General features: G+C 44.6%; 1 protein-coding gene across 12 annotated transcripts; it reads right to left on the reverse strand.

Annotated features, from left to right (window-relative positions):
• Window positions 1–12,311: 12,311 nt before the first annotated feature.
• On the reverse strand, window positions 12,312–115,073 carry nedd4l (NEDD4 like E3 ubiquitin protein ligase). Of its 12 annotated transcripts, XM_038989583.1 has the most exons (31): window positions 114,609–115,073; window positions 104,197–104,270; window positions 97,755–97,836; window positions 95,954–95,992; window positions 92,776–92,829; window positions 72,499–72,549; window positions 71,903–71,953; window positions 67,796–67,881; window positions 67,240–67,348; window positions 59,774–59,934; window positions 59,077–59,212; window positions 58,691–58,903; window positions 58,442–58,522; window positions 51,441–51,500; window positions 48,801–48,935; window positions 48,165–48,323; window positions 40,742–40,942; window positions 39,433–39,510; window positions 33,399–33,453; window positions 30,250–30,308; window positions 28,716–28,781; window positions 25,733–25,962; window positions 23,909–24,030; window positions 23,665–23,735; window positions 22,705–22,874; window positions 18,100–18,160; window positions 17,766–17,825; window positions 15,340–15,447; window positions 14,053–14,149; window positions 13,814–13,886; window positions 12,312–13,191 (listed from the first exon to the last, which is right to left on the reverse strand). In XM_038989583.1, exons 1-31 carry the CDS (start codon window positions 114,651–114,653, stop codon window positions 13,089–13,091), a joined length of 3,090 nt encoding a protein of 1,029 aa, XP_038845511.1. In that variant the 5' UTR covers window positions 114,654–115,073; the 3' UTR covers window positions 12,312–13,088. The 12 variants fall into 12 exon arrangements, with proteins under 12 accessions (XP_038845511.1, XP_038845512.1, XP_038845513.1 ...); XM_038989584.1 differs by lacking the exon at window positions 72,499–72,549; XM_038989585.1 differs by lacking the exon at window positions 72,499–72,549 and having other exon boundaries at window positions 67,820–67,881; window positions 114,609–115,072.
• Window positions 115,074–144,179: the final 29,106 nt, after the last annotated feature.

The raw sequence follows: 144,179 nt of genomic DNA on the forward strand, positions 1-144,179 counted from the left end.
AAGACACGTTAGACTACCTCCTCACCTACGAGGGTAAGACACGTTAGACTACCTCCTCACCTACGAGGGTAAGACACGTTAGACTACCTCCTCACCTACGAGGGTAAGACACGTTAGACTACCTCCTCACCTACGAGGGTAAGACACATTAGACTACCTATGAGGGTAAGACACGTTAGACTACCTCCTCACCTACGAGGGTAAGACACGTTAGACTACCTCCTCACCTACGAGGGTAAGACACGTTAGACTACCTCCTCACCTACGAGGGTAAGACACGTTAGACTACCTCCTCACCTACGAGGGTAAGACACGTTAGACTACCTCCTCACCTACGAGGGTAAGACACATTAGACTACCTATGAGGGTAAGACACGTTAGACTACCTCCTCACCTACGAGGGTAAGACACGTTAGACTACCTCCTCACCTACGAGGGTAAGACACGTAATACGTCACACTCACATCCAAGTTTCAAATTTCTGGTTTAATTTGCCATGTGCAATGAATATATTGGAAATCTTACTCAACAGGGCTCTCACAATAAAAACAGCAAAATTCAAACATAATTTGGAAGTTAACAGCCCCCACTGTTTCTGTCTGTCTCTTTCATAGTGCTGAGTGAGATTGTCATCCTGGCTCATCCCCAGAAAAACACCACAGGTGAGTAGTGATCTAATGTTGAATTTCAGTTTGATATACAGTATACATCTGAGACAAGGTGTTAGGTAATAAAAGTTCAGAGGTCATTCAAAGGTCATTCATTGTGGAAGCATCGAAATATGTTATGCTATGTTAAAGGCTCTTTCTGAATGACTGTATTCCTCTCTCTACCTCAGCTGCTCCCACTGAGCTAGTAGGCGAAGAGGAGGATGTGAAATGTTCCTGTCTGTTGTTCAAAGAGGACTTCCTGTCAGAGCAGTACTTTGATAAGAACCAGCCAGCCAGTCTGGTGACAGAGAAGGAACACTTTGGAGAGGGTATGCACCGAAGGGCCTTCCGGACCAGGCTCAAGGCCGGTATGGTGCCCGTCTTCACCCAGGGCCACCACTGTGTGCTCAAGGTACACAACGCTATCAGCTACGGGACCCAGAACAACGAGGAGTTGGTTCAGAAAAACTATAACCTGGCCGTGGAGGTGAGGGTTTATTTACCTTGATATCACCAGACACAGGGTCAGGGGTACGGTTAGGGTCAGAAAAACAGTTGCTCTCCCTATTTGACATTGTGTAATACTCTGACCCAGGGTTGAGGTCAGTTTCATTTCAATTCAGTCACTTCCTGAACCCTGTTGTACATATGTGTATTGTGTGATTCCAGGAGTGCCATGTTCAGAACACAGCCAGAGAGTACATCAAGGTCTGGACAGCCGTGGCCCAGACACAGGAAGCCTTCGGAGAAGTTCCAGAGTGAGTATGATGTCATCGCTGTCACATCATCATCTGGTGGGGTGTGGGCCTGCAAATCCCAGTGTCAATTCCTAGATGCCATCTCTTCTCCTGCCGTCCTTGTGTCCCACTCAATTTAACCCCTAAACTTCACTCCAGCTCACCTTGTGTTCCAATCTCTCTGTTACAGCAAAAACATGAAATCTTTTTTTTCCAGTGAAATATGCAAAACAGTAACCTTCCTGTTTCTTCCCCCCCCCCAGGATTATACCAATATACCTGGTCCACCGTCTGTCTAACGACATCCCGTATGCCACCCTGGAAGAGGAGCTGATGGGGGAGTTTGTCAAGTACTCTGTTCGGGACGGAAAGGAGATCAACCTAAAGAGGAATGACTCAGAGGCAGGACAGAAGTGTTGTACCTTCCAGCACTGGGTCTACCACAAGACTGAGGGTAACCTGCTCGTCACTGACATGCAAGGTAGGTTACTGCATCTGCACAGTGAGCCAAGGTCCAGTCTGGCTACTGTACTTAACAGCAGTGCAAAGAAAGTAGGAGATTAGAAATATAAATAATATATTTACTGTATAAGCACGTGTGACAACTGCTGCTATAAAAAGGGCTTTATAAATAACTTGAATAACTGATTGATTGATTGATTTCTCTCGTTTCATTGTAGGAGTTGGCATGAGATTGACAGATGTTGGAATAGCCACGTGTAAGAAAGGGTGAGTACTGAAAAATAAATACAATACAAAACCTGATGGATTAAATCAAAACGATACAAACACTGTTTTCACCTGTGTTTATTGTACATTACGCCTCACAAACCACATGCAATGTCTCGTTTTTGTTTTGTTTTGTTCTCTAGATACAAGGGGTTCAAGGGGAACTGTGCCACGTCATTCATTGATCAGTTCAAAGCCTTGCATCTGTGCAACAAGTACTGTGAGATCCTTGGACTCAAGTCTTTACAGCCAAAACCCAAAAAGACTGTGGTTCCTAAACCCAAGCCAACTCAACCTGCCACAAAGACTAAAAAGACTATCGGACCCACCCTGAAGAGCAAATCCTGATAGGAGGCGGGCCTTTACATTTTAATATTGTCTCATTCAGATAAGAAGACATTTTTACAAGAGAGGCCTGATAGTAAACCTAACAGATTTGATACTGGGGAATATCGCACAATGAATAAACCTGATCTACAATACACTAGAGCGCTACCCGGACACGGGGGGGTTGTCTATCTGGTGTATAAAGTGACTGTTGGGTCAAAGGCAGTACGGCTGTATGAATAAATGTACTGAAGATGTCCTGAAGTGTTGTAGACGTCTGCCAGTACTCTTCAGTCAATCTACCTAGAGAGGATCTGCTGCTGTCAACCATGCAGGGCTTGTCTCATTCACTTGAATAGGTTCTCCCATGTATTTCTCACGCTGTGATGAAGCTGTGATGATTAGAACGAAGAGGTAGTATAATCAGAGATAATACGTTTCTACCATCTCTGGTAGTGTTTCTGTCTTTGATGAGGTAGCATAGCTACAGGCTATGTTGTTTCTTCTGTGTTTTGTTAGTTTTCTTTTAGTGTATTAAATTTTTTTGTACTTTTTGTGGACACATTTAAACATTTGTTTTAAGAAAATGTGTAAAACATAATTATTGTGTAAGAACATAGACACTGCAAGAAAATTATATAAATCATAGGACTACAATTTTATGCATTTTCTATGATGTACATGATGAGTGAAAATCTATATTTATATATTTGTGTTACATGCGTTTCTTTTTGATTTTGTCTTTTGTTGTTGTAAGGTAACTAGAGGTTGCCAATAGATGTACTTTGAAATTATGTATAACAGATATTTAAGATGTACAGTATCAAACTGAAAAATATATGATGGTACGGTAATGGTACATGTATGGTACTGCAAATAGCAGCGATATGGTAGTAGCCTGCAGCACAGATACAGTGACAGAATAATGAAGGACCAGTCAGAGTGAGAGTACACTACTTCGCCCCCTGAGATCTCCTCCTCTTGACATCCCAAGCCAGCTGTCTGATGTGCTTGGCCCGGACAGAATGCCTCCAGCTACGCTACCCCTGCAGTCTGCCTCAGAGATGAAACGACTCAATATCGCCATCTGCTGGCTTTTTGGACTACCTCAGCGCTAGGCTACAGTAAACAATGTCCGCCATGTCTGAGTAATCGTCCAGCTGATGTATTCATTCATACTGTCTCTCCGATTCAATACAAAACAAATGATCCATATCACCATATGGATATTAGGTTATATGTAATCGGATATTGCCTTTTCCATTAGAGTGTAATACTTCTCTGGAGCCTTGCTTGATGTTTGATAAGTTAGATATTATCATGTTATGTCGGTGGTGCAGCACACTCAAGTGAATGTAACTCATGTAGGGCCCCGATACCGATTTATGAATGTATGTTTTTTTCTAAACACTTCTCAGTATTTGGTATTCAGACTTAACATATTCAGTTGCCTCTGCCGGTGTGGCTACCTTGTACCAGTTGCCTCTGCCGGTGTGGCTACCTTGCGCGCTCTGAATAAATGTCATTCATCCACTGAAAACACTCCACTTGCTGGCCAACAGATTTTCTCGTGAACTTTTATTCAATGGGGTTTTCAGTACATGTATCTTAAACCATCCCTTTAAATACAGAATATACTGTAGGAATCAATGAAAGACAGCCATCTATGCATATTTGTTTCTGTTTCAGCACCAACTGGTAGATTTAAAAATACGTTGATCTTGTAGATTATTTAGGCACATGTGGCAGTTAGGAAATAGCCTATGTATGAATAAAATAAAACAGTTTGGAGAGCCTTTATGCACAGAATATATTGATGAATAAAAGATACAGTGGTTTGATTCATCCTGAAAGTTGTCATAGTCAAATTCACAATAAGGGTTGAACAATAAAATCCAGCCTAATTCTCACTAATCATCAACGGTCCAGTCATGTTGAACCGTGCGCCAGGCTCCAGGTTTAACCTGCTATGTGCGGGCTGAGTTCTAGAATAATGCAAACAGGCTACGTTACGTGGCCCCCAATTATTGCACAACATTAGCCTAATATAATACTAGCGAGCCTCAGGAACAGTTTACAAGGACGTGACAGAGGAAAGAAAGGTAAATGTAATGGAATAATGCAAAAATACATATATGTGGATATTACTGACGGTGGCTAACGATAGTGGCTAATATTTAACATGATACAAATTGTAAAATAAAACAGAAAAACCCGGGCATATAATCCAAACATTATAAAACGCGTACATCAACTCGGCAGTTTCAGCCCTTCAGAAGCCTATAGCTTGGGTCTCCAAATTTCATCCAAGAAAATCACGAGGGCACGCAATTAAAATCGGAATGGCACAGCTATTTATGTCCTATTTCAATGTGGCCACAATAAATTTCAAGTTGATATGATTTTCAGTTTGCTTCCATATGGCTAGTTTCACAATCCACTTCTCCAAACGGATTACTAAATTATTTAGGTCTTATAAATGTATCAATTAAGGTGCATGGAGAATGCTGTTATTTCTATTTGAAGAAAAAAAAGCAGATGCTTTTTCCCACTTGGAGTGGAGGCTGCTGAGGGAAGGACGGCTCATAATAATGGCCTGAAATGGAGCTAATGGAAATGGCATCAAACACCTGGAAACCATGTGTTTGATGTATTTGATACCATTCCACAGATTCCACTCCAGCCATTACCATGAGCCCCTCCTCCCCAATTAAGGTGCCACCAACCTCCTGTGACCGATTGTCTTAAAACCAATGGCCCCATTAACACTGTAGGCTCCCTCTTTGTGTCCCAGGAAGTGTTGTTTTTCTGCCTAGTGATTCTCACTGAAACACTAAACTTTATTGTAATTTAAATTTCCGAAGTGTGAAAGGTCATGTCCTACAGCCATTAAACTGAACACCAAAGACCAACTCATATCCTACAGCCGTTTTAAACTAGACACCAAAGACCAACATTATGTAAGTAGAGACATGTTTTTAATTTGGTTTCATTGACAACAACATAGACAGCACAGAGGACGCAACACCGTTTTCCTCCAGCATCACATGAAAACACAATGGGTCATGTATCTCGGTCTCTAAAAGATGTCTGTGCATTAGTAACACGGTATAACGTGTAGGCAGAGAAGGAAATGGGTCAGCAAGCATCTGAAGCTTCATGTTTTGGCACTGTATCACACGTCTGTTTTTAACACTTACATTGCAGTCAGCATGTGACCAATCACGACTAGTCATATTAAAATCTCATCCAGCCAAATGCCAGCCAAACTTTACTCAAACTACAAACTTTATACGCTCTCTGTATTTAGTTTATTACCTTATTTCCAATGGTGGGTAGGAGGAATACATGCAACAACAATCCCCTATCAAACCAGCAACAACAAGATTCAAGGCCTGTGAAGAGAGCACCAAACCACATTGAGTTAACCAACCAGGATATATGGCCATGGCCGGTGTGACCCTTACTTCACCGCCACTATCTCTGTTTGACTGACCTCAGGGCATGGGGTCGCAGTGACGCTGTTCTCTTCTCACCGTAGCTATATAGTGTGATAATGGCGTTTGATAGCAGAGGACACAAACACCATTGTCACACTCCACAGCTTCGGCGGATAAAGATGGAGGGAGGGAATACCTGGGATGTGGGGGGAGAGAGAGAGATTAGTCATCTATTGTACGTTTGTCCCTGGTGAATTTCATAGGCTGTTGGATGTGTTTCAATGTAGAAATGACCACCTACAAATAGTATTTCAGTCTTAAAATGAATTTAGACTGATAACTAGTGAGACCGCCATGTAACACTACAGACTCCCTGACCAAGGCCCTTCTCCCCCGATTGCTCAGTTTGGCCGGGTGGCCAACTCTATGAAGAGTCTTGGTGGTTCCAAACTTCTTCCATTTAAGAATGATGGAGACCACTGTATTATTGTGGACCTTCAATGCAGCAGACATTTTTTGGTACCCTTCCCCAGATCTGTGCCTCGACACAATCCTGTCTCGGAGCTCTACGGACAATTCCTTCGACCTCATGGCTTGGTTTTTGATCTGACATGCTCTGTCATCTGTGGGACCTTATATAGAGAGGTGTGTGTTGATCGATGTGCAACTTATGTAAATAAGGTATTTCTGTTCTTTATTTGTAATACATTTGCAAAAAAATGTAAAAACCTGTGTATGCTTTGTCATTATGGGGTATTGTGTGTATATTGCTGATTACATTTTTTGAAAATCAATTTTAGAATAAGGCTGTAACATAACGAAACGTGAAAAAAGTCAAGGGGTCTGAATACTTTCCGAAGGCACAGGTGTACTACAATAGATGATAGTATATAAAGAAATATACAGGTGTACTACAGTAGGAAGTAGTATATACATATATATTCATTTGTGTTACAGCAGGAAGTAGTCTATAGATATATTCAGTTGTGCTACAGTAGGAAGTAGTATATAAAGATATATTCAGTTGTGTTACAGTAGGAAGTAGTACATAAATATATAAAGATATATACAAGTGTACTACAGTAGGATATAGTATATAAAGATGTAAAGATATATTCAGTTGTGTTACAGCAGGAAGTAGTATAAAAATATATACAGATGTATACAAGTGTACTACAGTAGGAAGTAGTATATAAAGATATATACAGGTGTACTACAGTAGGATGTACAGGTCTGCCGTGTAAAGGCTCATTTCTCCTCACATTATGAGCTTCTATGACCATTCATCCATCTGCAGTAAGGCTCTACTCAGCTATGTGAATAAACCTGCCGCTTGTCAGATGGAGCAGTCAGTCCAGTCCGGTCCAGTCTAGTCCGGTCTAGTCCAGTCCGATCCAGTCTAGTCCGGTCTAGTCCAGTCCGATCCAGTCTGGTCTAGTACAACATGCTTCTTCTGCTCTAGTACGAAATACACCAAATCCCCCTCCTTGATGGTGTAGACTTGTGTTACTTTCTGACTACCACTAGATGACGTGCTCCTTGAGATCCTACGGTAACTCACCGTGAGACTACTTGTTGTTGGACCGTCTTGGCACCTCTCCCCGTTCCACTCCCTCTCTGTAGGCCCCAGGACAGGACTGCTCTCTTTCTCTCTGAGTGCATCCAAAACAACACCATTTTCCCTGTATGCTCAAGTGGTGCCATTTCAGACAAAGCATGCGTCTCTTTCTTTGTACCATCTCATCCAGGCTCTTCAGTGAAGACCAGGTAGCCCTACATGTCCAGTCCGGTTTGCAGCAGTCCATGGTGGGTTGACGCAGGTCTGTGGAGAGGTGCAGGTGTGTGGACAGAGAGACAATCAGCATTTGGGAATGTTGCTTTCCCTTCCCCTCCCTTTATGTAGCCAGAAGGGGGTTGTATGGATTAACAGTTAATTCCCCTCAGTGATAAGCGGCAGGGAAGTATCGATCGACCCTGACTAACTAGTGGAGGAGGGGGCACCAATGCACTAACCTGGTAGGGTAGACAGGCAGGCATCTACACTACCTATTTCACATTCAGCTATTATTTATAAAGACACTATCATACACAATATCTTTGTAACTGTAATTTACAGAAGCTATAGTTATAAAGATAGGAACTGTAAGGTAGCAACTTTACTTTCCCTTCATTGCATGTTTTGCCCACTATCTTTTTGTGTGCTTAGTGTTTTTTTTTTAAGGTTCTAATACCTGTGATGAAGAGCCTGATCCTCGTGCCAATGAGAGCACATGAAACCCCATACAACGACAGATTTTTTTTATCTTAGTCAGACGGAACTGTACATATCACTGTCTACATGGCGGTGTTCTTCTGCAGTCTTACCAAAGTCCCCTTACCTCGTCACCATCCTCTAGTCTACTGTAGCCTGCAGTATGACCAATTCAAATTGTCGACAGCTTGACTTTGAAAAGTTGGACATGGCCTGGGGCCAGGGATGAGAGAAGAATCTCGAACTCTTACCTTCAGCCGTCGTTTACAAACTGTCATAATAGATCTGACAATTAATATTCAAATAAACCACAACATTTGTAGGGACATACAGTATGTTGGTACTCTTACTGATGTGAACAATAATCATACTAATTTACCTTTTCACATCTCCAACAACAGGCTTTCCCCAAAGAAAAGTCTGCACACTGTGTACATGATACACTATATATACACAAAAGTATGTGGACACCCTTTCAAATGAGTGGATTCGGCTATTTCAGCCACACCCATAGCTGGCAGGTGTACACAGCCATGTAATCTCCATAGACAAACAATGGCAGTAAAATGGCCTTACTGAATAGCTCAGTGACTTTCAACGTGGCACCGTCATAGGATGCCACCTTTCCAACAAGTCAGTTTATCAAATTTCTGCCCTGCTAGAGCTGCCCCAGTCAACTGTAAGTGCTGTTATTGTGAAGTGGAAATGTCTAGGAGCAACAACGGCTCAACCTTGAAGTGGTAGGTACTTAGTGCGTAAAAATCGCCTGTCTTCGGTTGCAACACTCACTACCGAGTTCCAAACTTCCTGTGGACGCAACATCAGTGCAATAACTGTTTGTCAGGAGCTTCATGAAATGGGTTTACATGGCCGAGCAGCCGCACACAAGCCTAAGATCACCATGTGCAATGCCAAGCGTCGGCTGGAGGGGTGTAAAGCTCGCCGCCATTGGACTCTGGAGCAGTGGAAATGCGTTCTCTGGAGTGATGAATCATGCTTCACCATCTGGCTGGACGAATCTGGGTTTGGCGGATGCCAGGAGAACACTACCTGCCCGAATGCATTGTGCCAACTGTAAAGTTTGGTGGAGGAGGAATAATTGTCTGGGGCTGTTTTTCATGGGTCAGGCCCTTTAGTTCCAGTGAAGGGAGATCTTAACGCTACAGCATACGACATTCTAGACGATTCTGTGCTTCCAACTTTGTGGCAACAGTTTGGGGAAGGCCCTTTCCTGTTTCAGCATGACAATGCCCCAGTGCACAGAGCATACAGAAATGGTTTGTCGAGATCGGTGTGGAAGAACTTGACTGGCCTGCACAGAGCCTTGACCTCAACCCCATCGAACACCTTTGGGATGAATTGGAACACCAACTGCGAGCCAGGCCTAATCGCCCAACATCATTGCCCGACCTCACTAATGCTCGTGGCTGAATGGAAGCAAGGTCCCAGAAGAGTAGAGGCTGTTACAGCAGCAAAGGGGGGAACAACTCCATATTAACGCCCATGATTTTGGAATGAGATGTTGGCCGAGCAGGTGTCCACATACTATTGCTCATGTAGTGTATGTCAAAATGTAATTGATGTTACTCTGAGCATTTTTCTGTGTTACAATATCAAGTCCGAACAGAGGTCAACTGAGGTCAAGTTAATCAAGAGACCTGTGGCTCATTGATAGCTCACTGATTGAAACGACACAACACCTTGGGCACGCACAGTATTTCTCTTACTAAATATCTTTAATTGAAAATAAAAAGTATTACTATCAGTTGGTGACAGCACAATTGTGCAGCAGTTTACACCCAAGTGTCCTCTCTAGTTTTATAAAAACAGCCCTGTTGCTGGGAAGGATTTCTGGCCCCTGGTTTGTTTGTGAGACAGAGAGGGCTAGCGAGGGGGCTTGATAACATGTGCCAGGACAAACAGGCTGATTTTATTTGCTCGTCCTTGGAACACATAAAGTCCTAGATCGCCCGTGTGAATGAACTGGGTTTCCTTCACCGAAACAAAACACGTGTACGCACACACCTGCCTTGTAGCATCATCAACAGCTTTGTGTAACGTATGCCTAGGCATTTTCCTCTTTACGGAATGAAATGACACTCAAATGACTTCTGTCCAGTACTCACAATGAAATGTCACCATATAGCTAGACTTATGTCCAGTACTCACAATGTAATGTCACCATATAGCTAGACTTCTGCCCAGTACTCACAATGAAATGTCACCATATAGCTAGACTTCTGTCCAGTACTCACAATGAAATGTCACCATATAGCTAGACTTCTGTCCAGTACTCACAATGAAATGTCCACAATAGCTGCTCTCTTCTTCCTGGAAAAGTCAAGGACATGACCACTTTATTCAGGTCAAGGGAAGTTTGGTTGAAAGTAAAACCTGTTTGCTTAAACAGTGGAATGTTGGGAAACGTTTGCTATTGCATAAATGAATGGAACAGAAAACCACTATAATTGTTAAAGGGAGAGCATTGTCTCAAAATATAATAAATAATATGGGAAAATTAGAGGTAGTTTATCAGTTAAAATCTGAGGCCTTTTTTGGGTGCATTTTCACCTAAAACGACATACCCAAAGTCAACAGAAAACTCTAAGAAGTTTAATTTGATGTTAAAACAAGAGCCATTTCACACAACACTGAGTTTCCATGTTTCAGTTTTAATTTGACTCAAGTTATATGAACCGCAAGGGCTTGTTGTGGAGTTGTGGAATTTAACAAAAGTGAACTTTTAATTTTCCCCATTAATAAAAAAGAACAACCCCCTAAAAAACAAGTACATAAGGAGAGAGGGAGGAATCTAGTGAACCACTTAGTGGACCAGGAACAGAGGGATGAACAGATAACGGAGTAGAGAGAGAGGAGGACGAGTGCGAAGATCCATTCTTCACGACTGTCACTTTATATTAGCAGCAGGCAGATTTACAGGACTATTGGGTTAATTCCCAAATGGCACTCTATTCCCTATATAGTGCACTACTTTTGACTAAGGCCCATAGAGCTCTGGTCAAAAGTAGTGCACTACATTGGGAATAGGGTGCCATTTGGGACATAATTTAGATATTGCACCGGGGTAAACAGGTGCTCTTCTCAATGAAAAATAAATCACATTCAAGTTAATGATAAAAGACATACGACAGGCAGGTAGGCATCATGACCTTAGTGTGATGGATAAAGTGCCCTTTAGGTTTAGTGGTGTTAAAAAATAAGAAAATAAACAATACCAAAACAAGCCAAAATCAGGTCTGCATCGAAAATGGCACCCTGTTACTTAGTGCACTACTTTTGACAAGGGCCCATAGGGCTCTCTGACCAGGGCCCATAGGGCTCTGGTCAAAAGTAATGCACTATTATAGGGAATAGGGTGGTATTTGGAACACAACAGACATGTTCTATTGGAAGAACTTGCTGCTCTTCTATTAGTGACCATCACAGCCACCTCTCACAGTTCAGCTTCATGTGTTATTTATTATTAATACTTATATTATTAAATGTTATACATGTATTTATAATAATGAAACAATTTCTAAATGTTTTTCAAGAAATTAATTTACAGCATTATGAACAGGGAAGGATAAGCATAACAGTATTGATATTACCATTGTGAGGAAAACCTCTGAATTCACAAAATGGTTCCTTTTTATCCCAAGAAGGATCTTAGTTTAAACCAAGGAGAATAAGCAAACACAAGATAACATTTTCATGCTGTTTTCATAGCACTACAATAATCATGTTATTATTTAAGTCACCCTAATATCATTGTTTCCAATGGCCAGATTTACACAGTCTTCTTATACACAGTCAAAATAGTAAACAACGTTTATCATCGGTACAAATAAGTCAGAAGTGTGTTTTCCATAAGAATGATAATAATAACGATATTAAAATGATCCCGTTCCTTCTTGGCTTGCAAAATAAAATAATAACGAGTCCTTGTAGTGAGAAAAAGCCCCGTCCCTTTCCCTGGTGGATAGACCTTATTCTACAGACAGGTAGGGGGGGGGGGGGGGGGAGCACGAGAGAGAGAGAGGGGGAGAGAGAGAGAGGGAGAGAAAGAGAGAGGGAGTGAGGTAGAGAGAGAAAGGGAGGGAGGTAGAGAGAGGAAGGGAGGGAGGTAGAGAGAGGAAGGGAGGAGGTAGAGAGAGGAAGGGAGGGAGGAAGATGGAGAGGGATAGGGAGAGAGGTAGAGAGAGGAATGGAGGGAGGGGGGAGGTAGAGAGAGGAAGGGAGGGAGAGAGGTGGGACCAGGCAGGCATAGTAGTCGAACAGTGAGAGAGACACGGCTAGGCTTATATCCTCATTAGTGAATCTGTGATTGGTTAGCATTCCTAAGGTTATCTGGTGGTGTAGTACTGTAGTAGTAAGGTAACCTGGAGAGGAGTTTAAGTAGTGATTGATCAATGCAGGATTCCAATCGATCAGTGATTATATATACACAATGCAGGATCCAGCATGTTAACTTGGAGAGAGGAGTAGTAATTTCATACAGAATGCAGTAACCAGCAGGTTAGGCTATGCACTCCACAGCAGAGTCACTGGGATGGTGGGTGTCAAATACAACAGGAGAGATATTCATATTGAAAAGCATCAGAGATTCCAGCACTGCAGATTTCAGACAGGGGTGCAGTGTTTTGCATTGGCTGCACTGTAGTGGCTGCACTGTAGTGGCCATGTTCCCCAGCACCTTGACATAGGAGAAGACAGACACGGCTCGTTGTCTCTGTCACATTCACTACAGTCTCAGAGTAACCTCGGTGGTTGATCATGTGCATATAACATGCTTGCAGGTAGACCCTGCTACGGCCACTGTCTGCAGCTGTAGAACGGCAGTTAGACAGTTGTTTTTTTTGGAACGTTCTGTGGCAGTTGTTTTTTAAACGTTCTGTCCTGTGGTGGTGTGTCGTCTCTGTAGTGGTATTCAACCAAGATGGCTGACGTTAGTTTAATCGACACCCTCGAAGCCTTGAGCGTTCTCCACAGCCATCAGTAGCCTCTCTCTGAGGTCATCAAACGACTCGTAGGTAGGCAGGTCCAGCCTGTTGAAGCTGGAGAAGAGAATCACAGGATTTGTTATCTCTCACATACCCTTCCCCAGAACTGTGCCTCGACACAATCCTGTCTCGGAGCTCTACGGAGAATTCCTTCGAACTCATGACTTGGTTTTTGCTCTGACATGCACTGTCAACTGTGGGACCATATATAGACAGGTGTGTGCCTTTCCAAATTATCAATTGAATTTACTACAGGTGGACTCCAAACAAGTTGTAGAAACATCTCAAGGATGATCAATGGAAACAGGATGCACCTGAACTCAATTTCGAGTCTCATAGGAAAAAGTCTGAATACTTATGTAAATAAAGTATGTTTTTATTTATTTCATTCACGTGCAAAAAATTCTAAAAACCTGTTTTCTCTTTGTCATTATCGGGTAGTGTGTAGATTGATGAGGGTAAAAAAAAACTTTCATCAAATTTAGAATAAGGCTGTAATGTAACAAAATGTGGAAAAAGTCAAGGGGTCTGAATACTTTCAGAATGTACTGTACAATGTGAGATTTTCATGTTACACAAATGTCATGTTCACTACTTCCTAAAAGTAGTTTAACCAGACCATTACAGATTCAATCAACTTGTCAGAGGGAAGGCAAACTGTAAGATCAATACGTACCAGGTGTGTGCTCTGGGAAGCTTATCAGCTGTTCCCCACTGCTCAATGGTGAACAGCTGAGGCCCATTGGAACCTGACATGGGAGAAGACAGAAGTGGGACTAAAACACACAGTACCAGTGCAGTTCTGGCTGGAACACAGAGAAGTGTACTAATGGGCTGTACACTGCTGTTACTAAACAGCCCGATTAATAAACAGCTATCCTAGCCTACTGTAACCATAGAGTTGCTATCTCTCACCATAGAGTTCAGCAAAGCCGTTCATAGGGACTCTGGATGTCCCGGTGACAAACTGAAGCAGACGAATCCTCTTCTCAGCATCCATCAGCAGGACAGCCTGCAGGGTGGGACACACAGGACTAAACGCATTAGGATGTTGGAACTGGACAGACATTCAATACAATTATTTATTCCCCTTGGGTGAGTTATAGGTTTCACTGAGGTGACTCATTCCAGGTGTAGGTCCTTCAACTTCTAATGAGACAAACATGTGTCTGAAGCTAACTAGCAAAACAATATCCCAAAAGGACTCTGGGGCACATGACACTGTACAGAATCTGTTTAAACCAGTCCTCTGAATCAGACCATCTGGCCTGGGGGGGTTCTCCTCTGTTCTGTATCACTGTGTGTGTGGTGTGTATGTGGTGTGTGTGTGTGTGTGGTGTGTGTGTGTGGTGTGTGGTGTGTGTGGTGTGTGTGGTGTGTGGTGTGTGTGGTTTGTGTGTGTGTGTGTGGATTTGTGGTGTGTGTGGTTTGTGGTGTGTGTGTGGTGTGTGTGGTTTGTGGTGTGTGTGTGTGTGTGTGTGTGTGGTTTGTGGTGTGTGTGTGGTGTGTGTGTGTGTGTGTGTGTTAAAAGTGCTGGTGGACCCAGATAGAGTGACAGGGCTGATAACCAGGCCAAGTACTACTCTGACCTAGTCTTTTATCAGAGAAAACATGACCGGTTTAAACCAAACAGACTTTGATCTTCAAACACTACACAGGTTCTGGCCCCCAAAAAATGATTGACAACCGTGTCAACTGAATGATACATGTAGTCAGTCGTATGTGGTCCTGTAACTCACAGTGAATTATTTCCCTCTCTGAGACATCTCATTCATGATGGGTAACAACAACTGATGGTCTGAGTAGTTCAGTGTTTCTCCTGCTGGATATTAACTCACCCACACAGATAACGTTTCATTAGGATTGATGGTAACCTTTCACACACATTGCAGCGCTAAACATAGGTAGGTGTGAGTGAGTGAGAGTGAGAGCTAGAGAGGGTGAGAGAGAGAGTGAGAGAGAGAGGGTGAGTGAGTGAGTGAGTGAGTGAGAGAGGGTGAGTGAGTGAGTGAGTGAGAGTGAGTGTAAGAGTGGGTGAGTGAGTGAGTGAGAGTGAGAGTAAGAGGGCGAGAGAGTAAGAGGGCGAGAGAGTAAGAGGGCGAGAGAGTAAGAGGGCGAGAGAGTAAGAGGGCGAGAGAGTAAGAGGGCGAGAGAGTAAGAGGGCGAGAGAGTAAGAGGGCGAGAGAGCGAGGCCCGTCTTACCTTCCAGAACCACTGTATAACTGGGTGGTTGGGGCAGTACCCGTTCTTGTAGACGGTGTGTTGTCTCCAGTCATTCACATCCACGTCACCCAGACCACACATCAACAGCTAGGGAAAACACACACAACACCAATATAAAAGATCACTATCACTCACATACTGGCCAACTAACATACAGAAATGACAGCACTCAGAATAATATTGTTGATCACTCTTTTCTAGAGAACATAGGTTAGGTATTAAGAATCATCATCATTCTGGGTTTCTAAACATCCAAACACAGGGGCCCTTAGACAACAGACAGAGAAACACAGGGGCCCTTAGACAACAGACAGAGAAACACAGGGGCCCTTAGACAACAGACAGAGAAACACAGGGGCCCTTAGACAACAGACAGAGAAACACAGGGGCCCTTAGACAACAGACAGAGAAACAGAAACCCATGGTTCACTTAGTCTACAGATACATAGCCTACAGACAGACAGACAGACACTTAGCCTACAGACAGACAGACAGACACTTAGCCTACAGACACATAGCCTACAGACACATAGCCTACAGACACATAGCCTACAGACACATAGCCTACAGACACATAGCCTACAGACACATAGCCTACAGACACATAGCCTACAGACACATAGCCTACAGACACATAGCCTACAGACACATAGCCTACAGACACATAGCCTACAGGGTCATTCCATGTTATTTCAGCAAGCCATGACACCCACAATCTCAGATTGTTCTGAAATGGTTTCTGCAGTTAGAAACAGATAAGATAAGCCTTCCTGCAACATTATTTTGTTGAAAGACGATTTCAACTCTGAAGATATGTAGCTCATTGATTGAACCCAAATTTTCCATTTCAATTGATAGGATTCATATAATATTCAATAAATATAGTACCCAACATCTGATTTGCACAAAAAACGTATTCTTAACAATAATTAAGATGTGAGGAATCCAAATAAATGGGCAAATTCCACTCACGGACCCCCCAAACCACACACCAAGCCCACCCCACCCCAAAAACCATTCACCAAATTCACAGAAAATAAATGACAGTATGAATAAACAATACTCTAAACCACAGCTTCATACTACTTGTCAAACATAGAAAACTGATACTGTATACTGGCCGTTGGGTGGGCGGCGTTTGACCATCTATTTGGATTCATCACATCTTAAATCATTGTTAAGAGGTTTTTGTGCAAATCGAATGTTGGGTACTATATTTATTGAATATTATATGAATCCTATTATAAATTGACATGGCCAATTTGGGTGCAATCAAATAGCTTAATTTCTCAGAGATCAAATTATATTTCAACAAAATAATGTTTATCTTATCAGAACAATTTGAGATGGTCGGTGTCAAAATACCCTTTCTCGTGCTTTTTAAGGTGGAACGATCCTACAGAAAAGACAGACATAAACTTAGCCTACATACAGACAGACAGACATAAACTTAGCCTACATACAGACAGACAGACAGAAACTTAGCCTACATACAGACAGACAGACAGAAACTTAGCCTACATACAGACAGACAGACAGAAACTTAGCCTACATACAGACAGACAGACAGAAACTTAGCCTACATACAGACAGACAGACAGAAACTTAGCCTACAGTCAGACAGACAGAAACTTAGCCTACAGTCAGACAGACAGAAACTTAGCCTACAGTCAGACAGACAGAAACTTAGCCTACAGTCAGACAGACAGAAACTTAGCCTACAGTCAGACAGACAGAAACTTAGCCTACAGTCAGACAGACAGAAACTTAGCCTACAGTCAGACAGACAGAAACTTAGCCTACAGTCAGACAGACAGAAACTTAGCCTACAGTCAGACAGACAGAAACTTAGCCTACAGTCAGACAGACAGAAACTTAGCCTACAGTCAGACAGTCAGAAACTTAGCCTACAGACAGAAACTTAGCCTACAGACAGAAACTTAGCCTACAGTCAGACAGACAGAGACTTAGCCTACAGTCAGACAGACAGAAACTTAGCCTACAGTCAGACAGACAGAAACTTAGCCTACAGTCAGACAGACAGAAACTTAGCCTACAGTCAGACAGACAGAAACTTAGCCTACAGTCAGACAGACAGACACTTAGCCTACAGTCAGACAGACAGACACTTAGCCTACAGACAGATAGAATGAATATCTGCCAAAGCCACAAATTAGAGCAGGAATGTTAAGAATAAATTCAACCACGAAACCATAATAATTAATTATGTTGGTTTTCTGTTTTAGCGATACACTTTAAAGTGAAACTACATTTAAATCTATTTATTGGTGCGACGTTTGAAAATGTTGTTTGAGAACTAACAATGAATCACGTAACAGAGCATGAGTGTGTAAATCCCAACACTATAAAGATGGCAAAACAACAAACAATAATACTGTACCTACCTCAAGCTCGTTTTCATCAAATATCTTGATGAGGTCGATGAGTGTGAGTTCAGTGAATCCCTGTTGGACGAAAATACGGGGGAAATAAAATCCATAAATCACAGTGTTGAACAGCTATTGGAGTGATTACATGCAAGATTTACTCAAACTTCAGTTGCTACAGATACAGACTTTCAACTGAACAAAATCAGGTGGCTAGAAGTTTTATCTGCAGTACGACGGTTATAATATAAACCTCAAAACCCCCAGACCGTCTTTCTAAAGATGGTCTCTCTCCACTTCAAAACAAGACCTGTTGACCTATTGGTATTACCGCTCACAGTTAAACACTCACCTCCAAGAAGGCATTCATCTGTTTCTGGACTCGGTTCACAAACCTCCACTGAATGACAAGACTGTTAGAAAACAGAGCAATTAGTAGTGCAAACCTAGATACTAGTTACATAAATTGCAATGTTCGTACTGTGAGATGCCTAAGACAGCACTACAGGGAGACAGGACGACAGCTGTTCGTCCTCGCAGTGGCAGACCACGTGTAAAAACAACTGCACAGGATCGGTACATCTGAACATCACACCTGCGGGACAGGTACAGGATGGCAACAACAACTGCCCGAGTTACACCAGGAACGCACAATCCTGCCATCAGTGCTCAGACTGTCCGCAATAGGCCGAGAGAGGCTGGACTGCAGGCTTGTAGGCCTGTTGTAAGGCAGGTCCTCACCAGACATCACCGGCAACAACGTCACCTATGGGCACAAACCCACACCGTCGCTGGACCAGACAGGACTGGCAAAAAGTGCTCTTCAGTGACGAGTCGCGGTTTTGTCTCGCCAGGGGTGACGGTCGGATTCGCGTTTATCGTCGAAGGAATGAGTGTTACACTGAGGCCTGTACTGCGGGATCGATTTTGAGGTGGATGGTCCGTCATGATCTGGGGCGGTGTCTCACAGCATCATCGGACTGAGCTTGTTGTCATTGCAGGCAATCTCAAAGCTGTGCGTTACAGGGAAGACATCCTCCTCCTTCATGTGGTACCCTTCCTGCAGGCTCATCCTGACATGACCCTCCAGCATGACAATGGCACCAGACATACTGCTCATTCTGTGCATGATTTCCTGCAAGACAAGAATGTCAGTGTTCTGCCATGGCCAGCGAAGAGCCCAGATCTCAATCCCATTGAGCACGTCTGGGACCTGTTGGATCGGAGGGTGAGGGTGAGGGCCATTCCCTCCAGAAATGTGCGGGAACTTGCAGGTGCCTTGGTGGAAGAGTGGGGTAACATCTCACAGCAAGAACTGGCAAATATGGTGCAGTGGCCACTAGCTTAATGCAGCTGGTGGCCACATCAGATACTGACTGTTACTTTTGATTTTGACCCCCCCCTTTGTTCAGGGACACATTATTCCATGTCTGTGGAACTTGTTCAGTTTATGTCTCAATTGTTGAATCTTATGTTCATACAAATATTTACACATGTTAAGTTTGCTGAAAATAAAAGCAGTTGACAGTGAGAGGACGGTTTTTTGTTGTTGCTGAGTATATATATATATATATATATATATCAGTTTTGTTTGGAACAACCCTGCAATCACACAATTATTTCACTACAAGCAACTTCGCTACAAGCAACATCGCTACAGCCACAATAACATCTGCTAAACATGCGTATGCACCAATAACATTTGATTGGATTTACTGCTGCTGTTTACGCAATCCAAAAACTGACGTTATAAATCGCAATGTGTCAGTTGGGCATAATTTGAAAACGTGTTCTATTGCCAACATGACTAGTTAAATTGTAAAATAGGATTTTACAGTGTTAGCTAATTTCCCCCCAACACAAGCACAACATTAAAATGGCCTGGAAAATAAAGGTAAATTTTGCGACTAATATTACTGCAGTACTCTACACTGGTTTCCTGTTAAGGCTAGGGCTGATTTCAAGGTTTTACTGCTAACCTACAACGCATTACATGGGCTTGCTCCTACCTATCTTTTCCGATTTGGTCCTGCCGTACATACCTACACATACGCTACGGTCACAAGACGCAGGCCTCCTTACTGTCCCTAGAATTTCCAAGCAAACAGCTGGAGGCAGGGCTTTCTCTTATAGAGCTCCGTTTTTATGGAATGGTCTGCCTATCCATGTGAGACTCGGTCTCGACCTTTAAGTCTTCATTGAAGAATCATCTCTTAAATTCAAATCAAACTTTATTTGCCACACACGCCGAATACAACAAGTGTAGACTTTACTGTGAAATGCTTACTTACAAGCCCTTAACCAACAGTGCAGTTCAAGAAGAAGAAAATATTTACCAAGTTGGCTAAAATAAAAAGTAATAATAAAAAGTAACACAATAAGAATAACAATAACGAGGTTATATACTGGGGGTACTGGTACCGAGTCAGTGTGCAGGGGTACAGGCTAGTTAATGTAATCTGTACATGTAGGTGGGGGCGAAGTGACTATGTATAGGTAACAAACAAACAGCGAGAGGAAGCAGTGTACAATGTAAATTGTCCTGTGGCAATTTTTATGAATTGTTCAGCAGTCTAATGGCTTGGGGGTAGAAGCTGTTGAGGAGCCTTTTGGTCCTAGACTTGGTGCTCCGGTATCGCTTGCCGTGCGGTAGCAGAGAAAACAGTCTATAACTTGGGTGACTGGAGTCTCTGACAATTTAATGCGCTTTCCTCTGACACCGCCTATTATATAGGTCCTGGATGGCAGGAAGCTTGGCCCCACTGATGTACTGGGCCGTTCGCATTACCCTCTGTAGTGCCTTACGATCAGATGCCGAGCAGTTGCCAGACCAGGCGGTGATGCAACTGGTCAGGATGCTCTCGATGGTGCAGCTGTAGAACCTTTTGAGGATCTGAGGGCCCATGCCAAATCTTTTCAGTCTCCTGAGGAGGAAAAGGTTTTGTAGTGCCCTCTTCACAACTGTCTTGGTATGTTTGGACCATGATAGTTTGTTGGTGATGTGGACACTTTCGACCCGTTCCACTACAGCCCCGTCGATGTTAATGGGGGCCTGTTCGGCCAGCCTTTTCCTGTAGTCCACAATCAGCTCCTTTGTCTTGCTCACATTGAGGGAGAGGTTGTTGTCCTGGCACCACACTGCCAGTTATCTGACTGTAGGTCCTATGATTGAGTGTAGTCTGGCTCAGGGGTGTGAAGGTGAACGGAAAGGCACTGGAGCGACAAACCGCCCTTGCTGTCTCTGCCTGGCCGGTTCCCCTCTCTCCACTGGGATTCTCTGCCTCTAACCCTATTACGGGGGCTGAGTCACTGGCTTACTGGTGCTCTTCCATGCCGTCCCTAGGAGGGGTGCATCACTTGAGTGGGTTGAGTCACTGACGTGATCTTCCTGTCTGGGTTGGCGCCGCCCTTGGGTTCGTGCCGTGGGGGTGATCTTTGTGGGCTATACTCGGCCTTGTTTTAGGGTAATAGGTTGGTGGTTGAAGATATCCCTCTAGTGGTGTGGGGGCTGTGCTTTGGAAAGTGGGTGGGGTTATATCCTGCCTTGTTGGCCCTGTCCGGGGGTATCGTCGGACAGGGCCACAGTGTCTCCTGACCCCTCCTGTCTCAGCCGCCAGTATTTATGCTGCAATAGTTTGTGTTGGGGGGCTAGGGTCAGTCTGTTATATCTGGAGTATTTCTCCTGTCTTATCCGGTGTCCTGTGTGAATTTAAGTATGCTCCCTCTAATTCTCTCTCGGAGGATCTGAGCCCTAGGACCATGCCTCAGGACTACCTGGCCTGATGACTCCTTGCTGTCCCCAGTCCACCTGGTCATGCTTCTGCTCCAGTTTCAACTGTTCTGCCTGCGGCTATGGAACCCTGAACTGTTCACTGGATGTGCTACCTTGTCCCAGACCTGCTGTTCTGGACTCTCTACCACACCTGCTGTCTCTAACTCTGAATGATCGGCTATGAAAAGCCGACTGACATTTACTCCTGAGGTGCTGACCTGTTGCACCCTCTACAACCACTGTGATTATTGTTATCTGACCCTGCTGGTCATCTATGAACATCTTGGCCATGTTCTGTTCTAATCTCTACCCAGCACAGCCAGAAGAGGACTGGCCACCCCTCAGAGCCTGGTTTCTTCCTAGGTTCTGGCCTTTCTTCCTAGCCACTGTGCTTCTACATCTGCATTGCTTTCTGTTTGGGGTTTTAGGCTGGGTTTCTGTACAGCACTTTGTGACATCAGCTGATGTAAGAAGAGCTATATAAATACATTTGATTGACTCAGTCATGAGTGCATTCAGGTGTCTTCCTCTGCGATTTTCTTCACAAAAGACAGGGTATGACGCCATGTCATCTTGTAACTGTATATCAAACAGTGATCCTAAAAGTTGACACTGTATATTAACATGAAAATGTGAAGTGCACATTTGGATTTACAGGTGTTTGAGTTGCCGTCAGTTGCCGAGTTGCAGGTGTTTGAGATGACGTCAAAGCTGTATTTATTATAATCCTCAACGTCTCATCTTTCTAAATACATGGAGTCCTCTTCATTTACAGCTTTTCCCTCACTCAGACAAACAAAACATTTGCAAAAGTTGCCCAATTAGCAGGAGGTATGTGGGCAACTTCTTGTTGTGTGCGGTGCTCAAGTTCAGAACGGTTATCAGCCAAAATCCATAGAGCACTGAAGCACAGAGCCTGAGCTCTGACGTCACGCATAGCATGTTACTATACAGCCACTGCGTTCCAATTTAGGTGCTTATCAATGTCCAAATCTGCCATTTTCAACCCATATACAGGTACAAGTATAAAGGGTTAATACCGACAAATGACAAATAAACTTGAATATTGCGTCTTGAATCAGATTATTACAAAACCCCAAGGGAAGTAACTAAATTAAATGGCGTCACATTTTTTTATAAAATAAAATAAAAATCTTTGTGATTCAAGATGAAAGGTGAACTTACTCGATGTATTCCATTTTGTTGTGGTTGGTCACCACCATGTCACCACCACTGGGTTTCAGATCCACCTGATACGTCTGTCCAAAGTTATCCTCATCGATACAGAACCGCAGGTCCAGCTCAGTAGGATCATTCTCCAGGATCCACTTCAGAGAGTTGTAGTATTCACTGTCCTACAAGGTCAAAGCGGTGGGGAAACAAATACGTTACATATTGTGTATGTGTCAAACTAGTTTTCTAGATTAAAGTCTGACCCAACTCAATTTGTATGCTTATGAAGCTATTGCTTCTGGCTAGACACTTTTTTTTTTAAATCTCCTAACTCATTCAGTGGTGTAAAAATACTTTAAAGTACTACTTAAGTAGTTTTTGGGGGTATCTATACTTTACTACTGATATTTTGACAACTTTTACTCCAGTACATTCTTAAAGAAAATAATGTACTTTTTACTCCATACATTTTCCCTGACACCCAAAAGTACTCAATACATTTTGAATGCTTAGAAGGACAGGAAAGTTGTATAATTCACACACATACCAAGAGAACAACGCTGGTCATCCTTACTACCTCTGATCTGGCGGGCTCACTAAACACAAATGCTTTGTTTGTAAATGATGTCTGAGTGTTAGGAGTGTGACCCTGGCTACCTTTAAATAACAAGAAAATCGTGCCGTCTGGTTTGCTTAATATAAGGAATTAAATTATCTATAATTTTGATATTTAAGTATATTATAGCAATTACATTTACTTTTGATACTTAAGTATATTTAAAACCAAATACTTTGACTTAAGTATTTTACTGGGTGACTCACTTTTACTTGAGTCTTTTTCTATATAAAGGTATCTTTACTTTAACTCAAGTATGATAATTGGGTACTTTTTCTACCATTGAACTTTAAATCTCTGAGATTAAACTAGCTAATGAAAGTAAAGTTAATGGTGAGATGATTCCAGGAACTCACCACTGACTCCATGTCTTTCAGTGTGATCTGCTTCCCGAGCATCATCTTGTAGAATGGTCTGATGAAGAAGCCTGAAGAGAGGAGACAAGACAACGTTCAATCAGACCTGGGGTCAAAACATACAAAACTTATTTACAAAATGGACAATCAAAGATCTATTCTATTGTCTGAGGCCTTGTGATGGTTGGAAAACAATTTTGCATAAATACCAGAGCTTCTGATATACAAGAGCAGCTGATCTTACCGTCCAATAGCTTCCCATGGAACACGGCCATCCCTGCCACTCGACCAATGAACTTGAAGTATGAGAGGTGGTCCTCGTTACACAGCCCAGAGTTAGGGTTGATCTGTAATGTGTAGTTATCTCTGAAGAGACAAGAGACAGAGGTTGGGGTCAGATATGAAATGTGGCACACATGACCAAAATAATTTCCACATGTGGGACTATAAAGTCTTCTAACAGGGCCTGAAACTGACTTCTTCGTCCACCAGCCACTGTGGCAGGTAGAATTAAAATCTACCAGCCCAATTTTTTTTGCCCCCATTATTAAACCAAAAACAACTCTGGATGAACATGCGTTGTGATGTTTCTAAAAAAACACATGTATTAGTCATAAGAAGTGATGTGGTATATTACTCAATTCCCCCCCCCCCCCCAAAAAAAATGTGCGACCCGAGTCTTAACTAAAATATCACAGATGACACAAAAAATGTCAGCTGCCCCTTTAAGGGCGTGAGGTTACCACGGCAACAAGTGGATTCGAGAGCCGCTCGGAGTCGTCAGTGACAGTGTGCATGTGAGATGGAGAATCTGATCAGTAGCCCGTCAGCCGATGTGTCCTTGCTAGCAGTTGAAGCAAACTCAAACATTGAAAAACAACCGAGCTTGTAAACAAAACAATGTAAATAGCCAAGAAACACAAGAACAAAGTCTCACTTCAGTAGACTTGAGTAAATTAGACCAACTTCAACACCTTTGTGCAGCGCTTCTAAAAATGTATCATCTTCAGCTCTTGAATCACAGTGGCTCCCCAGCCAGGCAGGCTAACCTATATTATAGGACTCCTAGCTAGTTCTTTGTGTGACTAGCTACCAGATATGAAACACATCGACATAAACACTTTGAAAACTGCTACTGCAGCATTTATTTAGCTGTAAATGAGCTCATACTTCTAACTCAATTACTATTCGCTAAAGTGAGTGAAATGCTTGCACTGTGGAGCCCTGACCACCCGCCACGTGGCTGGTGTTAATTTAGGAACCTGGTATCTAATCTAACCAATCAAATCAATGATTACATCCCAGAACAGAAGTCAACGATCTGAAGTCACTTCCTAAGGCCAGGATTAAGATTTGTTTGGGAGATGTATGGTCAGAAAAGTAAATGGAGAAAGAAACAGGCATGTGCAAACTTTCCCTTTTGAGTCAAATGTCACTGATTGTAAGGCCGGAAATTGTCTGTATGCTGTTCTTCTGAGGAAAGCATTGACTGTCAGGAAGCCAGAGGGAACGAGAGGAAGAGGGAGCCAATAAAACAGGAAATTGTCTGTCTCTTTTTTCACGACCATCTCTAGAATTTCTCATTCCTGTTTTAGACACTATACAATAGAGCAGTGGTTTCCAACCCGTGGTCCGCGGGGGTACTGCATGTATTTTCTTGTTTACTTTTTTCCCTTCCAAAATGAATAAGTTGGGAGTATTAATGGTATTATAAGCAATTTTACATTACTTTTCACAGTGCTAACTGTAAATAATAATAATAAGCCTTTAATTTGTTACATACTGCAAAAATTGACCAAATTTGACTGTCAATATATATATATATTTTTTTTAAAGATCTGTGTCTCCGCAAAATGGTGGTCCTCAAGAGTTTTGATCAGGATTTTGTGGTCCCTGGAATGGAAAAGGTTTGGGAAGCGCAGCAGTAAAGTGCACTGCAGACCCCAGAACTCGTCTCCTCCTCAGCTGCCATTACCAAACTGCACCGACGAACGAGAAATGTGCACATTTTCATTTGTACTTCTGTAAGTTGCTATAAGTGGTGGACAATGATAGAGACAGTACATACGTGGCTGAGTATTCAAAGAGTCCATAGTAAGGGTTGAACATCTCCTTAGACAACAGGAAGAACCACTCCCTGGCCACACCTCCGTAGTCCAGCCCCTTCTCTGACTCAAACTCGATCCAGAGACGGGCCTTCAGGATATCTGGTCTCTTCAGAGACATGATACGGCGATACGACTCCTCAAAGATGTTGGTCCTGTGCAGCTTCATCTCAAACCTGTTCGGGATGTCCGCCTGGAGACACAATAGATGAAAATACATCATACACACATCCAGTGTTCCTAAAAGGGAATACACACCAAAAAAAATACATGTCTACTCTAAAAAGGTAGTTTGCCAGTTTATTTAAGTTGAGTTTACTTAAGTATTATTTATCTGTACAGGGGATGGTCGTTCATATCACAAACGTTTGGGATAAAAGCCTCGTTCAGTGGTTCTAACCAGGGAACACACAAAGAGAAAGAAGAGGACTCATTTCTCTTTAGATGAATGAACACTGGGATGTGTGAGGTAAGGTAAAGTGTTTTTGCACTGAATGTAAAACAACAAGCCACATTTGACAACTTATTTACAGTGAATTAATTCAGAATTAGGTGGGCCTAATTAATGAACAATTAATTCAGAGTCGCTGAAATGAAGGGTGTTGAAGGATATTTCATATACAGTGCCTTGCAAAAGTATTCAGACCTCTTGGATTTCTTCACATACAATTTTATTGTGTTACAAACGGGATTCAAATTGATTCAATTGTACTTTTTTTTGTCAACAATCTACACAAAATACTCTTAATGTCTAAGTGGAAGATGACTAGAAATGAAATAACCAAAATATAGTCGTTGCATAAGTGCTCATCTCCTTGAGGAAATACACGCTGGAATACACGTTGAAATACACGCTGGAATACACGCTGGAATACACGTTGGAATACACGTTGGAATACACGCTGGAATACACGCTGGAATACACGCTGGAATACACGTTGGAATACACGCTGGAATACACGCTGGAATACACGCTGGAATACACGTTGGAATACACGCTGGAATACACGTTGGAATACACGCTGGAATACACGCTGGAATACACGTTGGAATACACGCTGGAATACACGTTGGAATACACGCTGGAATACACGTTGGAATACACGCTGGAATACACGCTGGAATACACGTTGGAATACACGCTGGAATACACGCTGGAATACACGCTGGAATACACGCTGGAATACACGCTGGAATACACGCTGGAATACACGCTGGAATACACGTTGGAATACACGCTGGAATACACGCTGGAATACACGTTGGAATACACGCTGGAATACACGTTGGAATACACGCTGGAATACACGCTGGAATACACGCTGGAATACACGCTGGAATACACGCTGGAATACACGTTGGAATACACGCTGGAATACACGTTGGAATACACGTTGGAATACACGCTGGAATACACGTTGGAATACACGCTGGAATACACGCTGGAATACACGCTGGAATACACGCTGGAATACACGTTGGAATACACGCTGGAATACACGTTGGAATACACGTTGGAATACACGTTGGAATACACGCTGGAATACACGTTGGAATACACGCTGGAATACACGCTGGAATACACGTTGGAATACACGCTGGAATACACGCTGGAATACACGCTGGAATACACGCTGGAATACACGCTGGAATACACGCTGGAATACACGTTGGAATACACGCTGGAATACACGTTAGAATCACCTTTGGCATCAATAACAGCTGTGAGTCTTTCTGGGTAAGTCTCTAAGAACTTTGAACACCTGGATTGTACAATATTTGCCTATTATTATTTTCAAAAAATCTTCAAGCTCTGTCAAGATGTAGGGGATCATGGCTAAACAGAAATGTTTAAGTCTTTCCCATAGATTTTCAATCCGATTTAAGTCAAAACTGTAACTTGGCCACTGCGGGAACATTCAATGTCTTCTTGGTAAGCAACTTCTTTGGCCTTGTGTTTTAAGTTATTCTCCTGTTGAAAAGGTGAATTCCCTTCCCAGTCTCTGTTGTAAAGCAGACTGAAGCAGGTTTTCCTCCAGGATTTTGCCTGTGCTTAGCTCTATCCCGTTTCTTTCTATCCTGAACAAGTCTTTGCTGATGTCAAGCATACCCATACTATGACGCAGCCACCACCATCCTTGAAAATAAGGAGGCAGTTACTCAGTGACGTCTAGTGTTGGATTTGACCCAAACATTAGGCTTTGCATTTAGGCCAAAAAGTGTATTATTTAGTTGTGTTTTTTTGCCTTGTTGCATAGAAGATGCAAGTTCTGGAATATTTGTATTTTGTATAATTAGTATTCTTCTTTTCATTCTGTCATTTAAGTCATTATTGTGGAGTCACTACAATGTTGTTGATCCATCCTCAGTTGTTTTGTCCCATCACAGACATTGAACTCTAAAGCCGTTTTAAAATAATGGTAACATCCCTGAGCAGGTTCATTCCTGTCCTGCATCTCAGTTCAGAAGGACAACTATCTGTGATGTGTCTGGGTGGTTTAATACATACTCCACAGAATAATTGCCCTTCTTTATGAAGCTTTCGAAAAGCTCCCTGGTCTTTGTAGTTGAAATTCAATACTTGACTGAGGGACCTTACAGATGTTTTATGTAGGAGGTACAGAGAAAGGGTTAGTTATTCAAAATCATGTCAACCTCTATTATTTCACACAGAGTGAGTCCATGTAACTTATTGTGTGATTTGTTAAGCCACATTTTACTCCTGAACTAATTTAGGATTGCCTAAACAAAGGGTCTGAATACTTATGTAACGACATTTAGTTACACTTTTTTTTAAATTCATCTTTAACAGAGTATTTTGAGTAGATTGATGACGACAAATTACAATTATAATCCCACTTTGTAACACAAAATGTTAACAATCCTAGGGGTCTGAATACTTTTGCAAAGCGCTAAAATGTTGAGCAGCAAGGTAACATTTCTTACCGGTTTCTTCAACTTCTTTCTGAAGTAATCGTATTTCTGTTTGAATTCTCTAGAGTATGGCACAGCCTGCAATGGAACAAACAAGTGGCAGTCAGTCAATATAATTGTCTATTCTAGAGAGAGAGAGTGGCTTATCTTGGTCATGAAAGACACTATCTTTGTAATGTGCAATACTGTATTCGGCATCAATGGTTGACAGTATCTTTGCCTTATGTTAAACCACAATACTGTATATGATGGTAACAGTATATTTGGCTAAACCACACATACTCACAGGCCCGGTCTATGCTATAGAGAGAAAGGGTGACTTAACTTGGTTGTAAAAGACAGTATCTTTGCCATGTACAATACTGTATCTGATGGTGACAGCATATAAATTAGGAATTAGAATGGACATGACCCTTCTTATGATGGCATAAAGTTCAGCCATTTTGGTCAGGCAGTTGGTAAACCATGGTTTGCCAGTGCTGTGATAAGATAGTGTAAAATGATGAATTTCAAGAATTTATCTGCACTAAGTTTGTTAGATAATATGCCAATAAGCTAAAATTCCATATAAATAACGCAGTCAATCCACAGCCAGCCATACACTGTCTGAAATCAGTTGATAGGAGACAAGTTGTAAATGCAAGTACTGATATTTTATCATAATAGTACTCACTGCTTTCCAAGAAAACAAAAACTTAAGACATTTATGGTCTGTTAGCATATATTTTAGAGGAAATGTATACAGAAAATGTGTATTAAACCCATATAAACTGTATTCATGATTATATGACAATATTTTAGGTTGACAATAATTATATTACAAAATGTCTGATATATCACATGCCTTACTTTTATTTAACTGCATAAGTAAAATAAGGATTATGCCTCTACTGCCATTCCAATTAGACTGGTTTGAATTTATACCTGACCAATATGGCTGCCATTTTCAGGCCATTCTGGAACGTTGAGGTTTGTGGCATAGCCATCATCATGAAGACCCATTTGTGCATTAGCTAGAATTTCACAACACTAGCTAGCTAGCTAGCTAGAGAGAGTATTCCGCATTGAGTGTGTGAACTGGCGTTGGTAGCATCCCTGCCTTTTGTTTCATTTGGATTGATTTGAGACTGGTTCAGCAAACCGACACTAGCTAGCAAATTTTCGTGCACATTTCGATTTTCATAAATACTGATTCTACCACCACAAAACACCTCAGCTAGAAGGAAAATACGGTAGTGATGATTTGCTCATGAAAGCCCCCTGTTAGCTACAGGTTTATAGTTTTTTGGTAAGATTAACTGACTCGAGGATGAAAGGGGGTTCAGTGGACAATTTCACTGTGGTAACATTGTTCTAATGTTAGTACAGCATATTGTAGCCAAACTTATTTTTTAGATATCCCATAAGTGTTTGCGAGTTAGACAGATCAGTGCAGACGGCCGTCCCGCTATCTGACGTGAGACAATGGACATAGCCCCTCTTGTAATTTAATAGGATCTCCATGGGTGACAATATCTTCGCCTCATAGTAAACCAGAGATACTCACAGGCCCTGTGATAGCAGGACTCTGTAGACGAGGATCCTCCCATTGAGTGGCTTTGGTGTCTGAAGGTGACAAAATAACAAATCAGGAATATGGTTATACTGTATACCGTAATATACCATTAAAATAACGCTGTAGCAGAAAGAAGAAAAAATATTTAAAAAAAGGTTCCATCCTCAATTATTTTGTTTTGTTGTCATTTGTGAATCATCTGTGAAATCCATTCCATCACTCACTCAATGAGTCAGTCAGCCACAACATCGACGGCTGACATCCTGCTTGTTAAATTGAGCACTCTGAAGCTTTGAATAATGAATGCAGGTAACCTGACACATACAGATTCAGAGGTATTGATCTATGAGGACAACATACAGACAGACAGAGACAGTTACACAGAGACTCTACAGCGACACCCAGGGTTTTTCTGTATCAAAAGGGGGTTTATGTGGTGGCCGTGGCAGGAGGGCGTGACAATGGGAAGACTGTAGAGGCCCCCATCTTGGCGGTGTAGAGACATTTTTAACTCTTCTACACATCTTGCCAAGGAGCTGAGAGAATATCGCACTTTTTAAGCCAATGTCCTGCTCTTCTACACATCTTGCCATGGCGAATGCTGTGTTCTTTTTCTCAAACATAACAAAATCAATAGTGCTAAATTAATTGTTTTGGGAATTTTTTGATTCTCCCTCACTTTAATTTTGGTCATTGTTAGTTCCCAAAGATGATATTTAAAAAAAAATATATATATAGGTCCATTATCTTCTCTACCTACGTTACATCTGGTTTTAGACATTCAAGTTTACACTGAAAATGTTTTTCCATCCCAAAAACTAATACATTTGTATCTATCTATCTATCTATATATAGTATACAAAACATTAAGAACATGCTCTTTCCATGCCCCGACAAATTGAGGCTGGTCTGAGGGCATAAGGGTGGGTGGGGGGGTGCAACGCAATATCAGGAAGGTGTTCCTAATGTTTGGTATAGTCAGTGTAAGGAACGTTTTCAGACCCCTGGACTACACATTTTGTTACGTTACCGCCTTATTCTAAAATGGATTACATTTATTTTTCCCCCCTCATCAATCTACACACAATACCCCATAATGACAAATTTAGCAAATTTATAAAAAACTGAAATATCACATTTACATAAGTATTCAGACCCTTTACTCAGTACTTTGTTTAAGCACCTTTGGCAGCAATTACAGCCTCGAGTCTTCTTGGGTGTGACGCTACAAGCTTGGCACACCTGTATTTGGGGAGTTTCTCCCATTCTTCTCTGCAGATCCTCTCAAGCTCTGTCAGGTTGAATGGGAAGCGTCGCTGCACAGCTATTTTTTTCAGGTCTCTCCAGAGATGTTCGATTGGGTTCAAGTCCGCGCTCTGGCTGGGCCACTCAAGGATATTCAGAGACTTGTCCTGAAGCCACTCCTGTGTTGTCTTGGCTGTGTGCTTAGGTTCGTTGTTCTGTTGGAAGGTGAACGTTCGCCCCCAGTTTGAAGTCCTGAGCGCTCTGGAGCAGGTTTTCATCAAGGATCCTTCTGTATTCTTCTCCGTTCATCTTTGCCTCGATCCTGACTAGTCTCCCAGTCGCTGCCTCTGAAAAACATTCCCACAGCATGATGCTGTCCTCATCATGCTTCACCGTAGGGATGGTGCCTGGTTTCCTCCAGACCTGATGCTTGGCATTCAGGCCAAATGGTTCAATCTTAGTTTCATCAAGCCAGAGAATCTTCTTTCTCATGGTCTGAAAGTCCTTTAGGTGCCTTTAGGCAAACTCCAAGTGGGCTGTCATGTGCCTTTTACTGAGGAGTGGCCTCCGTTTGGCCACTCTACCATAAAGGCCTGATTGGTGGAGTGCTGCACAGATGGTTGTCCTTCTGGAAGGTTCTCCCATCTCCACAGAGGAACTCTGTCAGAGTGACCCTCTCGTTCTTGGTCACCTGACCAAGGCCCTTCTCCCCCGATTGCTCAGTTTGGCGCGGGCGGCCAGCTCTAGGAAGAGTCTTGGTGATTCCAAACTTCTTCCATTTAAGAATGATGGAGGCCACTGTGTTCTTGGGGATCTTCAATGGTGCAGACATTTTTTGGGTACCATTCTCCACGTCTGTGCCTCGACACAATCCTGTCTCGGAGCTCTACGGACAATTCCTTCGACCTCATGGCTTGGTTTTTCTCTGACATGCACTGTCAAATGTGGAACCTTATATAGAGAGGTGTGTGTCTTTCCAAATCATGTCCAATCAATTGAATTTACCACAGGTGGACACCAATCAAGTTGTAGAAACATTAAGGATGATCAATGGAAACAGGAAGCACCTGAGCTCAATTTCGAGTCTCATATCAAAGGGTCTGAATACTTATGTAAATATTGTATTTCTGTTCTGTATTTTTAATAACTGTGAAAACATTTAGAAAAAACAGTTTTTGTTTGGGTGCAGATTGATGAGGACAAAAATTTATTTAAAATCGATTTTTGAGTAAGGCTGCAAACGTAACAAAATGTGGAGAAAGTCAAGGGGTCTGAATACTTTACAAATGCACTGGATATACGCACCGCCCAGTTTATTAGGTACACCTAGTAGGTACATCGAGTACCGGGTCGGACCCCCCTTTGCCTCCAGAACAGCCTGAATTCTTAGGGGCATTCCAAAAGATGTCGGAAACGTTTTGCCAACAGGACTGCCGCTGACTGGATGTGTTTTGTTTGTCGCATCATTCTCAGTAAACCCTAAACACTGCCATCCGTTTCTGTGAAACTGGATCCCTCATGCCTGGCACCGATGATCACACCGTGCTCAAAGTCTCTTAGGTAAAACATTTTTCCCATTCTCACATTCAATCGAACAGTAACTGAACGCCTTGATGCCTATCTGCCGGCCACGTGACTCACTGTCTGTAGGAGCGATTCATTTTTGTGAACGGGATTGTGTATGTAATAAGTTAGGACTTAGGCAACTCGAGAGAAAAAACACATAGGGATGTTAGTAGAGCGAGAGAGAAAGACTGAGGGAGAAAGAAAGAGAAAGAAAGAGAGAGAAACACTGTCTGACCGTTTGAGGAAGAGATGGTCTTCAAGTATCCAAGAGAAAGAGATCAAAACAGTCAATACGTTAACAGGTAAAGAGGGAGAGCGCTGGAACTTACTGTGGTCAATGTAGAAGGTCCTGCCGTCTGCATGCACCCGTTCCTCCCAGCCAGGCTAGAGAGGAGAGAGCACAGTGAGGAACTGACTCAGACAGATGGGGGATGACAGACAGTAGGGAAGGAGTGACACCAGTTACACCTGGTAATACCAGCATATCCATCCAGACCAGTACACCATTGATACAGTGACCATCCAGACCAGTACAGTACACCACCATCGACACAGTGACCACAGTGACAGTGACGCAGCGAGCCACAAACACACTGACTGTCAGTGGGACTGTGGGACAGAGAGAGAGAGCAGGCCAGGGGAGAGATTAGATTAGTCCACTAGCTTCAGTCTGACCCTGTCCCAGTCGGGTAGAGAGACGGCTGTGTATCAGGAGGAAGACCACCATACCTTTACCTTTGCTTCATATGGTGAAGACTGGGAAAATAAAAAGGGAGGTCACTCACATCATGCAGCACACCGGAATAGAATAGAGTGGACCACCACCCTCCTCAGGACCACTACCCTCCTCACCACCTTCCACAGGACCACCTTCCATCAGCCCTCCATGGAGACTACTGCCCTCCCTGGAGACTACTGCCCTCCATGGAGACCACTGCCCTCCATGGAGACCACTGCCCTCCCCACCGCCCTCCACGGGGACTATTACCATCTTCACTGCCCTCCCTGGAGACTACTGCCCTCCATGGAGACTACTGCCATCTTCACTACCCTCCATGGAGACTACTGCCCTCCCTGGAGACTACTGCCATCTTCACTACCCTCCCTGGAGACTACTGCCATCTTCATTACCCTCCCTGGAGACTACTGCCATCTTCACTACCCTCCATGGAGACTACTGCCCTCCCTGGAGACTACTGCCATCTTCACTACCCTCCCTGGAGACTACTGCCCTCTTCACTACCCTCCCTGGAGACTACTGCCCTCTTCACTACCCTCCCTGGAGACTACTGCCCTCCCTGGAGACTACTGCCCTCCCTGGAGACTACTACCATCTTCACTACCCTCCCTGGAGACTACTGCCCTCTTCACTACCCTCCCTGGAGACTACTGCCCTCCATGGAGACTACTGCCATCTTCACTACCCTCCCTGGAGACTACTGCCCTCTTCATTACCCTCCCTGGATGCTACTGCCCTCCATGGAGACTACTGCCCTCTTCACTACCCTCCCTGGAGACTACTGCCCTCCCTGGAGACTACTGCCATCTTCACTACCCTCCCTGGAGACTACTGCCCTCTTCACTACCCTCCCTGGAGACTACTGCCCTCTTCACTACCCTCCCTGGAGACTACTGCCCTCCATGGAGACTACTGCCATCTTCACTACCCTCCATGGAGACTACTGCCATCTTCACTACCCTCCATGGAGACTACTGCCCTCCCTGGAGACTACTGCCATCTTCACTACCCTCCCTGGAGACTACTGCCATCTTCATTACCCTCCCTGGATGCTACTGCCCTCCATGGAGACTACTGCCCTCTTCACTACCCTCCCTGGAGACTACTGCCCTCCATGGAGACTACTGCCATCTTCACTACCCTCCCTGGAGACTACTGCCCTCTTCATTACCCTCCCTGGATGCTACTGCCCTCCATGGAGACTACTGCCCTCCCTGGAGACTACTGCCATCTTCACTACCCTCCCTGGAGACTACTGCCCTCTTCACTACCCTCCCTGGAGACTACTGCCCTCTTCACTACCCTCCCTGGAGACTACTGCCCTCTTCACTACCCTCCCTGGAGACTACTGCCCTCTTCACTACCCTCCATGGAGACTACTGCCCTCTCCACTACCCTCCCTGGAGACTACTGCCCTCCCTGGAGACTACTACCATCTTCACTACCCTCCCTGGAGACTACTGCCCTCTTCACTACCCTCCCTGGAGACTACTGCCCTCTTCACTACCCTCCCTGGAGACTACTGCCCTCTTCACTACCCTCCCTGGAGACTACTGCCCTCTTCACTACCCTCCCTGGAGACTACTGCCCTCTTCACTACCCTCCCTGGAGACTACTGCCCTCCCTGGAGACTACTACCATCTTCACTACCCTCCCTGGAGACTACTGCCCTCTTCACTACCCTCCCTGGAGACTACTGCCCTCCATGGAGACTACTGCCATCTTCACTACCCTCCCTGGAGACTACTGCCCTCCCTGGAGACTACTACCATCTTCACTACCCTCCCTGGATACTACTGCCCTCTTCACTACCCTCCATGGAGACTACTGCCATCTTCACTACCCTCCATGGAGACTACTGCCCTCTTCATTACCCTCCCTGGAGACTACTGCCCTCCATGGAGACTACTGCCCTCCCTGGAGACTACTGCCCTCCCTGGAGACTACTGCCCTCCCTGGAGACTACTACCATCTTCACTACCCTCCCTGGAGACTACTGCCATCTTCACTACCCTCCATGGAGACTACTGCCATCTTCACTACCCTCCATGGAGACTACTGCCCTCTTCATTACCCTCCCTGGATGCTACTGCCCTCCATGGAGACTACTGCCCTCCCTGGAGACTACTGCCCTCCCTGGAGACTACTGCCCTCCCTGGAGACTACCGCCCTCCACGGGGACTATTACCCTATTCACTGCCCTCCCTGGAGACTACTGCCCTCTCCACTGCCCTCCCTGGAGACTACTGCCCTCTCTACTGCCCTCCCTGGAGACTACTGCCCTCTCCACTGCCCTCCCTGGAGACTACTGCCCTCTCCACTGCCCTCCCTGGAGACTACTGCCCTCTCCACTACCCTCCCTGTAGACTACTGCCCTCCATGGAGACTACTGCCCTCTCCACTACCCTCCCTGTAGACTACTGCCCTCCCTGGAGACTACTGCCCTCTTCACTACCCTCCATGGAGACTACTGCCCTCTCCACTACCCTCCCTGGGAAACACTACTGCCCTCTCTGGGAAACACTACTGCCCTCTCTGGGAAACACTACTGCCCTCTCTGGGAAACACTACTGCCCTCTCTGGGAAACACTACTGCCCTCCCTGGGAAACACTACTGCCCTCCCTGGGAAACACTACTGCCCTCCCTGGGAAACACTACTGCCCTCCCTGGGAAACACTACTGCCCTCCCTGGGAAACACTACTGCCCTCCCTGGGAAACACTACTGCCCTCCCTGGGAAACACTACTGCCCTCCCTGGGAAACACTACTGCCCTCCCTGGGAAACACTACTGCCCTCCCTGGGAAACACTACTGCCCTCCCTGGGAAACACTACTGCCCTCCCTGGGAAACACTACTGCCCTCCCTGGGAAACACTACTAACCTCCCTGGGGACCACTAACCTCCCTGGGGACCACTAACCTCCCTGGGGACCACTAACCTCCCTGGGGACCACTACCCCAGACACTGAACATTGTGCAGACTGGGGGGGGCTGAGTGTGGGCTGGGAGACTCTGATGGAGAATGAGAAGGGGGTGATGGGGGGAAACGAGCATAGAGAGAGGAGGGGGGAGCGATGAGACAACACTGTCATCCAACCATCATGCCAGTTATGAGAGAGAGAGATAGAGAGTGCAGTTTGCAGCACAGGGCATAGGGCAGGCAGTCACAGTAAGACAAGGCAGGCAGAGGGAGGCTGCGCTGTACGGTGGCATTCAGCACCAACCTCCTCTGGTAGGTTTGGTAGGGTCTGCCAGTAAGACGGGCGTGGCACATAAGACGTCCCCCCCACGCCATGGAGAGAACAGAGAGAAAACAAACACACCACTAGCGCCAGGAAGCCTCATTTCATTTAGAAGAATAAGGGGTACAGCTACATGTCAAGTGTGTGCATTCTCCTCGAAGTGAGGGTTTGTGAAATTGTGAGAATTGCTTCTACGTACGGATGTAACGATTCGCCGATAAGCATCGGTCAGTGGTACCCCAAACAGATCCAAATGTAGCATGCACCGGTCAGTGGTACCCCAAACAGATCCAAATGTAGCATGCACCGGTCAGTGGTACCACAAAAAGATCCAAATGTAGCAAGCATCGGTCAGTGGTACCACAAACAGATCCAAATGTAGCAAGCACCAGTCAGGAAATAGATTCAAACGTTACGAATTTGCCGCTTATTTTATTTTTTGTTGTTGCTCAAATTACTTTCTTTCAACCTTCAGAAAATACCTAATATTTTGTGACAACTGCGTCTTCTCCATCACTGTCAAACTAAGCATGCAATTACGTTGACAATCATTGATCTACAAGCCATTTTGCCGAACAACCCCAGTAATATCAGTAGCCTGGTCAAACAGCTCGTTGAGTGCAGATTCGCGTGCTGATCTACGAGAGGTAGAGGCCTATTTCTGATCTTGCACATCAGCTCGTCACCTTCAGCATTCAAATGTTTCTATGACGACTTGCGCGGAATTAGGCTTTTTACCTTTGTTTAACTAGGCAAGTCAGTTCAGCACAAATTCTTATTTTCAATGACAGCCTAGGAACAGTGTGTTATAACTGCCTTGTTCAGGGGCAGAACGACAGATTTGTACCTTGTCGATCTTGCAACCTTTCGGTCTACCGCTCTAACCACTAGGCTACCTGCTGCCTGGTTGAGTGACAACCAATGTCATTTGCTAGGTTATTATTTTATCAAATGCGCTGTTGAAAATGGTGTTTTCCCAGGATAAAAGTAGCCTTAAAAGTTAAAGCTATCTGCCTATACATGCTGATCTGGGCTTACATTAGATTATGTTTCGCTTGTTCAGGTTCGCTATCAGCAATAGTTTTGGTAGTTTTGCTTGAAACAATCAGTATATATATGGTCATTTTTAGATATATAGGGTAAAGATGGTAAAAACATATATAAATATTGATACATCACTAGTGCTAACACTTTTAATATACAAAAATGGGGACAAACAGAAAACATTTCTCCCCTAGCTGATAGTGGTATGGTAGATGCCCAGTTTCCCTTACGGCTTACATACACCATAAACATATAGATCATTAACACACACAGATCCAGCTCAGAGGCCCAGCTCAGAGAGGCCCAGCTCAGAGAGGCCCAGCTCAGAGAGGCCCAGCTCATGAGCTTCATCAGCAGCAGATTTTAATTTAGAATGGAAAATGAATGTGATTATGCAACAAATGTTCGTATTGCGTCGAACCGAATCGCATTGATTCGTTCCTCTAATCAAACCGAACTGTTTCAAACTAAAACGTATGGTTCCTATATCTTATCAGAGCCCATGTATCTAGATACGTATTGAATCGTCTTGAAAGGGAAAGATGCACATCCCTACTTATACCCAGTGTCTTTAGAGCTACAGAGTTCCTAGGTAGTAGAGGCTAGTGATCGATTCACATTTGGAATTCAGCAATACTCTACTCTCGTTTCACACTGTGCCCGCCCGGCTTGCTTCATTCCCACACTCCAAAAAACAAAAGGTAATGTGTGCTTCCACTCCAAAGCTTTGCCAGGCCAGTCCATGACTTAAGCAGTTCTACAATAACAACCTCAAAAGGAGGACCAGGCAAAATGTCAGCATGTATTAACTAGGTCTGGGACGATACCAGCTTCGCAATACTTTTCCCATGGCAACAATGAAAACACGAAGCTGATCGACACTCTTTGGTCCTTTTAAAAACCGGCTGTATGTAAAATATGATGTGCTACAGCTTGGAAAATAAAGAAATGTGACTCTGGATGACAACATTATGTTGGTTTGTTTCCAACATTAGGGCTGTTTATCTAAATAAATTATATTCGCTTTGTGTTTTGTTTCCTTGCCACGATACTAAACGAGTATGGTGATACTGGTATCGTCTCGGCCCTAGATATAATCTCAGAACGGAAAATTATTCCGAGCAACAACAATTAATGCTGCATATTTTGTACATTGATGATTTCGCCCCATTCTGTAAAGGGGATATGTGATTGTTTAATGTTGAAAAAAAATGTGCATTAAGATAATCCAGAGGAAATGTGAGCTGGAGAGTACTTGGTCTTTCAGGAGATAAAGATTATGAAGGGTTTATAAAGGGGTTATGAAGGGTTCAAAAGAGGTTATAAACTGTACTTACAGGAAGAGGCCCCAGGTCACCAGGCTCCAGAGAGGCCTTTGTTCTCATGTGGACTGGATACTTCAACCTCGGGTCCTCCTGATGGGGAAATAGAGGAAGGAGAGAGAGAGAGAGAGAGGAAGGAGAGAGAGAGAGAGAGAGACAACGTTCAAATCTAAATAATCCAATGTGCTGTCAATTTGACACAGGAGGGGCCAATCATTTAATTTCAGATAGATAACTATACACACAATCTTTATTAACCACACAAAAATAAAATGTCCCCACTTCGCTTGGGAAAAAACACATTCAATACAATCTCTCCTACTACACTCGAATTGATTACATTTCTTAAGGAGGTCCAACTACTGTATAGTGGGCCTGACGAAATGAGATTGAGTGAAATTTTTTGATACTACCTTTGTACACCAGAGGTCGGCATCGCGCCCTCTAGTCTATACTGTAGACTAGAGCTGTTAGCTGTTGGCTCAGAAACTGTTTTTAGACAAATGGGTCTGCGCAGAAAGCTTTTTTTTTTTTGGCTGTTCGTCAACTTGGCAGAACATCACCAATTTGCATTGATCAACAATCTGTAAATATGACAGATATATCCAGCTAATGTTCTATAGTCCCTGGGCAGGTCAATACTTTAAAAAAAAGTACTAACAGTCAAAAGAACATAAAACAAAATGGTTAGCATTATTACCAGACAGCAGCAGATAACAGGGCCAAGGGGAAGGGGCAGGGCCAAGGGCAAGGGGCAGGGCCAAGGGCAAGGGGCAGGGCCAAGGGGCAGGGCCAAGGGCAAGGGGCAGGGCCAAGGGCCAAGGGGCAGGGCCAAGGGCCAAGGGCCAGGGACAAGGGACAGGGCCAAGGGGCAGGGCCAAGGGGCAGGGCCAAGGGGCAGGGACAGGGCCAAGGGGCAGGGCCAAGGGGAAGGGCCAAGGGGAAGGGCCAAGGGGAAGGGGCAGGGCCAAGGGGCAGGGCCAAGGGGAAGGGGCAGGGCCAAGGGGCAGGGCCAAGGGCAAGGGACAGGGCCAAGGAGAAGGGGCAAGGGACAGGGCCAAGGAGAAGGGCCAAGGGGCAGGGCCAAGGGGAAGGGGCAGGGCCAAGGGGAAGGGGCAGGGCCAAGGAGAAGGGCCAAGAGGAAGGGCCAAGGGGAAGGGGTAGGGCCAAGGGACAGGGCCAAGGGACAGGGCCAAGGAGAAGGGCCATGGGGCAGGGAGTGTATGAGGACTGGCTGATACTGTACAATAGCAGTAGAACTAGTAGCTGCAAGACGATGATGAAAACGAAGAAGAGGGAAGAAGAAGTAGCAGTATCATCTCACCCATGTGGTGAGCCTGCTGTTGTGGTCAATGAAGAAGGGTCTTCCGTTGGGTGCTATCCTCATCTCCCACCCCGGGGGCAGGAAGCTCTGCTGGGACTGATGTCCTGATTTGGGGGAGCTGTAGGGGGAGGGCTGGGGGGACTGGGGGTTGGAGAGGGTGTCCTTCACCGCCCGACGCACAGCTATGTTGTTGGCCGCCCCCTAGGGTAGAACAGAACCCAACGGAACAGATTAGAATGTGAAGTAAGGACTCATATAGACGTGGATGTCTTTAGCTCCTGTGTGTCACACACTAAGGAAATTCATAGCAAGCAGCAACAATTTGTTGCACGGAAAAAAGTTCTGATTTCTACAGTCTTAACTTGCTAATCACTTTTAAAAGCAAATATGTTCAACTTAAATTAGGCCAGTACCTACACACCCCTTAAAAAAGATGATCTTTCTGCTCCTTGATGATATCTGACTTTTAATACAAGAGAAAAGGTTGTCTTAATTATTCTGTTATCTCCTATGAAAAAAGTAAAATGACCACTTTGACAAGTTGAGGTCTTCACCTCAATCTACTCTCTGCGTCAGTCTGAGAAAAACACTTCCCCAGTCCCTCGTCCAATCTTTAATTAACTCTCCTTCCAGTTTACCTCTCCAGACAGCTCCTCACCACTGAGATGAGGCCGCCATGAAAACAACTTCATTTTGATTTTGTACATGCATTGTATTACAGTGCCAACCATAAGAGACAACAACTTGGTTCACGTGGTTTCTAAGCTAATGCAGCATCATAATTACATATGACCTGAGGCCCGTTAGTGTAATTAACTGTGGGCTTTAATTGCTGTAATAAACAAACAAGTCTAGAGGGAGATTACCACCTGACCCCTCCCGCCTGTTCATGTTCCTTTAGCTTGAGGTCTTATAATACAATTAATGACATCTGATAATGAACAGTATTTAAAATCCCTTAAGAGTCTATCGACGCACCCATGCGTCAATCTAAATAAGTAAATCCCCATCAAAATCCAGCAGTTTAAGCTAGAGAGATGTTTTCTTTAGCATGGGCTGTGTCTTAAAATCCACCGCTGATATCGCCGCCTCCCGCATCTGCAGTGAAAGGTGGCAAAGCTAGAACGGTGTTTGTCATACCATGAGACATCTGGAAAAATCAGTCTTCTACAAACTTTTTCTGTGAAAAGACGAGACTCTCATGAACACCGTTTTGCTCTATGACCCCCACAAGCATCAAGGAACTAGTCTGAAGTCGGTACAGCCTCGTCTGCCAACTTCTCTCTGTAGCGTCCAAACAGTTTGAGCTACACACTAATATGACCCCTATGTGGAAAGTTGAGTCTCTCACGAACGCGTACATTTCGGTTGTTTTGCTCTAGAATGCCCAAAAGTCTCAGGTCACCAGGTACCTCTTAAGGTCACCAGTACCTGTATAAAAAAAAATGAATGGAAGTATATATGGAGATAGTTTAGTGACAAAAAAAGGGGTTAAATACATGTAAAAAAAAATATTTATACAGTGCATTCGGAAAGTACTCAGACCCCTTGACATTTTCCAAATTCTGTTACATGACAGCCTTATTCTACAATTGATAGTTTTTTCCCCTTATCAATCTACACAAAATGACAAAGCAAAAACGTTCATATTTTATTTTTTGCTATTTTATTAAAAATAAAAACCTGAAATACAACATTTACATAAGTATTCAGACCCTTTACTCAGTACTTTGACGCACCTTTGGCAGCGATTACAGCCTAGAGTCTTCTTGGGTATGACGCTACAAGCTTGGTACACCTGTATTTGGGTAGGTTTTCCAATTGTTTTCTGCAGATCCTCTCAAGCTCTGTCAGGTTGGACGGGGAGCGTTGCTGCACAACTATTTTCAGGTCTCTCCAGAGATGTTCGATCGGGTTCAAGTCCGGGCCACTCCAGAACATTCAAAGACCTGTCCCGAAGCGACTCCTTCGTTGTCTGGGCTGTGTGCTTAGGGTCGTTGTCCTGTTGGAAGGTGAACTTTCTCCCCAGTCTGAGGTCCTGAGTGCTCTGGAGCAGGTTTTCATCAAGGATCTCTCTGTACTTTGCCCTGTTCATCTTTTCCTCGATCCCGACTAGTCTCCCAGTGGAAACATCCTCACAGCATGATGCTGCCACCACCATGCTTCAACGTAGGGATGGTGCCAGATTTCCTCCAGATGTGATACTTGGCATTCAGGACAAAGAGTTCGATCTTGGTTTCATCAGACCAGAGAATGTTGTTTCTCATGGTCTAAGAGTCTTTAGGTGCCTTTTGGCCAACATCAAGTGGGCTGTCATGTCTATTTTACTGAGGAGTGGCTTTCGTCTGGCCACTCTAGCATAAAGGCCTGATTGGTGGAGTGCTGCAGAGAAGATTGTCCTTCTTGAAGGTTCTCCCATCTCCACAGAGGAACTATAGCTCTGTCAGAGTGACCATTGGGTCTTTGGTCCTTAAATTAAACTCGTATACTTTTTTATTCATCACATTTTCTTTAACCAATTTTGGTCTTTAATGTAGGGCCAACAGACAAGTTCCTTACTTTTCCCCCTTCCATTTTTGTGGTAATGCTGCAATTATTTGGTTGTATTTTTGGGTCGAGCAGACATAACTCCACCAGTCCTATTTATGATATCATTTACAAAGATTATACTTTTTTTTTTTTTGAAAAAAATAATAATTGTTTAATCAATTAGTATATTTGAGTTTAACCAGAATATTTGTTGTATTATTTGTCCTCTCTTTTCTGTTGGATTAAACTGAAATTGCAACCAACTTTCTATGGCTTGTTTTAAAAATAGCAACCTTTGAGACAATTTCATTTTCAAATAACCAAAAGTGAGAGGTCGTAATCTGAATAAAGGGAAAACTGCCATTCTTGAACACGGTGTGAGACATTCTTTCTTATCTGTTAGTGAACCAGGTTGGATTTAAGTACAACTTTTGTATGACTGATGTCTTTGGTGAGAGGTCTAATGATTTAATATGTAATCATTTCTTCCCTCCGAATTCATTTTCATTATATAAACAGGCCCGTTCATTTTGTCTGCCGTTCCAAAGTAAACTGAATATTTTTTGCTCATATCATTTAAAAAACAAGTTGCTAGGTGTAGGCAAGGCCTTAAGCAAATGGTTAAACTGGGAAATGACTAAAGAGTTACAATTGAAGTTGGAAGTGTACATTTAAACTCAATATTTCACAATTTAGGTCTTAGGTCAGTTAGGATCACCACTTTATTTTAAGAATGTGACATGTCAGAATAATAGTAGAGAGAACGATTTATTTCAGCTTTTATTTCTTTCATCACATTCCCAGTGGGTCAGAAGTTTACATACACTCAATTAGTATTTGGTCGCATTGCCTTTAAATTGTTTAACTTGGGTCAAATGTTTCGGGTAGCCTTCCACAAGCTTCACACAATAAGTTGGGTGAACTTTGGCCCATTCCTCCTGACAGAGCTGGTGTAACTTTACTTTGGAAGTATGCTTGGGGTCATTGTCCATTTGGAAGACCCATTTGCGACCAAGCTTTAACTTCCTGACTGATGTCTTGAGATGTTGCTTCAATATATCCACATAATTTTCCTACCTCATGATGCCATCTATTTTGTGAAGTGCACCAGTCACTCCTGCAGCAAAGCACACACACAAAATGATGCTGCCACCCCCGTGCTTCATGGTTGGGATGGTGTTCTTTGGCTTGCAAGCATTCCCCTTTTTCCTCCAAACATAACAATTGTCATTATGGCCAAACAGTTCTATTTTTGTTTCATCAGACCAGTGGACATTTTTACAAAAAGTACAATCTTTGTCCCCATGTGCAGTTGCAAACCGTAGTCTGGCTTTTTTATGGTGGTTTTGGGGCAGTGGCTTCTTCCTTGCTGAGCGGCCTTTCAGGTTATGTTTTTTTATGTTGATGGAGGACTCGTTTTACTGTGGATATAGATACTTTTGTACCTGTTTCCTCTTGCATCTTCACAAGGTCGTTTGCTGTAGTTCTGGGATTGATTTGCACTTTTCATACCAAAGTATGTTCATCTCTAGGAGACAGAACGCGTCTCCTTCCTGAGCAGGATGACGGCTACGTGGTCCCATGGTGTTTATTCTTGCGTACTATTGTTTGTACAGATGAACATGGCACCTTCAGGTGTTTGGAAATTGCTCCCAAGGATGAACCAGACTTGTGGAGGTCTACAAATTGTTTTTCTGAGGTCTTTGCTGATTTATTTTGATTTTCCCATGATGTCAAGCAAAGAGGCACTGAGTTTGAAGGTAGGCCTTGAAATACATCCACAGGTACACCTCCAATTGACTCAAATGATGTCAATTAGCCTATCAGAATTTTCTGGAATTTTCCAAGCTGTTTAAATGCACAGTCAACTTAGTGTATGTAAACTTCTGACCCACTGGAATTGTGATACAGTGAATTATAAGGGAAATAATCTGTCTGTAAACAATTGTTGGAAAAATTACTTGTGTCATGCACAAAGTAGATGTCCTAACTGACTTGCCAAAACCATAGTTTGTTAACAAGAAGTGTGTGGAGTGGTTGAAAAACGAGTTTTAAGACTCCAACCTAAGTGTATGTAAACTTCCGTCTTCAACTGTAAATCAGGTTAAACTGGGATATGACTAAAGAGTTAATCAGGGAGATTTTTCCACAAATAGACGGCTTAGACTGAGGTTTTTAAAACACAAAAAGACCATTAAAAAAAGGACAATAATCATTCAAATCACAACATTCCCCTGAATCTAAGGCTAAGCACACACACACACACACACACACACACACACACACACACACACACACACACGCAGTGATGAGTGAGGTTAACCTGATAGGGCCAATAGCTGCTAACCTCACTTCATCACGATTATGTAACATTTCAACATCACCCGAACACAGGTCACCAACACACCTTCTAGATGACCCAAAGGAACACCGCTCTGGTTCTCTCCTTCCGCCTGGATATCGAACACCTTCTATACTCTTTATTGGTAACGAAACATTCTCAAATCAAGTGGTGGCAGAAATCAGAAGACGTCGTTAAAGACAATAAAAGAAGAAAAAAAAGATCCCACTGCCACCGAGTTCTCAGAAAGCATATTATCAACACATTGAACTGAGAATATATATGTGTCATCTCTTAAGAAGCATCCTAAAAAAACTATTTCTCAGCCATTCCCTTTCCACACAGTGTATACAAATGATTCAATACCACAATAAGGCTTAACAAAGGGTATGACAGACAGAGAAATAACAGGGTGAGCTTTGTCCCACATATTCCCATCCAGCCAAAAGCAGCAGAGCCACTCAATCTATTGTGACATAACGTCCGGGACTTTTAGATGAGGCTGATAAATGTAATAATGGGCTGTGTAGACTGTCACATCTGTGGTTGTGGACTCTGGGAACCAGATGATCTTTTCGGAAGCTCAATGGAGACACTTCCTTCTGCCCATAGTCTGGGGGGGTGAGGTTAACGGACAGGGGATGTAACAGAATACTGACGTGTGGTTTATCAAGTCACACATCAGAGCCGTTCAGTCCACCACATAATATTACCCTCTTCTTACATCTGGTGCACTTTGGCCGACTGCATCCGGTGACCAATAAGGAGGGCTGTGCCCTACTGTCACAAGCCTAGACCAATCACAGGTAAACTTGTCACATGGAGAATAACTAAAGCGTTCAGTGCTTTCATTGCATCTCATAGCAGATTAGTCATGACCCACTTCCAGGACAGGGTCCTGCATCCATAAGCTGTGGATTTTCAGTTCATTGCCTGGTCTGCATATGAATGAATCTCTCCCTCCCTCCCCTATGGAGTTTCAGTCCATTGCCTGTGCTGCATATGAATCCCCCCCCCCCCCTCTCTAGCCTATGGAGTTTCAGTCCATTGCCTGGTCTGCATATGAATGTGTCTCTCTCCCTCTCTAGCCTATGGAGTTTCAGTCCATTGCCTGGTCTGCATATGAATGAATCTCTCCCTCTCTAGCCTATGGAGTTTCAGTCCATTGCCTGGTCTGCATATGAATGAATCTCTCCCTCTCTCCTTCTCTAGCCTATGGAGTTTCAGTCCATTGCCTGGTCTGCATATGAATGAATCTCTCCCTCTCTCCCTCTCTAGCCTATGGAGTTTCAGTCCATTGCCTGGGCTGCATATGAATGAATCTCTCCCTCTCTCCCTCTCTAGCCTATGGAGTTTCAGTCCATTGCCTGGGCTGCATATGAATGTGTCTCTCTCCTTACATCCCAAATGGCACCCTATTCATGATGCAGTGTACTACCTTGTACCAGAACCCAATACGGACTATGTAGGGAATAGGTAGCCATTTGGGATGTAGCCTTAGTTAACTCTGGAGAGATCACACGTTGAGGAGATTATCATAGCTAAGCCATGCCAAGCCTCACCATGGTTCAACAATCAGTCAGACTTCAGCACTTTGAAATCCATTATTATATTCAGATTACTGAATTGAATGACATTGCTTGAAGGTAGTGGTGTTTAAAAAATAAAATGTCAGCTTCAAAATGATCTTCAGATGAAAGATGCTCTCACAGCGTAACATGAGGTTAAACTGAAGGTGGTGAAAGTACTGACAGAGAAGGAGTACATGAGGTAAACAGCATTACAACGGTCAAGGGAAGAGAAGGACAGAACAGTGGCATGCAACAGAGTGGTACTGAACCTGAAAGACAGAAAGAGGAGACAGACAGGACAGGATAGAGGTAGGATGAAGAAGAGAGGATGAAGAAGGAAGAGAGGCTGAACCTGAATCAGAGACGAGAGGTAGGACATGAGAACGTTAGACGGGAGGAATGCAGATGACGGAACAGAGAATGTTAGACGGGAGGAAAGCAGATGACGGAACAGAGAATGTTAGACGGGAGGAAAGCAGATGACGGAACAGAGAATGTTAGACGGGAGGAATGCAGATGACGGAACAGAGAATGTTAGACGGGAGGAAAGCAGATGACGGAACAGAGAATGTTAGACGGGAGGAAAGCAGATGACGGAACAGAGAATGTTAGACGGGAGGAATGCAGAAGACGGAACAGAGAATGTTAGACGGGAGGAATGCAGAAGACGGAACAGAGAATGTTAGACGGGAGGAATGCAGAAGACGGAACAGAGAATGTTAGACGGGAGGAATGCAGATGACGGAACAGAGAATGTTAGACGGGAGGAATGCAGATGACGGAACAGAGAATGTTAGACGGGAGGAATGCAGATGACGGAACAGAGCATGTTAGACGGGAGGAAAGCAGATGATGGAAAAGGGGAGGAAAGAAAAGTGTTGTCTAGAGGGCGGGTAGGGTGGTGGTGGGGCGCTCTCATCAGTTAGGTAGATAGGAGAGATTGAAGTAAGGAAGTCCTACAGGACAGGCTGGATAATCTCACCTCTAAGGGGGAGGACAGGGTAACGGTAGGGGAACTGAGACTACGGGCGCGGCGTATTTGCGGTTCAATCAGGTGGCTATTGTTGTTGGCTGAGGAAGAGGTGGAGGCGGCTTCAGCTGCAGCCCCGGAGTCAGAGGAACTCGCCTCGTCTTCAGCGTGCTGTCAGGGAGAGACTTTTTAGTTAACACAGGTAGAAGGAGGAACAAGGCTGTGTGTGATAGACAGATGAAATGTGAGGGAAGTTACAGTGTAAGGAGATGATCAGGCAGAGATCATCCAATGTGTGTAGATAGAATGCATGAGATACATTCACACCACTTTAAATTTCCACTGAAATCTCCCATTCATCAATACTTAGGAGTTACGTGCACATTTCTCAAGTTAGTATTTGGCACATAGTAAGAAACAGAGTAAGAGAGGAGAGGGAGGAAGAGGGACACAAACTCAAGGTGACCTGAAGTAAGACATGCACCTAGAGCCACACTTTAAGGCAGGACGAGAGGAAGAGAGGGACAAAGAAAACAGTGGATGTTGTACCCAGGCCCAGAGAAATGCCCCGATGGAATGAGGACAGAAGAGGGAAGGAGGAGTAAGCCCATGCAGTCTCTCTGTGCACCAGGTGAGGCCTCTATGTACCTGGAGGATAGGCTTGGTCCAGGTGGTGCAGCGGTTGTTATGATTGACGTAATACGTGCGTCCCTTGGCGTCCTTCCTCTCCTCCCATCCTGGAGGTAGGCCTGGTGTGGTCAGGGCATAGGCTGCCGACTGAGACTGAACCAAGCAAGAGAAGCAAAAGTTATTCGCGCCGGACAATATGGCCACCTGGAAGAAGCTTGTGTGTAAACTGTATTTTTTTTTACACATTGATAAGAAATATAGAAACAGTGGGAGTGGCTTATTGACAACAAAAAACAGTACTGCAGTACAACAAGTAGCCTAGTACTATTGTACTACAATACTGCGGCTCCTCAGAAACTCACAGAAGCAGGCCAGCAGAAGCAGGACAGCTTTAGAAAAAACAAACACACAATGACAAACAAACCACATAGAACAGCTTTCAAACCTGACATACAACCTGACATATATAGTAAGACTCAGTCAAACATACATACCTAACATACAGTGCATTCGGAAAATTATTCAGACCACTTGAACTTTTCCACATTTCGTTACGTTATACAGCCTAATTCTAAAATAGATTCAATTATTTTTTTTCCCCTCATCAATCTACACACAATACCCCATAATGTCAAAGCGAAACCAGGTTAAGAAAACGCTGGGCCAATTGTGCGCCGCCCTATGGGACTCCCAATCACGGACGGTTGTGATACCACCTGGAATCGAACCAGGGTGTCTGTAGTGACGCCTCAAGCACTGAGATGCAGTGCCTTAGACCGCTGCGTCACTCAGGATTGGAGTCCACCTGTGGTAAATTAAATAAATTGTTCATGATTTGGAAAGGCACACACCTGTCTATATAAAGTCCCACAGTTGACAGTGCATGTCAGAGCAAAAACCAAGCCATGAGGTTGAAGGAATTGTCCGTAGAGCTCCGAGACAGGATTGTGTCGAGGCACAAATGGGGAAGGGTACCAAAAAATGTCTGCAGCATTGAAGGTCCCCAAGAACACAGTGGCCTCCATCATTCTTAAATGGAAGAAGTTTGGAACCATCAAGACTCTTCCTAGAGCTGGCCGCCCATGCCAAACTGATCAATCGGGGGAGAAGGGCCTTGGTCAGGGAGGTGACCAAGAACCCGATGGTCACTGACAGAGCTCCAGAGTTCCTCCGTGGAGATTGGACAACCTTCCAGAAGGAAAACAATCTCTGCAGCACTCCACCAATCAGGCCTTTATGGTAGAGTGGCCAGATGGAAGCCACTCCTCAGTAAAAGGCACGACAGCCCACTTGGAGTTTGCCAAAAAGGCAACTAAAGGACTCTCACTCAGCCCATGAGAAACAATGATCTCTGGTCTGATGAAACCAAGATTGAACTCTTTGGCCTGAGTGCCAAGCGTCACGTCTGGAAGAAACCTGACACCATCCCTACGGGGAAGCATGCTGGTGGCAGTATCATGCTGTGGGGATGTTTTTCAGCGGCAGGGACTGGGAGACTAGTCAGGATCAAGGGAAAGATGAACGGAGCAAAGTACAGAGAGATCCTTGATGAAGTCCTGAGTGCTCTGTAGCAGGTTCTCAGACTAGGGCAACGGTTCACCTTCCAACAGATCAACGACCCTAAGCACACAGCCAAGACAACGTAGGCGTAGCTTCGGGACAAGTCTCTGAATGTCCTTGAGTGGCCCCGCCAGAGCCCGGACTTGAACCTGATCGAACATCTCTGGAGAGACCTGAAAATAGCTGTGCAGCAACGCTCCCCATCCAACCTGACAGAGCTTGAGAGGATCTGCAGAGAAGAATGGGAGAAACTCCCCAAATACAGGTGTACCAAGCTTGTAGCGTCATACCCAAGAAGACTCTAGGCTGCAATCGCTGCCAAAGGTGCTTCAACAAAGTACTGAGTAAAGGGTCTGAATACTTATGTAAATGTGATATTTCAGTTATTTATACATTTGCAAACATTTCTCAAAACCTGTTTTTGCTTTGTCATTATGGGGTAGTGTGTGAATATTGATGAGGGAAAAAAACTATTTAATTCATTTTAGAATAAGCCTGTAACGTAACAAAATGTAGAAAAAGTTAAGGGGTATGATACTTTCCCGAATGCACTGTATATAGTAAGCCACAGTAAGCCACTCAAACCTTACTGTACAACCTAACATACTTAAGTAAGAGACTCAAACTGCTCATTACAGATTAAAATACATCCCAGGCGGTGATGATGTGTGGACCTATCAGGGGAGCAGCAAACACAACCACACGCACATACATGTACAACTACAAATTCACAGCCACTGAACTTCATATGAAGAAATGTATACGCTTATTGACTTGGTAAGTGAGCTGAACTCTCCCATTGAGGGGTCACAACACAGAAGCAGGAGGAGAAACAGGTGGTCTAGTCTCCAGTCTCTAAGTCCTAACTTCTTAACCACCAGCTTGATATATAACGTTTGTGAGGAGGGAGGGGGACAAAACTAAAACGATGCAGAGAGGATATTCATATGGCAGAGGTGCACTGATATACAGCAGGTAGATAGATGTACAGTATATAGAATGGGACACAACAATGATGTACAGCAGGTAGATAGATGTACAGTATATAGAATGGGACAACATTACTGATGTACAGCAGGTAGATTTGGACAACATTACCATGGGCTCCTCAACTCCAGTGACTGTTAGAGCTCTGGTTCTTCTGGTCTGGGAGCTCTGCTGGTAGAACACAGCTTTCTTTAGAGGGGAGGGGGGCTGAGGCAGGGGTCAGGGACAGATATGACCAGTGAGGGTGAGGCAGGGGTCAGGGACAGATATGACCAGTGAGGGTGAGGCAGGGGTCAGGGACAGATATGACCAGTGAGGGTATGGCAGGGGGTCAGGGACAGATATGACCAGTGAGGCTGAGGCAGGGGTCAGGGACAGATATGACCAGTGAGGCTGAGGCAGGGGTCAGGGACAGATATGACCAGTGAGGCTGAGGGTCAGGGACAGATATGACCAGTGAGGCTGAGGCAGGGGTCAGGGACAGATATGACCAGTGAGGCTGAGGAAGGGGTCAGGGACAGATATGACCAGTGAGGCTGAGGCAGGGGGTCAGGGACAGACATGACCGGGGGGGCTGAGGCAGGGGGTCAGGGACAGATATGACCAGTGAGGCTGAGGCAGGAGGTCAGGGACAGATATGACCAGTGAGGCTGAGGCAGGGGTCAGGGACAGATATGACCAGTGGGGCTGAGGCAGGGGGTCAGGGACAGATATGACCAGTGAGGCTGAGGCAGGAGGTCAGGGACAGATATGACCAGTGAGGCTGAGGCAGGGGTCAGGGACAGATATGACCGGTGGGGCTGAGGCAGGGGGTCAGGGACAGACATGACCAGTGGGGCTGAGGCAGGGGGTCAGGGACAGACATGACCAGTGGGGCTGAGGCAGGGGGTCAGGGACAGATATGACCGGTGGGGCTGAGGCAGGGGGTCAGGGACAGACATGACCAGTGGGGCTGAGGCAGGGGGTCAGGGACAGATATGACCAGTGGGGCTGAGTCAGGGACAGATATGACCGGTGGGGCTGAGTCAGGGACAGATATGACCGGTGGGGCTGAGGCAGGGGGGTCAGGGACAGATATGACCGGTGGGGCTGAGGCAGGGGGTCAGGTAGGTGATGTGTGGAGGAGCAGGAAAGACTGACATGGGGAAGGAGGTGACTTTAGAGTCAGAGAGTCCAGGGGTTGAGGCGGGGGACAGTAGGAGTACAGCTGGGTGAGGAGTGTAGCCACGCTCAGGGGGGATAGACTCCTGTGATGGTAGGGACAGGAGACATGGAGCATACCCAAACAGCTGACCACACAGGAGGAGAGGTGAGGGAAGGGGCACATGGAATCAGATTACCGTGGGTGGATTATAGTTGTGGATTATCATTGTTTGATTGGATTACGGGTTGAGAGTGAAATAGTATATAAACAGCTTTCCATTTGAGAAATCTGGAATTGTTAGAATGATTATTGTTAATGGATGCAGAAAGGCAATAATTGTTAAGCTTTTTTTTCTTTGAGAATCATGCGAGATGGATCTGACTAGCAACACAGTTGTTGATGACAGTAGAGCACCAACTCACACAAAGAGAGTGGAATGCAAAGTGAGATAACATTGGCTGAGTGGGTGGGTAGTGCTAAGGAGAACTAGTGTGACTGATCTAGTAGGCTACAGGCACAGTCACAACAAATAACTTTGTGACTCTTTCTAACCCTTTCTTCCCTTCCCAATGCTTTTCTTTGTCATTACTGGCGCTCACCCTTCACTACGCCAGGTCGCAGTTGTAAATGAGAACTTGTTCTCAACTAGTCTACCTGGTTAAATAAAGGTGAAGTAAAAATAAAGAAATTACTGGCGCTCACCCTTTTCTTTGACATTAGCAACAGTAACCCTTTTCTTTGTCATTCGCAACAGTAACCCTTTTCTTTGTCATTCGCAACAGTAACCCTTTTCTTTGACATTCGCAACAGTAACCCTTTTCTTTGACATTCGCAACAGTAACCCTTTTCTTTGACATTAGCAACAGTAACCCTTTTCTTTGTCATTCGCAACAGTAACCCTTTTCTTTGACATTCGCAACAGTAACCCTTTTCTTTGACATTAGCAACAGTAACCCTTTTCTTTGTCATTCGCAACAGTAACCCTTTTCTTTGACATTCGCAACAGCAAGCCTTTTCTTTGTCATTCGCAACAGTAACCCTTTTCTTTGACATTAGCAACAGTAACCCTTTTCTTTGTCATTCGCAACAATAACCCTTTTCTTTGACATTCGCAACAATAACCCTTTTCTTTGACATTAGCAACAGTAACCCTTTTCTTTGTCATTCGCAACAATAACCCTTTTCTTTGTCATTCGCAACAATAACCCTTTTCTTTGACATTAGCAACAGTAACCCTTTTCTTTGACATTCGCAACAGTAACCCTTTTCTTTGACATTCGCAACAGTAACCCTTTTCTTTGTCATTCGCAACAGTAACCCTTTTCTTTGTCATTCGCAACAGTAACCCTTTTCTTTGTCATTCGCAACAGTAACCCTTTTCTTTGTCATTCGCAACAGTAACCCTTTTCTTTGTCATTCGCAACAGTAACCCTTTTCTTTGTCATTCGCAACAGTAACCCTTTTCTTTGTCATTCGCAACAGTAACCCTTTTCTTTGTCATTCGCAACAGTAACCCTTTTCTTTGTCATTCGCAACAATAACCCTTTTCTTTGACATTCGCAACAGTAACCCTTTTCTTTGACATTAGCAACAGTAACCCTTTTCTTTGTCATTCGCAACAGTAACCCTTTTCTTTGACATTCGCAACAGCAAGCCTTTTCTTTGTCATTCGCAACAGTAACCCTTTTCTTTGTCATTCGCAACAATAACCCTTTTCTTTGTCATTCGCAACAATAACCCTTTTTGTCAATAACAATAACTCTTTTGATAAGCCTTATGGAGCAACATGGAAATACATCGCACTCTTTACTGCATTTAAGACATAAGCCTACATTTCAAAAAGTACAAAACAAAACACTTTTGCTGCCAAATAATGAACCAACAACCAACATTTCCTGTATGCTGCGATCGTGCACATGCATGCAGCTCCCCAGGGACTGCCATGCAGAAGAAATATCAGCCCGCGCAGAGAACAACGAAATTGAACTTCACACAGCTTTCTAGACTTTTCCCCCGTTAGTTAACACCATCAACGTTTCCCTTTACTGTGGGAATTGTGATCGAATCAGCGCAATATTTGCCACTTTCAATGCAACATATCAAAATAAAAAAACTATGCAAGACTTGCATGCTGACCAGACCGCTGCGCATGTGATTTCGTCCACCCACACCAGACACGATCAGGACACGCAGGTCAAAATATCAAAACAAACTCTGAACTAACTATATTCATTTGGGGACAGGTCAAAAAGCATTAAACATTTGGAAATTTAGCTAGCTTGCTGTTGCTAGCTAATTTGTCCTGGGATATAAACATTGGGTTGTTATTTTACCTGAAATGCACAAGGTCCTCTACTCCAACAATTAATCCACAGATAAAAGGGTAAAAGTTAGTTTCTAGTAATCTCTCCTCCTTCAGGCTTCTTCTCCTTCTTTGGACTTTATATGGCGGTTGGCAACCAACTTTAGGTGCATTACCACCACCAACTGGACTGGAGTGTGGACCTCAGTTTATCTTTCAATCACCCACATGGCGCTCGTTGACACGCGCGAGCAGTGTGGTCAGCATGCTGGTATGCAAAACTAACTATGCAAGAGATTTTGTTGTAGGCAGAAAGCATCGAAGTAGAATTTTATTGCATTGACAGGCACGACAAAGGCTCATACTCTACACAAGCCGGTGTGCCATAACCAATCAGAGCTGCAGTAGGCCTATATGCAAAGAGACCACTGCCATATATGGATCTGTGCCATTCACTTTGAACTGGACTGTGTTTACAGCATGAGCCGTCGTGAGTAGATGAGCTTGTTTTGAGATCAAAGTGAGAGCTACATGTAGCAACGTGTGTACATTTGTTCATATCCTTTGCTAGTTAGTGAGTTATTAGCCCAGATATAGATCATGTGTAGTCATCAATGGGGGAGTGATTGCTTCATACAAGAACACAAAACGTGTACATTTCTAGACATCTTTGAAAAGCGAGTCAGGTAAAGAGCTTTTTTTTGTTTTAAAGGGACAGTGTTGTATTTTGAGACAGGTTGAAAAAGCTAAGTAGCCAATAGGCAGCATAATTTGTCTGATTATCTATAATAATGTTATGGGAATAATGATGGATTTTATTTTGTAAAGTGATTTCTTGCGTAAAAAACTAAATTTTCAGTCACCACATTGTCTGAAGGACAAGTGGATAAACAAGTTTATGTCAAGTCCTGCATGTTTATTTTATTCCAGAAGGGACCTGAATAGAACAGCTATTTCCATGTTAAAATGTTATGGGATGCATTTTCTCCGTTGTTTTTGATGGTAGGCCACTCTGGTAGACCTACATTATGATCTGGTAGACCTACATTATGATCAAATAGCCACAGTAGCCTACTTGGCCACTGTTAAAACTAACTTAAAGTGGGTACAGCCTCAGTGTTCACGGGTACAGCCTCAGTGTTCACGGGTACAGCCTCAGTGTTCACGGGTACAGCCTCAGTGTTCACGGGTACAGCCTCAGTGTTCACGGGTACAGCCTCAGTGTTCACGGGTACAGCCTCAGTGTTCACGGGTACAGCCTCAGTGTTCACGGGTACAGCCTCAGTGTTCACGGGTACAGCCTCAGTGTTCACAGGTACAGCCTCAGTGTTCACAGGTACAGCCTCAGTGTTCACAGTAAACACGCGCCAGAAGATGCACAGAATTTCCACAATGTTCAAGTTTGCACTCAGTAAACCTGAAATTTGCTCAGTGACGACATTTTGTTTGAGGGAACATTGCCGACAACTAAGTTTCACCCCGGGCGAGGCAGAGAGGGGTCAACTGTACAGGGCTGTTCCAAACCAATTACATGTAGCTTCCTTCCCTCCCTTCTGCAATAACTGAGGTAGTCTCACACACTGTCCACGTCAAGGACCATTTAAAACAGCCTTTTCACAGCTTATTTGTATAGATATACTTTAATCCGTCTGAGGGATAGTGCACTCCACAGCAAGAGAAACACTGCCCAGTCAGGGGAAGAATTACATAACCAACCAACCATGCTCAACCTACACATTCCTTTTCATTCCCAGGAAAGTGTGTCAAACCAAACCGGTATATGGGACAGATTGAGCTACATGTGGAAACTGAAATCTTCCCTTTGACACCAGACCTGGTTTCATAGAATCCAAATCCTGGGTTCATAGTAGCCAAATCCAAATACTTAAGATGTACGTAATTGAGCTTGCATGGTGCAATGGAACCAATAGAGTAGTCTGCCACTCCAGGTAGGCTAGAGAAAACACTCATAGTACTTTGAAAGATTTCAAATATTATATGAACCCAGATCTGCAACCTACACACGCTTCCTAAGAAAGTGTGTCAAACCACAGAAACATGTGGTGACTGAATTTAGCCTCCGACTGTGACAAATCCAGTCTAGAAAAAGCCTCATTCTGCTACAGTTGTAAAACCCTAGCTACCCACTCATTCTACTTAACACTCATTCAGATCCTGTTGTTGTAAAACCCTACCCACTCATTCATTCAGGTCAGTGAGATAAAAGGCTGACATCAGCACCTGTGTTTTTCCCTTCAGAAGCCCTGGCTCCCTGGGCTACTGTGACTCAGATCTCTGTCTAGGATGTGTTTGATTAGGAAGGATAGAATTACTGCCACTGTTACAGAAACACAGAGCCTGACACTGCAGAGTGAATCACCACCAGGCAGTAAGGAATCACAACAAGCAGAGAGGAGGAGGGGAGAGGAGGAAGACAGCAGGAGAGGGAAGAGAACAGGAGGAAGACAGCAGGAGAGGAGGAAGACAGCAGGAGAGGGGAGAGAACAGGAGGAAGACAGCAGGAGATGAGGAAGACAGCAGGAGAGGGAAGAGAACAGGAGGAAGACAGCAGGAGATGAGGAAGACAGCAGGAGAGGGAAGAGAACAGGAGGAAGACAGCAGGAGATGAGGAAGACAGCAGGAGATGAGGAAGAGAACAGGAGGAAGACAGCAGGAGATGAGGAAGACAACAGGAGAGGGAAGAGAACAGGAGGAAGACAGCAGGAGATGAGGAAGACAACAGGAGAGGGAAGAGAACAGGAGGAAGACAGCAGGAGAGGGAAGAGAACAGGAGGAAGACAACAGGAGAGGGAAGAGAACAGGAGGAAGACAGCAGGAGATGAGGAAGACAGCAGGAGAGGGAAGAGAACAGGAGGAAGACAGCAGGAGAGGGAAGAGAACAGGAGGAAGACAGCAGGAGAGGGAAGAGAACAGGAGGAAGACAGCAGGAGAGGGAAGAGAACAGGAGGAAGACAGCAGGAGAGGGAAGAGAACAGGAGGAAGACAGCAGGAGAGGGAAGAGAACAGGAGGAAGACAACAGGAGAGGGAAGAGAACAGGAGGAAGACAGCAGGAGATGAGGAAGACAGCAGGAGATGAGGAAGAGAACAGGAGGAAGACAGCAGGAGATGAGGAAGACAACAGGAGAGGGAAGAGAACAGGAGGAAGACAGCAGGAGAGGGAAGAGAACAGGAGGAAGACAGCAGGAGAGGGAAGAGAACAGGAGGAAGACAGCAGGAGAGGGAAGAGAACAGGAGGAAGACAGCAGGAGAGGGAAGAGAACAGGAGGAAGACAGCAGGAGAGGAGGAAGACAGCAGGAGAGGGGAGAGAACAGGAGGAAGACAACAGGAGAGGAGGAAGACAGCAGGAGAGGGGAGAGAACAGGAGGAAGACAACAGGAGAGGAGGAAGACAGCAGGAGAGGGGAGAGGAAAGGAGGAGAGGACATGGAGAGGAGAGGGGGAGGACAGGAGGAGGGGACAGGAGGAAAGGACAGGAGGAAAGGAGAGGACAGGAGGAAAGGAGAGGACAAGTGGCGAGGATAGGAGAGGACAGGACGAGAGGAGAACAGAAAGAGCTGCCTGTGTAGTAAAGGAATCGGAAGGCAGAGGTGGAAGAACAGAGGAGAGCAGGAAGAGGAGGAGGAGAAGGAGTGTGTGTATCGTACCGCTGGAGGAGGAGGCTGGGCCTGGTCACTGACCCCATCTGTCATACTGGAGGAGCGCAGCCTGGAGGACAGATGACTCTGCTGAGGGGAGACGGAGGGAAGGAGGGATTGTATTCTTAAGACTTGTCTTCTCATCTTTTTGGCTACAAGAACAAATGTTTTCACACATACTGGAATGGTGCCAATTGAATGAGGTTAAAAAGTGCTGAATTTGCCTCTAACAGATTCAAACTGGTCAAGAATTCTCACCACAGCAGAGGCGTGGCTGGGGGCGGCCACCTCTCCGTTGATGTCAGGCGGGGGGCCGGATGGGGTTGGAGAGAGAGAGAGGTGCAGGTTGATCTCCTCTGAGAACTCCTGGAGGGGCGGGGGGGCAGGCGTTTGGGGGATGGCCGTCGCCATTGAGGAGGAGGGGCCAGGTAGGGGGCCGTCTGGACTCTCTTCAGTGATTGGCTCCCATGACTGTGCAGAGAGAGAGAGAGGGAGAGCGCGCGAGAGTATGTACTGTACCACTGACTAGTTTGGAAAGTCCTTCTGTATTCTGCAGTAAAGATAAGGCATATAGATGACCTTGGATTTAAGAAGATCTTGATTAAAACATATTGTACAGTCGAGGGGTCAAAGGTCAGACTCACATCTTCCATGTCTCTGGGTTCTGTGTGTTCGTTCTCCAGGTCTTCAGAGATGTGTCGTCTGGACCTGAAAACCCGGTGGGCCTGGATGCTGTTCGCCCGCTGTTGATTGTCATTCTCCACCTCCGAAATATCATCCCTGTAGAGAAGAGATAATTAACATTTTACATGTTGGTGCACAGAGAGAACAAGAGAGGACCTAGTACTGAGCCCCGGGGGACACCAGATGACCTAGTACAGAGCCCTGGGGGACACCAGATGACCTAGTACAGAGCCCTGGAAGACACCAGATGACCTAGTACAGAGCCCTGGAAGACACCAGAGGACCTAGTACAGAGCCCTGGGGGACACCAGAGGACCTAGTACAGAGCCCTGGGGGACACCAGAGGACCTAGTACAGAGCCCTGGGGGACACCAGAGGACCTAGTACAGAGCCCTGGGGGACACCAGAGGACCTAGTACAGAGCCCTGGGGGACACCAGAGGACCTAGTACAGAGCCCTGGGGGACACCAGAGGACCTAGTACAGAGCCCTGGGGGACACCAGAGGACCTAGTACAGAGCCCTGGTGGACACCAGTAGACCTAGTACAGAGCCCTGGAGGACACCAGAGGACCTAGTACAGAGCCCTGGGGGACACCAGAGGACCTAGAGCAGTTCTGATAACTGTGTGTAAAGATAACGTAGCTGTGTATACATACACGTTACTGGGTCGTTTCCACTGTGTATAGCGGTTGTTGTGGTTGACGTAGTAGGTTCTGCCCAGGTTATCAACCTTCTCCTCCCATCCTGGGGGCAGTGGGGGCTGGACCGCCTGGGGCCTCTGGACGCTGGGATCGGCAGAGTCGTTCACCTCCCAGCCCTGAGAAGCAAAGGCACAGGAGGAGAGTGCTCAAAGATTTAGACAGAGAGAGAGACACGGCACAGCCAGGAAACAAAACACAGCTCTTTCCTTTTGGTGTACCTTACATTCCACTGTCTGTCTGAGATCTCGCAAGAAGGTTGGCGACGTTAGATTTTCAGTTCTATTTTTTTTCAGTTCTCCTGCTAAATGTTAGCCTGGGTACCCGTCTGTTTAGCTACAATTACACTCTTACTCTGTGTCATATGCCAAAGATGTTGAGCAAGACAAAGAGTGGAATGATGGCTAAACAGACGGGTACCCAGACTAGCTATACGTCACCCTATCTAGGCCTCATTTTACTGAGTGAAAAACTATAAGCCATCTTGCCTCTCTCTCTCTCTTACTCAGATTAAGTCACTGGCACACAGAAGCATACAGAAACACACACTTTCATTTTCCATTCGATCAGACTTTTGAAAATGGAAGGAAGTGGGGAAGTGAGTGAGCGAGTGAATGGTGTTTCCAGAAAGACAGACCAGAACAGACTAGACATTTTCTCCAGACTCCCTGTTGGCAGTATCAGACTTTTGTTACTCCACCTCCACAACTGTATGTATGTACACTGCTCAAAAAAATACAGGGAACACTTAAACAACACAATGTAACTCCAAGTCAATCACACTTCTGTGAAATCAAACTGTCCACTTAGGAAGCAACACTGATTGACAATAAATTTCACATGCTGTTGTGCAAATGGAATAGACAAAAGGTGGAAATTATAGGCAATTAGCAAGAAACCCCCAATAAAGGAGTGGTTCTGCAGGTGGTGACCACAGACCACTTCTCAGTTCCTATGCTTCCTGGCTGATGTTTTGGTCACTTTCGAATGCTGGCGGTGCTTTCACTCTAGTGGTAGCATGAGACGGAGTCTACTACCCACACAAGTGGCTCAGGTAGTGCAGCTCATCCAGGATGGCACATCAATGCGAGCTGTGGCAAGAAGGTTTGCTGTGCCTGTCAGCGTAGTGTCCAGAGCATGGAGGCGCTACCAGGAGACAGGCCAGTACATCAGGAGACGTGGAGGAGGCCGTAGGAGGGCAACAACCCAGCAGCAGGACGGCTACCTCCGCCTTTGTGCAAGGAGGAGCACTGCCAGAGCCCTGCAAAATGACCTCCAGCAGGCCACAAATGTGCATGTGTCTGCTCAAACGGTCAGAAACAGACTCCATGAGGGTGGTATGAGGGCCCGACATCCACAGGTGGGGGTTGTGCTTACAGCCCAACACCGTGCAGGACGTTTGGCATTTGCCAGAGAACACCAAGATTGGCAAATTCGCCACTGGCGCCCTGTGCTCTTCACAGATGAAAGCAGGTTCACACTGAGCACATGAGCACATGTGACAGACGTGACAGAGTCTGGAAACGCCGTGGAGAACGTTCTGCTGCCTGCAACATCCTCCAGCATGACCGGTTTGGCGGTGGGTCAGTCATGGTGTGTGGTGGCATTTCCTTGTGGGGCCGCACAGCCCTCCATGTGCTCGCCAAAGGTAGCCTGACTGCCATTAGGTACCGAGATGAGATCCTCAGACCCCTTGTGAGACCATATGCTGACACATGCACATTCGTGGCCTGCTGGAGGTCATTTTGCAGGGCTCTGGCAGTGCTCCTCCTTGCACAAAGGCGGAGGTAGCGGTCCTGCTGCTGGGTTGTTGCCCTCCTACGGCCTCCTCCACATCTCCTGATGTACTGGCCTGTCTCCTGGTAGCGCCTCCATGCTCTGGACACTACGCTGACAGACACAGCAAACCTTCTTGCCACAGCTCGCATTGATGTGCCATCCTGGATGAGCTGCACTACCTGAGCCACTTGTGTGGGTTGTAGACTCCGTCTCATGCTACCACTAGAGTGAAAGCACCGCCAGCATTCAAAAGTGACCAAAACATCAGCCAGGAAGCATAGGAACTGAGAAGTGGTCTGTGGTCACCACCTGCAGAACCACTCCTTTATTGGGGGTGTCTTGCTAATTGCCTATAATTTCCACCTTTTGTCTATTCCATTTGCACAACAGCATGTGAAATTTATTGTCAATCAGTGTTGCTTCCTAAGTGGACAGTTTGATTTCACAGAAGTGTGATTGACTTGGAGTTACATTGTGTTGTTTAAGTGTTCCCTTTATTTTTTTGAGCAGTGTATATACAGTACCACTCAAAAGTGTGGACACACCTACTTATTCAAGGGCTACATTGTAGAATAATAGTGAAGACATCAAAACTATGAAATAGCACATATGGAGTCATGTAGTACCAAAGTGTTAAACCAATAAAAAATGTATTTATATTTGAGATTCTTCAAAGTAGCCACCCTTTGCCTTGATGACAGCTTCGCACACTCTTGGCATTCTCTTAACCAGCTTCACCTGGAATGCTTTTCCAACAGTCTTGAAGGAGTTCCCATATATCCTGAGCACTTGTTGGCTGCTTTTCCTTCACTCTGCGATCCAACTCATCCCAAATCATCTCAACTGGGTTGATGTCGGGTGATTGTGGAGGCCAGGTCATCTGATGCAGCATTCCTTCACTTTCCTTGGTCAAATACCCCTTACACAGCCTGGAGGTGTGTTGGGTCATTATTCTGTTGAAAAACAAAGTATAGTCCCACTAAGCGCAAACCAGATGGGATGGCGTATCGCTGCAGAATGCTGTGGTAGCTATGTCGATAAAGTGTGCCTTGAATTCACCTGTGTCACCAGCAAAGCAACCCCACACCTCCTCCTCCATGCTTCACAGTGGGAACTTTACATGCAAAAATTATCCATTCACCTTCTCTGCGTCTCACAAAGACACGGTTGGAACCAAAAATCAAACATTTCTACTCATCAGACCAAAGGACTGATTTCCACCGGTCTAATGTCCATTGCTTGTGTTTCTTGGCCCAAGCAAGTCTCTTCTTCGTATTGGTGTCCTTTAGTAGTTGTTCCTTTGCAGCAATTCGACCATGAAGGCCTGATTCACACAGTCTCCTCTGAACAGTTGATGTTGAGATGTGTCTTGAACTCTGTAAAGCTTTTATTTGGGCTGCAATTTGTGAGGCTGGTAACTAATGAACTTATCCTCTGCAGCAGAGGTAACTCTGGGTCTTCCTTTCCTGTGGCAGTCCTCATGAGAGCCAGTTTCATCATAGCGCTTGATGGTTTTTGCAACTATACTTGAAACCTTCAAAATTCTTAACATTTTCCGGATTGACTGACCTTCATGTCTTAAATTAACGATGGACTGTCATTTCTCATTTGAGCTGTTCTTGCCATAATATGGACTGGGTATTTTACGAAATAGGTCTATCTTTTGTATACCAACCCTACCTTGGCACAACAACTGATTGGCTCAAACGCATTAAGAAGGAAAGAAATTCCACAAATTAACTTTTAACAAGGCACACCTGTTAATTGAAATGCATTCCAGGTGACTACCACATGAAGATGGTTGAGAGAATACCAAGAGTATGCAAAGCTGTCATCAAGGCAAAGGGTGGCTACTTTGAAGGATCTAAAATATATTCTGATTTGTTTAACACTTTTTTGGTTACTAAATGATTCCATATGTGTTATTTCATAGCTGATGTCTTGACTATTATTCTACAATGTAGAAAATTGTAAAAAGAAAGAAAAACACTGGAACAAGTTTGTTTATCCAAAATTTTGACTGGTACTGAATATTTTTTCCCTCATCAATCTACACACTATACCCCATAATGACAAATCAAAAACAGGTAGATTTTTTTCCTTCAAATTCAACACAGAAAAACCTTATTTACATAAGTATTCAGACCCATTGGTATGAAACTCGAAATTGAGCGTTTAAGGATCCTGTTTCCATTGATCATCGTCGAGATGTTATTAAAACTTGATTGGAGTCCACCTGTGGTAAATTCAATTGATTTGACATGGTTTGTAATGGCACACAACCGTTTATATAAAGGTCCCCCAGTTGACAGTGCATGTCAGAGCAAAAACCAAGCCATGAGGTCGAAGGAATTGCTCGTAGAGCTCCGAGACAGGATTGTGTCGAGGCACAGATCTTGGGAAGGGTACCAAAACATTTCTGCATTGAAGGTCCCCAAGAACACAGTGGCCTCCATCATTCTTAAATGGAAGAAGTTCGGAACCACCAAGACTCTTCCTAGAGCTGGCCATCTGGCCAAAATGAGCAATCAAGGGGAGAAGGACCTTGGTCAGGGAGGTGACCAAGAACCTGATGGTCACTCGGACAGAGCTCCAGAGATCCTCTGTGGAGATGGGAGTACATTCCAGAAGGACTACCATCTCTGCAGTACTCCAACAATCAGGCCTTTATGGTAGCGTGGTCAGACGGAAGCCACTCCTCAGTAAAAAGGCACATGACAGTCCGCTTGGAGTTTGCCAAAAAGCACCTAAAGACTCTTAGACCATGAGAAACAAAATTATCTGGTCTGATGAAACCAAGATTGAACTATTTGGCCTAAATGCCAAGCATCACATCTGGAAGAAACCTGGCACCATCCCTATGATGAAGCTTGGTGGGAGACTAGTCAGGATCGAGGGAAAGATGAATGGAGCGAAGTACAGAGATCCTTGATGAACACCTGCTCCAAAGTGCTTAGGACCTCAGACTGGGGCGAAGGTTCCCCTTCCAACAGCACACAGCCCAGACAACGCAGGAGTGACTTCAGGACAAGTCTCTGAATGTCCTGGAGTTACCCAGCCAGAGCCCGGACTTGAACCCGATCGAACATCTCTGGGGAGACCTGAAAATAGCTGTACAGCAATGCTTCCCATTCAACCTGACAGAGCTTGAGAGCATCGGCAGAGAAGAATGGGAGAAACTCCCCAAATACAGGTGTGCCAAGCTTGTAGCGTCATACTAAGACTCTAGGCTGTAATCCCTCCCAGAGGTGCTTCAACAAAGTACTGAGTAAAGGGTCTGAATACTTTTGTAAATGTGATATTTCAGTTCTTTTTTCATTTTATTATAAATTTGCCAAAATTTCTTTAAACCTGTTTTTGCTTTGTCATTATGGGGTATTGTGATGTCATTATGGGGTATTGTGTGTACGTAGATTGATGAGGGTGGAAAAGTATTCAATCCATTTTAGAATAAGGCTGTAACGTAACAAAATGTAGAAAAAGTCAAGGGGTCTGAATACTTTCCGAATGCACTGTATGTAGGGAAATTATATTATTTTCAAAAAATCAGGACTGTACTGAATTTGTTAGATTCCAAGAACACAGGATGAGATGTTACTATCCTTTGTGCAAGCACTTCCAAGAGTTCATGAACAGTGAGCCTGGTGAAATTTGGGGAGCGCATCGTCAGTAGTGTACCTTTGGTTCCTAGGGTGTTTCGGCCTTTGACACTATACACCCTCCCCAAAGGCGGCCAGCGACAGGGTGATCAATCCTACGCTTGCGTCCCATTCCCAATTAGTCATAGGAGTTGCCTTGTTGTTGATAGCCAACATCCCATGGGACTATGCATGGCAGGGGCGTCCTCCTCCCTGAGTCAAGCATTGTTGACCGCATACCTCCTGGCCCTCTCACTTCGGGGCCCAGCTGGGGTCTTTCCTCTTCATCCAGAGCCATTGACTGCTGCCTTCTGCCGCCTCTGATACAGCTTTGATTGCCGAACGCTGGCTCTGGCCCTTAATTCCCAGGTCTCTAAGCAGTCTGGTTGTAGATGTTGCCACAAAACCTCTGCAGCCCACCTCCACTGGTCGGACTTCTGTGTTCCAGCCATGATGCCGTGCTTCGGCAGCTAGATCGGCATAGCGCAGATGTTTTCGCTCATAAGCCTCATCTACTGAGTCCTCCCAGGGTACTGTGAGCTCAATGATGAAGACCTTCTTGAGCGAACGGGACCAGAGCACCATGTCAGGTCTTAGGGTGGTGGTTGCGATCTCCGGAGGAAACACAAGTTGCCGGCCAATGTCAGCTAGCATTTTCCAGTCGCGGGCCAAGCGCAGCTGGTCTCGCTCTAATGGTGTAGAGCCGCTCTTCGGTGGTTTAGCCCCTTCGCGGACAAAGGTCATCCGTAAGGGGTGTGATGCTGCTGGGGGTGGTAGGGAGTTGGTGGCAGCTCGCTTGTCCTCCAGGGCGGACGCAAGGTTTTTAAGGACTTGGTTGTGTCGCCAAGTGTAGCGTCCTTGGGTGAGGCTTGTTTTACACCCTGTGAGAATGTGCCTGAGGTTGGCTGGCATGGAACAGAGGGCACAGTCCGGATCTTCACCATACCATTGGTGAAGATTAACTGGTGTTGGAAGAACGTCATATGTTGCTCTGATGGAAAAGCTCAACCGCCTCGCTTCCATGGCCCACAGATCCTTCCAGCTGATCTTCCTCTTCTCCACACTGTCCCATCGAGTCCACTGTCCCTGTTTGGCAAGAGAGACTGCCTTGGCCCACCTTGCAGCCTCCTCCTGATGGCGTACTTCCTGCACTACCATCTTCCGCCGCTCTGGTGCAGTGGCCTTACTCCAAGCAGCACGGCTAGTTAGCCCAAGGCTTCCTCTCCCTTGCTGAACATGACCCACAATGTCAGCATGTCTGAGGGCTGCTGTTGCCTCCTGGACTGCTTTTCCTGGCCTCCATTTGCGCCCAGTTGCCAAGGTCGGCGCGTTGTTGCTCACCACTGGGTCTCGAGATTCATTCAGTGTCATCTGGAGCCTGGTTTTTGCACACTTGAATTCCTCTGTTAGACTGGTGAGGGGCAGCTTGAGGACACCATCTCCATAGAGGCCTATGGTGGTAAGGCATCGTGGAACTCCGAGCCACTTCTTTAAGTAGCCTGTGACTCCTCTTTCCATCTTCTCCACTGTTGAGATTGGAACCTCATACACTGCTAGGGGCCACAACACCTGGGGTAGGAGACCAAACTGCAGACACCAGGCCTTTAACTTTCCAGGTAGCTGGGTGTTGTCGATGGACTGTAGGCTACTACTGATGTCTTTGCGCAGCTGTTGCACCTGGTCTTTGTCCTTCAGGCTTGCATCATACCACCTTCCAAGGCTTTTTACCGGCTGCTCAGACACTGTTGGGATTTGGTCATCTCCGATGAAGAATTTCAGGTCAGAGAGTACTCCCTTCACAATCGAGATGCTGCGTGACTTGGATGGTTTAAAATGCTTTTAAGCATAACGGTTAGGTTTAGGGTTTGGGGTTAAGGTTACGGGTTTTGGGGTTAAGGTTAGGTTTAGGTTTAGGCTTAGGGAAAACACATTTTTACTGCCCAAAAAGTCCTGACATTTCACATTAAACAAAGCTGTGTGCACTTGTGCGTGTCCCTATCTTCTTACCTCCGCCTCCTCCCTGGTAATCCCTTCAGTGGTCTCTTCCTCCGGACTTCCAGTCTTTGGAAGGTAGGCCATCTTTAGCCGTAGATAACCCTTCACCCGGGACTTATGGCTGGAGACAGAAGAGAACACCAAAATGGCAGTTAGTTGGGAGTTATTCAAACGAAACCAGAGGTAGAAATAGATGGTTTTACCCAGCCATGAATTTCAGAGAGTTGGGCGATGATGCATTTAAAATGACACTACAACATGCCCTGTTAGCACCCCATAAACAATACATGGGGAATATTTTAACAATGCTATTTAAGTTCATGTCTAGAATTAGAATGATATTTGGAATTCACCAGAAACCAGAGGTGGAATGACAACAGTCTTAGCTAACAATGATTACAGTACAGTTACTTTAAACCAAATACCATAATGACATAAGCCTGTAGTTTCAGTGATATCTAACCATGAATCTCTTTTGGATTAGCAACAACAGGTGGACATTGTTTGTGGGTAACTTGAGTGTGTGTGTCAATGTGTGTCAATGTGTGTGTGTGTAGTTCCCTGTCACCTTCGTCGGTAGTCTGGAACTGACCTTCGTGGCCGTAGGAGGAAATCTTTAAACGTGTACGGCCGCTCCATCGTAGGATCCTCGGTCTACAACACAAAGACACATCAATCAATCAATCGATCGATCAAATGTATTTAAAATCCCTTTTTATACTAGCGGTTGTCAAAGTGCCTTAACGTAACCCGGCCTAGACACCGAAACGCAAGCCAAGTTTACAGACATGAAAACCTATCAAAGCATGTAGCTATAAATTAGAAAAGCCACACTGTCTATCACATAAACACATTGTCAGACCGGAGCCAAATACATTATGTCAAATACATGTGATATGCTTGACCGGTACAATCTGTCCACCAAGCACACTAGTTAAGCTAGCCTGAGTCAAGCGCACAACAAATATTTGAGAGGATTTGCCAGATTAAGTATTTCTCCCAGGTCTGATTTACATGCAGTACATGAAAACATTATGTTGTAGCTATGAAATAAAAAGCCACACACTGTCATTCCATCACATGAAGATAAACCTTTTGGTAACCGTCCTGTTGAACTGATTAACGAATGTCTCCCGTTTCTTAGTTAACAGCGTGCGTGCGTATGCAGAGTAGACCCTCTCCTGTTTCATAATTAACTAACAGCCTTGTGTGATAAACTCAGAGGTAAAGTGGACTGACAGACCAGTCAGTACTGGCTGGGGTTTAAGCAGCTATGAAACTCGAACCCTGTAGACTAAAAGTCTGGTGTGTTGGGGGTTTGTAGAGAGACGTTGAATCCCAAATAAACTCTAAGACAAGATACTTGTGTCGATCTGAGAGGACCGGATAGGTGTAAGTGATATGAGGGCCGGATAGGTGTAAGTGATATGAGGGCCGGATAGGTGTAAGTGATATGAGGGCCGGATAGGTGTAAGTGATATGAGGGCCGGATAGGTGTAAGTGATATGAGGGCCGGATAGGTGTAAGTGATATGAGGACCGGATAGGTGTAAGTGATATGAGGACCGGATATGTGTAAGTGATATGAGGACCGGATAGGTGTAAGTGATATGAGGACCGGATAGGTGTAAGTGATATGAGGACCGGATAGGTGTAAGTGATATGAGGGCCGGATAGGTGTAAGTGATGAGGACCGGATAGGTGTAAGTGATATGAGGGCCGGATAGGTGTAAGTGATGAGGACCGGATAGGTGTAAGTGATATAAAGACCGGATAGGTGTAAGTGATATGAGGACCGGATAGGTGTAAGTGATATGAGGGCCGGATAGGTGTAAGTGATATGAGGGCCGGATAGGTGTAAGTGATATGAGGGCCGGATAGGTGTAAGTGATATGAGGGCCGGATAGGTGTAAGTGATATGAGGGCCGGATAGGTGTAAGTGATATGAGGGCCGGATAGGTGTAAGTGATATGAGGGCCGGATAGGTGTAAGTGATATGAGGGCCGGATAGGTGTAAGTGATATGAGGGCCGGATAGGTGTAAGTGATATGAGGGCCGGATAGGTGTAAGTGATATGAGGGCCGGATAGGTGTAAGTGATATGAGGACCGGATAGGTGTAAGTGATATGAGGACCGGATAGGTGTAAGTGATATGAGGGCCGGATAGGTGTAAGTGATATGAGGGCCGGATAGGTGTAAGTGATATGAGGGCCGGATAGGTGTAAGTGATATGAGGGCCGGATAGGTGTAAGTGATATGAGGGCCGGATAGGTGTAAGTGATATGAGGGCCGGATAGGTGTAAGTGATATGAGGGCCGGATAGGTGTAAGTGATATGAGGGCCGGATAGGTGTAAGTGATATGAGGGCCGGATAGGTGTAAGTGATATGAGGGCCGGATAGGTGTAAGTGATATGAGGGCCGGATAGGTGTAAGTGATATGAGGGCCGGATAGGTGTAAGTGATATGAGGGCCGGATAGGTGTAAGTGATATGAGGGCCGGATAGGTGTAAGTGATATGAGGGCCGGATAGGTGTAAGTGATATGAGGACTGGATAGGTGTAAGTGATATTAGGACTGGATAGGTGTAAGCAATATGTATTGCGATTCGATACTAAGATTTTATTGCAAATGGATGTTTCAAACATATTGCTCACCATCGGACTGCTGCAGAGAGACAAGACAGCACCATGAGACCACCTTTTGATCAGTCAATAAAAGTGCTGAAAACAAATTGTCTCCCTATTTAAAAAGAAGCTGAGAACAAGCTATTATGGATTTGGATTTCAGTCTCGGTACAGCCAACTAGCACAAAAATAATATTGCGATATTATCAAAACGATACAATATATTGTCAAAAATTATATCCCGATATGCAACTATCTTTTCCCCCCATCACTAATAGCTACTAGCCCTGAGTGAAGACAGCACCCGTCAGTTACTACCCCAAGTTAACATGGTAACAGCAGGTCACTCAGGGCTAGTAGCTAGACAGCGTAGACAGCACCCGTCAGTGACTACCCCAAGTTAACATGGTAACAGCAGGTCACTCAGGGCTAGTAGCTAGACAGCGTAGACAGCACCCGTCAGTGACTATCCCAAGTTAACATGGTAACAGCAGATCACTCAGGGCTAGTAGCTAGACAGTACCCGTCAGTGACTACCCCAAGGAGCCAGAGCCTCTACACTGTCAGAGCTTTCAGAGGTGAATCACCATGACTCATGAATACTTCAACAGAAAAGGCCACAAAGACACGGTGAGTAAGACTACACCCACCCAGCGTGACTAAGACGTATAGGTGCACAGAGAACAGACAAACAGGGGCAGTATGACACCTGACTGGCTGGCTGGCTGGCTGGCTGGCTGACTGACTGTGATCAGGGTTATGTTCAGTAGCTACCAAAGGGAAGAAAATGCTCAGAAAAGAGTGAGACTGCGGGACTTATGTGAACTTGTCCAATAACTAGGGCTGTGACGATACCAGTAGTGTGATATTTTTTACATGGCAAAAAATGAAAACATGAAGCAGACCAAACTATTGGGTTCTTTAAAAACCAGCTGTGGGTAAAATATGATGTGCTACAGCTTGGAAAATAAATACATGTGACTCTGGATGACAACATAATGATGATTGTTTCCAACATTAGGGCTGTTTTCCTAAATAAGTTACATCCACTTTGTGTTTTGTTTCCTTGCCACGATACTAACGAGTATCACGATATTGGTATCGTCTTTGCCCTATAAGAAACACCCGTTGGCAATCAGTTGCAAAACGTTTTGAAACTAATGAACATGACCCAGGTCTCTGTGTCCATCCAGAAGAACCACAGGGTTACATCAGACTTGATCTTATGTTAATTCCTCCACCGTAGGGACAACAGTAGGTGGTGCGTCATGATTAATAATTAACCTTACCACCTACGCAGATAAGCTTTTAGTTTCACCACTCTCAAATGTAGTTACCTCTTAGAATCACTACTGACCTGCTTTAGGGTCAAGCTATTTGACCTGCTTGATTGCTCAGCCACTCAATCAAGAGCCAAACATTCTTTGACAATGAATCATTTATGAGCAGGACTAAAGATTATTTGACAAAGGGTCGTTTAATCATTAGCAGCACTGCACTCTGAACTACCAGTGAGATCAATCCATGGTTGGCCAATTATTATTATTATTATCATTATTTAGAAGATAGATCATGTTCCTTTCATAAAACAATGAAACTACATAAAACTTGATTCAACTACTTGAATCCGGCATTCATTTTAGGACTACAACTCTGTTTGTTATTGTGGCTTACCACCATCGGAGATGCACGGTTTCTTTTTCCGTCAGTTCCAGGCCAGGGTAACCCTCCTCTCCTCAGACCCTGTACTGGCCCTGTTGTTTACATTCCTACCGGGTTTATTTCCACTCCTAACAGGGGGCTAGTCGCTCTCACTCTCCAGTGTTGTTGCTACTTAAAAAGCCTACGACAACAGGTTGCTCAAGAGAGGTTGCTAACTCTTCCCCCTCCCCTATGCCCTCACAACCTTCAGAGGTCACTAGGCAGAACAAACATGCTGTTAAAAACCAGTAGAGCATTCTAAAACGCAAACAATGTGTGTGTGCACACAGATATGCGCACACACTGACCAGATAATAAACACACACACGTCGTACACAGACAACACTCACCGGTAAATGATTGAGAGGCACATCGACCTGTCCCAGGAAATCATCCCGCGTCTGCAGAAGAAAGAGAGAACAATAATTGTCAGTCAAAATGGAGATTAATACACTGACAACTGTGAAGAATGCCAACTGACTCCATTTCCAGCAGCAGGGCTTGAAGGCAAGGAAGAACCGACCACAGCAATGAGGGGGAATTATACTCCATATTACTGTTGCTGCTATAGCTGTGCAATAGAATCAGTTTATTAAGACAGGTTGTCACAGGCGTGGTGAGAAGCAGGTGCACTGAGAGGAGAGGTCAGGGGAGCGCTGATGTTACTGTGGTGGTAAGTCATGTAGGTAGAGGTACTATCACTTTAGACAGAGGGGGAAGATCCCATGACCCAGCGAGAGGAACAACAACCACCACCAGACGAGAGCGAGGGAGCGAGAGACAGGAGGAGAGGAGAGGTAGCCAAAGGTTGTGCCAGCCATATGAAGTAGTCATTCTAACCACCACCATCATTATTGCCAAGAGGAAAAGGTCAGAGGTCAAAGGTGAGCGTGATTGACTGGTCAGGTGATTGACCGGTATTGTAGTCACACCAGACCAAGATTACCTGTCCGAGGTTGAAAAGCCCATTCTTGGAACGGTCAGAGGCCAACAGAGCCTGTGTAGTGGGATACAACTGGTTTAGACAAACAGAGAGGGAGAAGCAGAGAGCTAGTAGCTAGAGCCACAGGCTGAATGAGCATGTAGGAAGGAATAAGGAAGGAAGCAGGTGTGGTAGGAAGGAATTAGGTGTTTTTGTGGATTGGAGTTAAACTGTTTATTGTTTGCCTCTGGGATTCTGTAGGTGTGTTCAAATAGCCCTAGCCAACTGAGACTTAATGTCAAGGGTCATATACAGAATGTCAAAAGGTGAGGAAACGGGAAAATAATAACAATGCAAAAAGGTCAGGGGTTAAGCCACTGGAAAACCTAAAAAAGCAATGATAGAAACCGCTGGCCCTTGTTTTACCGTAATACTGAGCCAGTCGACACACTGGACTTTCCACTGACATTTAGCCAGACAGAACACAAGTACAGAACAGTAGCTAGCTGGGCAGTAGACGTCTAGGCTACCTCTCTGGTTTAAATAACCGCCATTTTATGATGAAAGGTTACCAGTCACAGAGAGCCAAACCTGGGTTCAAATATTATTATTTTTAAATGGTCAACGTTTGCTCTAGCCTGCTTGGAGTGCCAGATGGGCGGGGCTTACAGTTTTGGGACTATTCCATTAAGCCAGGCAAGCTCAATCAAGCACAGACAAAGCATTTGAAATTATATAAAATAGTATTGAAGCCAGGTCTTAGTAGAGCACACAGACAGGTCACAACACATCTCTCCTATGTCTGTGTTATTGGAACTGATGAGAGGAGAAGGGACTTAAGAAACAGAACTCAAATGGGAATCTAAAACATTGTACCTATCAGTAACTCATTTACAGTAGCAAAAGTTTGTTTTTCCCCAAGTTTTTTTCTCAACGGATTAAACAATCACTTCCTGAATGATTTGGTTTATTTACTGCTTAAGTAAGGTACAGATTACAGGACGTGTCTTAAAACAGCAAATAGTATTTCAAAACCCTAAAAAGGTCACTCCATACTTTTGGCAGATAGTCCATAATATCTAGCCTACAGTAGAGGGCCAGTAAGTATGCCATCACCATGGATACCACTTGCTCTATTCACTCGCTGGTCAGGTGTGGCAGCACTAATACAGGTACACACACGACAGTACAAGTTGTGTCTGAGATATTATCAAAACGGACAGTTTCTGGATGGAACATAAGGGTTTATTATTGATGCCTCTGCTTCCGCTTCACTCAATCACTGTTCAGGTGTGACACTACACAGGAAAACATGTTATCTAAAAAGGGACTTTCTAGAATGAGCTCTCTCCAGAATGAGCTCTCTCCAGAATGAGCTCTCTCCAGAATGAGCTCTCTCCAGAATGAGCTTTCTCCAGAATGAGCTCTTTCCAGAATGAGCTCTCTCCAGAATGCGCTCTCTCCAGAATGCGCTCTCTCCAGAATGAGCTCTCTCCAGAATGAGCTCTCTCCCGCCAATTTGTGCACATTCATTGTTTCATAACTTCATTGTGTGAATTGTTTGCATTTGATTGTTAGTGTCTATCAATTCCCCATTACATATAAAACCACTAGTACCTTTACCATTAATTTCTAATCTACAATGTTTGTTACTTTGGTTACAGGAATTTATTTTAATGCATTCAATATTATTATTCCAGTCTTCCCGTTCTCATTGTGGGCTTATTGTTTGCAGAGTGCACAACCTATGCTATACTTGTGAGAAACAAGTTTTGGTTTATTTGATTATACATAGAAGTAGACCTATAGGCTACCTGGCCTGATTATACATAGAAGTAGGTCTATAGGCTACCTGGCCTGTCTCTGCCTGGCCGGTTCCCCTCTCTCCACTGGGATTCTCTGCCTCTAACCCTATTACAGGGGCTGAGTCACTGGCTTACTGGTGCTCTTTCATGCCGTCCCTAGGAGGGGTGCGTCACTTGAGTGGGTTGAGTTACTGACGTGATCTTCCTGTCTGGGTTGGCGCCCCCCCTTGGTTTGTGCTGTGGTGGAGATCTTTGTGGGCTATACTCGGCCTCGTCTCAGGATTGTAAGTTGGTGGTTGAAGATATCCCTCTAGTGGTGCGGGGGCTGTGCTTTGGCAAAGTGGGTGGGGTTATATCCTTCCTGTTTGGCCCTGTCCGGGGTATCTTCGGATGGGGCCACAGTGTCTCCTGACCGCTCCTGTCTCAGCCTCCAGTATTTATGCTGCAGTAGTTTGTGTCGGGGGGCTAGGGTCAGTTGGTTATACCTGGAGTACTTCTCCTGTCTTATCCAGTGTCCTGTGTGAATTTAAGTATGCTCTCTCTAATTCTCTCGTTCTCTCTTTCTTTCTCTCTCTCTCTGAGAACCTGAGCCCTAGGACCATACGTCACGGCAAACCGGGCATGATGACTCCTTGCTGTCCCCAGTCCACCTGGCCTTGCTGCTGTTCCAGTTTCAACTGCTCTGCCTGCGGTTATGGAACCCCTACCTGTCCCAGACCTGCTGCTTTCAACTCTTAATGATCGGCTATGAAAAGCCAACTGACTTTTATTCCTGATTATTATTTGACCATGCTTGTCATTTATGAACATTTTGAAAATCTTGGCTCTCTCTAATTTTCTCCTTCTCTCTTTCTTTCTCTCTCTCGGAGGACCTGAGCCCTAGGACCATACGTCAGGACTACCGGGCATGATGACTCCTTGCTGTCCCCAGTCCACCTGGCCTTGCTGCTATTCCAGTTTCAACTGTTCTGCCTGCGGTTATGGAACCGCCACCTGTCCCAGACCTGCTGTTTTCAACTCTTAATGATCGGCTATGAAAAGCCAACTGAAAATTATTCATGATTATTATTTGACCATGCTTGTCACTTATGAACATTTTGAACATCTTGGCATAGTTCTGTTATAAATCTCCACCCGGCACAGCCAGAAGAGGACTGGCCACCCCTCATAGCCTGGTTCCTCTCTAGGTTTCTTCCTAGGTTTTGGCCTTTCTAGGGAGTTTTTCCTAGCCACCGTGCTTCTACACCTGCATTGCTTGCTGTTTGGGGTTTTAGGCTGGGTTTCTGTACAGCACTTCGAGATATTAGCTGATGTACGAAGGGCTATATAAAATAAACTTGATTGATTGATTGATATACATAGAAGTAGGTCTATAGGCTACCTGGCCTGACTATACATAGAAGTAGGCCTATAGGCTACCTGGCCTGATTACACATAGAAGTAGGTCTATAGGCTACCTGGCCTGATTATACATAGAAGTAGGCCTATAGGCTACCTGGCCTGATTATACATAGAAGTAGGCCTATAGGCTACCTGGCCTGATTATACATAGAAGTAGGCCTATAGGCTACCTGGCCTGCGCGCAAATGTAGGCCTATAAACGTGCCCATTTGGGGATCTGATAGTATTTCTGATTGGCTTAATGCACCACCACTAATGACCTGTCGAGCTTCTCAAAGTAATTTTTTCTTCACCTCAAGTAAACAAAGTCTGTTTTTACATCCATTGAGAATGACAATAGTTCCTCAATGTATTTGAAAAATATTTCCAGCTCTCTCCCTTTCGATAAAAACTCAGCATGAAAGGGAAAAATGCTATGCTTTAATCCAGTGGAAACATCATAAAATAGACTTACATGATCACCTCTTCTCACAGTGATTGATTTGGACTGAAATAGGTTCTGGTATTCATTTTGTGTGCTGGCACGGTTTATAAAATGTCATGTAAATGTGCATATGAAACCATAACTGGCATGCAGATCGGTAGAAATGGTAAGATAAATTGGCATTCCACATGAAAAAGGTTGCTGACTCCTCGTGTAGCCTTTTACCGGCAACTTCAGGAGAGTAATGGCAGAATGCCAGCAGGAGAGGGAGGAGAATAGTTGGGTCAGGTTAAGGTTTTTTTCTTCTGGTTATCTCTGGCTCTTTTGAGTCATTTCATTATTTCATTAGTAATAATAAACCATCCCTGTACATAGTTGATTTTATTAAAACACATAGGGTGTGTCTATATATGGAAAAATACACGTTGAAAAATGTTGACCAATCGATTGGTTGAAAGAACAGACGACTTTCGGTCGACTAAGGTTTTAGCCAGGGACAGCCCTAAAAGGAACAGTCTGTGGTGTGGATGCTGGACAGTAAATACGGGTTTGTGTTTTTATGCCTGGGTAGAGGATAAGACTCCGATGGTCATGCTCACATAATGTGCCTTTTAAGTTATGGCTGACAAGGCTGATATGGCCAGGCTGACCATTGAGTGAGATTTCTGCTTTCAACAGGGGTCACAGCTGAGCCTACAGCTGTCTCCATGTGCCATCTTGCACTGGAAGGAGGAGGGGAGGGAGAAGGGGAGGGGGAGAGAGAGTTAGCATATTACTACTCACTGGGAGGAGGGAGGGAGAAAGGGAGGAGGGAGAGAGGGAGTTAGCATATTACTACTCACTGGGAGGAGGGAGGGAGGGAGAAGGAGAGGAGGGAGGGAGAAGGGAGAGAGGGAGTTAGCATATTACTTCTCACTGGGAGGAGGGAGGGAGGGAGAAGGGGAGGAGGATAGAGAGATAGCATATTCCTCCTCACTGGGAGGAGGAGGAGGGGAGGGAGAAGGGGAGGGGAGGGGGATAGAGAGTTAGCATATTACTACTCACTGGGAGGAGGGAGGGAGAAAGGGAGGAGGGAGAGAGGGAGTTAGCATATTACTACTCACTGGGAGGAGGGAGGGAGGGAGAAGGAGAGGAGGGAGGGAGGAGGGAGAGAGGGAGTTAGCATATTACTACTCACTGGGAGGAGGGAGGGAGGGAGAAGGAGAGGAGGGAGGGAGGAGGGAGAGAGGGAGTTAGCATATTACTACTCACTGGGAGGAGGGAGGGAGGGAGAAGGAGAAGGGGAGGGGGATAGAGAGTTAACATATTACTCCTCACTGGGAGGAGGGAGGGAGAAGGGGAGGGGGATAGAGAGTTAACATATTACAAAAAGTGCTCTTCACAGACGAGTCGAGGTTTTGTCTCACCGGGGGTGATGGTCAGATTCACGTTTATAATCGAAGGAATGAGCGTTACACCGAGGCCTGTACTCTGGAGAGGGATTGATTTGGAGGGTCTGTCATGGTCTGGGGCTGTGACACACCGCATCAACGGACTGAGCTTGCTGTCATTGCAGGCAATCTCAAAGCTGAGCGTTACAGGGAAGACATCCTCCTCCCTCATGTGGTACCCTTCTTGCAGGCTCATCCTGACATGATCCTCCAGCATGACAACGCCAACAGACATACTGTTCGTTCTGTGCATGAATTCCTGCAAGACAGGAATGTCAGTGTTCTGCCATGGCCAGCGAAGAACCCGGACCTCAATCCCATTGAGCACATCTGGGACCAGTTGGATCGGAGGGTGAGGGCTAGGGCTAGGGCCATTCCCCCCCAGAAATGTCCGGGAACTTGCAGGTACCTTGGTGGAAGTGTGGGGTAACATCTCACAGCAAGAACTGGCATATCTGGTGCAGTCCATGAGGAGGAGATGCACTGCAGTACTTAATGTAGCTGGTGGCCATACCAGATATCGACTGTTACTTTTGATTTTAACCCCCCCTTTCTTCAGGGACACATTATTCCATTTCTGTTAGTCCCACGTCCGTGGAACTTGTTCAATTTATGTCTCAGTTGTTGAATCTTATGTTCATACAAATATTTACACATGTTAAGTTGGCTGAAAATAAAAGCAGTTGACAGTGAGAGACTTTTCATTATTTGCTGAGTTTAGTTGTGAACGATCTGAGAGACAAGGCGAGGGCTTTCTACACCATCAAAAGGAACATGAAATTTGACATACCAATTAGGATCTGGCTAAAAATACCTGAATCAGTTATATAACCCACTGCCCTTTATGGTTGTGAGGTCTGGGGTCCGTTGACCAACCAAGAATTCCAAAAAATAGGACAAACACCAAATTAAAAAGAGACTCCATGCAAAATTCTGCAGAAATATCCTCAGTGTACAACGTAAAACAGCAAATAATGCATGCAGAGCAGAATTAGGCCGATACCCACTAATGATCAAAATCCAGAAAAGAGCCGTTACATTCTACAACCACCTAAAAGGAAGCAATGCCCAAACATTCCATAACAAAGCCATAACCTACAGAGAGATGAACCTGGAGAAGACTCCCCTAAGCAAGCTGATCCTGGGGCTCTGTTCACAAACACACCCCACAAAGCCCCAGGACAGCAACACAATTAGATCCAACCAAATCATGAGAAAACAAAAAGATAATTACTTGAAACATTGGAGAGAATTTACAAAAAAACTGAACAAACTAGAATGCTATTTCGCCATAAACAGAGAGTACACAGTGACAGAATACCTGACCACTGTGACTGGCCCAAAATGAAGGAAATCTTTGACTATGTACAGACTCATTGAGCATAGCCTTGCTATTGAGAAAGGCCACCGTAGGCAGACCTGGCTCTCAAGAGAAGACAGTCTTTGTGCACACTGCCCACAAAATGAGGTGGAAACTGAGCTGTACTTCCTAACCTTCTGCAAAATATTTGACCATAGAGACAAATTTTTTCCCTCAGATTACACAGACCCACAAAGAATTTGTAAACAAATCAAATTTCGATAAAATCCCATATCTATTGTGTGAAATACCACAGTGTGCAATCACAGCAGCAAGATTTGTGACCCGTTGCCACAAGAAAAGGGCAACCAGTGAAGAACAAACATCATTGTAAATACAACCTAGAGTTGAAGTTGGAAGTTTACATACACCTTAACCAAATACATTTAAACTCTGTTTTTCACAACTCCTGACATTTAATCCTAGTAAAAATTCCCCGTCTTAGGTCAGTTAGGATCACCACTTTATTTTAAGAATGTGAAATGTCAGAATAATAGTAGAGAATGATTTATTTCAGCTTTTATTTCTTTCATCACATTCCCAGTGGGTCAGAAGTTTACATACACTCAGTTAGTATTTGGCAGCATTGCCTTTAAATTGTTTAACTTGGGTCAAACGTTTTGGGTAGTCTTCCACAAGCTTCCCACAATAAGTTGGGTGAATTTTGGCCCATTCCTCCTGACAGAGCTGGTGTAACTGAGTCAGGTTTGTAGGCCTCCTTGGTCAAACACACTTTTTCAGTTCTGCCCACACATTTTCTATAGGATTGAGGTCAGGGCTTTGTGATGGCCGCTCCAATACCTTGACTTTGAAAGTATGCCATTTGTCCATTTGGAAGACCGACCCATTTGAGACCAAGCTTTAACTTCCTGACTGATATCTTGAGATGTTGCTTCAATATATTCATATCATTTTCCTGCCTCATGATGCCATCTATTTTGTGAAGTGCACCAGTCCCCCCTGCAGCAAAGCACCCCCACAACATGATGCTGCCACCCCCGTGCTTCACGGTTGGGATGGTGTTCTTCAGCTTCCAAGCCTCCCCCTTTTTCCTTCAAACATAACGATGGTCATTATGGCCAAACAGTTCTATTTGTGTTTCATCAGACCAGAGGACATTTCTCCAAAAAGTACGATCTTTATCCCCACGTGCAGTTGCAAACCGTTGTCTGGCTTTTTTTAATGGAGGTTTTAGAGCAGTGGCTTCTTCCTTGCTTAGCGGCTTTTCAGGTTATGTCGATATAGGACTCGTTTTACTGTGGATATAGATACTTTGTACCTGTTTCCTCCAGCATCTTCACAAGGTCCCTTGCTGTTGTTCTGGGATTGATTTGCACTTTCCGCACCAAAGTACGTTTATCTCTAGGAAACAGAACGCGTCTCCTTCCTGAACGGTATGACGGCTGCGTGGTCCCATGGTGTTTATACTTGTGTACTACTGTTTGTACAGATGAACGTGGTACCTTCAGGCATTTGGAAATTGCTCCCAATGATGAACCAGACTTGCGAAGGTCTACAATTTTTTTCTGAGGTCTTGGCTGATTTCTTTTGATTTTCCCATGATGTCAAGCAAAGAGGCACTGAGTTTGAAGGTAGGCCTTGAAATACATCCACAGGTACACCTCCAATTGACTCAAATGATGTCAATTAGCCTATCAGAATTTTCTGGAATTTTCCAAGTTGTTTAAAGGCACAGTCAACTTAGTGTATGTAAACTTCTGACCCACTGGAATTGTGATACAGTAAATTATAAATTAAATAATCTGTCTGAAAATAATTGTTTGAAAAATTACTTGTGTCATGCACAAAGTAGATGTCGAAACCGACTTGCCAAAACTATAGTTTGTTAACAAGAAATGTGTGTAGTGGTTGAAAAACGAGTTTTAATGACTCCAACCTAAGTGTATGTAAACTTCCGACTTCAACTGTATATTGACGTTGATTTATACTCCCTTTTGTACTTTAAATATTTGCACATTATTACAACACTGTATATATACACATAATGACATTTGAAATGTCTTTATTCTTTTGGAACTTTTGTGAGTGTAATGTTTACTCATTCTTTTGTTTATTTCACTTTTATTATCTATTTGACTTGCTTCCCATGCCAATAAAGCCCCTTATATTGAAATTGAAGAGAGAGAGCGAGAGAGACAACAGACTGGAAGGAGAGAATGAGGGTTAGGGTCAGCAGACAATCAGGGATCAAACAGCAGGCCCCCGACCCCTAGCTGTTTTTTCAGCTGAGCGACAGAAGAAATATAGGCCTATACAATAAAGCCTGACCTATTCACTGGAAAAGCCCCTGAGTGTGTTTAGGTTGAGTTACAATGCCGCACAAGGTGCCTGAAAAAGCTCCCACAACAATTCCCTCCCCAGCCCCCGGCACAGCACATGCATGTTGACAAAAATAACGTTGGAGACCCCCAAGCTAATATAGCCTCGTGACAGCCAGCCAGTCAGCCAGTCGGTCAAAGCTCTTTGTGAATGGCAACTGCACTAGCTCTGAACTGGTCTGGGTTAAGGCTGTGGCGAGGGCATAGGCCTAACTATAGAAATGTAATTACTTCCTGGCATGGGTACACTAAATACGGCCGCCAGCCCACCCATCCCAAAACATTGACTTGAATGGGGATGCCCCTTTTCCGTTCTTGTTATTCTATTTCTATAGGCAAAGCTGTCTGTCTCCAGCCTGGCACACACACTGTGCTTTTCTAGGGCCAGGGGCATTAGCCTACTAGGCAGGCAACCACAGGGCACCTGGGGAAACATGGCTGTCATTAAGGTCTATAAAAAGGGGGGTTCCCCTCCTATGGGTATCAAGGTAATACCATACATACGAACGTCAAGTGTCCTATATGTGAGAGCAGGGTAACTTTATTCTGTAGCGGGAATGTTAAGTGGCTAAAATTGTGCTATATTTATTTGTTTGTTCCCATATTTCGTCAAAAAAATCTAAAGATTCTGAAGAGATGTGGTATAGGGAGGAATGTTCAAACAGTTGGTGGGTGACATTCCTGACTTCAGTGGCTGCTAAAGTCAGCAGAGATCAGTCATACAGACAGTAGAAATCACACTGAAATGATAAGCCCAGTCAAAACAAGAGGTGCTGCCTTAGTATGCCATGTACCCACTTAGCGTGTACCCTCAACTGAAATTCAACTCACGCGCACTGACATGAGTGGACATTCAAACTAAAGGTTCATACAAAACATAGGCCTATGACCTGTTCGGTCACGCCATTCAATGTCAATATCATTAGCCAGTCTTAAAAGGTGACAATGCTGCTCCAATAGTAATATAAAAACATGCCCAAATACCTGAGTGAGGACATAACCTCCCAGCCAGTAGCAGTATCCTGGTTGGTAGTGGGAATAGTCTGATACACCTCATCAAGATGCAACTAAAAGAGGGGTGGCAGACTCTAGTAATAGTTCTGGATGATTCTGGTCCTATCCTGACACAGTGGTCATTAGATAGTCTAAATACCAAGCTACAAACTACAGAGAACAACAACAACAAAACCGTTTTGAGAGGCCTACGTTTCCGACGAGTGAGAAACAGTTTAAATGCTGTTAGGTATGCATCTCAAATCAAATCAAATGTTATTGGTTAGGAAATGGAGAGCTGTTTAGTAGTGTACTCTTCTGTTATAGTATGTAGATACAGTTGATTATTTACAGCTTTATGAAAAGACTCAAAGCTATAACGAAATGCTGATATTGATAGCTTGTTAAACTTCTTTAATAGTCATTTGGAGTCATAATGATATCAGATCTGAATCACCCAGAAGGGGCAACTGTTCTGAGGGAGCCACGCCGACCCATAGGAGACGCCACGCCGACCCATAGGAGACGCCACGCCGACCCATAGGAGACGCCACGCCGACCCATAGGAGACGCCACGCCGACCCATAGGAGACGCCACGCCGACCCATAGGAGACGCCACGCCGACCCATAGGAGACGCCACACCGACCCATAGGAGACGCCACACCGACCCATAGGAGACGCCACACCGACCCATAGGAGACGCCACACCGACCCATAGGAGACGCCACACCGACCCATAGGAGACGCCACACCGACCCATAGGAGACGCCACACCGACCCATAGGAGACGCCACACCGACTCAGGCCGACCCAGGCCATAGGAGACAAGCCCCTTTCAAACAGATCTAAAGATAGCACAAGCACAGCCAGATCTTAAAGAGGCGGTGGGGGTGTTTGTTCCTATTTATTACCTCACCCTCTGCAGGGTTAGAAGACAACCGGCTGCATCGAGTTTTCTGGAGAAATGGAGAGCCTGTGACGATACTTCCTCTTTTGGACGTTAACAAGGCGACCCTCCATCTGAACTCTTCCTCCACATTTACTGAACTGATTGAACAGAGCAGAAGAGAACCTCGGAAAGTTATTTTTTTCTTTTTCTTGTCAGGACCAGAGAGAAAGAAATGCCGGTCAGGCGTTTCTTTTACGACTGCTACGTTAGGTTACGGTACTATTACCTCAACGTAAAGACAATGAAGTGAGTGGGCTGGGCAACAATTGTGTGCGTGTGTTGAGCACTAGTTTCCAAAGTCCGTCTCCCATTTGTTTTCCTCAGGTTTTCCTAGTGAACGAGACTCCATCTAAGTGTGTAAAAGTTCACATGCCTGTGGTTGTGAAATGAAATAAAAGCCGGTGCAGTGGAGTCCTGCCGCAGCTCCTGGCCAGGCTGCCTTGGGGCTACTTGACATTCTCACTTCCCAGAATGTGAACACCCCCTTCTCGCCCAACCGCAAGGCAGGCATGCGTTATTTTATTTTATTTATTATTTTACAACGCAATACTTGGAGTAAAAGTATCAATAAAATATTGTCCAAAATAATATACCAATATGTAACTGAATCGACCCCCCCCCCCCCAATCACTACTGACCGTAAGGCATCACTGGGGCCAAGCTTCCTGACATCCAGGACCTATATACTATGCAGTGTCAGAGGAAGGCCCAGAAAATAGTCAAAGACTCCAGTCACCCAAGTCATGGACTGTTCTCTCTGCTACCGCACGGCAAGGGATACCAGAGTGCCAAGTCTAGGTCCAAAAGGCTCCTTAACAGCTTATACCCCCAAGCCATGAGACTGATGAACAATTAATCAAATGGCCACCCGGACTATTACATTGACCCCCCCCCCCCTTCGTTTTTACACTGCTGCTACTTGCTGTTTATTATCTATGCATAGTCACTTTACAAATTACCTCAACTAACCTGTAGCCCCACACACTGACTCGGTACTGGTACCCCCTGTATATAGCCTCGTTATTGTTATGTAATTTTCTTGTTATTAAAAAAAAAAAAAAAAAAAATCACTTTAATTGATTTAGTAAATATTTTCTGAAGTCTATTTCTTGAACTGCATTGTTGGTTAAGGGCTTGTAAGTAAGCATTTCACAGTAAGCGCATGTGACAAATTTGATTTGATTTGATTTGACTGTCTGGTGAGGAATAACAAATAGATTTCTATAAATACATGTTTTTCATGTGTTTAGAACATTCACTGACTCTCAGATCCCTTTGAAACCATCTGAATTCTTGATTACTCTCATAACTCAAATACAGGCTGCTTCCCAAATTGCAGACACCAATACGTTGCAATTACCTTCAACATAAAACTTTTTGAAATACTTCAAAGCTTGTGTGTAAACTTTAAAATACACTACCATAATGATATTTATACTTCCAATAATTATTACCTGACCATTTCCCAGGCTTATATCCTGTACGGTAGGGGGATCACCATTCTGACTGAAAGAAATCTTGAAGTGAGGCTGCCGCTTGCGGGGTTCTCTCCTGATGTTGAAAGTACAGCCATCTTCAATATCCATACTTTGACCGTCCATCTCTGAAGGGTTTCCTTCAATGCCCTGAGGATCCCCAACATCACCGAACGTCTGGTGGTTCCCACGGGGCAGCCGCTGATGCGAAGAGCTTCTCTCCAACCGGATCTTGGGGTAACGTACCACACGCCCTCCCTTGGAGCCAGTGATGCCCAGATCGGTGGGCTCACTTGTGGCCACAAGGTTCATATTGTTGGCCTGTCTGGCTTGGTCCTGCTGTCCAAGCTGGAACACAAGCCTTTGAGTGGTGCCAGGTTGACCCGGGTCAGAGTTCTGCTGCTGGACGGACCAGCGGCGGGGCCCAGCTCCTTGGTTGCCAGAGCCATAGCCGATCCTGAACTGCTGGACTTCAGATCCATCTGAGGAGTTCCTTGAGATGTGGAAGCCTCCGATGCTGATTCCCGGTGAGCCTCCATTTCCGTTAGACATAGTTGAGCTGACCTGACCGCTTGAGTTTAAGCCATCTTGGGGTGTGACGCAGAATACCCTTCGCTTGGGTTGAGCAGGCTCTGTGGGCTGTCGATTCCCATTATGAGGCATGGCAGAACTGGAGCTCCCTGAAGCTTCTCGGCTGTAGTGAGGTGGTGAACTGACCGTAGATGAAGCATCTCGCCTGTAGTGAGGTGGTGAACTGACCGTAGATGAAGCATCTCGCCTGTAGTGAGGTGGTGAACTGACCGTAGATGAAGCGTCTCGCCTGTAGTGAGGTGGTGAACTGACCGTAGATGAAGCATCTCGCCTGTAGTGAGGTGGTGAACTGACCGTAGATGAAGCGTCTCGCCTGTAGTGAGGTGGTGAACTGACCGTAGATGAAGCGTCTCGCCTGTAGTGAGGTGGTGGTGGTGGTAGAGCGTAGTGGTAGTTCCTGTCTGGTTCTGTGTAGGCCGGAGCAGGTCCCGGGGTGTAGCTGGGTGGCGGACATGGCGGTGGCTCTTCAGCTCCAACAGGCCCAGCACCGGAGGACCGTTGGAGAGAGATCTGCATAGAGGAACTCTTTGTGGGCCGTGGCTCGGCAGAAGTCAGCTGGGGTATAAACATGGAGGAGCTTCGTTTGAGTGAGGAGTCTCCAGGACCTCCATGACCAGCCAGGGGGCTCTCAGACACGGGACGAGGCCCAAAGTAGATCTCTCTCTCAGGCCGTTGCCAAGGCACAGAGAAGGCCCTCATAGGCAGATCTCTCTCAGGACACCAGGAGAAGGTAGTTGATTCTGGGCTGCTCCAGCGCTGAGGCCGGTGAGGCTGCTGCATGTGGAATGTCATGGCGACATCGTTTCCGTCCTGGGTCTGGGCCTGGGACGGCCCTTCCAGCTCCTCCATTTCTGGAGCTGTGTTGCTGCGGCCAGAGCCAAAGTACAGACGCAGCCGGTGAGACATGTTCACCTCCTGCTCTGTCTCAGTGTCTGAGCCAGTCGCCCACTTCTCAGCTGGCTGATCCCCTTTCTCCCCTCCCTCCCTCTATCTGTTTTCTCTCGCTCCCTCCCACAGTGAACAGCAGAGCTGGAAGAAAGAGGAGCAGCGAGTCAGCACAATAACAAGAGAGGCAGTGCCAGGGAAACTCCAAGCTACAAACTCCAGGCAAAAGGGGGGTGAGAGAGACCGAGAGGAAAAGAAAGCGAGAGGTAGAAAGAAGACGGAAACAAACAACAAAAAAAGAGATGAAATCTGCCAAACTGTTAGCACTGGACAGTGTAGCAATAGCGACAGACAGCAGAAATAGCCCGAGTGACAAGCAGCATTCCAGGCATGATTGGATAAGGGCACCCGGCGCTCCTGCCTCTGAGGTGAGGGTAGGGTGACCGTGGTCATGTGACTGCTCTCCACCCTCCACCCCCCCGTTTGTGTGAGTGTGTCACCGCCCCCAGCCTAAACGGAGCCAGGGGGGGAAACAACACCAGACCTGGGTTCAAACAGTATTTATTTCAGACAAGCAGGCTCAATCAAGTTACCCTCGAAGTATGTGAAAGAGAACAAATAACAACTTGAAACCAGGTCTGAACAGCACCCCGTCTCTCAGCTGGTCCTTATCCGTCAGTGGGCCAGGGCCCAGTGGGAGGGGGACACAGAGCTGAGTCAGGCAGCACAGACTTGATAGGGCCATAAATCTATTGTAATAGTGTTCATCCCAGATCCCACACACTGGGCTCGGGACGACAGGGGCCGAGAAGACAGTTACACAACGCCATTTTACTCAACCCCAGTCCTCCCCCCTTCAGGACAAACACAGGGGCCAAGACGACAGGAACAGTCTCTAAACTCGTCATCCTCGGCTCTAACACCAGTCCAACTAGAACTCTTTCTCTGAGGTGGCCACCTACCCACCACATCAGGTAGTGTCAGCTAACACACAAAGACACTGAAATACTCTGCCAAGTTACTCAACCCCCAAATTCCCACCCCTCGACCTCCAGATTTACTTAATTTCAGTGTCACTGAAGATATTAAGCAGCTGTGTTCCTTCCTGGTTCACAGTGAATAAACAGAGCCAAGATGTTAAAGGATGCCTCTGATTCTGCAACTGAAAGAGTTAGCCTGCCTGGCAACGCACGTACTCAGGGTTAGCCTGCCTGGCAACGCACGTACTCAGGGTTAGCCTGCCTGGCAACGCACGTACTCAGGGTTAGCCTGCCTGGCAACGCACGTACTCAGGGTTAGCCTGCCTGGCAACGCACGTACTCAGGGTTAGCCTGCCTGGCAACGCACGTACTCAGGGTTAGCCTGCCTGGCAACGCACGTACTCAGGGTTAGCCTGCCTGGCAACGCACGTACTCAGGGTTAGCCTGCCTGGCAACGCACGTACTCAGGGTTAGCCTGCCTGGCAACGCACGTACTCAGGGTTAGCCTGCCTGGCAACGCACGTACTCAGGGTTAGCCTGCCTGGCAACGCACGTACTCAGGGTTAGCCTGCCTGACAGCGCACGTACTCAGGGTTAGCCTGCCTGACAGCGCACGTCCTCAGGGTTAGCCTGCCTGACAATGCACGTCCTCAGGGTTAGCCTGCCTGACAATGCACGTACACAGGGTTAGCCTGCATGACAATGCACGTACACAGGGTTAGCCTGCATGACAATGCACGTACACAGGGTTAGCCTGCATGACAATGCACGTACACAGGGTTAGCCTGCATGACAACGCACGTACTCAGGGTTAGCCTGCCTGACAACGCACGTACTCAGGGTTAGCCTGCCTGACAACGCACGTACTCAGGGTTAGCCTGCCTGACAACGCACGTACACAGTGGTAGCCTGCATGCTGACAGTAGTTGTGAAACTGCTCTGTGTGTGTGTTTATATTTGGAGACCGGCCATTTAAAGACTCATTTTACAAAAACAGATCAAAACACATAAAACTGATTGAGATCAAATGGTTGGTGAAACCTGAAGAATTATCATTTAACAATTGACATTGAGAAATGTGAAGGGAGTGTGACTACAACAATGTGTAAAGTAGAGGTAAAGAAACACAGAACGTGACTCAGATCTTCAGCTCTGTGGGGAAAGGGATCCAGAGGGGCGGAACGGGGAGGTTACGGATCCACAGCCTCAGTCACTACAGATAATAAGCAGCTGTCTTCCGTCACGGTCCACAGTGGAAAACAAGCCAAGCTTTTAAATGAAGCTCCTGCCTCTGCTCTGGCGCTGAAAGGCCCAGTGTACAACAGAACTGCAAATGAGGGCAAATGCTGCTGCTGGTTATAAAACCTCCCTCTGTGTGTGTTGTTGATTGGAAAATGTCAGATATGATGACACTATACTGTACACTGGGTTTGACAATGATTCAACAGTAATGCTTTACGCCATGCCGCCTGCCCCTTCTTAGCTCAAGGGGGCCACCAGTCAGGCTCTCCCTGGGCCCTTGGTGTGTTTGTGTGCTTGGAAACAATCCCCCCCCTCTCAGCATCCTCTTCTCACAATCTGGGACATTGTTTATTTCTTCCCCCCCTTCTCTTTCTGACGCACCATAAGATGTCAGGCTGCTATCAGTGTGTGTGTGTGTGTGTGTGTGTGTGTGTGTGTGTGTGTGTGTGTGTGTGTGTGTGTGTGTGACAGACACACAGGGGAGGGAGACTACGTGGCTCAGCTGCTGCGGTCATAGCCAGCCAGCCACCAGAACAAAGCAGCCACTATAGTTACTGTACATATGCCTCTCAAACCATATCACAGGCTTTGTCCATTCTCTCTCTGGCTGCATGGAATCAGAAGTTCCCCTAATCCACAACCTGGCAGCTTCAGGACTACCACACAATCGTTATGACCATCAGCTGCATGTGAAAGACAACTCAAAAGACAAAAGAATCACAATCTATGTTCCTTTGTGTCAGAGCAACGAGACTCTCTAGGGGAACATTTAGAGTGGCCATACTCCCTCCTCAGACTTATGAGGGAAGAGACAGGCTTGAGGCTGCCATTGCTCTCTCCGTATCCCTGCAACAGAGAGACTGTCCCAAGACAAGACAGAGAGCAAAGTCAGCACTACAAGCAACCGTCCTTCTCTTTCTGTTGCCAGAAGACTGAACACAGGCAGACAGACAGGCAGGCAGGCAGACATTCCCCCACGACAGCCATCAAGCTGTACAAAACATTCCCAGGGAGAAACAGAGCAGAGCAACTGGATCAGGCCTTACTTTAACTGCCTTTTAATATTAGTCATCTATGTCAGGTAACAGAGGAAGATTTCAGTATCATCGTCAAGGAGACAGAGGACACTGTAGTCTACAGGCCTCAAGAATGCAAGATATTTTAGATGGAAAATAAATCACATTCCCAGCATTTCTTATGTGAAAAGAAAATAAGACTACAAAATTATGACATAATAATTTAGGAGTAACTGCGGCAATAAATAGTCTCTTTATAACCAAGTCAGTCCTGGCTGCCAGTGAGAACAAATAACTATTGTGTCCTGGAGGGGAAAGCCCCATCAAACACACAACACTGAGGCCATAGAGTCTGAAGTTCAGCACTGAAAAGAGCAGTCCTCCATTTAACATATTGGACTTCTCAGAGCAACACATTCTGGGCCCGTATTCATGCTGATCTAGGATCAGGTCCCCTTTGTCCATGTAATTGTATTCATGATCTTCTAAAAAGGCTACACTGAAGCAGAAAAGGATGTTTATATGACAGAGAATATATACAAAACCTTGTAGAGAGCCTATCCAACTGACAATTTCTTCAAAAAATATATAAACTATTGGATCCAAGACTTAAAAAGAACTGATGTTGGCACAAGATGGAGGGAAAGTTGGAGCATAACTAACGAAATTACAGGATCGGTGTGTGTCCCCGCGGGACGGTTGAGCTAACGTAGGCTAATGGGATTAGCATGAGGTTGTAAGTAACAAGAACATTTCCCAGGACATAGACATATCTGATATTGGCAGAAAGCTTAAACTCTTGTTAATCTAACGGCACTGTCCAATTTACAGTAGCTATTACAGTGAAAGAATACCATGCTATTGTTTGAGGAAAGTGTACAATTATGAACTTCAAAATGTATCAATAAAGCAATTAGGCACATTTGGGCAGACTTGACAACATTTTGAACAGATATTAAATGGTTCATTGGATCAGTCTAAAACTGTGCGCACACTGCTCCCATCTAGTGGCCAAAATCGAAATGGTGCTTAACCTGGAATAATACATTGTGACCTTTCTCTTGCATTTCAAAAGATGGAACAAAAAACAAAAACAAGTTTTTATCTTTGTATTATCTTTCACCAGATCTAATGTGTTATATTCTCTTTCATTAATTTAACATTTCCACAAACTTCAAAGTGTTTCATTTCAAATGGTATCAAGAATATGCATATCCTTGCTTCAGGTCCTGAGCTACAGGCAGTTAGATTTGGGTATGTCATTTTAGGCAAAACATTTAAAAAAGGGTCCGATCCTTAAGAGGTTTAACAAAAATGTAAGCTTATTCCAGTATAAACTAATGTATATAATTTATTATACAAGAAACAAAATTGACAAATTCTACAGCACAATGGCAGTAATGTCTTAAGTGTAAAACTAATAATGACTCAATAATCCATGCTTTCTGGGAATGCTATGAAGTCCAGAGGTTGTGGGCAGAGCTAGAAAGTTGGCTGTCAGAAGTATTACAATGTAAACGTATTTTTAATCTGTCTGCATATTTCAAGACAGGATGACCGAGAAAAAACAACTAATAGAATTTAAGGACAAGTGACAAACAATAATGCCAAGCACAAGGGATGGGGGTGTGACCAGGCGCACTAGGGATGGGGGTGTGACTGTGACCAGGCGCACTAGGGATGGGGGTGTGACCAGGCACTAGGGATGGAGGTGTGACCAGGCACTAGGGATGGAGGTGTGAGCAGGCACTAGGGATGGAGGTGTGAGCATGCACTAGGGATGGAGGTGTGAGCATGCACTAGGGATGGAGGTGTGACCAGGCACTAGGGATGGAGGTGTGACCAGGCACTAGGGATGGAGGTGTGACCAGGCACTAGGGATGGAGGTGTGACCAGGCACTAGGGATGGAGGTGTGACCAGGTACTAGGGATGGAGGTGTGACCAGGTACTAGGGATGGAGGTGTGACCAGGTACTAAGGATGGAGGTGTGACCAGGTACTAAGGATGGAGGTGTGACCAGGCACTAGGGATGGAGGTGTGACCAGGCACTAGGGATGGAGGTGTGACCAGGCACTAGGGATGGAGGTGTGACCAGGCACTAGGGATGGAGGTGTGAGCATGCGGGTCAGTGCAGATGAGATGTACCGTAATTGCTGGACTATTAAGCGCACCTGAATATAAGCCGTACCCACTGAATTTTTTACAAATATGTATTTTGTACATAAATAAACCGCACATGTCTATAAGCCGCAAGTGCCTACCGGTACATTGAAACAAATGAACTTTACACAGCCTTTAAACGAAACACGGCTTGTAACAAAAATAAAAAATAAATAGCAGTAAACAGTAGCCTACCAAGAAAGTCAAACTTCATTGCGGTGGCGATTGTTTTGGCTTTCAGTCGGATCTGCACAGTTCCAACGTCTTATCATCGACTCATTAAGGCCAAGCTCCCGTGCAGCAGCTCTATTTCCTTTTCCAACAGCCAGATCGATCGCCTTCAACTTGAAAGCTGCATCATATGCATTTCTCCGTGTCTTTGCCATGATGAGGGTGACAAAATGACTACCGTAATCAGAATGATGGCAAGTTTGAGCGCGCTCGATTTACGTCACATTATGTGACAGTGCTCAGTTTTTTGGCGGCATGAATCTTGTGAAAAAGAAAAAAAAACATAAATTAGCCGCGTCATTGTATAAACCGCGAGGTTCATAGCGTGGGAAAAAAGTAGCGGCTTGTAGTCCGGAAATTACGGTAGTCATTGTTTGTGTGTGTCTGTAACTTGTTGTTCATATGTATATGTACAAGTTTAAGTTTGTATATGTAGAAAAAAAATACAAAAAAATGAAAAGGCTAAACTGATCCTAGTAGATCAAAACTCTTACTGTGAAATACTTTAGAAATTAGGGCCCTGATCATGTGTTCTCCAAGAACTCAAACAAGAACAATGTGTCAATTATAGAAATAGAATTTCTATGGTCCCTAAGAACAGGCGTTTTCTCCTAAACACACAGATAATAGGCTACGTATGTCATTTGAAGTGGGATTGCAGACGACATTGCACAACAAGAGAATCAGAAATTACCTTCTGTTGACAGAGAGAGAAAGAGAGCATTGAATACAACAAATTGATTAGATGTTGTTAGTGATAGTTAGAGGATTTGCATGGCAACACACTATCATATTGTCATCAAGAACAATGTACAACTGTCATACAACAAATGTGTGTATTAAATACAACAGAACATCTGAAAATAAGAATTTCTGTTACGTAGAAAGAGGATATTTTTGGGATCAAAAGTACATTTCAAATTGTACAGACAAAAAGAGAAAACGATAGAATGCAGGGAAGAACTTTTGAAATATAATCATCATTCAGAATATAATTTCACAAAAACTGAATCTTACCAATCTGTTTTCATCAAACACCTCAAAGAGTAGTCTGTGGTTCAGAGGACAAACCTGTGACGACAGAAGGGACACTTTTACTGCAGTCCTATAATAAATGTACAGTCTAGAAAATAGCTGCTTGCTTCATACACAAAAAGTATTGCATAAAAGCTTTACACACACACACACACACACACAATGAATTAGCATATCTAGCAGGTAGAAAATATAGGATATGGGGTCGTTAAAAAAAAGGACAATAATAGAGAAAGCTGTGTCTACACTTGACACTTAAATGCAACTTCCGCTATCAGGGGCCTCCCGATTGGTGCAGCGGTCTAAGGCAACGCATCGCAGTGCTAGCTGCGTCACTACAGATCCTGGTTTGATCCCAGGCTGTGACGCAGCCAGCCGCGACCGGGAGACCCATGAGGCGGCACACAATTGGCCCAGCGTCGTCCGGGTTAAGGGAGGGTTTTGTCGGCCGGATTGTTCTTGTCCCACCGCGCTCTAGCGACGCCGATGGCAGGCCGGGCGCAACGCATGCTGACACGATCGCCAAGTGTACAGTGTTTCCTCCGACACATTGGTGCGGCTGGCTTCCGGGTTAAGCGAGCATTGTGTTAAGAAGCAGAGCCGCTTGGCAGGGGTCGTGTTTCGGAGGAAGCATGGATCTCGACCTTCGCCTCTCCCGAGTCAGTACAGGAGTTGCAGTGATGGGACAAGACTAACTACCAATTGGATACCACAAAACTGGGGAGAAAAAGTGAAGGGGAAAAAAGTGTATATAAAAAAATAATAATAATACTTCTATCAGAATACAAATATCGCATTGAAAAGACATGCCTAGATGCACTGAAGTCGCATTGTAGTCAGATTGTGATCAGATCTGGCTGATCACTTCAGGAGGTGGTCAGGGATGCTTTGAATGCGGATTTCTCCTCAGTCTGGACACAACCAGGCTACCGAAAGGGAAAACAGTGGGTGACGTCAGCAGCACTTCACCCACAAGTCTCCAGAAATGTGTGTTTTGGGAGCGAGAGGCACCCTTTTTTTCAGGGGGGAGGAAATATTTTCCTGGCGTGTGAGGAATGATTTTGCTGGCTTCATAAATGCTAGCCAGCTAACATGTTTAGAATTTTTGGGGGGTTTGGTTAAAGTTATGCTAACCTGTTGGCAATCCTTTTAAACTTTGCTGGCTAGATAGCTACAGTAGTTGGCTAATACCATCATCAAGCGGTTGTTGTGTTATCAGATTTAGCCTGTTCCACCGTTTGCAGAATCCATACTGGCAGTTGACTGTAGCGCAGGAAAATAGAATCCGGACACAATGTGGATACGGTAGACATGTAAATGTAGGTGTAGAAGCATTACGTGTACAGAACTCCATGATCAGAACTCCATGATCAGAACTCCAAAAGCTGCATGAACTGTCAAGGCTAGACACGGCCTTAGAGATAAGATATCATACCTCGATTTCAGTTTAACTCTGGTTTTTAGCCCGTGTGTCACAATAGCTTCCGGCTGCCAAACCTCAGCATGCTCTGTTGAGTGTCAGTCTCCATCTCTAATCGCTAACTGGCTAACACTAGCCCTGAATGTAATCGCTAACACTAGGCTACAGCTGAACGTAATCGCTAACACTAGGCTACAGCTGAACGTAATCGCTAACACTAGGCTACAGCTGAACGTAATCGCTAACACTAGCCCTGAATGTAATCGCTAACACTAGCCCTGAACGTAATCGCTAACACTAGGCTACAGCTGAACGTAATCGCTAACACTAGGCCTGAACGTAATCGCTAACACTAGGCCTGAACGTAATCGCTAACACTAGGCCTGAACGTGATCGCTAACACTAGGCCTGAACGTGATCGCTAACACTAGGCCTGAACGTGATCGCTAACACTAGGCCTGAACGTGATCGCTAACACTAGGCCTGAACGTGATCGCTAACACTAGGCCTGAACGTGATCGCTAACACTAGGCCTGAACGTGATCGCTAACACTAGGCCTGAACGTGATCGCTAACACTAGGCCTGAACGTGATCGCTAACACTAGGCCTGAACGTGATCGCTAACACTAGGCCTGAACGTGATCGCTAACACTAGGCCTGAACGTGATCGCTAACACTAGGCCTGAACGTGATCGCTAACACTAGGCCTGAACGTGATCGCTAACACTAGGCCTGAACGTGATCGCTAACACTAGGCCTGAACGTGATCGCTAACACTAGGCCTGAACGTGATCGCTAACACTAGGCCTGAATGTGATCGCTAACACTAGGCCTGAATGTGATCGCTAACACTAGGCCTGAATGTAAATCGCTAACACTAGGCCTAAAAGTAATTGCTAACACTAGCACTGAATGAACAATTATTCCTCTAAGAATAGCCAGCTGGATGAATCCCATATGTGTGGATGGGCTTGTAAACAATGCAATTGGTCCATTTGATGACATAGTTTGAGGGCTGGAAGTTTTCCATAGTAGTGTTGAATGGCAATAAAATGGGGGTGTAGCAGCACCAAACCCTTGAACAAAAATGGAGAAGGATAATGACGGGTATAATGTGTTTACATACAGTGCCTTCAGAAAGTATTCATACCCCTAGAGACTTATTCCATTTTTTGTGTTACAGACTGATTAGAAAATGGAATAAAACATAAAATAATGACAGCTCACCCATCTACACAAAATACCCCACAATGAACAAATTAAAACATGTTCTTAGAAATGTTTTCAAATGTATTGAAAATGAAATACAGAAATATCATTTACATAAGTAAATCACAGCCCTGAGTCTATACTTCGTAGATGCACTTTTGGCAGCGATTACAGCTGTGAGTGTTTCTGAGTAAGTCTCGAAGAGCTTTGCACCCTGGGATTGTGCAACATTTGCCCATTATTCTTTTGAAAGTTCTTCAAGCTCCGTCAAGAAGGTGTTGTTAACATGTATGGACTCAGGGAGCTAAATATTTATGCAACGACTATATTTATGACATTTGATGGATATATATATATATATTTTTTTTTTTATGTTCGAATTTCTTCCAATTTGACAGAGTATTTTCTGTAGAATGTTAACAAAAAATTACAATTAAATACATTTTAATCCAACTTTGTATAACAAAATGTGAAGAAATCCAAGGGGTCTGAATACTTTTGCAAGGCACTGTAAATGTAAAGAAACTCACTCTGAAATAGAACTCCTCGTTCCATTTGGGATTTAGAGTCTAAAAGAAAAGAAAAGATAAACAAGTTCAGTGAGGCTGGTCAGTTGGGTGTGTTTCCTGCATGCTGTGAAACAAATAGCCTACACTTTCTTTAAAATCAGTCTGTAAACTAAGTGAGAAGACTCGTTAAAATACCTCCGGTTATTAAAATAAGAGAAACACCAGAATGTCAATGAAGTTTAGGAACACCACAAGGTCAATTTTACAAGGTAGTCTGATTAAGCTACATGTTTCATCCTTGATGAAGTAACATGTCTGTTAAAATAACTTCTCTGTGACATCAGGTGATACACTCTTCCACCATGGTGAGAGATCTCTACCGCCTCTTAGACTGAGAAGACACATCATACAAATCTATTCGGAAAAAGGTTCCGTGCCAAACAGGAGAACCACTCCAAAATATGTTAAGAGATGGCTCCAGTCCTGGGCCACCTTGCTGCTTGAGCAAAGAGAAACCGTCTATGTGGTATCTGATATTAGCAGAACGTCACTGATAATGTGATACAGCCATCGCTGTCAGGGACAATCTTTGACCTGTTTCTTAGGAGAGTTTACAATCAATCCTGGGCCCCATCTCATACATTGTCTGATCTAGTATCAGTTTGGGCTTTAAGATCATAATGGACAAGGTGGACCTGATCCTAGATCAGCAAATCCTTCTCAGAGACGTTTTATGAATACCGTCCCAGAATTAGCCTTATATTGCCACGAGGCACAGGTGCACAATGCTTTGACTGCGCCAGCAGCACACCTTCATAAACCCGGAGTGACTATGAAATAAAAGGGTCTTCTGCTCCACATAGCAGCACATTGTCAGCTATTTATATCCCAGGCAGGGCCATGGACAGCATACGGCTGACTTCATGGGAGGGCTAGGGAGGCTGGCTGTCTCCAGGAAGGGGATAAGAGTCTCTCTGGCCGTCATCACAGGAGATTTACCCAGAGAGGGAGAGGATGGTGGTTGGGAATAATAATGTGGCATCCGTGTTCTGGCCATGTTCTGTTATAATCTCCACCCGGCACAGCCAGAAGAGGACTGGCCACCCCTCATAGCCTGGTTCCTCTAGGTTTTTTCCTAGGTTTTGGCCTTTCTAGGGAGTTTTTCCTACTCACCGTGCTTCTACACCTGCATTGCTTGCTGTTTGGGGTTTTAGGCTGGGTTTCTGTACAGCACTTTGAGATATCAGCTGATGTAAGAAGGGCTATATAAATACATTTGATTTGAAGCAAACTCCAGTGCGAGCACCTCTATGCTATTTATAGCTAATTTCTTCCACAAATCCTGTTAAATTAGGTTAGGCCTAGAGCACGACAATACTAAAAATCCTGAAACAGGGCTTCCAAAATACCCTCAAGAGGTCCCTCAGATTGTGTGTATAATTAACTTGATATGCTGAACTGTATGAAACAGCTCCCTCTGGTGGTAAGGGAGTTCACCCACATAGCCTTAATATTGGGGAAAGGTGTTCACGTCAGACTACAGTAGTGTTCTGGGGTCGTCTCCAGCTGGTCATCATCCTCCCTCTAACTGGGTTTTACACAACACTATTCACATTGCTCAGTAGTGTAAACAGCAAACAGGAAACACTTTCTCGGCTCAGATTCATCAACAATCAAAAAAAAAAAAAAAAAAATCAAGATTGTTGTTGTTTAAAAACCACAGGACACAAGAAGGAAACACCAGAGGATTAGATAATAAATTACAGACAAACAGACTTCCTGATCAATTGATAAATCAAACATTATTGCCCCCAGGGGTTACCTTTTTAATGGTTTTAGTCTGGACTAAGGCAAGCTCTCTGTTCTCATCCGCAACGTAGAGCGACAGCTTGACATAGGGATCACTGCAGAGAGAGAAGGGAAAAGAGAAGAGACTATTATTAAGACAGTTGATGATGAGACCTTCATGCTCAAGTTAATGACAGCAAAGGGCTACTGTCTCAAGACAGTGTGCTGCAGGGGTGACGCCTGGGCCTGTGGCCAGGGGTGACGCCTGGGCCTGTGGCCAGGGGTGACGCCTGGGCCTGTGGCCAGGGGTGACGCCTGGGCCTGTGGCCAGGGGTGACGCCTGGGCCTGTGGCCAGTACTGTAGTTCTATGTGTTGAATGTGAGGCCTTGAGGTGTTACAGTAACTCCTAGGTTTTTGAGCCGATTGTGCTTCAACAAGCATTCATCAAAGAGGGTGTGTGTGTGTAAGAGAGAGAGAGAGACAGAGCAGTGGCCAATGAGACTCCCGTCTGTAGCAGCGATACAGTACAGACACAGGGGCCAAGGAGCCTCTCAGTCTGCAACAGTATTTCCATTGTTTAGTCAAGAAGGATCAGGCTTTGACATAAACACACAATTAGACTCAGCAGCAGGGAGACTTTAATTAGTAATTGAGGGTTGGAGAGCAGCCATGATCTTGTTGTTGTTGCTCTCCTTTGGGAGTCTTCCTCCCCTCGAGGCAGAGGAGACTGTCTGGGGCACCAGGCAGGCTCTTCTGAAGGAGCAGGGTAATAGCCTAGCTATAGATGATCTCTAAAAACGAAACCACAGATTTCTGCTCAGTTTTTAGCAACTATAATAAAACAAGCCTGATATATATTTTTTAAAAGCACAAAATGCACACACACACACACTTCTATTTTAAGCCTCAGTGTTTGTCAATAAAACAATAGAGGCTAATTCAGCTGGGTGTAGTCCAATGTCATGAATGTACACTTGTAAGCAGTTTCGCTGCCTCTGTGGTATCTGTTACCAAGTTAGAATTTCAGGTTTGTGAAACTGACTGCCTGTTGTTTTGTTGAGTGATTGAAGCTGGCAGTACAGGACTACTGACCAGGCAGGCTCCTGTCGTCACAGTGATTTAGCTGAGTCAGGAGTAGTAAGGACAGACAATATAGTGGCTTTGAGCCTGTGTGGCCTGGTACACTGTCTGAACAGTATTTACATGAGTCTTTATAATGCATTTGGTTCATATTTTGTTATTTGTAATGACAGAACAATGTGAATATAGAGCAGGTTAGCATGTCTTGGGGGTATGATAAAAAATACTAACCTACCCTGTTATTGTAATGGTGAGCGGTTAGCATGTATCGGGGTTATGATATAAAATACTAACCTACCCTGTTATTGTAATGGTGGGAGGTTAGCATGTCTTGGGGTATGATATAAAATGCTATCCCACACCACTTTACACTGTGAGCTGGAGGCAGTATGCATTTTGAAAACATACTTAATTGTTTGAACCCTGAATACTTTACTTTATGAGGCATGTCTTACCTTGCTTGAAAATCTGACTATAAAATAATTGCCTACTGGTCGAGCACCGGTGCACACTACCAAGTGCGCTATTTTTCAGATGTTGCCCTACCGGAGTTACACAGTAATAGCGTCACTGCTATTAGCTTCACGACATACTATGGAACGCCGTTTGGGTCTTTGCGTGTCAAAAAAGATACACGTCAAATAACACTATTTGAAGTGTTAAATAAGCTTTTAATTTGACACGTCAAATAACACAATTCTATTATAGAATGTTGTGTGTTCTGAATTTGCGCGTCCAAGCCAAGCACCACCACTACTATCAGTAGCACTGTCAAACCTGTTAGCTTCATCTGGCTAGTGATGCTCGACAGGACCGGGTTATGTGTTGTGATGCTAGGATTAGGCACAATAGTGGAATTTGCGGGTTGCCTTCAAAATAAAAGTAGAACATTGACAGTTATGCAAATGAATACAAATAGTATAATTATGCTATACTTTCTATTTTGAAGGCTAACCGCAAAGTCCACTGTTGTGGCTAATCTTTATTATGGCTAGCTTCACATAGATGGGTCCGACCACCATTAATCAAATAAGAAATGTCTTATAAATTAGGGTTCATTTAGATGACACCTAGCTATATAGTTAACTAGCTAACTGTAGCTACTGAAACAGATTGTCGCTTTGCTATGTTTTTGGGGAAGAACATTTTTGCATCCATGAGCTAGCTAGCTTTTTTTAATGTATTTTTCTGGCCAGCACTGTAGGTTCCTGGAATTAAAAACACATTGTTTGTGGCTGGTGATCGCTTGTTTGCAGACTTTTTTGTACAGCTTTGACAGTGCTACTGTACCTTTTTACAGATGAACGTGGTACCTTCAGGCGTTTGGAAATTGCTTCCAAGGATGAACCAGACTTGAAGGTCTACAATTTTTTTCTGAGGTCTTGGCTGATTTCTTTTGATTTTCCCATGATGTCAAGCAGAGGCACTGAGTGTGAAGGTAGGCCTTGAAATACATCCACAGGTACACCTCCAATTGACTCAAATGGTGTCAATTAGCCTATCAGAAGCTTCTAAAGCCATGACATAATTTTCTGGAATTTTCCAAGTTGTTTAAAGGCACAGTCAACTTAGTGTATGTAAACTTCTGACCCACTGGAATTGTGATACAGTAAATTATAAATTAAATAATCTGTCTGAAAATAATTGTTGGGAAAATTACTTGTGTCATGCACAAAGTAGATGTCCTAACCGACTTGCCAAAACTATAGTTTGTTAACAAGAAATTTGTGGACTGGTTGAAAAATGTGTAAGTGTATGTAAACTTCCGACTTCAACTGTACACACACACACTGGATGGGGAAACCCTGTTGTGTGGGATCCACTCCACAGTTGTCCTGTGTGGCCCAGTTGGTAGAGCATGGAGCTTGCAACAACAGGGGTGTGGGTTCGTTCCCACAGTAGACAAGCATTTCACAGTAAGGTTGTACTCGGCACATGTGACAAATAAAATGCGATTTGATTTTCACTTGATGTAGGCCTGTAGCAGAGCCTGGGGAGAGGGGCTGTATGTAGGTCTGTAGCAGAACCTGGGGAGTGGGGCTGTATGTAGGCCTGTAGCAGAGCCTGGGGAGAGGGGCTGTATGTAGGTCTGTAGCAGAGTCTGGGGAGAGGGGCTGTATGTAGGTCTGTAGCAGAGTCTGGGGAGAGGGGCTGTATGTAGGCCTGTAGCAGAGTCTGGGGAGAGGGGCTGTATGTAGGCCTGTAGCAGAGCCTGGGGAGAGGGGCTGTATGTAGGCCTGTAGCAGAGCCTGGGGAGAGGGGCTGTATGTAGGTCTGTAGCAGAGCCTGGGGAGAGGGGCTGTATGTAGGTCTGTAGCAGAACCTGAGGAGAGGGGCTGTATGCAGTCCTGTAGCAGAGCCTGGGGAGAGGGGCTGTATGTAGGCCTGTAACAGAGCCTGAGGAGAGGGGCTGTATGTAGGCCTGTAGCAGAGCCTGGGGAGAGGGGCTGTATGTAGGTCTGTAGCAGAACCTGGGGAGAGGGGCTGTATGTAGGTCTGTAGCAGAACCTGGGGAGAGGGGCTGTATGTAGGCCTGTAGCAGAGCCTGGGGAGAGGGGCTGTATGTAGGCCTGTAGCAGAGCCTGGGGAGAGGGGCTGTATGTAGGCCTGTAGCAGAGCCTGGGGAGAGGGGCTGTATGTAGGCCTGTAGCAGAGCCTGGGGAGAGGGGCTGTATGTAGGCCTGTAGCAGAGCCTGGGGAGAGGGGCTGTATGTAGGCCTGTAGCAGAACCTGAGGAGAGGGGCTGTATGCAGTCCTGTAGCAGAGCCTGGGGAGAGGGGCTGTATGTAGGTCTGTAGCAGAGCCTGGGGAGAGGGGCTGTATGTAGGTCTGTAGCAGAACCTGGGGAGAGGGGCTGTATGTAGGCCTGTAGCAGAGCCTGGGGAGAGGGGCTGTATGTAGGCCTGTAGCAGAGTCTGGGGAGAGGGGCTGTATGTAGGCCTGTAGCAGAACCTGGGGAGAGGGGCTGTATGTAGGTCTGTAGCAGAACCTGGGGAGAGGGGTTGTATGTAGGCCTGTAGCAGAGCCTGGGGAGAGGGGCTGTATGTAGGCCTGTAGCAGAGCCTGGGGAGAGGGGCTGTATGTAGGTCTGTAGCAGAGCCTGGGGAGAGGGGCTGTATGTAGGTCTGTAGCAGAACCTGGGGAGAGGGGCTGTATGTAGGCCTGTAGCAGAACCTGAGGAGAGGGGCTGTATGTAGGCCTGTAGCAGAGTCTGGGGAGAGGGGCTGTATGTAGGTCTGTAGCAGAACCTGAGGAGAGGGGCTGTATGTAGGCCTGTAGCAGAACCTGGGGAGAGGGGCTGTATGTAGGCCTGTAGCAGAGTCTGGGGAGAGGGGCTGTATGTAGGTCTGTAGCAGAACCTGAGGAGAGGGGCTGTATGTAGGCCTGTAGCAGAGTCTGGGGAGAGGGGCTGTATGTAGGTCTGTAGCAGAACCTGGGGAGAGGGGCTGTATGTAGGCCTGTAGCAGAGCCTGGGGAGAGGGCTGTATGTAGGCCTGTAGCAGAGTCTGGGGAGAGGGGCTGTATGTAGGTCTGTAGCAGAACCTGGGGAGAGGGGCTGTATGTAGGCCTGTAGCAGAGCCTGGGGAGAGGGCTGTATGTAGGCCTGTAGCAGAGTCTGGGGAGAGGGGCTGTATGTAGGTCTGTAGCAGAACCTGGGGAGAGGGGTTGTATGTAGGCCTGTAGCAGAGCCTGGGGAGAGGGGCTGTATGTAGGCCTGTAGCAGAGCCTGGGGAGAGGGGCTGTATGTAGGTCTGTAGCAGAACCTGGGGAGTGGCCACTGCCACACACCAGAGCTAAAGAGGGTCGCTGGATCGAATCCCCGAGCTGACAATCTGTCTTTCTGCCCCTGAACAAGGCAGTTAACCCACTGTTCCCCAGTAGGCCATCATTGTAAATAAGAATTTGTTCATAACTGACTTGCCTAGTTAAATAAAAAATTAAAATACTGAACAAAAATATAAAAACGTATCTACCCCTCCAACTACAGCCATTATAGAACCGTGGCTCTTCGTGAATGCCTCTGCATATCAACGCATGTAATCCACCAACAAATGAACAAGCAGAGTTACCTGTGCGTCCCAGATGGAACCCTATTCCCTATATAGTGCACTACTTTTGACCAGAGCCCTATTGTGGTGCACGAATAGGGAGCCATTTGGGACACAACTCACTAGAAGGCCTTGCTGCACTCCACGGAACACAAACAATAGAGTAGAGAAGAAAATGTTTAACTAAAAAGGGGGTGTGCGCTTCAGAAAGCTAATGAGTGATTGTGTTGTTTTCTTTTGCACTGGTCAGGAGGGCATTGGAATTCATTAGAAACAACACACAGATCTTACGCAATGGAGCATGAAGCAACAGATATGCAGGTTGGTTATCTATCCGTGTGTCTTCACAGGATGGTTAGGCTATATTATCACTATTATACAGTGAGAACTGCTTTTAAGCAACCCCTTTGATCCCTGCCTGCATTTAGCACACAAAAAATAGGCCCTCTGTTTAAATTAACATTTTAAATCTTGTCAGCATAAAAGCACATTTAAATTGTTAAGCTTTTATTTTAAACATTTTCAAAAAGGGGAGAGGGACAAAGCTCTCGCACAACTTCTCAAAAGTAAACCTTGGTATAAATCCATGGGTAAAACAGATATGACAATACCTAATTTTCTCTTAACTAATGGATCTGGCCTATGTGACTTGGAAGTAGTCAGTTTAGTAATCATTGTGAACGTTTGGCTCAAAGTTTACTAGTCTAGGTTTGGCTCAAGGTTTACTAGTCTAGGTTTGGCTCAAGGTTTACTAGTCTAGGTTTGGCTCAAGGTTTACTAGTCTAGGTTTGGCTCAAGGTTTACTAGTCTAGGTTTGGCTCAAGGTTTACTAGTCTAGGTTTGACTCAAGGTTTACTAGTCTAGGTTTGACTCAAGGTTTACTAGTCTAGGTTTGACTCAAGGTTTACTAGTCTAGGTTTGGCTCAAGGTTTACTAGTCTAGGTTTGGCTCAAGGTTTACTAGTCTAGGTTTGGCTCAAGGTTTACTAGTCTAGGTTTGGCTCAAGGTTTACTAGTCTAGGTTTGGCTCAAGGTTTACTAGTCTAGGTTTGGCTCAAGGTTTACTAGTCTAGGTTTGGCTCAAGGTTTACTAGTCTAGGTTTGGCTCAAAGTTTACTAGTCTAGGTTTGGCTCAAGGTTTACTAGTCTAGGTTTGGCTCAAGGTTTACTAGTCTAGGTTTGGCTCAAGGTTTACTAGTCTAGGTTTGGCTCAAGGTTTACTAGTCTAGGTTTGGCTCAAGGTTTACTAGTCTAGGTTTGCGCAATGTCTTTGGAATGTTCTAGAGAATTCAAAAAGGGCAGCAGTGGTAGCCAAACACACAGAAACACAGCCTAGCTCATGCTCACCTGGCTCCGATAATGTCTTTCTTTGCCAGATCAATGCCTGCCACAACCTTGACACGGAGAACTCTGGTTTCATTCTGCAAAAGAAAAAAAAAAACATTTTAAAATAAAAACATTTTATCACACAACAGTCGAAATGCTTTGAATGGATAACATTGTTGGCAGCCTCAGTCTGCCTTGGCCAATAGGCCTACTTCTAAAAGAAGAAGTCGTGTTAGATAACTGTAGCTGTGCCTGTATTTTTCATCCTATAGCTTGTTATTCATCTGCTTTTTTCTTTATGGTGAGTAAACATGTCGTCAGCGCTTTTATTTCCCTGACTGATCAAAACTCATTTTTCTCCATGCTGTCTCGTCTCTCTTGCAGCAGACATATAGAGAGCAATATGTTTGGAACATCGAATCGCAATACATATTCACCTACTGTACAAAACATTAGGAACACCTTCCTAAGATTGAGTTGCACCCCCTTTAGCCCTGAGAACTGCCTCAATTTGTCAGGGCATGGACTATACAAGGTGTCGAAAGTGTTCCACAGGGATGCTGGCCCATATTGACTCCAATGCGTCCGACAGTTGTGTCAAGTTGGCTGGATATCCTTTGGGTGGTGGACCATTCTAGATACGAACGGGAAACCGTTGAGCGTGAAAAACCCAGCAGCATTGCAGTTCTACCATACCCCGTACTACCATACCCCGTTCAAAGGCACTTAAATCTGTTGGCCTGCCCATTCACTCTGAATGGCACACATACACAATCCATGTCTCAAGGCTTAAAAATCATTCTTTAACCTGTCTCCTCCCCTTCATCTACACTGATTGAAGTGGATTTAACAAGTGGAGGGATCATAGCTTTCACCTGATCTATGTTATGTAAAGAGCAGGTGTCCTTAATGTTTTGTACACAGTGTAAAATCATGAGAATCGCAATACATATCATATCAGCACCTAAGTATTGTGATAATATCGTATCGTGAGGTCCATGGCCATTCCCAGCCCTACTTGCTCTTCATTCTCACTGAAGACTGACTGGGATTTTCATGAATTTATATAGCCCATTAGTCTACCCTTTGACCTACAAACATATAGTATCAGTCAAAAGTTTGGACACACCTACTCATTCAAGGGTTTTTCTTTATTTTTTACATTGTAAAATAGTGAAGTCATCAAAACTATGAAATAACACATGGAATCATGTAGTAACCAAAAGTGTTAAAATCAAAATATATTTGAGATGAGATTCTTCAAAGTAGCCATCCTTTGCCTTGATGACAGTTTTGCACCCTCTTGGCATTCTCTCAACCAGCTCCACCTGGAATGCTTTTCCAACAGTCTTGAAGAAGTTCCCTACTCCGAACGTGCTCTACCCCTATTCAACTGACAGGTTAGTATTTTATCCCACTGTGTGTAAGCAGAGCGAGTGCTCCAATCAGCCGAGCCAACCGTGCCAGTCACAAACAAAGCAGTCTTGGAACAAAGGCATAAGAGCTGCCAACCAGGTCAACAGTACCTGTAGTAAGGTGTGGTACAGTAAACTACTTTGAGCAACCTTTCCCACGTACCTTCATCCATGTGTGTCGTCTATCTAAAGTTGCCTTACCGGTGAAGAATACATGACACAGTCCCTGTCCAATCTAGGCCTCTCTCCTCCTCATAATAGGGGTAGGTAGTGTTACAACTAGCTTTCAAACTGAACATGATAGGGTGTCTTGGTCAAATTCTTGCCTATGAGTCTTAATTCAAAGTTTATTGGTGGAGTAAACAGTTTTGCAAATGTTATGGCAGGTGCAGCGAAATGCTTATGTTTCTAGCTACAACAGAGCAGCAATATCTAACATTACAATAACAATACACACATCATCCAAAAGTTTATAAAATAATTAAGACATATCAGAATGAGCAGTATCAAACCGAAATATCTGAGTCCGGAAAAAAAACACCTGCTCTTTCCATGATAGACTGACCAAGTGAATCCAGATGAAAGCTATGATCCCTTATTGATGTCAACTGTTAAATCCACTTCAACCAGTGTAGATGAAGAGGAGACGACAGGTTAAAAGAAGGATTTTTAAGCGTTGAGACATGGATTGTGTATTTGTGCCATTCAGAGGGGTAAATGGGCAAGACAAAAATATTTAAAGTGCCTTTGAACAGGGTAAGTGCAGGGGTTTGTGTTAAGAACTGCAACGCTGCTGGGTTTCACGCTCAACAGTTTCATGTGTATCAAGAATGGTCCACCACCCAAAGGACATCCAGCCAAGTTGACACAACTGTGTGAAACCCCGGAGTCAACATGGGCCAGCATCTCTGTGGAATACCTGACACCTTGTAGAGTCCATGATCCAACCAATTGAGGCTGTTCTGAGGGCAAAAGATAAAACAAGATTGTAATCACGAAACTGGGGAGACTGGGGTTACATTTTTGTTTTATCAAATCAAACTTTATTTGTCACATGCACCAAATACAACAAGTGTAAACTTTACCATGAAATGCTTACTTACAAGCCCTTAACCAATAGTGCAGTTCAAGAAGAAGGAAATATTTACCAAGTAAAATAATAAGAATAAAAACACAATAAGAATAACAGAACAGCGCAAACTGACTCTAACCAGAATAGAAAGAGTGGGAGGCCCCGGTGCGAGAGGACATGTACATTAGAGTGTCTAGTTTGAAAAACATACGCCTCACAAGTCCTCAACTGGCAGCTTCATTAAATAGTACCCGCAAAACACGTCAACAGGCGACTCCGGGATGCTGGCCTTCTAGGCAGAGTTGCAAAGAAAAAGGCATATCTCAGACTGGCCAATAAAAAGAAAAGATTAAGATGGGCAAAAGAACAGACACTGGACAGAGGAACTCTGCCTAGAAGGCCCGCATCCCGGAGTCGCCTATTCACTGTTGACATTGAGACTGGGGTTTTGCAGGTACTATTTAATGAAGCTGCCAGTTGAGGACTTGTGAGTCGTCTGTTTCTCAAACTAGACACTAATGTACTTGTCCTCTTGCTCAGTTTTGCACCGGGGCCTCCCACTCTTTCTATTCTGGTTAGAGCCAGTTTGCGCTGTTCTGTGAAGGGAGTAGTACACAGGGTTTTCTAATGATCAATTAGCCTTTTAAAATGAGAAACTTGGATTAGCTAACACAATGTGCCATTGGATCACAGGAGTGATGGTTGCTGATAATGGGCCTCTGTACACCTATGTAGATATTCCATTAAAAATAAATGTAAAAGCCATTTCCAGCTACAATAAACAATGTCTACACTGTATTTCTGATCAAGTTTGTGTTATTTTAAAAATGGTCAAAAAAAATGCTTTTCTTTCAAAAACAAGAACATTTCTCAGTGACCCCAAACATTTGAACGGTAGTGTGTATATATATATATAATTTAAAAAAATTAAATGTACAGGCCTCCCGAGTGGCGCAGCGGTCTAAGGCACTGCATCGTCACTACAGATCCTGGTTTGATCCCAGGCTGTGTGGCAGCCGGCCGCGACCGGGATGCACATTAGACGGCGCACAATTGGCCCAGTGTCGTCCGTGTTAGGGGAGGGTTTGGCCGGCCTGCTTGTCCTTGTCTCATCGCGCTCTAGCGACTTGTGTGGCGGACCGGGCGCAATGCACACTGACACAATCGCCAAGTGTACAGTGTTTCCACCGACACATTGGTGCGGCTTGCTTCCGGGTTAAGCGAGCATTGTGTCAAGAAGTTCACTGGTGAAAGACTGATAGTAGGTTCACTGGTGAAAGACTGGCCGCGGCTTCTTTAAAGCATTACTTAAATAACTGTTGTTGGCTTCCAGAGGGAATTTTAGGAATTTTCCAAGTACAGAAGCTATGCCATCTCCCGGGACTCTGACAGGATGCTCTCTAAGAATACCTTTGAGGAAGGCATGTGAAATCTGCAGACTACTTCAGTTGTAAGACAGACTCCCTCTACAATCCCAAAACAAAGAAAACTTGTTTATGATGAAAAATAGGTAGCAGGGTAGCCTAACTTCACCCCATATTTGATACTGATTAATGACATTCAATTGAATAAGAAGTCATTGCTCAACTTGGGATTCTTAAAAGTGATTTTTTTTGGTGGATTAAGAAATTAGGTAATAGCTAGGTTTCCATCCAATTAGCGACAGATTTTCATATGAATATTCAAACATCTGCTTAAAAACAATACGCCCATATTGCCACCTGAGTAGTTTCAATCAAATTGACTCTTTGCAGATAAAAGGCTGTGCGTGATGACATAGTGCACATAAAAACACCTTTTGCAGCTCAATTCCCATGCACAGAAATAAATACAAATATTTCGGTACATGGGAGTTAAAATGGTTTCCATTTTCAACACTACTGATGATTCTTTCACAAAAAGAAAATGTGCGTTATATAGCGAGTGTGCCCACTGGTATTGTCACTTGCGCTCTAGCCAACAGCGATATCTGTGCGCGGTTGGCTAGAGCGCAAGTATAACCTATATGAGATTATAATGGACCATAAAAAACAAGATTATTTTTTTTACTTGTCTGCCGTCAGCCAAGCATCGATTATCATGTCAACAGAATAAGACCCTCGGTATCTAATGGAAAGAATCACCTTGCACTTTCACCAACCTGTGAAGTTCATCATAACTTATTTCATCTGTAGCCTAATATACAGCATGCTTTCCCCACGAGTCGGAGTGAAGATCACACACACACCACATAAATGGAGTGACTCCAAGTTTACAGGGAGTACATGTACCAAGTCGATGTGCTGGGGTACAAGGTAATAACATGGCTATATACAGGGAGCACATGTACCAAGTCGATGTGCTGGGGTACAAGGTAATAACATGGCTATATACAGGGAGTACATGTACCAAGTCGATGTGCTGGGGTACAAGGTAATAACATGGTTATATACAGGGAGTACATGTACCAAGTCGATGTGCTGGGGTACGAGATAATAACATGGTTATATACAGGGAGTACATGTACCAAGTCGATGTGCTGGGGTACGAGGTAATAACATGGCTATATACAGGGAGCACATGTACCAAGTCGATGTGCTGGGGTACAAGGTAATAACATGGCTATACAGGGAGTACATGTACCAAGTCGATGTGCTGGGGTACGAGGTAATAACATGGCTATATACAGGGAGTACATGTACCAAGTCGATGTGCTGGGGTACAAGGTAATAACATGGCTATATACAGGGAGTACATGTACCAAGTCGATGTGCTGGGGTACGAGGTAATAACATGGCTATATACAGGGAGTACATGTACCAAGTCGATGTGCTGGGGTACAAGGTAATAACATGGCTATATACAGGGAGTACATGTACCAAGTCGATGTGCTGGGGTACGAGGTAATAACAAGGTTATATACAGGGAGTACATGTACCAAGTCGGTGTGCTGGGGTACAAGGTAATAACTTGGTTATATACAGGGAGCACATGTACTAAGTCGGTGTGCTGGGGTACAAGGTAATAACATGGTTATATACAGGGAGTAAATGTACCAAGTCGATGTGCTGGGGTACAAGGTAATAACATGGCTATATACAGGGAGTACATGTACTAAGTCGATGTGCTGGGGTACGAGGTAATAACATGGCTATATACAGGGAGTACATGTACCAAGTCGATGTGCTGGGGTACAAGGTAATAACATGGCTATATACAGGGAGTACATGTACCAAGTCGATGTGCTGGGGTACGAGCTAATAACATGGTTATATACAGGGAGTACATGTACCAAGTCGATGTGCTGGGGTACAAGGTAATAACATGGCTATATACAGGGAGTACATGTACCAAGTCGATGTGCTGGGGTACGAGGTAATAACATGGTTATATACAGGGAGTACATGTACCAAGTCGGTGTGCTGGGGTACGAGGTAATTGAGGTAGCTACACACACATACATACACAAAAGTACGTGGGCACCCTTCAAATTAGTGGATTCGGCTATTTCAGCCACACTCGTTGCTGACAGGTGTATAAAATCGAGCACACAGCCATGCAATCTCCATAGACAAACATTGTCAGTAGAATGGCCTTACTGAAGAGCTCAGTCACTTTCAATGTGGCACCATCATAGGATGCCACCTTTCCAACAAGTCAGCTTGTTAAATTTCTGCCCTGCTAGAGCTGCTCCAGTCAACTGTAAATGCTGTTATTTAGAAGTGGAAATGTCTAGGAGCAACAACGGCTCAGCTGCGAAGTGGTAGGCAACACAAACTCACAGAACGGGACCGCCAAGTGCTGAAGCACATAACAATTGTCTGTCCTCAGTTGCAACACTCACTACAGAGTTCCAAACTGCCTCTGGAAGCAACGTTAGCACAAGATCTGTTCGTTGGGAGCTTCATGAAATGGGTTTCCATGGCTAAGCAGCCACACACAAGTCTAAGATCACCATGTGCAGGAAAGGGCCTTCCTAAGCGTTGTTTGGAGAGGTGTAAGAAAGCTACCTGCCCGAATGCATAGTGCCAGCTGTAAAGTTTGGTGGAGGAGGAATAATGGTCTGGGGCTGTTTTTCATGGTTCGGGCTAGGCCCCTGACTTCCAGTGAAGGGAAATCTTAATGCTACAGCATACAATGACATTCTAGACGATTCTGTGCTTCCAACTTTGTGGCAACCGTTTCCTGATTCAGCATGACAATGCCCCCGTGCACAAAGTGAGGCCCATACAGAAATGGTTTGTCAAGATCGGTGTGGAAGAACTTGACTGGCCTGCACAGAGCCCTGACCTCAACCCCATCAAACACCTTTGGGATGAATTGGAACGCCGACTGCGAGCCAGACCTAATTGCATAAAATCATTGCCCGACCTCACTAATGCTCGAAGCTGAACGGAAGCAAGTCCCAGCAGCATGTTCCAACATCTAGTGGAAAGCTTTCCCAGAAGAGTGGATGCTGTTACAGCAGCAAAGGGTGGGCACAAACTCCATATTAATGCTCATGATTTTATAATGAGATGTTTGACAAGCAGGTGTCCACATACTTTTTGTCATGTAGTGTACAGTGCAGTCGGGAAGTATTCAGACACCTATTTTTTTTTGCCACATTTTGTTACGTTACTGCCTTATTCTAAAATGTTTGTCCTCATCAATCTACACACAATACCCCATAATGACAAAACGAAAAAAGGTTTGTAGTCCGGGTAGCCATTTGATTAGCTATTTAGCAGTCTTATGGCTTGGGGGTAGAAGCTGTTCAGGGTCCTGTTGGTTCCAGACTTCGTGCACTGGTACCACTTGCCTGGTAGTACCAGAGAGAACAGTCTATGACTTGGGTGGCTAAAGTCTGACATTCTTTGGGGCCTTCCTCTGACACCGCCAGCTATAGAGGTCCTGGATGGCAGTGAGCTCGGCCCCAGTGATGTACTGGGCCGTAATCGCCACCCTCTGTAGCGCCTTGTTGTCGGGTGCCTTTCAGTTGCTGTACCAAGCGGTGATGCAGCCAGTCTAGATGCTCTCGATGGTGCAGCTGTATAACTTTTTGAGGATCTGAGGGTCCATGCCAAATCTTTCAGCCTCCTGAGGAAGAGGCGTTGTCATGCCCCACAGTGTGTGGGGACCATGTTAATTCCTTAGGTTATGTCGACCCGCTCCACTACAGCCCCATCGATGTCGATGGGGGTGTGCCTGCCCCTCTATTTCCTGTAGTCCATGATCAACTCCTTTGCCTTGCTGACGTTGATCAGGTTGTTAGGTTATTATTGGAGTAGTGTCAGAGCTGGAGGGCTTCTCTCTCTATTCTAGGAGTACCTAAATGCCCCAGGACAGGAACTATCTCTGTTGTTGTAAGAGTTCGGCCTAGTCAACACTGTGTCCTGGCCCAATTTTCAACCTCACCTTTCAAAATGACCAGCCTGGTTTAATACAATCATTCATTGCATTAGCTATGTCAACCATTAGACTGCCTCAAGTTGTCGTTCAACATTATTGTTCTCATTCTCTATTAACTTACCTGGTTAGTTGTTGTTGTTTTTTACTACAGGTAAATGTAACTTAATTTGATAAACAAATAGGCCTAATGCACAACTGTGTTTCTAGTCCGCCCGAATCCTTTTCTGTAACGATTCTGGAAGTGAAAAACCAAAATCACCCCCCAGCTCTGTAGCATGAGTCTCTTCAGAAAGGAAGGAAGGGAGCCACCCCAGCCAACCTGCCTGCCACCCCAGCCAACCTGCCTGCCACCCCAGCCTACCACCCCAGCCAGCCTGCCTGCCTGCCAGCCTGCCTACCACCCCAGACAGCCAGCCACCCCAGCCAGCCTGCCTGCCTACCACTCCAGCCAGCCTACCACCCCAGACAGCCTGCCTGCCTGCCACCCCACCCAGCCAGCCAGCCTGCCTGCCACCCCACCCAGCCAGCCAGCCTGCCTGCCACCCCACCCAGCCAGCCAGCCTGCCACCCCACCCAGCCAGCCAGCCTGCCTGCCACCCCACCCAGCCAGCCAGCCTGCCTGCCACCCCACCCAGCCAGCCAGCCTGCCTGCCACCCCACCCAGCCAGCCAGCCTGCCTGCCACCCCACCCAGCCAGCCAGCCTGCCTGCCACCCACCCCACCCAGCCAGCCAGCCAGCCTGCCTGCCTGCCACCCCACCCAGCCAGCCAGCCAGCCAGCCTGCCTGCCACCCCACCCAGCCAGCCTGCCACCCCACCCAGCCAGCCAGCCTGCCTGCCACCCCAGCCAGCCTGCCACCCCAGCCAGCCTGCCTAGCCAGCAGTCTCCCATACACTTTGCTGTCTCAGTTTTTTTTTTTTTTTTACTACAATGCAAGTTGTGATGCCTAACGGCTAAACAAAATCAATGACACTGTCTGTGAGCTAATGTTTACACCATCATATACATAATAGCTGAAAACAAACCATGTCACTAATTATGATAAGTGCTAGTGGGTGGGGGTGGGAATGGGAATGTGGGGTACAATAAGCTTGTAAAAGCCCAGGCGGCTTACCCAGCTGTTCCAAGTAGCCCTATGTGAGGAATGATTAATTATGCCCACCTTTCCCTGAAGACTGTCATGACTCCGAATACTTAAGAGTCTCCCTTGTACCAGGATTCTGAATTCTGACACAGTCAGTCACACCACTTACTGTTTCGATGCGCACAAATAATGAATTCCATGATTAGCAGCAACTGCGACCTATATCCTTATTGTGCATAGAATATTATTAATGAGATGCCTATAAGCCCTAAACACTAAACTTTCATGCATATTGAGAAAGTATTCGCCCCCAACATTGGCATTGCTAACACAGGGAAAGGCAGTGAAGGAACCCACTCGTCCTCTGCTTTTCATCTCTAAAGGAATGTTACGAGAATAGTAGGCAGATTGAAACAAAGCGTTGCTGTTTTTAGCGGTTTAAAACTGGGTCGTCCCAAAAGTGCTGCCTCTGGAAACCATTTACTGCAGAGGTGTTTTAATTACAGTATGAGGCCAGAAAATTTTAACTACATCCTCAATGTTTAATTGGTGTCCAACTTCATGGGAGTGTAATGTGGAAATCAAGGGCACGTAGCCTAGGTTACACACACAAGAAGTGTTAAGTTACTGCCATTGGAATCTACTTGGGAGTAAAATCACTTGTCAAACAAATAATGGTCAACATAATGTCCTTTATAATGGTCATTGAAGACAGTCAGATTCAGCCCTTGATCACGACTCAATTCCATTACATCACACATAAGAGTCATTGGACGAAGGCGTATTCTGTACAGAGCTTTGTTAAGAGCTCGGTCTAAACATTAACACGCATCGTTTGCGGTACGGTTTTGGAAGCATAAGGACCTTATCTTTCATATGAGCGAGAAATAATAACAAACATGTTAAATTGATACACACATTTATAGGGTTAGAGCTCAGATGTTTTTTTGTATTGGATTTCAAATTAGAAGTTAACGTTACACTGATTGACAGACACTGTAGCTAACAGTAGTGATTATCACTAACGTAAGTTAGGTAACGTTAACTAGCTTGTAGTAAAAATGCCATAACTAGCTAGCTAATGTTTATCTTCGCCAAATTGTGTTTAACTGTCGGCTGCAACTTAAAACCATGTACAGTGACTGTACATGTTTCTGTAGGAAAAACGTGCGATTGAGTAAGAAAGCGTAACGTTTTCACAGTGCAGGGCTACTCAAATTGTTTTTATCTAACTAACGTTAACGCTAGTTCATCTTATCCAGCTAACGTTACGTACATACCTCAAATTGGAATAAGTATTGTCGATGAAACTAGCTAGCTAGCTATCATAACAGCTGACAACTGGCCTCCACTAGCTACTAAAGATGGCTAACATTCCTGTTGGAGCGGGACGACACATTGTAACGTTAGTTAGCTAGCTTGGACATCGTTAGTTCGCCATACAGATATCTTACTAAAACACTACACATCGAGATATGAGATATTCACTTACTTCATCTTCGGAGAGGCCATGTATGGGTTCAAAATTCGTAGCCATATAGCCTGAGGAGCTAACACAAAAACACACAGCTAGCTGGCTAGCCTGAACAATAGCAAAGTGTCCCCTCCTCAATGAATGTGTGGGTTCCTTTGTTGATAGATCGAATTCTTCATTGGCACAAGCAAATAATGCCGGTTTTTTTTGTAATCCTCTCCAGTGTGATGTTATGTTCGGTCAAAAATAATAAATGTGTAAAGGGGGCACTAACATTACAGTATTTAGGTTTTGGCTGAGAATTCAGAGACTCCAGTTGCTTCTTCCAGTTCAACTCAAAGCTAATATCCTTCGGTTTTGTCCAAAAACGTTGGTGACAGCTGACTTCGAGTGAGTAAAGACAAATTAAGCCAACCACGCGGGTTATAGAACTACTGAAAAAGCAAACTGGCCAATAAAAAAAGGTGCTAGGGCGTCTTAAAACTGTCTTATTGTTTCAGGTTGTGCAGGTTCCTGAAACGTTGCTTTGCCAGACTGAGCAGTTTTGCTTGTCATATAGCGCCACCTTGAGGTTAGACTTTGGCGCATACCAGGTAGCTAGGCATTCACTATATGTGGATGCAGAAGACAGATTTTCTTTTGTGTCTGGTTTGGGCTACTGTAGCTATATCTGCATCATCAACAAACTATTGAAATGTAGGACTAGCGACAGAGGGCTGCTGTTGGTCACTGATCGCAGGTACCATCCACAGCTGTTGTGCTCTTGAGCAAGACACTTAACGCCTGACACTTTCTCCAGGGATGCTGTGCGTGCGTGTGTGTAAGGCAGAGGATGCATTTCTGGTTCTAAGAAAATTGATAATACAATATAGTTTAGCTTTTCTATTTGATTCTATTTCTTTTGTATTTTCCAATAAACTGTATGGCTCAAACTAATCCATTATATTAAAAACGGTATCCTATCTAAGAAATTATTTATGTTTATAGTAATCCTTTGGCCATTTTCTCTCCAAGGTCAAGCAGTATAGTATGTATTTGCAGACAAGGCAGGTTTTATTCTGACTTTAAATGCTGATTTGAACATTAAGATTAGAGCTAGATTTGTGTTGATAAAACTGTCATTTACATTTGTTTGAGACCTTTTTTCATAAAGTGGTCACTTTAATCTCAATTTGCCACTATCCCTGTAATACCACTAGATGTCCTCAAAGCATCACAGCCCCTGCTGTCTCAGCAACTCACACATAGCACTGAAGACACGGACACAACAGTCATTGCAAGAGAGCATTAGGAACTGTACATATCATGTGTATGTAAACTACCATTGTTTCAGTGAGTAAATAAGCTGGCAGGATGGCAACTGCACCGTTCATAACCTCTGAATGACTAGCCATCCACGTGAATGCACCTTAATACTGGGTGAACTCACACAACACACGAATCTGCTTCACTCTCACACACCTCAAGGCGAAACCACTCATAATTTAGTAGTTACCCATCTGTAGTCTGCATATCCAGATGAGCTAGATCGGCCTTGGGAAAACCCATTTGTATGTGTAGGTTGTTTAATATTTACTGTACCCATCATTTGCAAAGGAATATAACATGACACACAATGAGTCTTTTAAATCAATCTGTGGACCAGATGGGGCTATTATATAATGTTATTGCTTCTAAGTAGAGGTTGGATCGGGAGGGGTAAAGAGATTTCCCAGATCTCCCCAAACAACCAAATGCCATCTGACAGGAAATGTACTGTATGATTTTATGAGCTGCTCGTTTAGTTTATGGTGTGTATTCTCTTCTCTCCTACCATGATACCTTTAAGAGCTGCCATAAACACAGAAAATACAGTCAAGATATGAAGATTATTATTTATGATCTCTATATGATCTGCCTTTAAGCCATTGTTTTCAGATCCCAGAGGGCTGGTCTTTATAGACAGACATATGCAGCTCTTACCCATTGGCTAAGGGACATACAGAGTTGGAGGCTTCCAGTTTGGAATTACAGACATACATAACTAGTTGATGACAGAATAGAATAGAATAGAATGGAGGGAACTTCTGAATCATCAGGGTATTCTTAGAGTATTATTGCAGAGGAGATTGGTCAGTAGAAAAGGTTATCCAGGCATATCAACCAGCCGTCATAATCTCTATGTCCTTGGTTGGTGTGGAGCTCTACATCACATCTGCCCCATGAAGCATGCAACCGATCCCGCTGTTGCCGGGTAATGGCTCGTTTCGTCACCCATCTCAGTGTTCTAGAAGGGAGAGGAGCTAAGTGTCAAAGTGGACCACACTAAAGAGGGATGGACTGGTTACGTCCCTAATGGCAACCTATTCCCAACATACTGCCCTATGGGAACTGGTCAAATGTAGTGCACTATATAGGGAATATGATGCCATTTGGGACGTAACCAGTGTGAAACAGCAAACAGCTGGAGTGGCCTTGCCCTGGCATGCTGCTGATGCAGAGGCATAGAGCTCAATCTCACAGGGATTAGAGGGATCAGAGAGGATGCACATTGCATAGCATTCCTCCAGCAGGAGAAACGGGAATGAGAGCTTGTGTGTGTGTGTGTGTGTGTGTGTGTGTGTGTGTGTGTGTGTGTGTGTGTGTGTGTGTGTGTGTGTGTGTGTGTGTGTGTGTGTGTGTGTGTGTGTGTGTGTGTGTGTGTGTGTGTGTGTGTGTGTGTGTGTACTGCTGTCAGTACAAGCCCCTATGGGACCCAGTAGACTGAAGTGAACTGTGTGTACCTACCCAGCAAACCAAAATTGGTACTGTGAACATTCCCAGAACAATTAATTAGGTTGCCCCAAAAGTTCTAATAACACAAAAAAACTATCCAGTTGTGCTGATGACTATACAATGTTTGTAAAAAATATTTGCCTGATGTTGCAAAAAGGTTCCCAGAAAACATTGTATTATTACATTGCCTGGTCACCTAATAAGAACCTATAGTCCGTGGTGGTTGTTACAGGTGTTGTGCACAACATTTTTGGGAAGGTTAGAAGAAAATGATATTTCATAAATTTCATTTAAAAAAATGTTTTGTTGTTATCAAAAACATTATTTGAATGTTTTGGGGATGTTATCATTCTAATGTTAGATAAAACCCAAACTGGAACTTAATGGTAATGTTAGCTAATGTTCTGGGAATTTTTCCGGTTTGCTGGGTAGGCAGAGTACCTTCTGTACAGGGCAATCATGCTGCCAATGCATAATTGTGTGTGTGTGTGTAATTTGGCACCAGATGTTATATTATACAAATTATTTTTTTCTTATTTTTAAAATTAGAACATATCACCACCATAACAGTATTTGTAAAGTATAGGATTTTAATCCAAAGTCATTCAGACATGATCACCTTATAATACCTCTGTGTATGCAAATCATGTCTCTTCATATTCCCTTTTCTGCATTCCAGTTAGAAAAACTGTTTGTCTCTCAGTAAGTAATGACAGTATCCTGGGCAAGTGTCAGGGATGAGGGAAAACCTGGTTTCTCTTGCTCAAACACCAATATTACAAGGAAACTGCCAGTTCTCAGAATTGTCTGTCTCATAAGGGATACGTGAACTGCAGTGATTTTTTTGTTTCTCACCCCCAGAGAGAGAAATCTTGCCAGAGCTTTCTTTGAAATGTACAGTTTAGGCCTCACAACCGGTCGCGACCGGGAGTCTCATAAGGTGGCGCACAATTGGCCCAACGTCGTCCGGGTTAGGGGAGTGTTTGGCCGGTTGGGCTTTACTTGGCTCATCGCGCTCTAGCGACTCCTTGTGGTGGGCCGGGCGCCTGCAGGCTGACTTCGGTAGTCAGTTGGACAGTATTTCCTCAAACACATTGGTGCGGCTGGCTTCTGGGTTAAGCGGGTGGGTGTTAAGAAGCGCGGCTTGGTGGGTCATGTTTCAGAGGACGCATGACTTTACTTTCGCCTCTCCCGAGCCCGTTGGGGAGTTGCACTGATGAGAAAAGCTCGTAATTAGATTGCAATTGGATATCACGAAATTGGGGAGAGAAAGGGGGTAAAAAAAGAAAAAAGAAGAAGATATATTTTAAGTTATGGGTGGAACTGGGTGGATATCCATCTTCCATTATGATATCCTGTCTTCATTTAGGGTCAAGCACCAATTATATAGCACCACTAGAATATTCACACTTCCTGTTGCTGCAGGATTAATTTCCTGCTGTAGCAAACTGGCTCTAATTAACAGTCTACATCTATACTTTAATGTATAGGAGGAGCGGGAGAAATGCACTGCTATAAATAATAGGAGAACATCTCAGGTACCGTACTGCATGTAGCTTATAGGTGGAGGCCAGGGACATGTATAGGAGCGGGAGAAATGCACCACTAGGACTAATTGGATAGCACATATGTGACCTCTCTGATACGGAAATGAGTTTGAGGAGAAACCACCCCATCATTGTTGAATGATCAAATATATTTCAAGGTTAGCAATTTCTTGGGTCATCCATTCTCAATACTTGAAGATGAGCTGGTCCTGGTTTGCTTATAATTCCGGTCCTAGTTTGCTTATAATGTTTCAGAGGGGTAGGGTTAGAAACGGAAGTTGCATTCAGTTGGCAACTCACTAGGTATCCCCTTTCCCTTTCCTTAATGTTTATAAATGTTTACAAATAATGAAATATTTATAAATGGTTTAATGTGAATTTTGATGTTTATATTGATGTGTTGATTTGTATTGTGTATATTGAAGTGTATTGATGGATTCATCTGTAAAAGAGACCTTGGTCTCAGCATGACACCCTGTTAAAATAATCGTATAATAAAACAAAATGCTTTTAAGTGTTACCTAGTTTTTTCCTAGAACAAAGCAACACGTCCCTAAGCAAGTCGCGTTACATTGTCTCCAGGAGATGCAACCATTCTAATTGCCCTCAGTGGGAGGAACCACTAACCAGGTACTGGGAGAAACAGAACTAAAGTACAATAAACACAGTGTTTGAAGGTATGGTACACCTTTACAACTGTGATCAGTCATAATGTGTTTTTACAATGTTTGACTTAGAACACCAGTAAATCCTGTGTGTTTGAGTAGAGAGGACGAACAACTTGACTTGCGATGGTAAAGCAGTAAAAATACAGGCAGACCTCATGACAAGCATGGCACTGTCACTCTGTACGCAAAATAGCTCTGACACACATAATTACCACACCAGACATGCCAACAGGGATCTCTTTACAGTCCCCAAATCTCGAACGAATTCAAGGCAATGAACAGTTTTATACTGTATAGAGCCATGATCGCTTGCCACATGAAGCTCCTTCCATCTCAAATTACTCAAGCAAAAAGCTCAATTAGCTACAAAAAAAACTAAGAAAAAAAAGAAAACTCACCTCACGCCACCCCCCTATCTGACTTAATTCAATTGTAGACCTATGTACATGTACAGTACCAGTCAAAAGTTTGGACACACCTACTCATTCAAGGGTTTTTCTTTATTTTTACTATTTTCTACATTGTAGAATAATAGTGAAGACATCAAAACTATGAAATAACACATATGGAATCATGTAGTAACCAAAGAAGTGTTAAACAAATAAAATAAAACAATTATATTTGAGATTCTTCAAAGTAGCTACCCTTTGCCTTGATGACAGCTTTGCACACTCTTGGCATTCTCTCTACCAGCTTCATGAGGTAGTCACCTGGAATGCATTTCAATTAACAGGTGCGCCTTGTTAAAAAATAAATGGTGGAATTTCTTTCCTTCATAATGTGTTTGAGCCAATCAGTAGTGTTGTGACAAGGTAAGGGTGGTGGTACACAGAAGATAGCCCTATTTGGTAAAAGACTAAGTCCATATTATGGCAAGAACAGCTCAAATAAACAAGGAGAAACGACAGTCCATCATTACTTCAAGACATGAAGGTCAGTCAATATGGAACAGTTCAAGAACTTTGAAAGTTTCTTCAAGTGCAGTCACAAAAACCATCAAGCGCTATGATGAAACTGGCTCTCATGAGGACCACCACAGGAAAGGAAGACTCAGAGTTACCTCTGCTGCAGAGGATAAGTTCATTAGAGTTACCAGCCTCAGAAATTGCAGCCCAAATAAATGCTTCACAGAGTTCAAGTAACAAATACATTTCAACATCAACTGTTCAGAGAAGACTACGTGAATCAGGTCTTCATGGTAGAAATGCTGCAAAGAAACCACTACTAAAGGACACCAATAATAATAAGAGACTTGCTTGGGCCAAGAAACACAAGCAATGGACATTAGACCGGTGGAAATCTGTCCTTTGGTCTGATGAGTCCAAATTTGAGATTTTTGTCTTTGTGAGACGTAGAGTAGGTGAACGGATTATCTCTGCATGTGTGGTTCCTACCGTGAAGCATGGAGGAGGAGGTGTGATGGAGCTTTGCTGGTGTCAGTGATTTTATTTACAATTCAAGGCACACTTTACCAGCATGGCTACGACAGCATGCTGCAGCAATATGTCAATACGTCATGTGCTTTTTAATTTGTATTTATTTTATTTAACTAGGCAAGTCAGTTAAGAACAAATTCTTATTTACAATGACGGCCTACCGGTTAACTGTCTTGTTCAGGGGCAGAACGACAGATTTTTACTTTGTCAGATCAGGGAGTGAATCCAGCAACCTTTCGGTTAGTGGCCCAATCACTAGGCTACCTGCCACCCCGTGCTTAGTGGGATTATCATTTGTTTTTCAACAGGACAATGACCCAACACACCTCCAGGCTGTGTAAGGGTTATTTGACCAAGAAGGAGAGTGACGGAGTGCTGCATTAGATGACCTGGCCTCCACAATCACCTGATTGAGCTGTTCTTGTATATTAATGTTCTGTATTATGTAATGTTTCATGTTTTCTGTGGACCCCAGGAACAGTAGCTGCTGCTTTATCAACAGCTAATTGGAATCCTAATAAATACTAAATACTATACCTGGATAAAATAGCTTATTACTAATACACAGCCGACATATACAGTTGAAGTCGGAAGTTTACATACACCTTAGCCAAATACATTTAAACTCAGTTTTTCACAATTCCTGACATTTAATCCTAGTAAAAATTCCCTGTCTTTGATCAGTTAGGATCACCACTTTATTTTAAGAATGTGAAATGTCAAAATAATAGTATAATAGAGAATAATAGAGAGAATGATTTATTTCAGCTTTTATTTCTTTCATCACATTCCCAGTGGGTCAGAAGTTTACATACACTCAATTAGTATTTGGTAGCATTGCCTTTAAATTGTTTAACTTGGGTCAAACGTTTCGGGTAGCCTTCCACACGCTTCCCACAATAAGTTGGGTGAACTTTGGCCCATTCCTCCTGACAGAGCTGGTGTAACTGAGTCAGGTTTGTAGGCCTCCTTGCTCGCACACGCTTTTTCAGTTCTGCCCACAAGTTTTCTATAGGATTGAGGTCAGGGCTTTGTGATGGCCACTCCAATACCTTGACTTTGTTGTCCTTAAGCCATTTTGCCACAACTTTGGAAATAGGCTTTGGGTCATTGTCCATATGGAAGACCCATTTGAGACCAAACTTTAACTTCCTGACTGATGTCTTGAGATGTTGCTTCAATATATCCACATAATTTTCCTGCCTCATGATGCCATCTATTTTGTGAAGTGCACCAGTCCCTCCTGCAGCAAAGTACCCCCACAACATGATGCTGCCACCCCTGTGCTTCACGGTTGGGATGGTGTTCTTCGGCTTCCAAGCCTCCCCCTTTTTCCTCCAAACATAACGATGGACATTATGGCCAAACAGTTCTATTTTTGTTTCATCAGACCAGTGGACATTTCTCCAAAAAGTACAATCTTTGTCCCCATGTGCAGTTGCAAACCGTAGTCTAGCTTTTTTATGGCGGTTTTGGAGCAGTGGCTTCTTCCTTGCTGAGCGGCCTTTCAGGTGATGTCGATATAGGACTCGTTTGACTGTGGATATAGATACTTTTGTACCTGTTTCCTCCAGCATCTTCACAAGGTCCTTTGCTACTGTTCTGGGATTGATTTGCACTTTTCGCACCAAAGTACGTTCATCTCTAGGAGACAGTACGTGTCTCCTTCCTGAGCGATATGACGGCTGCGTGGTCCCATGGTGTTTATACTTGCGTACTTTTGTTTGTAAAGATGAACGTGGTACCTTCAGGCGTTTAGAAATTGCTCCCAAGGATGAACCAGACTTGCGGATGTCTACAATTTTTTTTCTGAGGTCTTGGCTGATTTCTTTTGATTTTCCCATGATGTCAAGCAAAGAGGCACAGAGTTTGAAGGTAGGCCTTGAAATACATCCTCAGGTACACCTCCAATTGACTCAAATGATGTCAATTAGCCTATCAGAAGCTTCTAAAGCCATGACATCATTTTCTGGAATTTTCCAAGCTGTTTAAAGGTAATTTAGTGTATGTAAACTTCTGACCCACTGGAATTGTGATACAGTGAATTATAAGTGAAATAATCTGTCTGAAAACAATTGTTGGAAAGATTACTTGTGTCATGCACAAAGTAGATGTCCTAACCCATTTGCCAAAACTATAGTTTGTTAACAAAAAATTTGTGGAGTGGTTGAAAAACGAATTTTAATGACTCCAACCTAAGTGTATGTAAACTTTCGACTTCAACTGTAGGTCTTACTGGATGTTGATGAAGGTAATGTAGGCTAACCGTGTGAATCTGATCTGATGGTTCTCATGCATGTTTTCTATATATCCTTTATAAGGTCAAGGGCCAGTGAGGAGGTAGCAGCAATCAGAAGAATATGTTGCGTCTGACCTCAAATCAGATAATGAACTATAATGTGGTGTGGCTAACATGCTCAGACCATCCTTAGCTATGTTCAGTTCAGACTTCATCTGTAGGCTAGGCCCGGGCTATAGAATTATGATAAGGCTGAAGAAAGACTTTGACAACAACGCCATATCTTCCATCTCAACAATGTCTGCTATGCACAGTTCTTCAGGGTTAAAATCCAATTGCTAAAAAAACATCCAACATCCTAACTGTGCAGTGGCTGCAAAACCCTTCCCACGCAATGTTAATTTTTGTAATGCATGGCGTTATGGTAAATATATTTCCATCAAATCAAAAATATAGTCTGGAAAATTTAGACTAGTAGTCTCATGGCTGTTGCTACATATGAGGACGATCTAATAAAAAAGAATAACTCAGTCGGTGTCTCAACTTACTGTTTAAGAGTTAGAATAGTAGAATACACAAGGTGTCATTTCTAAACTTGGATGTGTATCAGATGTTTTCCTCTTGTTATATGTCGCTCACTGACAGTCACTCCAATTAGCCCATGTCAGTTAAAATGTTTTACATTGGTAAATTATTCTAGCCAGCTATCTAAACTTGTAGAAACCTGGCCGAATTAACGACCGGACACTCAGAGCACCCATTGATTTTGTTAGTCACTCTCACTCAGATATCATATTAACATGGCATAAGTAAATGCAAAAATGTGTAGAATTGCAGGAAATTAGCTTTTAAAACTGTAAAAATGTCTCCCCACTGCATGGCTAAATGTGTAAACCAAACGTATTTGTTTACCTTTGGTTAATTAAAATACTTTTTCTGCTAATGTAGGGCAGGCCAGCCCCCGAAGTGACTCTTCTTATAAACTATACTCAATAATTTCCTGTGTTGTCTTAGGAATTCAGCCTTCTCTGTGTTGATCTCACCAACCTCTCTCTCATGAGCTATGGGCCATGGTACAAGCCATGGCTTCTTTGTCTCTCTCTCTCTCTCTGACCATGCTTAGAATAATTCCTTGTAAAGCTTACAATATGTTTCATTGTGCACATGTTACACATCAATAAATATATTGAGGCACAAATTACAGACAGTGTAGCCTACAAATAGAACTCAACTAGCTGAACATTACATTTATTGGCCGTCACAGAGAGACAGATAAACAGCTTGATTATATGTTTAGAGGAGATATACTGTGTATAAAGTGATGCGGAAGGGCAAAAAAGTACTTAGCCGTTCTACAAGTGGTCTGAGGCAGTCGGTAAATAACGAGCGTTTTCAAGTGCAACTTTACTTGCAGTGGTTATGTTTAACAGTTCAGAGATTTAACGATGCTCCTACGAAGGTTCTAACGATGAATTTAGCCTTAAGATGCTTTTGGGAAACTGAGCCCAGGACTCAGGGTTAGACATAACATAGTAAACAAAAATCCGTTTGGTATGGTATGCATTAAGTTGTGGATGTCCATCATCCATTTCGTATGATATGTTCCGAATTATAATTCATACAATGTAACGAATTTGCAATATGTATGATATGTTACGAATTCCAATTTGTTGATGCTAAAGTTAGCTAGGTTGCTGGTGGCTAACGTTAGCTAGGCTAGATGTTAGAGTTAGGCGGGTTAGGAGTTAGGTTAGGGGAAGGGTTAGCTAACATGCTAAGTAGTTGCAAAGTAGCTAAAAAGTAGAAAGTAGTTGCAAAGTTGCTAATTAGCTAAAGTTGTCTGTGATGAAAGTCGAACACGGCCACCCCAACCAACCATCCTCCTTTTTAAGTAATATAATATATGCCATTTAGCAGACGCTTTAATCCAAAGCGATGTATAGTCATGCATGCATATATTTTAAGTATGGACTGCCCTGGAAATCGAACCCACAACCCTGGCAGTGCAAGTGCCATACTCAACCAACTGAGCCATACAGGACCACAGTAACCTTCTGTTTTATGGCAAACATAACATATCATACTAATTTGAGTGTCCCGGATTTTTGTTGACCATGTTATGTCTAGTCTATGAGACCAACCTGACATAACTGCAGCGCTAAATGCATTTTAACTGTTGTATCTCCTATAGATGGATAGATGGTGGGCCATCAAAACCGATAGTCTGAAGGGAGTGACATCACATTATAAACACATAGATCAACTGAGTAGATGAAATGAATGAAAATTGAAACATGTTGCTTGTATTGAACATCAAAGTGCATACATTTATTTCATTTAGCAGAGCGATTTACAGGAGCATAGAGTGTACTGTATCTAAATGCGTGGGAGAGTATTATTTCGGAGCTGGGCGGAGTTTCTAGATCTTGTGGGAGGGAGCGGTCAACACCGTCAACTCCACCCTCCTCTCTCTCGCCCTCAGGACCGGAGATGCTGAAAGCTCTTTAGTGTTGGGTTTATTCTTGAGGTACATGGCTGTGTGTGTCCTCGTTCTGTGTTATAGCCAAGTATCCCATTACACAACAACAGATATCAACAAACAAAGTTTCCGTTGGAGCGCCGTCGCATGGGAGTCAAGCTCCTCTGGAAAGCATAAGGAATTTAAAGCAATTGACTGGACTTCGCCGAATGCAAGTGAGGTGAGTAGGCTACATTACATAGCCTGATTTGATTTACTTAGTCAGGGTAGTCCACTCAGTAACACTGACACTGTTTTCCAGGGATGGAAACTAGGTGGGTGGGCGATCTGGTTAGTTTCATCAGCTAACTTCCAAAGCATAAATAGGCTACATTAAGAAATACGTTTAATACTTAAAAAAAAAAAATACAAACTTTAGCACAACACTTCATCATTTACAGTAGGTTAAGAAATATCATAGAAAATAATGATCATTTAAATGAATCACTATATTCTCTGCACCATATTCTGATATGTAACTCTATTGTATGTAGGACACAGCAGGGCGGGTGCCAGAACGAATCAGTAGGACGGGCATTTGATTTCCATAGGGGGGTCACGTTTTTAAAAGGGGTTTTATATTAAAGACATATAATTTAACTGTAAAAATGTATTGCCGTTTAATGTGGCATGAACACAACCAGTGTATCACATCGTAGGCTGTGCATGAGTTTCAAGTTTGGAGAAGCTTACAATTGTCCTACCATTTCTACGGAGCTGCGTGACAGGATTATCATATGCGCATTTTCATGGAACAGTAGTAATCATTTCAATAATTACGTTTTCGTTTGTCAAAATCATTGTGACTTGGTTAATCATAAAAATCTGAATTAAAATGAAGAAAAAAAATCTCAAAGTAAAAATTCAACTAAGGCAAGAGCACCAGCCGTATGGACACATTGATACACCGTGATCAATAGGCAGCGAAAATAAATGAGCGTATGCATGGAACTCAGACATAGCCTAAAAATAGGCCAATGCAGAAATTGGCCTATAACTTACATTGTAAACTAAGCAAAATACACAAAGCCGACAAATAAAAAAGTAGAAAATATCAGGATGAAAATCCAGCTACTTTCAATCGCATTAATCTCTCTACTTCCACCTGTCTGCCTCAATTTCTATCTATCTTGACTTGAACTATCGCTAGTGAAGTGCAACATTGGATCATATCAATCAACTGAATTAGGCCATTTGCAAAGGATGTAAAACGTGTTTGGTTTTTTTTACTTCGTAGCCTTACTGTGTGAGGTGAAGACAAAATTACTGAGAAACTCAGTTTATTAGTGGTGGAAATGGTGAGTTAAGACAATCAGAACATCCCCAAATGGGCACTTTCTACATTTGCGCGTAGCAGGCCAGGTAGACCGACATCTTTGCATGCTCAGGTGTGCGTGTCAGGTGCGCGTGTTCCCTTAACATTAACAGACAGAAAAACCAGACACATGCTCATTGCTCACATGGAACACTCCAAACAAAATATAATACACAATATTAACAAAACTCATAGATGGTTATGAAATAAATCTAAATAGTTTCTTACAAGTGTAGCAGGTTGTGAACTCTGCAAATATTCTTTATGTATTTATTTCACCTTTATTTAACCAGGTAGGCTAGTTGAGAACAAGTTCTCATTTACAACTGCGACCTGGCCAAGATAAAGCAAAGCAGTTCGACACATACAGCAACATAGAGTTACACATGGAATAAACAAACATACAGTCAATAATACAGTAGAAAAAGTATATATACAGTGTGTGCAAATTAGGTAGGATAAGGGAGGTAAGGCAAAAAATAGGCCATGGTGGCGAAGTAATTACAATATAGCAATTAAACACTGGAATGGTAGATGTGCAGAAGATGAGTGTGCAAGTAGAGATACTGGGGTGCAAAGGAGCAAGATAAATAATTAAATACATTATGGGGATGAGGTAGTTGGATGGGCTATTTACAGATGAGCTATGTACAGGTACAGTGATCTGTGAGATGCTCTGACAGCTGGTGCTTAAAGCTAGTGAGGGAGATATGAGTCTCCAGCTTCAGTGGTTTTTGCAGTTTGTTCCAGTCATTGGCAGCAGAGAACTGGAAGGAAAGGCAGCCAAAGGAAGAATTGGCTTTGGGGGTGACCAGTGAGATATACCTGCTGGAGGCAGGGCTTTACCTAGCAGAGACTTGTAGATGACCTGGAGCCAGTGGGTTTGGCGACGAGTATGAAGCGAGGGCCAGCCAACGAGAGCGTACAGGTCGCAGTGGTGGGTAGTATATGGGGCTTTGGTGACAAAACAGATGGCACTGTGATAGACTGCATCCAATTTGTTGAGTAGAGTGTTGGAGGCTATATTCTAAATGACATCGCCGAAGTCTAGGATCGGTAGGATGGTCAGTTTTACGAGGGTATGTTTGACAACATGAGTGAAGGATAATGGTTCTAATCTGAGAATGAGAACTGTAGATTATTGTAATTAATGCATGCATTAACATAAATGAATGTAACCAAATTATGGGGATTAACAGTACATGTACCACTGGTGACATATGTAATGGGGAATTTATCAAACTAAACAATCAAAGGGGCAAACAATTCACACAATGAATGTGCAGGAGAAGGCTGAGAGATTGGTGGGAGAAGGCTGAGAGATTGGTGGGAGAAGGCTGAGAGATTGGTGGGAGAAGGCTGAGAGATTGGTGGGAGAAGGCTGAGAGATTGCATTGTGGAGGGTTTCGCCTATATCTCCGCCACACACCCCTCCCCTTCTTCTTGTCTCAACATTTTAAATTATTCTCAAATTATTATCTTCACACATATTTTAGATGCTTATCACAGACAGCTGCAACTCAATAATCTGCTAGACCAATTCATGACCCCACCATGTAACAAAAAAAAGTTATGTAATCATTGACCAATGTTGACTTTTTTTATTTATTTGGTCTATTACAAATCAGTCGGACAGTATTTTTGACAGTATTTCAATCTAAAGACAGTGTGGTTTTTAGTGACTGAAATGCATCAGAAAGGTGTTGGGAAATTCAGAAGATCATCAGGTAATAATTCTGTCATCAGTACCACTATTGTTGTATGATCTTCCAGTCTGATTTAATGCCTAGTCTTGTCCAGTCTACTTTAGTGTCTGGTCTTGTCCAGTATGATTTGGTGCCTGGTCTTGTCCAGTATGATTTAGTGCCTGGTCTTGTCCAGTATGATTTAATGCCTGGTCTTGTCCAGTCTACTTTAGTGCCTGGTCTTGTCCAGTATGATTTAGTGCCTGGTCTTGTCCAGTATGATTTAATGCCTGGTCTTGTCCAGTATGATTTAGTGCCTGGTCTTGTCCAGTATGATTTAGTGCCTGGTCTTGTCCAGTATGATTTAGTGCCTGGTCTTGTCCAGTATGATTTAGTGCCTGGTCTTGTCCAGTATGATTTAGTGCCTGGTCTTGTCCAGTATGATTTAGTGCCTGGTCTTGTCCAGTATGATTTAGTGCCTGGTCTTGTCCAGTATGATTTAGTGCCTGATCTTGTCCAGTCTGATTTAGTGCCTGGTCTTGTCCAGTCTGATTTAGTGCCTGGTCTTGTCCAGTCTGATTTAGTGCCTGGTCTTGTCCAGTATGATTTAGTGCCTGGTCTTGTCCAGTATGATTTAGTGCCTGGTCTTGTCCACTCGGTTCTAACGACTCGTGGGCTTTTTAGAGGGAAACAGTAGGTTTGTAAGTGTCCATGAGAGTCTTATCTTTCAGTGATGGGGTCATACTATTTTATAGCTTCAACCAGTCAAAAGATAGAGACACATTTTATAAAGAAAACAGAAACCTCTCTGTTCATTACAACCGCATCTAGCAGCTACTGGAGGTTACTGACCAGTGGAGGCTCCTCAGAGGAGGAAGGGGAGGACCCTCCTACTCGGTGAATGATTTTTTTTTTTTAAAGAGTGAATCATTTAATTAATCTAGTACTGAAAGCATCAGCTACAACTAGCTAGCACTGCAGTGCATAAAATGTGGTGAGTAGTTGACTCAAAGAGAGAGGAAGACAAGGAGAAGCAGCAGAGAGAGATGTTTAATATTATTTTTCTCCAGTTTCACTTAAGCTAGCTAATGCAGCTAATTTAGCCTACTCAACAATATGACTGAGAGAGGAAAGATATTTATTTTTAGCTAGCTGGTTAATGCTATCCATCACTCCAACTCTTCCAATTCAAGGTAAGCTTTCGGTTTTATTAATTTATTGCCACCAGGGCCCGCCCTTGTAACTGCTAAACTACTTGCTGTACACTGCTGTGTATTAGTACACATGGATTGGATTGTGTGGGTTTACTAACGCCTTAGTTCTTTTAGCTACTGTATGTTGACTATTACTAAGGTTTGGCATGGAGAGGTTTTTTCCACCTGGTCACAGACAGCTGTTGTGTTGTGCACCGAAGCCCACAAGTGAAGGGGAAATGTGAGAGGATGAGAGCAGGTAGATGTGATGATGCTGTTTGTATGGCTGCTATGAAAGTGAACTGTGTGTGCGGGTGATCAGAGGTGTATTCATTCTGCCAATTCTGTTGCAAAATGTTTTTTCAATGGAAAGAAACGGAACGAAACGGGTATGAACCTACCTGAATGTGTCCAATAAACTCTTGTAACGTTTTGCAACTAAAACTGTTTGGACTAATGATTACACCCTAGATCAGCTAGATTCAGGCAACAGTCTGCAAGGCGGTATTGAATGTGTCCCTGTCTGTCACCTTGGTTACTAAAAAATGTCTCTCGACCTGTGCACCTTATGTTAGAAACTTTAATTTGTAGGCTAGGTTGTAGCAACCTCATGATGGGTAGAGGGCAAATTCGAGAATCATGTAGGATCCTAAACCTGTCAATGTTACATTGAACTGGGTGAATGGAGTATGACTGACAGTCATCCAATATGCTGTAATAGAAATAAGGACATGGTCATAAAAAAATGTATTGTCCTCCCTAATCTTACATGGCACTGACCCCCACTGTTACTGACATAATCCCCGTTCTATCAACCAAGTGTAAATTTCCTCTTTTACGGCCATTTTTTAATGCTATCTAGCTAGGCTAATGTTTGCAACGCGAGCTAGCTAGCTAAATATTATAGCTAGAAAAGCTTAGCTATCTGCCAAAGAGCTTGCTAAGACTATGTATATAACATACGGTACAATCAACAAAATACTTTTGTATATATAGTGTATGTGGACACCCCTTCAAATGAGTGGATTCGGCTATTTCAGCCAAACCCGTTGCTGACAGGTGTATAAAATCGAGCACACAGCCATGCAATCTTCATAAACAAACATTGACAGTAGAATTACCTTACTGACAGTGGAGGCTGCTGAGAGGAGGACGACTCATAATAATGGTCAGAATGGAGCAAATGGATTGGCATCAAACACCTGGAAACCATGTGTTTGATGTATTTTATACCATTCCACTGATTCCGCTCCAGTCATTACCACAAGCCTGTTCTCCCCAATTCATCCCTGATGAAGACAGCTTTTCTGTTGAAATGTAGGTTCTCTGAACTCCAAGAATGGGCGGCTCTCCTTTTTTTTTTCAAGAAATCCCCAATTAAGGTGCCACCAACCTCCTGTGCTTACTGAAGAGCTCAGTGACTTTCAAAGTGGCACCGTCATAGGATGCCACCTTTCCACCAAGTCAGTTAATCAAATTTCTGCCCTACTAGAGCTGCCCTGGTCAACTGTAAGTGCTGTTATTGTGAGGTGGAAACGTCTAGAAGCAACAACGGCTCAGCCGCAAAGTGGTAGGCCACACAAGCTCACAGAACGGGACCGCTGAGTGCTGAAGCGCGTAGTGCCTACAAATCATCTGTCCTCGGTTGCAACACTCACTACTGAGTTCCAAACTGCCTCTGGAAGCAACGTTAGCACAATAACTGTGCATCGGAAGGTTAAAAAGGGGGTTCCATGGCCGAGCAGCCGCACACAAGCCTAAGATCACCATGAGCAATGCCAAGCGTCTTTCTGAAGTGGTGTAAAGCTCGCCGCAATTGGACTCTGGAGCAGTATAAACACGTTCTCTGGAGTGATGAATCACACTTCACCATCTGGTAGTCCGACGGGCGAATCTGGCTTTGGCGGATGCCAGGAGAACACTACCTGGCCCAATGCAAAGTGTCAGCTGTAAAGTTTGGTAGAGGAGGAATAATGGTCTGGGGCTGTTTTTCATGGTTCATGCTAGGCCCATTAGTTCCAGTGAAGGGAAATCTTAACGTTACACCATACAATGACATTCTAGACGATTCTGTGCTTCCCACTTTGTGCCAACAGTTTGGGGAATGCCTAACAATGCCCCTGGGCACAGAGTTCCTTACAAAAATGTTGTGGAAGAACTTGACTGGCCTGCACAGAGCTCTGACCTCAAAGCCATCAAACACCTTTGGGATGAATTGGGAACGCCGACTACGAGCCAGGCCTAATCGCCCAACATCAGTGCCCTACCTCACTAATTCTCTTGTGGCTGAATGGATGCAAGTCCCCGCAGCAATGTTCCTACATAAAGTGTTTTTCTGCAAAGTTACCGGGATGTCACGTGTCCTACTTATATTAGTCCACCCAGAACAACGTAAGTATTATGAAACTTCTATTCAATCAAATAAACCTCAAGTAGTAAATAAGCCATACATTTTTTGTTGTTGGCCAAATTCAACACTCATTGACGTCCATACAAAAACTCCTTGCTTGGTGGGCGAAACAAAGAAAAACGGAGGGAGACTTTTTCGCAGAGTTGTGGCTCTCTCTTCCTCTTCCTCTCTGTGCACAGTCATATTGGCTCGCTAGCAACATGACATCGTTTCTATTCTAGAGGCAGTGCAAACGCAAATTGAGCTTGCCCTCCAAGACCAGCCCAACTCGGGTTGACTTCAAAGTGCGAGGCTTTAGATTTTTCTCCAATTCAAACAAAGAGGTACGCTACAACAAGACTTGCTCTTGGTCCATAGAGGTTTGAGAAAAGACCATACGCCTTAGATCGGATACACCTTAGATCAGATATAGGATTTCCCAAAACCGGAAGTCCCAACTTGGAAATGAGAGAAAGGCCTATTCCAGCATCCGAACAGTACACCACAGAGTACACTGTAACCGCCAACTTCCCTTCAATTCACATGGCTGAAATTACCTCACAAGAGAAAGCATCCAAGCCATGTGCAGCCCATGTATCTGATGCTGTCATACTCTTTTTGAACAGACAGCATCAGATACATAGTCTATACGTACTGAGAGAGAGGTGCTGTTTCACTGTCCAGACAGCATCAGATACATGGTCTACACATACTGAGACAGAGGGGAGCTATTTCACTGTCCAGACAGCATCAGATACATGGTCTACACATACTGAGACAGAGGGGAGCTGTTTCACTGTCCAGACAGCATCAGATACATGGTCTACACATACTGAGACAGAGGGGAGCTATTTCACTGTCCAGACAGCATCAGATACATGGTCTACACATACTGAGACAGAGGGGAGCTGTTTCACTGTCCAGACAGCATCAGATACATGGTCTACACATACTGAGACAGAGGGGAGCTGTTTCACTGTCCAGACAGCATCAGATACATGGTCTACACATACTGAGACAGAGGGGAACTGTTTCACTGTCCAGACAGCATCAGATACATGGTCTACACATACTGAGACAGAGAGGAGGTGTTTCACTGTCCAGACAGCATCAGATACATGGTCTACACGTACTGAGACAGAGGGGAGCTGTTTCACTGTCCAGACAGCATCAGATACATGGTCTACACGTACTGAGACAGGGGGGAGCTGTTTCACTGTCCAGACAGCATCAGATACATGGTCTACACATACTGAGACAGAGGGGAGCTGTTTCACTCTCTTGGATGCTTTATCTGAGATGTATCTTTCTGTGTTTTTTGTATTATATTTTATTTGGATGGGCAAGGAGGTGTGGTAGGGCGGGCCAGGCCCCCTAAGGTCCTCCCATAACGTCGGCCCTGGGACACCGTATCCTACATGTGAGGCAGCGGGTAGCTTTGAGGTTTAACCATTGGGCCAGTAACTGAAAGATTGCTGGTTTGAACACCAGAGCCGATAACGTGAAAAATCTGTCGTTGTGCTCTTGAGCAAGGCACTTAAACCCCAATTGTTCCAGGGGTGCTGAACAATGGTGATCGTTTCCGTGACGATTCTCCTTGCTGTTGTCTCAGGGTAAACACATTTCCATAACACGTGTGTCAAGTTTGTAACAGAATAAATATAAGCACCGGACACACATAATTCCTCTAACATAGCAATCTATCTTATATTGCTGAATGTCTGGCTAAAGTTGAGGCAAACTTTTTAGATAACATATTGCATATTTGACTGTTCCTGCTTGTTGTCCTGACATTTCACATTCCATACTTTGACTGTCACTTTCCTCTATTCTGTTCAAAGCCCGCTGCTGTGCTGTGCCAATTTCTCAGCAGCCGCTGTCAGAGACGTGACACAGATATACGCCTCCATTTAGCTTTTTCCTAAAGGTAAACAGTTATGAACATAGGCTGTATAGTCTACACACCGTCGGTATCACACGTATTCACCCTCCCTTGGGGTTTTTTCACATTTTGTTGCTTTATAAAATGGGATTAAAATTGATTTAATTGTGTGTTTTTTTTGTCATGAGTCTACACAAAAAGCTTGACAATGTCAAACTGAAAAAAAAAAGTTTTATACATTTGTACTAATTTATACTAATGAATTAACTAAAATGTAAAAGTATGCACCTCTTTTGTTTAGGCAGGCTTAAATTGGTTTAGGAGTAAAATGTGGCTTAACAAATCACACATTAAGTTACATGGACTCACCATGTGTGACATAATAGGGGTTGGCATGATTTTTGAATGACAACTTTGTTTGAGTGTGAGTGTGGCTGAAGATCAGCGAGGTTTCATGGGTAGAACCTTCAACGGGCTGTCCCCCCCTCTGTCCCCCATACATACAACATCAGTAAGGTCCCAGAGTCAAATATTGAATTTAGCACAGATTCAAGTACAAAGACCAGGGAGATTTTCAAAAGCCTCAAAGAAGGGCAGTGATTGGTAGATGGGTAACAATAACAAATTAGACATTGAATATCACTTTAAGCACGGTCAAGTTAATAATTGTGCTGTGGGTGATGTATTAAACTACAGAGACGCATCAAAGATAGTCATCCTTCTGAACTGAGCTGGAGAACAGAAGTGACACTGCTCAGGGATGTCGCTGTGAGGCCATTAGGGATTTTAAAACAGCTACAGAGTTCAATGGCTGTGATGGGAGAAAACTGAGGATGGAACAACAACAATAATGATCTAAATGACAGAGTGAAAAGAAGAATACAAATATACAGAATAAAAATATTTAAAAAAAAAACATGCATCCTGCAACAAGGCACTAAAGTAATACCCCAAATAAAAAAACACAGCAAAGGAAAATACTTTTTGGCTTAAATGCAAAGCCTAATGTTTAAGCCAAATCCAACACTAGACATCACTGAGGAACTGCCTCCTTATTTTCAAGGATGGTGGTGGCTGCGTCATGGTATGGGTATGCTTGTCATCGGCAAAGACTGGGGAGTTTTCAGGATAAAACCCAACAGGATCCTAGAGGAAAGCCTGATTTCAGTCTGCTTTACATCAGACACTGGGAGAGGAATTCACCTTTTCAGCAGGACAATAACCTAAAACACAAGACCAAATGTACACTGGAGTGACTTACCAAGAAGACAGTGAATGTTCCTGAGTGGCCAAGTTACAGCTTTGGCTTACTGTCTAGCCATGATCCACATCACCTTGCTAGAGCTTGAAGAATTATGAAAAGAATAATGGGCAAATATTGCACAATCCAGGTGTGCAAAGCTCTTAGAGACTTACCCAAGAAGACTCACAGCTGTAATCACTGCCAAAGGTGATTCTAACATGTATTGACTCAGGGGGGTGAATACTTATCTAATCAAGATATATTCATGTTTTATTTTTTATTAATCTTTTTTTTTTTAAGTATACATTTTTTTTCTCCACTTTTCACACTGAGTATTTAGTGTAGATCGTTGACAAAAAATTACAATTAAATCCATTTTAATCCCACTTTGTAAAACAATAAAATGTGAATGAAATCCAGGGATGAATACTTATGAAACCCACTGTAGTCGAGGCTAGTTAGTAGTAAATGGATCGGTGGAAAGTGCTGATTTGTGAATTGTGTAATGAGATTTCCCCTGTGAGTTAATGAGTAATCCTGCTGGTGTGCTTGTTTTGAATTGAGGAGACTAGCTGTCAACTGAGAGAGAGAAGCTGCTCACTGCTCTCTCTTTTAGCACTGAGATGTGTATTTGTATCATGTTTGTATCATGCCCTTGATTATATCTAATTCGCTCTGTAGGTGTCAAGTCAACCACCATTTTTAGTTTAGCCAAAATAATCTTATGATAACATTGGTAATAAAAAATTTAAAAATCATGGTTATTATTAACAATGATTAACACTCCAAGGAGGTATCACATCAACCACAGTCCTAAAATCAAATATAGGCTACATTAATCTAGGAAAAGGTACAACTTTATTTGTATGAGTGTGGTTGGCACGTGTTGTGCCAAGCAGCAAGGTTTGATGTGCAGAACCTTCAACAAGGTTGTCATTAGAGGTGGTGGTGGTAGAAGTGGGTATTGCTGTGCCTTTGTCTGTGTCAGCGTCCATAGAATTAGGAATTAACACTTAGGGTCAAGCCCCTGTGGAGGTTGTGTGAGATTGATTTATCTCTATGCTGTCCCACAGTAGCTGTGGTGAGGTAATGGCAATGAACTCAAATCAAAACAAAGTGTATTTGTCACGTGCGCCAAATACAACAGGTGTAGACCTTACAGTGAAATGCTTACTTACAGGCTCTAACCAATTGTGCAAAAAAGGTATTAGGTGAACAATAGGTAAGTAAAGAAATAAAAACAACAGTGAAAAGACAGTAGCGAGGCTATAAAAGTAGCGAGGCTATATACAGACACCGGTTAGTCAGGCTGATTGAGATAGTATGTATGTGTAGATATGTTCCGATTCAAACTAAATCTATTTGTATAGTTGTGAACAAGGCTAAGCTGCTCTCATCTACACGCTTTCACTTTGCTCTGTCTCTCCATCTCTTGCTCTCTCTCTCTCTCTCTCTCTCTCTCTCTCTCTCTCTCTCTCTCTCTCTCTCTCTCTCTCTCTCTCTCTCTCTCTCTCTCTCTCTCTCTCTCTCTCTCTCTCTCTCTCTCTCTCTCTCTCTCTTTCTCGTTAGCTCATCAACCTGAGGTTTGGGTAAACTGGACCAATGATTCAGTATACCATAGTTTCCATGGCATGTCCCTTCAATGTAAAAGTGCAGTAGTTATTCACAGTTATTTCTATAATAATTAACCTTTTTTCACCTACCATATTTAACCTGGCAAGGCTCTTTGATCTGCTTGGAAATGTGGGCAGCCCAGGGGTTACTCTGGAAATGTGGGCAGCCCAGGGGTTACTCTGGAAATGTGGGCAGCCCAGGGGTTACTCTGGAAATGTGGGCAGCCCAGGGGTTACTCTGGAAATGTGGGCAGCCCAGGGGTTACTCTGGAAATGTGGGCAGCCCAGGGGTTACTCTGGAAATGTGGGCAGCCCAGGGGTTACTCTGGAAATGGGGGCAGCCCAGGGGTTACTCTGGAAATGTGGGCAGCCCAGGGGTTACTCTGGAAATGTGGGCAGCCCAGGGGTTACTCTGGAAATGTGGGCAGCCCAGGGGTTACTCTGGAAATGTGGGCAGCCCAGGGGTTACTCTGGAAATGGGGGCAGCCCAGGGGTTACTCTGGAAATGTGGGCAGCCCAGGGGTTACTCTGGAAATGTGGGCAGCCCAGGGGTTACTCTGGAAATGGGGGCAGCCCAGGGGTTACTCTGGAAATGTGGGCAGCCCAGGGGTTACTCTGGAAATGTGGGCAGCCCAGGGGTTACTCTGGAAATGGGGGCAGCCCAGGGGTTACTCTGGAAATGTGGGCAGCCCAGGGGTTACTCTGGAAATGTGGGCAGCCCAGGGGTTACTCTGGAAATGTGGGCAGCCCAGGGGTTACTCTGGAAATGTGGGCAGCCCAGGGGTTACTCTGGAAATGGGGGCAGCCCAGGGGTTACTCTGGAAATGTGGGCAGCCCAGGGGTTACTCTGGAAATGGGGGCAGCCCAGGGGTTACTCTGGAAATGTGGGCAGCCCAGGGGTTACTCTGGAAATGTGGGCAGCCCAGGGGTTACTCTGGAAATGTGGGCAGCCCAGGGGTTACTCTGGAAATGTGGGCAGCCCAGGGGTTACTCTGGAAATGTGGGCAGCCCAGGGGTTACTCTGGAAATGTGGGCAGCCCAGGGGTTACTCTGGAAATGGGGGCAGCCCAGGGGTTACTCTGGAAATGGGGGCAGCCCAGGGGTTACTCTGGAAATGTGGGCAGCCCAGGGGTTACTCTGGAAATGTGGGCAGCCCAGGGGTTACTCTGGAAATGTGGGCAGCCCAGGGGTTACTCTGGAAATGTGGGCAGCCCAGGGGTTACTCTGGAAATGTGGGCAGCCCAGGGGTTACTCTGGAAATGTGGGCAGCCCAGGGGTTACTCTGGAAATGTGGGCAGCCCAGGGGTTACTCTGGAAATGTGGGCAGCCCAGGGGTTACTCTGGAAATGTGGGCAGCCCAGGGGTTACTCTGGAAATGTGGGCAGCCCAGGGGTTACTCTGGAAATGTGGGCAGCCCAGGGGTTACTCTGGAAATGTGGGCAGCCCAGGGGTTACTCTGGAAATGTGGGCAGCCCAGGGGTTACTCTGGAAATGGGGGCAGCCCAGGGGTTACTCTGGAAATGGGGGCAGCCCAGGGGTTACTCTGGAAATGTGGGCAGCCCAGGGGTTACTCTGGAAATGGGGGCAGCCCAGGGGTTACTCTGGAAATGTGGGCAGCCCAGGGGTTACTCTGGAAATGTGGGCAGCCCAGGGGTTACTCTGGAAATGGGGGCAGCCCAGGGGTTACTCTGGAAATGTGGGCAGCCCAGGGGTTACTCTGGAAATGGGGGCAGCCCAGGGGTTACTCTGGAAATGTGGGCAGCCCGGGGGTTACTCTGGAAATGTGGGCAGCCCAGGGGTTACTCTGGAAATGTGGGCAGCCCAGGGGTTACTCTGGAAATGGGGGCAGCCCAGGGGTTACTCTGGAAATGTGGGCAGCCCAGGGGTTACTCTGGAAATGGGGGCAGCCCGGGGGTTACTCTGGAAATGGGGGCAGCCCAGGGGTTACTCTGGAAATGTGGGCAGCCCAGGGGTTACTCTGGAAATGTGGGCAGCCCAGGGGTTACTCTGGAAATGTGGGCAGCCCAGGGGTTACTCTGGAAATGTGGGCAGCCCAGGGGTTACTCTGGAAATGGGGGCAGCCCAGGGGTTACTCTGGAAATGTGGGCAGCCCAGGGGTTACTCTGGAAATGTGGGCAGCCCAGGGGTTACTCTGGAAATGTGGGCAGCCCAGGGGTTACTCTGGAAATGTGGGCAGCCCAGGGGTTACTCTGGAAATGTGGGCAGCCCGGGGGTTACTCTGGAAATGTGGGCAGCCCGGGGGTTACTCTGGAAATGGGGGCAGCCCGGGGGTTACTCTGGAAATGTGGGCAGCCCAGGGGTTACTCTGGAAATGTGGGCAGCCCAGGGGTTACTCTGGAAATGTGGGCAGCCCAGGGGTTACTCTGGAAATGTGGGCAGCCCAGGGGTTACTCTGGAAATGTGGGCAGCCCGGGGGGTTACTCTGGAAATGTGGGCAGCCCAGGGGTTACTCTGGAAATGTGGGCAGCCCAGGGGTTACTCTGGAAATGTGGGCAGCCCAGGGGTTACTCTGGAAATGTGGGCAGCCCAGGGGTTACTCTGGAAATGTGGGCAGCCCGGGGGGTTACTCTGGAAATGTGGGCAGCCCAGGGGTTACTCTGGAAATGTGGGCAGCCCAGGGGTTACTCTGGAAATGTGGGCAGCCCAGGGGTTACTCTGGAAATGTGGGCAGCCCAGGGGTTACTCTGGAAATGTGGGCAGCCCGGGGGTTACTCTGGAAATGTGGGCAGCCCGGGGGTTACTCTGGAAATGTGGGCAGCCCAGGGGTTACTCTGGAAATGTGGGCAGCCCAGGGGTTACTCTGGAAATGTGGGCAGCCCAGGGGTTACTCTGGAAATGTGGGCAGCCCGGGGGTTACTCTGGAAATGTGGGCAGCCCGGGGGTTACTCTGGAAATGTGGGCAGCCCGGGGGTTACTCTGGAAATGGGGGCAGCCCAGGGGTTACTCTGGAAATGGGGGCAGCCCAGGGGTTACTCTGGAAATGTGGGCAGCCCAGGGGTTACTCTGGAAATGTGGGCAGCCCGGGGGTTACTCTGGAAATGTGGGCAGCCCGGGGGTTACTCTGGAAATGTGGGCAGCCCAGGGGTTACTCTGGAAATGTGGGCAGCCCAGGGGTTACTCTGGAAATGTGGGCAGCCCAGGGGTTACTCTGGAAATGTGGGCAGCCCAGGGGTTACTCTGGAAATGTGGGCAGCCCAGGGGTTACTCTGGAAATGGGGGCAGCCCAGGGGTTACTCTGGAAATGTGGGCAGCCCAGGGGTTACTCTGGAAATGTGGGCAGCCCGGGGGTTACTCTGGAAATGTGGGCAGCCCGGGGGTTACTCTGGAAATGTGGGCAGCCCGGGGGTTACTCTGGAAATGTGGGCAGCCCGGGGGTTACTCTGAAAATGTGGGCAGCCCAGGGGTTACTCTGGAAATGTGGGCAGCCCAGGGGTTACTCTGGAAATGTGGGCAGCCCAGGGGTTACTCTGGAAATGGGGGCAGCCCAGGGGTTACTCTGGAAATGGGGGCAGCCCAGGGGTTACTCTGGAAATGTGGGCAGCCCAGGGGTTACTCTGGAAATGTGGGCAGCCCAGGGGTTACTCTGAAAATGTGGGCAGCCCAGGGGTTACTCTGGAAATGGGGGCAGCCCGGGGGTTACTCTGGAAATGTGGGCAGCCTGGGGGTTACTCTGGAAATGTGGGCAGCCCAGGGGTTACTCTGAAAATGTGGGCAGCCCAGGGGTTACTCTGGAAATGTGGGCAGCCCAGGGGTTACTCTGGAAATGGGGGCAGCCCAGGGGTTACTCTGGAAATGGGGGCAGCCCAGGGGTTACTCTGGAAATGGGGGCAGCCCAGGGGTTACTCTGGAAATGGGGGCAGCCCAGGGGTTACTCTGGAAATGTGGGCAGCCCAGGGGTTACTCTGGAAATGTGGGCAGCCCGGGGGTTCTCTGGCTACTAAGTAACCTCGTCTCAGGGCTGTTTTGCTACTGCGCTACCTAGGCTAGGCTACTAGGCTACTCAGAAGTGGAGGGTGTAGCAGCTCTTGGAGGTGGAAGAAGACAATGTTTTCATGACTCTGTGTACAGTGAAAACACTGAGGCATAAGACATGGTGAGGGTGAAGGAAGTATGTGAGACAGGACAGAGGGGTAAACACTTGTGATATTTACTGTAAGCAACATATGGCACAATATGTTGTGCCATGTGTTTGTCCGTACATATGTGTCTGTATGAGATGTCTCTCTGCGTTAAATGGTGTTGAACCATTGGGGAGACCACCATGCCAGGGGGCCTGCTCAATATGTCCATTCACTATAACTATATATCTTTCCAGTACAACAGTGACAATCTTCTGGATGTTTCGAATACAATGAATCTCATCCTACAAATGTTCCATGATGCTCTGGTTCAGTTTTTACACTTTGTAAATAATTTGACCTAAACTCTTAGAAAAAAGGGTTCTAATGGTATTCAGCGAGCGTCCCTCCCTGTGTGCTCTGTGTACCTACAGTAGGTGTACCTTGGTGGTGTGCCTACAGTAGGTGTACCTTGGTGGTGTGTCGCAGCCCTGGAGGAAAACGTCAGCACAATCAAAGAACTTAGAAGAACTAGAAATGGCAGCCATTTGAAAACACAGTAACCAGTCCAATCACAAACCAGGATGTTTATTAACCCAAAGATATTTTTAAATGTTAGGAAGAGGAGCCATCCTCTTGAATTGGTTTTGTGTGTGTGTGTGTGTGTGTGTGTGTGTGTGTGTGTGTGTGTGTGTGTGTGTGTGTGTGTGTGTGTGTGTGTGTGTGTGTGTGTGTGTGTATTATCCCATGCCCCAGGATACTTCTCAGTGCACAACAGCCCAGTCCCCATCCTGTATCAACAGAATCATGAGGAGGCTGGTCAGGCCGGTTTACACTTTACTGTTTAGGTCACATGACGGTCAAGGTTCTTCTGACAAGGCCTCAAAGTGTGTCAAGGTTAATGTGTGTGTGTGTGTGTGTGTGTGTTTCACTTTTTTTCCCCTTTATTTAACTAGGCAAGTCAGTCAAGAACAAATTCTTATTTACAGTGACGGCCAATATAGAAAGACATCTTAACAACCACACACTTACACACTAATGACCTACTATTCCAGTCTGAAGGCATCACCCACCAGAGCCATTCAAAACCCTACTCGCCTAGAGGAGTCATACCTGAGCCCGTTAATAATGAAATATCCCTAATCATTGTTCACCCAGGGAGCGTCAGGATATGGGCCTATCAGAAGAAGCACTAGGATCTCCTTACCGTACAGTGTGTTAACTCTGGGATTTGATACCTCACACCTTCTGAAATTACAGTCTGTTACCTATTCTATTCTCTGAACAAGCATTGGGTGTTGGGAATCAACAACACACTAGGATACAATAACGTGCTCTGCTGTTCCCCTTTGGTCCAGGCTGAAAGATCAAACATAACCCTATTGTTTGAGGAGGAGCATTATTTGATCTTGTAATTGTAATACACCCCTATCCCAGTGTCAGGAGGAATCAGAGAGAGAAAAGGGCAGATGCTGTAGAATTCAGCGTAGGCTACCTCATTGGCCTTGAAAGTGCTCTGACTGTTCTAAACTCCTTGTGAGTAACCAATGGTTGTTTGATCATAATCAGTCATTGTATCGGTGAAAGGGAGGTAAAGAGCAAAAGAGAGCCCCCCTCCACCATTATCTAGGAATAATTGTAATCATTCCCTCACATAAAGTATCATCCCATGGGGTTGCCATGGACACCACCTCTCTTAACTTCTAGGATGCCATCTCATCTTTAGACTCAAGGTTCTAGAATTGCTTTTAGTCCAAAGAACGTTGATTATTTTATGGTTTTATTCCAAAGAAAGTGTATTTATTTCATGGTTTTATTCCAAAGAAAGTGTATTTATTGAATGGTTTTAATCCAAAGAAAGTGTATTTATTTTATGGTTTTATTCCAAAGAAAGTGTATTTATTGAATGGTTTTAATCCAAAGAAAGTGTATTTATTTTATGATTTTATTCCAAAGAAAGTGTATTTATTGAATGGTTTTAATCCAAAGAAAGTGTATTTATTTTATGGTTTTATTCCAAAGAAATTGTATTTATTTTATGATTTTATTCCAAAGAAAGTGTATTTATTTAATGGTTTTAATCCAAAAACAGTGTATTTATTTAATGGTTTTAATCCAAAGACAGTGTATTTATTTAATGGTTTTAATCCAAAGACAGTGTATTTATTTAATGGTTTTAATCCAAAGAAAGTACAAGTCCAAGTACAGTGTTGTAAGTGCAGTGCAGATTGTAAAAATCATTCATTACTACTTTTGGCAGGTTTACTGGTATCGGGGTGTAGATTTCCCATAAAGCCATTTATTTATTTATTTATTTTTAAATCTAGTTTAACTACTAATGACCAAGATATCCAATACAAGATATTAACCTAACCCATTGTTATCTAGCCTACTGACTTAGCTCTGGCCTATAGTTGAGATTTAATTTAGCCTTTCAATCACGATAAAGTATCTCGAGGGATAAACCAGCAAGGGATAGAAAAAGGGGGACCTGAGTGAGCGAAAGATGAGAACCGTGAGAACGAAGACGTTTAGGGTCACTATACAGACGTTGAATCAATTTACGTTGAATCAATTTTCCCTGTTTGTTTGCCTTCACTCACTTTGCCAGCTTAGCGGGCTGCAGCTTAGTGATGCTATGGTTATGTAAGACAGAGCTATATACAGCCGGAGGGCAATCCTCCCCTCCTTTCAACCACTTCAACTCTAATCTGACAATTATCAGATTAGGGTGACGTAGAAATCAAAGAAATCAATTTATGTCCATCTATCTCCATGATTATGTCTGTTGGGAAATGTAAATATTGGTGATCAATATCAAAGAATGTTTTGTATTCTAGGTCTAATTGCAGCAACAACAAAAAATATAGCCATCTCCAGACTTAGCCATCCCTGAGGCCGGTCTGGTAGCTCGTATTCATCTGTAGGTTAATAATGAAGAGATGTCCAGAGTTAGACATCCCTGAGACCGGTCTGGTAGCTCGTATTCGTCTGTAGGTTAATAATGAAGAGATGTCCAGAGTTAGCC

The sequence above is a fragment of the Salvelinus namaycush genome, chromosome 3 (genome assembly GCF_016432855.1).
Source record: "Salvelinus namaycush isolate Seneca chromosome 3, SaNama_1.0, whole genome shotgun sequence".
NCBI classification, from domain to species: Eukaryota; Metazoa; Chordata; class Actinopteri; order Salmoniformes; family Salmonidae; genus Salvelinus; species Salvelinus namaycush.

What these genes read in the sequence shown, in the direction of transcription:
- nedd4l (XM_038989579.1), bottom strand. Translation starts at nt 86,149, where the DNA reads ATGTCTCACCGGCTGCGTCTGTACTTTGGCTCTGGCCGCAGCAACACA. An exon ending in GAAAGAAGTTGAAGAAACCG is followed by an intron (nt 25,963 to 28,715) that starts GTAAGAAATGTT and finishes TTGTGTCTCCAG; the next exon opens with GCGGACATCCCGAACAGGTT. An exon ending in AGATGAATGCCTTCTTGGAG is followed by an intron (nt 17,826 to 18,099) that starts GTGAGTGTTTAA and finishes TTCGTCCAACAG; the next exon opens with GGATTCACTGAACTCACACT.